Source organism: Balaenoptera borealis (assembly GCF_965194805.1).
Source record: "Balaenoptera borealis genome assembly, contig: HAP1_SCAFFOLD_121, whole genome shotgun sequence".
NCBI classification, from domain to species: domain Eukaryota; kingdom Metazoa; phylum Chordata; class Mammalia; order Artiodactyla; family Balaenopteridae; genus Balaenoptera; species Balaenoptera borealis.
Genome location: NW_028123959.1, coordinates 518,433 through 661,655, shown reverse-complemented (window position 1 = coordinate 661,655; position 143,223 = coordinate 518,433). Strand labels below are relative to the sequence as shown.

The 143,223-nt window shown below is 45.6% G+C and overlaps 4 protein-coding genes, 2 long non-coding RNA genes and 1 pseudogene across 8 annotated transcripts; 1 reads left to right on the top strand and 6 right to left on the bottom strand.

Moving 5' to 3' along the window:
* Positions 1-34,904: 34,904 nt before the first annotated feature.
* LOC309621271 (myosin-13-like) lies at positions 34,905-48,190 on the bottom strand (the record flags this gene model as incomplete). Its single annotated transcript, XM_082408841.1, has 9 exons — positions 34,905-35,723; positions 37,302-37,405; positions 37,510-37,608; positions 37,700-37,763; positions 40,304-40,415; positions 41,221-41,248; positions 43,074-43,230; positions 43,316-43,459; positions 47,930-48,190. The coding sequence occupies 9 exons, from the start codon at positions 48,188-48,190 to the stop codon at positions 35,604-35,606; spliced, it is 1,089 nt and encodes a 362-aa protein (XP_082264967.1). The 3' UTR covers positions 34,905-35,603.
* LOC309621270 (UBX domain-containing protein 4 pseudogene) lies at positions 44,599-46,701 on the top strand (annotated as a pseudogene). The gene has a single exon. The product of its transcript is annotated as a UBX domain-containing protein 4 pseudogene (transcript).
* A 23,162-nt stretch (positions 48,191-71,352) lies between the features above and the next one.
* Positions 71,353-73,708, bottom strand: LOC309621268 (myosin-1-like). Of its 2 annotated transcripts, XM_082408838.1 has the most exons (4): positions 73,578-73,708; positions 73,289-73,393; positions 72,631-72,726; positions 71,353-71,625 (listed from the first exon to the last, which is right to left on the bottom strand). In XM_082408838.1, exons 1-4 carry the CDS (start codon positions 73,686-73,688, stop codon positions 71,476-71,478), a joined length of 462 nt encoding a protein of 153 aa, XP_082264964.1. In that variant the 5' UTR covers positions 73,689-73,708; the 3' UTR covers positions 71,353-71,475. The 2 variants fall into 2 exon arrangements, with proteins under 2 accessions (XP_082264964.1, XP_082264965.1); XM_082408839.1 differs by lacking the exon at positions 72,631-72,726.
* Positions 73,709-73,976: 268 nt separating this feature from the next.
* LOC309621269 (myosin-13-like) lies at positions 73,977-78,409 on the bottom strand (the record flags this gene model as incomplete). The annotated part of the gene is made up of 6 exons (XM_082408840.1): positions 78,261-78,409; positions 77,799-77,893; positions 77,501-77,625; positions 76,415-76,723; positions 76,131-76,334; positions 73,977-74,186 (listed from the first exon to the last, which is right to left on the bottom strand). Exons 3-6 carry the CDS (start codon positions 77,603-77,605, stop codon positions 73,977-73,979), a joined length of 828 nt encoding a protein of 275 aa, XP_082264966.1. The 5' UTR covers positions 77,606-77,625; positions 77,799-77,893; positions 78,261-78,409.
* Positions 78,410-83,545: 5,136 nt separating this feature from the next.
* LOC309621266 (myosin-7-like) lies at positions 83,546-97,295 on the bottom strand (the record flags this gene model as incomplete). The annotated part of the gene is made up of 5 exons (XM_082408837.1): positions 83,546-84,797; positions 88,348-88,435; positions 88,531-88,604; positions 96,449-96,526; positions 97,274-97,295. The coding sequence occupies 5 exons, from the start codon at positions 97,293-97,295 to the stop codon at positions 84,790-84,792; spliced, it is 270 nt and encodes an 89-aa protein (XP_082264963.1). The 3' UTR covers positions 83,546-84,789.
* A 4,564-nt stretch (positions 97,296-101,859) lies between these two features.
* LOC309621267 lies at positions 101,860-106,942 on the bottom strand. The gene is made up of 3 exons (XR_014239883.1): positions 106,788-106,942; positions 102,928-103,049; positions 101,860-102,050 (listed from the first exon to the last, which is right to left on the bottom strand). It is a non-coding gene; the product is annotated as an uncharacterized lncRNA (long non-coding RNA).
* A 9,927-nt stretch (positions 106,943-116,869) lies between these two features.
* Positions 116,870-118,884, bottom strand: LOC309621265. The gene is made up of 3 exons (XR_014239882.1): positions 118,809-118,884; positions 118,436-118,719; positions 116,870-116,918 (listed from the first exon to the last, which is right to left on the bottom strand). It is a non-coding gene; the product is annotated as an uncharacterized lncRNA (long non-coding RNA).
* Positions 118,885-143,223: the final 24,339 nt, after the last annotated feature.

Here is a 143,223-nt window from a genome sequence, read left to right as displayed (position 1 = left end):
TTAAGGTCTAAGGATTGTGTCAGGGCATGACCTAGGGATAGTGTCAAGACCTTAGTTACTTAGGGCATCAGGGCCTAATTTAGGACCAGTGTCAGGGCTTCAGGTAGGGATAGCGTCAGAACCTGACTTAGGGAGAGCGACAGGGCTTGAGTGAGGCCTAGTATCAGAGCCTTAGCTAGGGATAGTATCAGGGCATGACTTAGGAGCAGCATAAGGGCCTTGGTAGGATCAGCCTCAGGGGCTTTGTTAAAGACATTATCAGGGCCTCTGTTAGGGACAGCCTTAGGGCCTCCCTTAGGGACAGCGTCAGGGCTTACTTAGGGACAGTTTCAGGACCTTGGTAAGAGATGGGTCCGGAAATTACCTCAGGATAGTGTCAGGACATTAGATATTGACGGCAGCAGGGCCTTAGTTAGGGACAGTGTCAAGGCCTTAGTTAGTACTAGCATCTGGGCCTCTGTTAGGTACAGTGTCAGGGCCTGAGTTAGGAATAGTGTTAGGGCCTTAGTTAGGGACAGTATCACGGCCTTGGGACTAAATTCAGGGCCTGAGGTAGTCACAGCATAAGGGCTTTAGTTAGCATACGAGGCAGGACATTTGCTAGGGACAGGGTTAGGGTAAAGTTTAGGGATCGTGTCAGGAAATGACCTAGGGATAGTGTCAATAGCTTAGTTACAGCATCAGGGCCTTAGTTAGAGACAGTGTCAGGGCCTGAGTTAGGATTTGCATCAGAACCTTTGTTAGGTACAGTGTCAGGGGCTGAGTTAGGAGTAGTGTCAGGGCCTTAGTTAGGCTTTAGACTCCAGGACCTTCCCTGAGTTCCAAAGGGGAGATTCGAATAGTTGCTAATCAGGGAAGGGAGGGGATGCAGAGACAAGGGAGGAAGAGTCAAGGAACAATAGTGCAGCCTTGGGGCAGGATCCTGGTTTTGCCTCAAGGGATACACTTAATAGTATCTTTGGGCTCTTTACCAACCGCAAACCCCCACAAAATAGAAGATTTTCGTGTTCTTCATTCCAGAGAAGCTCATCAAGAGACCATCTGAGGCCAGATTAAAGTGAGTTAAGGCCCTGTGCACACACTAATCCTTAGGATCAACTGTGTCCTTAAATCATTTCTGTAAAACTCCTCACCAGATCCTCCTGCATTGGGACGCACGGTTTTTGAGGGCACGAGTTTTCTGTGTCCCCCTTTGGCTGTCAAAGCAGTAAAGCTATTCTTTTCTATTTCCTCCAAACCTCTCTCTCTGAGATTCGATTTGGCACTGGTGCACAGAGGCCGAGTTTTTGACATCAAATTTAGTACCCAGTGTTGGACTGACTTGGGGATGGCCCCTGTGGGTCCCCTGACTTGATTGGACACTGAGATTTTCTCCACGCCAGACTCTTTTGAGAGAGTGTAGGGTTGGAGAATTCCTTTAGAGGCCAGACCACGTGGGACCCTTGCCTGGAAAGGCCGAGCCCCAGTCATCCCAGCAGTTAGAACTGTGGGGCAGGAGTCGATGGTGGAAGAGGGACCACCCTAGCAGCTGCCGAGGCCATCTTTGCCTGAGGACATTCCTCTCTTCCTCCTGCCTGGACTGCCCCGAATGTCCTACTCCAAGGGATTATTTGGGGGAACCAGAAAAATAGCATTTGGGATGTTGCAGCACCTCAGCCAGCATGTGGTAACTCCCCTGGCATGCAGTCTGAGATCCTTTTAGCCCTGTATATTTGGGGGAACCTTGATTCCCATTTGGGTGACTTTTCATTCCAGGAAATCTCATTTGGAAGGTGCACCACTTGGACAGAGGTCACAGGCTAAGTTGAGACTTGGAAGCTGATTGAGTCTTGTGCTGTTTGGTTTTTGGTTTCTGTTTGGTTTCTGGTTCCTTTGGTTTGAGGCTTCCAATGGTGGTTAGGATTTTGTTTTGTTCTTAGTCTGCATTTGAGTGTTCTATGGTTCAGACATAAGAAGTGCTTCTTCTTCAGTTCCATCTGATAGCCAATGGGAAAAATCCTGGCAGACTGGTCAACCTATAGTTGTAAACCTAAGACTAAGAAAAGAATGAAACTCTACTGTAATTTTGGCTGGCCAGTGTATGGATACATTCTTGAAAAATGTGGAAAGGTGGTCTTTGAATGGTAGCCTAAATGACTATACTATCCTTCAGCTAGTTATTTTGTCACAGGAAGAGAAAGAAGAAGTTCTGTATGTTCAAGCATTTATGAAGCTACGTAATAAAGAAAGTGAGCAGCTAGGTAACAGGCTGATGGTACAAAGAGAAAAGAAAGTCACTTTGTACTAGAGCTGGTTGTGTCTGAATGCGGAAAAAAATAACGGGCAACATAAGATGGATACAGAAGTGATGAACATTTGTGAAAAGGGAACACTGAGGAAAGAGTTGTGCATGACTGGGATTTTCTAAGATGGATTTTGTTGGAAGTGGGTTAGGGCAAGCCTGGATTTGGTTTCTCCCTCCAAAGTTTTCTTGGAATGCTGCTTTTGATTGTGGACAGCTTGTGAGTTTCTTTGCCTGTGTCTGTGATCTGTATTTTTGTTTGAAATCTCTTTACTTTGGTTCAGTGAATAAGTGTTGTTTGGCCAATTCTAACAGTTCTTTTGATCTCCAGCTAACTTAGCGATGCTTTAGAAGGCCCTTGAGCCATCTCAGAGAGAAATGTTTGATTAGTATGTTAAATTACATGGAATTCCTAAAAATCTAGTATGTCCTGGTAAAATTTGATCAGTCATAACTCTAGTTATTTTTAAATGTTGTACGTAACAGCAATAATGGTTTCTTTTGTCATTTACATTGTGATCAAATGTTTAACCATGACGTTTTAAGTCTTTATGTGATTTATAGATAGTTACTGTTGTGCTCTAACACTTTGCAAAACTGCTCCATCTTCAAGAAGATCTATGTGAAGGACCTTTTGGCAAGCACAGGTCTCTGATAAATTTCATATCATAATGCCAAACTGGGTAAGAAATGAAAAATCTTATTGGAGAATCGGATGGCTTCATAAAAAGTTAACAAAAGGATTGGTTACTGAGTGAACTGGTGAATATGGTTATAATGTTTTTGTTTTTTTTGTTACTGGCTTTGATCTGTGTTTCCCAGACACAGGGAAGTCCTTCACCTGAAGCTACTTAGGACATGGAGCAATTGGGTAAATGACACCTCTGTATTGAAGTGTGTATTTATGAAAGTTACTGTGTTGGCTTCATTTTGCCGTGATGTTTAAGAGGAAAGGAAAATTACCTAGTGAAGTTATCAGAATGTAATTACTCATGATGTATCACTGTTTGCTTTAGGTCTACTGCTAAAAGCACATGTACAATGCTTGTGTGACAATTGGGTATGAATAATAAAATGTATGGCCTATATAAAGTGTTTTCTCATTAACATACCTCTGAGCATGTTCACGATACCTGATCAATATTCCCCCAATGTGGATTAACTAGGCAAATATAAAGGAGTCCTAGCACTGAGGGCCATGTTCTACACCTGGGCCAAACAGCTGAATCATTCTGGCACTGACGGATTGACATTTTGATCATCAGTACTTTCTATTGAAAGACTTGTAATCAAAAGGGAAAAAAACTCTTCACATATTGAGGTGTGAGGAAGTCACTCTGGCTTCTACATGGTTTAACTTAAATTTTACTGACCAAAGTGGCCTGTCTTTTGGCCTTTTGGATATGAATTGTACATCTGCTTTGGCATTGAGGAGGGGAAGGCATTTGACAGTCAAAAAGTAACTATGGTTCAGACATCCAAGATAAAACTAAGTGACCATTGTAGATGTGATTTAGATGCATTCCTGTGGTTTTTTTTTTATGTTTTTTTTTTGGATGTGGACCATTTTTTAAGTCTATTGAATTTGTTACAATATTGTTTATGTTTCATGTCTTGGTTTTTAGGCCACGAGGCATGTGGGATCTTAGCTTCCTGCCCAGGAATCAAACCGGCACCCCCTGCGTTGGAAGGCGAAGTCTTAACCACTGAACCACCAGGTAAGTCCCCGCGTTCCTGTATTGTTGAAATTGAATTTCTGAGCTATATCAGACTCAGGATGCCACTAGCCATTCTCAAAACAATGTCTGCTGGTAGCTGCAACCGTACGTTTTCAAGGACTCCTGTCTTAATGATTAAATTTCAAACGATGACGTTAGATCAGATACTAATAGAAAGATGAGACATATGTGTAGTGGTCAATAGCTCCTGTTATGGATACATGAATACTACATCAGAAGTTAAAACCTACTTAGGTAGAATTAGACAACTGGCTGCGAAGCCTCTCTGAAGTGCCAGTTCCAGACCAGGTTTCAGACTTATTCTCCTGAATTCCTAAGGGAATGAGATCTATTTTTACTATTAAAATTTCAGTTGTTACCCCTCCTATTTTAACTGGATTGGTTGCACCAAAATGGGGGACCAAGGGACTGAGATCTTAATCATACGAGTCTCAGGTACAGGACTTGGAACTCAAATATTTCTAACTTGGTATCCATTCCCCTAGATTTAGGCAGGACTGTGCCCCATTTAAGCGAGAAGTAGCCAGAGCGGTCATCACCCTGTTCCCTGAAGGATGTGGGGAAAGATAAAAGTGAAGTGGGGATTAAAACCGAGTCCCCTGAAAACCGAGTTCCTGTGCCAAGTTTATGATTAATGTCTCAATCTGAAATGATTATTCCTTTTCTTGTCAAAAATCTGTTCTCCTCAAGATTGAGGAGTATCCAGAAGAGGAGGAGTGAAACTGAGAGGGACTCTGTGGTCTCCTGGGCACAGAAGCCTTTCTGTGTGCCTCCTAACTTGTTTGTAGGGAATAGACTAGAGACTCCAGGACCTTCCCTGAGTTCCAAAGGGCAAATTCGAACAGTTGCTAATCAGGGAAGTGAGGGGATGCAGAGACAGGGAGGAAGAGTCAAGAAACAATAGTGCAGCCTTGTGGCAGGATCCTGCTTCTGCCTCAAGGGATACACATAACAATATCTTTGAGCTCCTTAAAGAACTAAAACCCCCAACAAGTGGAAGATGTTAGCATTCTTCATTCCAGAGGAGCTCATCAAGAAACTATCTGAGACCAGATTAAAGGAGTGCAGGCCCTGCATACACACTGATCCTTATGAGCAACCACACCCTTGAACCATCGCTCTAAAACACCAAATCCTCCCGCATTGGGACACACAGCTGTTGAGGGCACGAGCCTGCTGTGTCCTCCATTGGCTGGCAGAGTGATAAAACTAATCTTTTCTATTTTTCCAAAACACTGTTCTCAAGATTTGATTCAGAACCGGTGCAGAGAGGCTGATTATTCAGTATCAGTTAGGTCCAGAGTCAGGAAGTTAGTTAGATACAGTGTCAGGTCTATAGTTATGGAAAGCCTCAGGGAATTAGGGAGGGAGAGACCAAGATATAACAGACAGCATCAGATCCTGAGCTGGGGAGAGTGTCAGGGCATGACGTAGGACCAGCATCAGGACTGTAGTTAGGATCAGCATCACGGTCTTAGTTAAGGTTATTGCCAGGACCTGAGTTAGGCAAAGTGTCAGGGCCTGAGTTAGGCAAAGTGTCAGGGCCTGAGTTAGGCAAAGTGTCAGGACCTGAGTTAGGCAAAGTGTCAGGACCTGAGTTAAGCAAAGTGTCAGGGCCTGAGTTAGGCAAAGTGTCAGGGCCTGAGTTAGGGACAGAGTCAGGGACTGAGTGAGGCCTAGCGTCAGGATCTTAGGTAGGATCAGCATCAGGGCCTTAGTTAAAGACATTATCAAGGCCTGAGTTAGGTACAGCAACAGGGCTTCAAAGGGACAGCCTCAGGGCCACACTTTGGGATGGCATCAGGACTTTAGTCAGGACAGTGTCAGGACCATGGTAAGAGATGGATCAAGATACTAGCTTAGGATAGTGTCAGCACATTGGTTATTGACGGCAGCAAGGCTGACTTTAGGGACAGCTTCAGGGCCTTAGTTAGGGACAGCGTCAGAACCTGAGTTAGACCAAACATCAGGGCCTAAGGTAAGACTAGGGTCAGGGCCTTTGTTAGGGACAATGTCAGGGCCAGGGTTAGGCCTAGCATGAGGGCCTGAGTTAGGCTGGGCGTCAGGGCCTTAGTTAGGGGCAGCGTCAGAACCTGAGTTAGACCAAACATCAGGGCCTAAGGTAAGACTAGGGTCAGGGCCTTTGTTAGGGACAATGTCAGGGCCAGGGTTAGGCCTAGCATGAGGGCCTGAGTTAGGCTGGGCGTCAAGGCCTTAGTTAGGGACAGCCTCAGGGCCTCATTTAGGGACAGTGTCAGGGCTTACTTAAGGACAGTGTCAGTACATTGGTAAGAGATAGGTCAGGATATTAGCTCAGGATAGAGTCAGGACTTTAGTTATCGACAGCAGCAGGGCCTTAGTTAGGGACAGTGTCAGGAGCTTAGATAGGACTAGCATCAGAGCCTTTGCTAGGTACAGTGTGAGGGACTGAGTTAGGAGTAGTGTCAGGGCCTTAGTTAGGGACAGTGTGAGGGCCTGAGTTAGGGACAGTGTGAGGGCCTGAGTTAGGACAAGCATCCAGGCCGTAGTTAGGGACAGTGTCAGGGCCTTGGGACTAATTTCAGAGCCTTAGTTAGGGAGAGCATCAGGACTTTAGTTAGCATAAGAGGCAAGACATTAGCTAGGGACACGGTTAGGTTAAGGTCTAGGAATAGTGTCAGGAAATGAGCTAGGGATAGTGTCAAGACCTTACTTACAGAGAGTATCAGGGCCTTACTTAGGGCTAGTGTCAGGGCTTCAGGTAGGGACAGCATCAGAGCCTGACTTAGGGAGAGCGACGGAGCCTGAGTAAGACCTAGCGTCAGGGCCTTAGCTAGGGACAGTGTCAGGGCATGACTTAGGAAGAGCATCAGGGTCTCAAAGACATTTTGAGAGTCTGAGTTAGGTACTGCGTCTGGGCCTGAGTTAGGGACAGACTCAGGGCTTCACTTAGGGACAGTATCAGGGCTTACATAGGGACAGTGTCAGTACCTTGGTAAGAGATGGGTCAGGATATTAGCTCAGGATACTGTCAGGCCTTTAGTTATTGCCGGCCGCAGGGTCTGTATTAGGGACAGCTTCCGGGCCTTAGTTAGAGACAGTGTCATGGCCTTAGTTAGGACTAGTCAGGGCCTTAGTTAGGCAGAGCAATTGGGCTTCAGTTAGGCTGGGAGGCAGGACATTAGCTAGGGACAGGATGAGGTTAAGGTCTAGGGATAGTGTCAGGAAATGACCTAGGGATAGTGTCAAGACCTTACTGACAGTATCAGGGCCTTATTTAGGACCAACGTCAGGGCTTCGGGTAGGGACAATGTCAGAGCCTGACTTAGAGTGGCAGGGCCTGAGTGAGGCTGAGCGTCAGGGACTTAGCTAGGGACAGTATCGGCATGACTTACGAGTAGCATCAGGGCCTTCGTAGGATCAGCATTAAGTTCTTAGTTAGGATAAGAGGCAGGACACTAGCTAGGGACAGAGCTAAGTTACGGGCTAGGGATAGTGTGAAGACCTTAGTTATTGAGAGCATCAGGGCCTTATATAGGAACAGCGTCATGGCCTTATTCAGGACCAGTGTCAGGGCTTGATGTAGGGACAGCTTCAGAGACTGACTAAGGTACAGCGACAGGGAATACCTGAGGACTCTCTCAGTTAGCACCTGAGTTAGGGACTGTGTCAGGGCAGGACTTAGGAGGAGCATAACGGCCTCGTTAGGATCAGCATCAGGGTCTTTGTTAAAGACATTATTAGGGCTTCTGTTAGAGACAACCTCAGGGCTTCACTTAGGGAGAGTGTCAGGGCTTATTTAGGGACAATTTCAGGAACTTGGTAAGAGATGGGTGCAGAAATTAGCTCAGGATAGTGTCAGGACTTTAGATATTGACAGCAGCAGGGCCTTAGTTAGGGACAGTGTCAGGAGCTTAGTTAGGACTAGCATCAGAGCCTTTGCTAGGTACAGTGTGAGGGACTGAGTTAGGAGTAGTGTCAGGGCCTTAGTTAGGGACAGTGTCAGAGTCTGAGTTAGGAGTAGTGTCAGGGCATTAGTTAGGGGCAGTGTCAGGGCCTTAGTTAGGACTAGTCAGGGCCTTAGTTAGGGAGAGCATTAGGGATTCAGGGAGGATAAGGGGCAGGACATTCGCTCGGGACAGAGTTAGGTTCCAGGCCAGGGATAGTGTCAGGAAATGAGCTAGGGATTGCGTGAAGACCTTAGTTACTGAGAGCATCAGGGACATAGTTAGAACCAGCGTCAGGGGCTTAATCAGGACCAGTGTCAAGGCTAGATGTAGGGATAGCATCAGAGCCTAACTAAGGTACAACAACAGGGCCTAAGTGAGGCCTATCTTTAGGGCCTGAGTTAGGGACAGTGTCAGGGCATGACTTAGGAGCAGCATAAAGGCCTTTGTAGGATCAGCATTTGGGTCTTCGGTAAAGACATTATCAGGGTCTCTGTTATGGACAGCCTCAGGGCCTCACTTAGGGACAGCGTCAAGGCTCACTTAGGGACAGTTTCAGGACCTTAGTATGAGATGGGTCAGGATAGTGTCAGGACTTTAGATATTGACGGCAGCAGGGCCTTTGTTAGGGACAGTGTCAGGATCTGAGCTAGGTGGAGTGTCAGGGCCTTAGTTAGGGACAGTGTCACGGCCTGAGTTAGGGCTAGCATCAGAGCGTTTGTTAGGTATCATGTCAGGGCCTGAGTTAGGAGTAATGTCAAGAACTTAGTTCGGGACAGTGTCAGGGCCTTAGTTACACCTAGCATCAGAGCCTTTGTTAGGTATCCTGTCAGTGCCTGGGATAGGAGTAGTGTCAGGGCCTTAGTTAGGGCCAGTGTCAGGGCCTGAGTTAGGAGTAATGTCAGGGCCTTAGTTAGGGCCAGTGTCAGGGCCTGAGTTAGGTGTAGTGTCAAGGCCTTAGTTATGACAGTGTCAGGGCCATAGTTAGAACTAGCATCATAGCCTTTGTTATATATTGTATCACGGCCTGAGTTAGGAGTAGTGTCAGAGCCTTAGTAAGGAACAGTGTCAGGGCCTTAGTTAGGACCAGCATCAGCGTCTATGTCAGGAATCGTGTCAGAGCCTCAGTTAGGAGTAGTGTCAGGGCCTTAGGGACAGTGTCGGGGCCTGAGTTAGGTGTAGCGTCAGGGCCTTTGTTAGGGACAGTGTCAGTGCCTGAGCTAGGTGGAGTGTCAGGGCCTTAGTTAGGGACAGTGTCAGGGCCTTGGGTAGGACTAGCATCAGAGCCTTTGTTAGGGACAGTGTTAGGGTCTTAGGATTAGTGTCAGGTCCTTCTGTTAGGTACAGTGTCAGGTCCTGAGTTAGGAATAGGGGTAGGGCCATAGTTAGGGACAGTATCAGGCACTGACTTAGGTAACAGTATCACGTCCTTGGGACTAAATTCAGGGCCTGAGTTAGGCACAGCGTAAAGGCTTTAGTTAGCATAAGAGGCAGGAGGTTAGCTAGGGACAGGGTCAGGTTAACATGTAGGGATAGTGTCAGGAAATAAACTAGGGATAGCGTCAAGACTTCATTTACTGAGAGGATCAGGGCCTTCTTTAGGACCAGTGTCAGGGCTTCAGGTAGGGACAGCATCAGAGGCTGACTTAGGGAGAGCGACAGGGCCTGAGTGAAGCCTAACGTCAGGGCATTAGCTAGCGACATTTTCAGGGCATGACTTAGGAGCAGCATCAGGGCCTTTGTAGGATCAGCATTAGGGTCTTAGTTAAAGACATGACCAGGACCTGAGTTAGGAGTAGTTTCAGGGCCTTAGTTAAGGACAGTGTCAGGGCCTTAGTTAGGACTAGCATCAGAACCTTTGTTAGCTATTGTGTCAGGGACTGAGTTAGAGACAAGTTCGTGGCCTTTGTTAGGACTACGTGTAGGGTTAGGGTTAGAGTTAGGGTTTTAGGGTTGGGGCTAGGGTTAGGGTTAAGGGTTAGGGGTTAGGGTTTAGGGTTTAGGGTTTAAGGTTAAGGGGAGGGTGAGTGTTAGTGTTATAGGGTTAGGGTTACATTTCCAGAGCACTCGAACAGAATCAAGACCACATTTCTAGACAGTCCAACGTGCCAGAGAAGTCTTCGTCATGGCCCTCGTCTGAGGTGACATGAGAAAACACTCTGGTTAGAATTCTTCAATGACCGCATACCTGAAGTCACCTTACTCAAGGAGAAAGTCAGCATCCTACCATATTCTGTCGCTCATGGGAAACCCAACGTGAGCACTTGCCTCAAGGTAAGGCCCTGAATTGCCGTGCAGAAGTGGAGGCGTGCTGCAGTTGTAAGGAGGCCGTAGCTGCTGCTCAGCGTTAGTTTATTTATTTATTCATTTGTTTATCTATCTATTTATTTATTTATTTATTTATTTAATTTATCTTTTTTTTTTTTTTTTTTTTACTGTGTTGCGTCTTCGTTGCTGCATGTGAGCTTTCTCTAGTTGCAGCGAGCGGGGGATACTCTTCGTTGCGGTGCACAGGCTTCTCATTGGCGGTGGCTCCTCTTGTTGTGGAGCAGAGGCTCTAGGCACGCGGAATTCAGTAGTTGTGGCATGCGGGCTCAGGAGTTGTGGCTCCCGGACTCTAGAGCGCAGGCTCAGTCATTGTGGAGCATGGGCTTAGTTCTTCCGCAGCATGTGAGATCTTGGTGGACCAGGGCTCGAACCCATGTCCCCTGCATCGGCAGGTGGATTCCCAACCACTGCACCACAAGCGAAGCCCCTGCTCTGCATTATTTTAACGTCAGTACGCTTTGCAGAACATCTAGGAACCCCGCGTGGGCACCCTATTCCCTGCAAGAACACTGAGTACACTCAGGCCCCCATGGCCCCGCTAAGCCACATCCAGACCCGTAGCCCTTCGGAGCCACTCTGTGTATGCCGAGTGTAGGGCAACACACTACACTCTTTCTTGGGACAGCTTGATTTCCTCAATACTCCCACAGGTCGACGAACACCTTTCTAGCAGGTCCAACATACCATGCAAGTGTAACTCATTGCCCCAGTCTGAGCTGCACTGAGAATAACCCTCGGCTTCGCATTCGATCTGGGACCCCCTGCCTGAAGTCACCCTGCCTCCTGGAGAATGTCGGCTTGCGTTCCGACTGCAACTAAAGCCCAGTTCCTTGTGTAACACGGCTGGCTTCTGAAGAGCCACGGGCCCGGAGGCTTAGTTGGGGCGTTCCTTGGTTGAGGCAGTTTGCTGTTTGCAGAACACCCTGCTTCAAGGAGTTGATTCAGCGAAGGAACCACTGGGAAACCTGTGTCTCTTTGGACTTTTAAGAAAGCACAGGGATGTATGCTGCATGTGCCCGTGGAAATGGGGGCCTGATGGAACTAGCCTTGCTTTCCCATTTGGAAAGCTCCATTCATGCTGCCTTGAAGCTACTTGAAATTGACTGCTGTTGACAGCCCACTAGCCACTGTAGGCATGGCTCTGGGAAGAAAATGAGTTTTCGCTAGGTAAGCCGGGTGCTTCAATGGCTGGGGTGGAGCTCATCCTGCCACGCGCTAAGCTAAAGGGAAACTCAACGTGAGTACTGGCCTCGAGGTAAGTCCCTGTGTAGCCGTGCAGAAAGGGAGGCATGCAGCTCTTTCCATGAGGTCTTAGTCACTGTTCTGCTTTATTTTATTTTATTTTTTTTATTTTTTATTGTTTTTTTAAGATTTGATTGATTGATTGTTATGTTGGGTCTTCGATTCTGTGCTAGGGCCCTCTACAGTTGCGGAAAGTGGGGGCCACTCTTCATCGCGGTTCGTAGGCCTCTCATTATCGCGGCCTCTCTTGTTGCAGAGGAGAGGCTCCAGACGCACAGGCTCAGTAGTTGTGGCTCACGGGCCCAGTTGTTCCGCGGCCTGTGGGATCCTCCCAGACCAGGGCTCAAACCCGTGTACCCTGCGTTAGCAGGCAGATTCTCCACCAGTGCGCCACCAGGGAAGCCCCTGTTCTGCTTTATTTTTAAAGGAAGTACCCTTTTCAGGACTCCTAGGCCCCTCGGGTGTGCATCATTTTGCCTCCAAGATCAGTGAGTACCTCCAGACCCCTGTGGGCCTGCTGAGCAACATCGAGGCCCAAAGGTCGGGCCTTCGGAGGCCCTCTGTGTATGCCGAGTGATGGGCAACACACTGCTCGTTCCTTAAGGAGAGCTACATTTCCAGAGCACTGGAACAGCCTCAGGACCACATTTCTAGCCAGTGCGACGTGCCATGGAAGTGTTCGTCACGGCCCCCGTCTGAGCTGCCATGAGAAAACACTCTGCTTAGGATTCTTCGAGGACCTCGTTCCTGAAGTCACTCTGCTCGAGGAGAAAGTCAGCATCCTACCATGCTGTGTCGCTAACGGGACACTCAGCGTGAGCAGTTGTCTCGAGGTAAGGCCCTGAATTGCCGTGCAGTAGCGGAGGCGTGCAGCAGTGTCCAGGAGGCCGTAGCCGCTGCTCTGCATTGTTTTAACGTCAGTACGCTTTGCAGGACATCTAGGAACCCCGCGTGGGCACCCTATTTCCTGCAAGAACACTGAGTACCCTCAGGCCCCCAAGGGCCTGCTAAGCCACATCCAGGCCCGTAGCCCTTCGGATCCACTCTGTGTATGCCGAGTGTAGGGCAACAGACTGCACTCTTTCTTGGGACAGCTCGATTTCCTCAACACTCCCACTGGTCGACGAACACCTTTCTAGCAGGTCCAACATACCGTGCAAGTGTGACTCATTGCCCTAGTCTGAGCTGCACTGAGAATAACCCTCGGCTTCGCATTCGATCTGGGACCCCCTGCCTGAAGTCACCCTGCCTCCAGGAGAATGTCGGCTTGCGTTCCGACTGCAACTAAAGCCCAGTTCCTCGTGTAACACTGCAGGCTTTTGAAGAGCCACGGGCCCGGAGGCTTAGCTGGGGCGTTCCTTGGTTGAGGCAGTTTGGTGTTTGCAGATCACCCTGCTTCGACGAGTTGATTCAAGGAAGGAACCACTGGGTAACCTGTGTCTCTTTGGACTTGTTAGAAAGCACAGAGATGTATGCTGCGTGTGCCCGTGGAAATGGGGGACTGAAGGAACTAGCCTTGCTTTCCCATTTTGAAAGCTCCATTCATGCTGCCTTGAAGCTACTTGAAATTGACTGCTGTTGACAGGCCACTAGCCACTGTAGGCATGGCTCTTGGAAGAAAATGAGTTTTCCCCAGGTAAGCCAGGTTCTTCGATGGCCGAGGTGGAACTCATCCTGCCACGCTCTAGAGCTAAAGGGAAACTCAACATGAGTACTGGCCTCGAGGTAAGTCCCTGAGTAGCCGCGCAGAAAGGGAGGCATGCAGCTCTTTCCATGAGGTCTTAGTCGCTGTTCTGCTTTATTTTATTGTTTTATTTTTTATTGTTTTTTTAAGACGTATTGATTGATTGATTGATTGCTATGTTGGGGCTTCGTTTCTGTGCTAGGGCTCTCTCCAATTGCGGTAAGTAGGGGCCACTCTTCATCGCGGTGCGTAGGCCTCTCATTATCGCGGCCTCTCTTGTTGCGGAGCACAGGATCCAGAGGCGGAGGGTCAGTAGTTCTGGTTCACGGGCCCAGTTACTCCACGGCCTGTGGGATCCTCCCAGACCAGGGCTCGAATCCGTGTACCCTGCGTTGGCAGAGAGATTCTCAACCACTGCGCCACCAGGGAAGCCCCTGTTCTGCTTTATTTTAAAGGAAGTACCCTTTTCAGGACTCCTAGGGCCCTCGGGTGTGCATCATTTTCCCTCCAAGATCAGTGAGTACCTCCAGACCCCTGTGGGCCTGCTGAGCAACATCGAGGCCCAAAGGTCGGTCCCTCAGAGGCCCTCTTTGTATGTCGAGTGATGGGCAACACACTACTCGTTTCTTAAAGAGAGCTACATTTCCAGAGCACTGGAACAGCCTCAGGACTACGTTTGTAGCCAGTGCGACGTGCCATGGAAGTGTTCGTCATGGCCCCCGTCTGAGCTGCCATGAGAAAACACTCTGCTTAGGATTCTTCGAGGACCTCGTACCTGAAGTCACTCTGCTCGAGGAGAAAGTCAGCATCCTACCATGCTGTGTCGCTAACGGGACACTCAGCGTGAGCAGTTGTCTCGAGGTAAGGCCCTGAATTGCCGTGCAGTAGCGGAGGCGTGCAGCAGTGTCCAGGAGGCCGTAGCCGCTGCTCTGCATTGTTTTAACGTCAGTACGCTTTGCAGGACATCTAGGAACCCCGCGTGGGCACCCTATTTCCTGCAAGAACACTGAGTATCCTCAGGCCGCCAAGGGCCTGCTAAGCCACATCAAGGCCCGTAGCCCTTCGGAGCCACTCTGTGTATGCCGAGTGTAGGGCAACAGACTGCACTCTTTCTTGGGACAGCTCGATTTCCTCAACACTCCCACTGGTCGACGAACACCTTTCTAGCAGGTCCAACATACCGTGCAAGTGTGACTCATTGCCCTAGTCTGAGCTGCACTGAGAATAACCCTCGGCTTCGCATTCGATCTGGGACCCCCTGCCTGAAGTCACCCTGCCTCCAGGAGAATGTCGGCTTGCGTTCCGACTGCAACTAAAGCCCAGTTCCTCGTGTAACACTGCAGGCTTTTGAAGAGCCACGGGCCCGGAGGCTTAGCTGGGGCGTTCCTTGGTTGAGGCAGTTTGGTGTTTGCAGATCACCCTGCTTCGACGAGTTGATTCAAGGAAGGAACCACTGGGTAACCTGTGTCTCTTTGGACTTGTTAGAAAGCACAGAGATGTATGCTGCGTGTGCCCGTGGAAATGGGGGACTGAAGGAACTAGCCTTGCTTTCCCATTTTGAAAGCTCCATTCATGCTGCCTTGAAGCTACTTGAAATTGACTGCTGTTGACAGGCCACTAGCCACTGTAGGCATGGCTCTTGGAAGAAAATGAGTTTTCCCCAGGTAAGCCAGGTTCTTCGATGGCCGAGGTGGAGCTCATCCTGCCACGCTCTAGAGCTAAAGGGAAACTCAACATGAGTACTGGCCTCGAGGTAAGTCCCTGAGTAGCCGCGCAGAAAGGGAGGCATGCAGCTCTTTCCATGAGGTCTTAGTCGCTGTTCTGCTTTATTTTATTGTTTTATTTTTTATTGTTTTTTTAAGACGTATTGATTGATTGATTGATTGCTATGTTGGGGCTTCGTTTCTGTGCTAGGGCTCTCTCCAATTGCGGTAAGTAGGAGCCACTCTTCATCGCGGTGCGTAGGCCTCTCATTATCGCGGCCTCTCTTGTTGCGGAGCACAGGATCCAGAGGCGGAGGGTCAGTAGTTCTGGTTCACGGGCCCAGTTACTCCACGGCCTGTGGGATCCTCCCAGACCAGGGCTCGAATCCGTGTACCCTGCGTTGGCAGAGAGATTCTCAACCACTGCGCCACCAGGGAAGCCCCTGTTCTGCTTTATTTTAAAGGAAGTACCCTTTTCAGGACTCCTAGGGCCCTCGGGTGTGCATCATTTTCCCTCCAAGATCAGTGAGTACCTCCAGACCCCTGTGGGCCTGCTGAGCAACATCGAGGCCCAAAGGTCGGTCCCTCAGAGGCCCTCTTTGTATGTCGAGTGAAGGGCAACACACTGCTCGTTTCTTAAAGAGAGCTACATTTCCAGAGCACTGGAACAGCCTCAGGACTACGTTTGTAGCCAGTGCGACGTGCCATGGAAGTGTTCGTCATGGCCCCCGTCTGAGCTGCCATGAGAAAACACTCTGCTTAGGATTCTTCGAGGACCTCGTACCTGAAGTCACTCTGCTCGAGGAGAAAGTCAGCATCCTACCATGCTGTGTCGCTAACGGGACACTCAGCGTGAGCAGTTGTCTCGAGGTAAGGCCCTGAATTGCCGTGCAGTAGCGGAGGCGTGCAGCAGTGTCCAGGAGGCCGTAGCCGCTGCTCTGCATTGTTTTAACGTCAGTACGCTTTGCAGGACATCTAGGAACCCCGCGTGGGCACCCTATTTCCTGCAAGAACACTGAGTATCCTCAGGCCGCCAAGGGCCTGCTAAGCCACATCAAGGCCCGTAGCCCTTCGGAGCCACTCTGTGTATGCCGAGTGTAGGGCAACAGACTGCACTCTTTCTCGGGACAGCTCGATTTCCTCAACACTCCCACTGGTCGATGAACACCTTTCTAGCAGGTCCAACATACCGTGCAAGTGTGACTCATTGCCCTAGTCTGAGCTGCACTGAGAATAACCCACGGCTTCGCAGTCGGTCTGGGACCCCCTGCCTGAAGTCACCCTGCCTCCAGGAGAATGTCGGCTTGCGTTCCGACTGCAACTAAAGCCCAGTTCCTCGTGTAACACTGCAGGCTTTTGAAGAGCCACGGGCCCGGAGGCTTAGCTGGGGCGTTCCTTGGTTGAGGCAGTTTGCTGTTTGCAGATCACCCTGCTTTGACGAGTTGATTCAAGGAAGGAACCACTGGGTAACCTGTGTCTCTTTGGACTTGTTAGAAAGCAGAGGGATGTATGCTGCGTGTGCCCGTGGAAATGGGGGCCTGATGGAAGTAGCCTTGCTTTCCCATTTGGAAAGCTCCATTCATGCTGCCTTGAAGGTACTTGAAATTGACTGCTGTTGACAGGCCACTAGCCACTGTAGGCATGGCTCTTGGAAGAAAATGAGTTTTCCCCAGGTAAGCCAGGTTCTTCGATGGCCGAGGTGGAGCTCATCCTGCCACGCTCTAGAGCTAAAGGGAAACTCAACGTGAGTACTGGCCTCGAGGTAATGCTGTGAGTAGCCGTGCAGAAAGGGAGTCTTGCAGCTGCTTCCATGATGTCTTAGTCACTCTTCTGCTTTATTTTATAGGAAGTACCCTTTTCCGGACTCCTAAGCCCCCTGTTTGGCAACCTTTTCCCTACAGATCCCTGAGTACCCCCAGACCCCTCTATGTTTGCTGAGCAACAGCCAGGTCAGTTGGCCCTTCAGATGCCTTCTGTGTATGCCGAGCAAAGGGCAACATGCTACACTCTTACTTGAGAGAACTAGATTTCTTCAGCACTCCAGCAGCTTTAGGAAAACGTTTCTACCGCATCTAACATGCCATGGAATTGTGCCTCATTGCCCTATTGTGAGCTCTACTGAAAAAGCACTCTGCTAAGCATTCCTTCTAGGACTTACTACCTGAAGTCACCCTGCCTCCAAGGGAACGTCGGCTGGCGTTCCAACTGTGAGTAAAGCACATTTCTTCGTGTTACAGTGCAGGCTTTTGGAGCAAGCACAGGCCCAGAGGCCTAACTCAGGCATTCCTTAGTTGAGGCAGTTCGCTACACACAGAACACCCCGTGTAGAGATGCTGATTCAGGGAAGTGCCCAGTGTGTAGCTCGTGTCTCTTTTCACTTGTTAGGAAGCACGTGTAAGTGTGCTACGTGTCCGCTGGGAAATGGGGGCCTGACGGCAGAAGCCATCTCATCAGAGGTGTTGGGAGTGTGTAGAGGCCTTATATTCCTGTTGTGTGTCCTGCAGGCATCCCATGAAAGACCAGAATCTAGGTCAACTTGGGCAAGCCACTTAGGTGAGCCTCAGCTTTCTTTATTTATAAGGTGGGCACCACAGCGCTACCCTCCCGTATGCATGGCGAAATCCTGGCAACAAACGTACACCATGTGGCCCCACTTTGAAATCTTTAAAGAGGTCTGCCAATAAAAGTGTCTGGAGGTTGTACCTTCCCTGCAATGCGACACCTGGTCCAAGGTGGAGAGGTTCAGGGGTGAGCAGTTTGCCCTTCACATGAACGGACAGAGCTCAGCCAGCGGCGTCCCTTCACTGAGATCCTGGCTGCCGAGGTCCACACTGTCCATGTATCCAGGCTAGTTTCAGATGGAGACTGAGAGGGCAAATAGGCAGGTGTAAGGATGCAATCCTCAAATCTTTGGCTTCAAATAATCCATCCCAAACTGCTACCCAAGCCCCCCAGTATCAAAAAGGAAACACGTTATAGACCCAGAAAAATGTGTTTCCCAAAAGGCCTAGGTTTGCCCTCATAGTCATCAGTATCTAAAATAGAAGTAGCAGTACACTTAAAATCGTAAACTTCTATGTATTTAGGGACCAAAGGCATTTTCATCAGAAAGAAAAGGGATTTAATAATGAAACCACAGAGAGAGAAATTGTTTTCAAGCCCCTGATAAGAGAGGGGAGAAATGTCAACCTCATGGGAGTTGCAGAATCAGCAGTTAGGATTTTTGGATGCCATCTCTGGGGGAGAAGAGACTCCAGCCTGTACCCTCCCCGCCCCCCCTCCGCGGTATGCCTGGTTAGGAGGCGAGTCCTGCAGGCGCGGTGGCCCCTGGGCTGGCCGGAGCGGCAGGGTGAGTGCAGGGGTCCCTGAACAGAACAGTTTACCCTCCCTCCCCAGAGACACCTGGCAATGTCTGGAGGGTGGGCTAGTGGCCGGTGGCCAGGGACACTGCTAAACACACTGCAATGCCCAGGACAAAACCCACCACAGGGAGCGATTCAGCCCAGAATGTCAGCAGTGCTGAGGATGAGAAATCTATGCATGTGGCAATGCTGGCCTCCAGGAGGAGCTCAGGAGACAGCCCAACCCCCTTCCTGCCCACAAGGGGGCGATGGTCCTCTCCTGTAGCTTGCTCCGATTTAAGGGCCTTTTGCTGTCCGCTGCTGGTGAGTAACCCAGTGCCCTGGCTTTAGGGGTCGGGGCCTGAGGGCCTCGTTAGCTCCCTGAATTCTGTGCACGCAGAGTGCGCTTCACCCCCGCGCTCCCCGCTGTTGTAGAGCAGGGTCTGCAAAGCCAGGAGGAGGGATTGCTGGATTTGGCGCTAGCAGGCTTGGTCTTGGTGTCACTGGTAATGCACAGGGTGGTATTTGGGGTAGAAAGAGACGAATCAGGCCGAGTAGCAGCGAGGTGGCGGCTGCGGTGCGGAGCGCCCCTGAGTCGCGAGGCTCCAGGACCCGCTGGTCAGCAGCAGAGGTGTGACCAAGACACAGCCTCACACCGTGCCCCGCGGCCTGTGCCTTTCGGAGCTGCCCTCTTCAGAAGGCTCTCCCAGGCGCAGACCACCCCATCCCCAAGCCCCAGCACGCTGGCCACTCCGCACTGGACATCGAGGGGTAGTGCGGGGTGTGGTGTCCACGCCAGACTGACGTCCAGGTCAGAGGGGCTCAGCCTGAGGCTGAAAGGAGATGGATGGATCAGTAGGTTAGTGGCGGTATCTCTTGGGAGAGAAGAACAGGGAATTTTTACTTCTCAGTTATCTTCTGCATTTTAAAAACTTCTGCCATGAGTATGCATTTCTGTAACCAAAACCTTATTAGAGTGGAAGCTTAGCGAGGCAGCTTTGCAAAAGGACCCTGCCTGACTCTTGACCCACCTGTGTGCCTAAATGCGCATGCAGCTGGGGCTTGGTCAGCAGTGGTGACCTCCTGAAGCTATTTACAACCTGTAAATGGTGTGTGCTCCTCCACGGGATATCTCAGTTCTCTGACTCTCAGGTTCTTCTTCTGTGGAGAAAAAGGGAAGATATGTTCCACAGATGTCCACAGTTCCCCATGAAGAATGTACCTCTGGGCATGAACATGTGCTGGAGTGGCATGATGCTGGGGTCTGCCCCTCGCAGCTCAATCTCAAAGACTCCAAGCAGAGCTACCTACTTTATATTTTTCTTCCCTTCTGAAGACATTGGCTGGCACTTGGCCTTGGTCCAGGGTGTACACCTTCTTCAACCTGTTGACTGCAGAGTCCTCACATTGCTTTGGGCTTGGTCCAAGTCTGTGCTTGAGTGGAGGACGGGGGTTTGAGAGGGTCCACACGCCCCTCCTTCCCAGCCACGCACCTTCTCTTCCTTGCCAAGCTCTCCCTTCTCCTACTGTGCCAACGAAGCAGCTGCTTCAACCTCTTCTGTAACCTGGGCTCTCCCATCTGTCTTCAGTTTTTCCCTTGCTCATAGCTGGTTAGAAGCCTGCGGGGGGGTGTTTTTCAGATGAACTTGAGTAACTTGCCCTCGTAGATTAGTTAAGAGCCTGTAGGTGTCGAAGGGATTTGTGGAAAAGACCCAGCAGAGTCTGCGAGAACCCGAGGCGGCTGTGGCTGGAGCCAGGTGAGCCACAGGTTAGGGGCGTCTGGGCCTCATCCTGTGTGAGGGTGGATGCGCTACTGCTGTCCTCTGCCTCGGGCCCTCATCTGTGAAATGGGGAAACAGTGAGGACTGCCCTCCCGAGGTCGTCATGAGGCTTAATGTGTGAATGCACCGACCACTCAGAGCAGCCCTCACCGCAGGGAGCACTGTGTGTGTGTGTGTGTGTGTGTGTGTGTGTGTGTGTGTGTGTGTGTGTGTGTGTGTCATTGTAGCTGCCGGGCTTTGCTTTTCTCCACCAGCTCCTTCTTCACGGGGAAGCAAGGAGAGGCATGGGAGGGAGGGAGGGAGAAGACTAGAAAAAAGAGGCAGAGGGAGGTCCCTGGGGAAGGGTTTCTGCCACTCATGCATGGGTGGCCTGGGGTCTAAACTTGGGGTTTTACACCAGGGCGTGTGAGCAAGGGGCTGCGGCCAGGGGCAGAGCATTTGCTGACCGCACGTAGCTCTGGACAGAGCAGGAAGACGCCAAGGCTCTGCCTCCTCCCAGCTGTCAAGGCCCGAGGCAACAGGTCACCCCGTCTGAGTCCCTGAGAAATTGGGAGGTGCTAGTGCAAGGGCACAAAGTTTCAGTTATGCCAGATGAACAAGTTCTAGAGTTCTGCTGTATAATATGGTGCCTGTAGTTAACAATACTGTATTGTGTGCTTAAAATTTACTGAGGATGGCTCCTATCTTAAGTGTTCTTACCATACACACAAAGAATGATGATAATAGGAATAATAATAAAGGAATGAATAGGTCGGGAGGACACCTTTGGAGTGACACATATGTTTACGGTGTAGATTGTGGTGATGGTTTCATGGGTGTAATCTGTCTCCATACTCACAAAGTTGCATGTGTTAATCATGTACAGCTTTCTGTATGTCAATGATACCTTCATAAAGTGGTTTAAAACAATAAAATGGGGGGGAATATAGTCACTCCAAGTACTGAGCACGTTGCCTGTCACAGTAAATAAGCAAATAAATGTAATTATGGTTTAAGCTTAGCTCAGGACTGAGAGTGGGTCCCACAGGTACTTGGCAGGTGGTGTCTGTGGCCAGCTGCTCCGCCCTGGCTCAGCACTGCTTCTGTGAAGCACAAGGGCTCCCCAAACACAGAGACCAGCTCCAGGTGCACACTCCTGACAGAGAAGGTGGGCTGGTCGCAGACACCTTGTTTTGGTTACTTGCTATTCCTTCCCCCACACGCCCTTTCATTGTCCTGGTCCTTAACCTTTAACTCCTGTAAGAAGCTGGGTTTGCAGATTTCTGAAGACATTTTGCTGTGTGCAGACCTGTTTCACCTTTGTTCCCCATCCTTGGGTCTGGAAATAAAGGCGGGAATACAGTACTCTATGAAAGGAACAATCATAAACCTCAGGTGCCTCAGACTTCAAAGAAATGGCAAACTAGGCATCTCATTTTATACATGGTCCTCTTTAAGTACACTTGTATGTACATAAAATGAAATTGTACTGAAGTAAATCTTATTGCTGAACGTTTGCTTTCCGGAAGATACTTTGGTGTAATAGTTCCTAAGAAAATTTGTTTTTTTAAAGGACCAAAAGTGGGGTGAATGTTTCATGGGTAAAGACCTTTTTCGTAACGAGTGAAGGTGAAATGAGCAGACTGTGCGACTCAGATTCCAGCTGCGTCCCTGTCACTCCCCTCGGGAGTGTGCCGGAAGGACCCCAGAGAGCTGGCCCACTGGGGTGAGCTTATAGCCTTGGGGCCCCAAACTGCAAGGATGGTCAGCATTCCTGGTGCTCTGGGTTCAGCAAGACCTGACTGAGGTGGGTGGGAGGTCAGTGGGAACACAGCTTTGCCCAGAGCTATCTCGTTGGCCTGTGTTAGAGGGGGAACAGAAGGTCAGAGCAGGCCTGGGTGAACCCCAGGTGCTGGCTGAATGTCTTTTTTTTTCTTTTTTTTAATAAAGGGACTGGACTCTCTTTTCTGGTTGTTGGCTGAGTATGTAATGTCCGCTCTGGGTCATCTAAGGCCCGAGACCAAGTACTCTGTTCCTGCTGTGACCCGTGCTTCTGCTACCAAGTGCTGCACAAGGTAGGTACCTCAGAGTCCTAGCTGAACAGCTCATAGAGAGACAGGTCTCACCCTTGCTTCTCCACCTGCATCTTACAGAGCTGGAAAGTAGGAACTGCAGCCCAGCAAGCCACGGACCCAGGCAATCCTAAAACTGCAAAGTCACCTGTGTTGATTCCAGCCAGCTTTTAGTAAGTAAATCCGTGACTCTTGTAAGAAGAGATTTCAGAAGATGTGTACCTTCTAGAGAATTCACATTTAGTGAGGGGCGTGTGAAAAGGTGTACACAATTTTAATCTTTTTATTTTACTAATAGTGTATCTTAATGATTGAAAAATAGAAATTCCTGTAAATATAAAGAAAACCAGAAAGTACTCATACTTTACACACCTAGTGTTCACGGTCTAATGGGCCTGCTTCGCCTTCCCCTCTCTCTTCTATCTGAGCCTGCACGATGGATGGGACTCACCTGGTACAAGTGACGCGGGGTCGAGCTGGACTGTTGGTTTTCTGCTCCGCCTCTGCTTCCTCTCCGCATCCTGGACTCTAAAGAAGATGAATGAAATGTCTGCTCTGGTTGCTGGCTGTTTCATCGCCAACTTAACCTCAGTCTGTGGTTGTGGAGGGCCTCAGAAGTCAGGAAGGTCCCCCGCCGCCAACATGGGGAGGGTGGGGCCGGACCCAGGTTCCAGCCCAGCCCTGACACGCAGTGCGCTCAGTGGGACATGTTGGCACGCATGCAAGGCTGTAGCGCTGCCAGCCCCCATATGCTGCCTTCTTGAGGGCTGGCGGTGCCCTTCAGGACTGGCTGCATCCTTCGTCCCATTTGAGTGGGCAGTAGTAGATAATAAAATCTCAGAGTATCCCTTGACCCCTGACCATCCAGGCAGGCATCTGTGGTCCTCCAGCTTAGGCCTGCCTGGGCCCTGTCAAGCCCCTGTGGCCAATCGCTGTGCTGACTTTGCTGCTGGGCAATTGAACAGCTACCTGGGCAGCGTAGACGGCCCCTTGGGATGTTTCAGTTCCCTACATCCATGTGATTGAGAAAAGGGCCTCCTCCCTCATAGCCTCTCAGCCTTCCGAGAGGACGTAACCCTCCAGACATTGAGTGTGGCCCTGGCCACAAGCAGCATACAGCAGACCGTGGCCCTGCAATCCTCTGGCCTTCGGGTTGTTGCAAACCTTTGACATTCATACTCATTAAAAATCAAAGGTATGGGAGCAAGTGGCTTCCCAGCTGGTGTTTTCACTCTGAGGCCACGTGGTCTCCAGGAGCCATGTGCATCCCGGGCCCAGTCCCTGCGGCCTCCGGAAAGCCAGCCAACTGTGGATTCCACGGTATAGAATCATCCTTGAGACACTGCTCCGCTGAGTAACAGTTTCCTTACCACCTACCGTTTGGTTTCTGTTCTCTGTAAAGGAGAGAGCAGAGACTGGGAAATGAGCAAATGTGTTCTGTGGAGATGGGTGATTAATATAGTCAGAGGGCAGGTGTGACTCCTGGGCTCCCACCTCCCAGGGACACGAATGAAGTCTGTGTGCCTTTTGAGGTACACTGGCCATCAGGGCCAGCCTCTGATGTGAGGCCCCGATGCCCAAAGCAAGAGTCTTGAGTTTACCACCAACAGCAAAGTTGCTATTTTAGCTAGTGGAAGAGCTTCCTGCCATCAAGGGAGGACAGCAAGAGCCCTGGATGGGTGACCACAGCCCCTGACCTTAACTGAACCTCTTCTTTTCTGTTAAAATGGACATTGAGTGGGTGTCGCCTGCAGTTTCTGGAAGCCCTGGATGCAGTGAGAGAGAGTGTTCCTGTGCATGGGGCCACCCAAAGGCATTTAGCAGCACAAAGGATTGGAGGGAGACCAGATCACACTGCAAGAGAGTGAGCCACCAGAACTGCCAGGTCCAAATCCACTCTTAAACCTGTCTCTTGCAGTTATTAATTTATTTCTATCGTTTAAAAATAATGTTTTATTTTACTTTAGTAAGTGTGTCCAGTCCATTGGAATCAAAAATGTCATAGCTGATACATCAGAACGAATAATCCCTGAGACTCCCTCGGGTGCCCTACTGGATGGGGCATGGCTGGGAGAGATGAAGACACTGAGCAGGGTCCGAACTTAGGGGAACTGCCAGACTGCTGTGTCTCTGTTCCTTCCCTGTCCCAGGAGAGCGAAATCCCGGAACAATGGAAGGACAAGCAAAAGGGGGAAGAGGTCTTTTGGTGGCTTAACTGTTGTGTTTGTATTTTCCTTTGTTATGTTCCGTTTTGTTAATGTGTGTTTTTACTAGGAAGTTACCCATTTCCTCTAGATTTCTAGTGTGATGCAATAGGTTTCTCATTCTAGTTTTCATCTGAATTGTCACTTATTAACTGACATCCATATTTCATTTGGGTTTCCTTCATTCTAAGTTTTTCTCTTCCAGGATGCCATCCAGTGTGTCATGTGACATTTAGTCATCATGTCTGTTTAGGCTCTTCTGGGCTTTCACAGTTTCTCAGACTGTCCTTGTTTCTATGACTTTGATATTGGTGAGGAGTACTGGTCAGATACTTTGTTGACTGTCCCGCATTGGAATTTACTTGGTGTTTTTCTCAGGATTAGGCTTGAGTTATGCGTTTTGAGTAAGCAGATCACAGAGGTAAAGTGCTTTCTCATCACTTTATATCAAGGGAACAGGCTCTCAGGGCAACTTATCACTGTTACTATTAACTTTGGTCACCTGGCTGAGGTAGTTTGTCAGATTTCCCCACAATGAAGTTAAGTTTTTCCCACTTCCGTACTGTGTGTCTTCTTCAGGAGGAAGCTACTTTGGGAAGCAGCACTTATGGAGACAGGAGTTATCTCCACCTCCACAATCCATGGATGGCTGAGTGTCCACATCAATTATTGGGACTTCCACATAGGAGATTTCTATTCAACCTTATTGATGAAAACAAACAAACAAACAAACAAAACCCTATGCAGTTACTTATTTTTACCAGCATGGACACCTGTGGACAGTTTTTTTTGTTTGTTTTCTTTGTTTTTTTAACTTTTTGTTATAATCCAGCAGTCCAGATTTTGTTGCTAAGTTCATTCCTACTTTGGCTATTGAGAGCTCTTTCCATTGGCTCCTGTTTTCCTTTGACACCATTCCACTCTGTGGATTATTTTTCTTGATACTTCCTTATTTTCTGATATAAGATTCAAGATTGTCCTGGCTCATATATTTACTGTGTCAGTCCTAGTGTCAGCCATAATTTCAAAGAGCTCTGGTTCCTTTTACTAGAGAATGTTATGAAAAAGTTACATATAGGAGCTGAAAGTGCTCAGCTGATAATGCAAGGAAATATATGCATGTATTCCCACCTCTGTGTATTGTTGGGTCTCAGGGAGGGGTGCTCCACAATGGCATATCAATTATTTTGAATTACAGTTCCTTAATAAATGGCTGATGCAAGAGGGACACTCTGACTCTCTGTCTCCTTGAAAGCAGGAAATAAGTCTCTCATGTGAAAGGTGCAGAAGCCTATATGAACAACACTTGGTACTTCTTTAATTTACTGCTCCAAGCCCAAACTCTGTTTAGATTCTTCACTAATTGAGTATCCCAAACCTAAGTTTCTTTGGCCTGTAAATTCCTCATAACTTTATTCTATGATGAAATTAAGCCTCACTTTCTGTTACAGTTGGGGAGGGATCTATAAAGCACCTTGGTTTTTAAAGCAAAGGTTTGTTACTGGAACAAAGTGTCCCCCCAAAATAGTCTGATGCTCAAGATGTCTGTGTTCCCTTCATGTGATAGTTCAGGGCAGGTGGGGGTCGGGGCCCAGGCTCTGTCCTCCTTGTTTCTCTTCCCTGCTTTCAGGTGGAGGGCTCCAACCAGCAGGGGATGGGGTGACCACATGGCACCGTGCCCTCCATCCTAGGACACAGGCTGGCCAAGGTCCTCACCACCTCCAGCACTTCCATTTGGAGCTGCAATGGGTGGGAAGGCTGGGAGGTGCAGGCTGGCTGTGAACAGGAGAAAGGGACGTGGGTTCTGGTGGACAGCTGGGCGGCTCTGCTGTGGCAGGGTCACCCGGAAGCTGGCGCACAGCCTCTGGTCCTGTGAAACATGATTACACAGCAGCATGCAGTCTCTGATGCTTTGTGGTTCTGGAAATCCTATAGGAGGTGGTTCAGAGCAGATTAAGGTAATGCTCTCAGTGGAGGTGGTGAAGACAAAGGTCTGCCCTTGAGACTGAAGGTGCTAATGTGGGTGTATATACAGGACAAAACCATCTCGTGTGAATGTAGATCAGGCTCGTTTAAGATCAGTGCAGTCATGGGGTTTCCCTGATGGTGTAGTGGTTGATAATCTGCCTGCGGATGCAGGGCACACGGATTCGAGACCTGGTCCGGGAAAATCCCACATGCTGCAGAGCAGCTATGCCCGTGTGCCACAACTACTGAGCCCCCACGCCTAGAGCCCGTGCTCCGCAACAAGAGAAGCCACCGCAATGAGAAGCCCGCGCACCGCAGTGAAGATAAGCCCCCCTCGCCGCAACTAGAGAAATCCCGTGTGCAGCAATGAAGACCTAACGCAGCCAAAAATAAATAAAGATTTTAAAAATCTTTAAAGAAGGAAAAAAAGATATCAGTGCAGTCGTGTTATGCCTAAAATCTCATATCTTGTGCCTTTCCTCGGGCACACCTTCCTCAGTTCCTGAGGCTACTGTAACTCACATACAGGGGAATGGAGAGTGGGCTATCTAGTGTGAGACCTTCTTTACCCTGTGTGTGAGTCTGCTCGGGGCTGCCATAACAAACACCACAGACCGGGGAGCGTGAACAACAGACCTACCTCCTAGTCCTGGATGCCGTCTGAGATCAAGGTGTCTGCAGGCTGGTTTTTCCTTGAGGCTTCTCTTCTTGGTGTGTAGACAGCCATCTTCTCACATGATCTTCTGTGTCCTAATCTCTTCTGGTAGGACATCAGTCTTATTGGATTAGGATCCACCCTAGTGACCTCATTTTACCTTGATCACCTCTTTAAAAACCCCATCTCCAAATACAGCCACATCCTGGGGTCCCGGGGTTTAGGGATTCAGCATGTGAATTTGGGGGGATGTGACTGAGCCTATCCCATCCTCCTTAGGAACCAAGTGTGCCTCGGTCCTTCCTTCCCTCAGGTCCCATGGGGATCATGCGATAGCTAAGGGAGAGGCCACTCGTGCACTGTTTGTGTCCCAGTTGGGGAACCCTTCTCTGCTCTCTTTGATCAGGCAGTGGCAGTGCCAGCCCCATCCTGAGGTGAGCAGTTCTGGGGTTTCCTGCCGTGTCGCCTGGCCGGCTGAGGTGCTCATTGTCAGGGAACCCAGGAGCCAGCAGCCTCGTGGGGATGCCGGGGACTCTCAGGGCCTTGGCAGATGTCTCTCCCAGCAGATACCCTAGCGAAAGTGGGGAAACATTTGGGGATTACATGTGGGAGAGAGTCACAGTCTCGTTTATGCTTCAGAAAGACCACGTTGGGGTGGGATGTGAGACGCACCGTGGGGGCAGGGAGATTTGTCAGGGCCTGATGGAGGAACCAGGCACTAGATCGGGCTTGGGCCAGGGCTGTGGGTGTAGAGGGGAATTAGTGTGAATTTGGAGGAGGGGGTCGCAGGGTATGAGATCAGCTGGTGCACAATTCTCTGGTTGGTTGATGGTGAGGTAACAGGGTGGTGAACAGTATCAATCCTTAGGTGCCAGTAGGTCTGGGGGCTCTTGATCATCAAGTACAGTAGTTAATGTCTTCCATCTGGTAGAAGTCTGTAAAACAACTCAGGAAGCGTGCATCAGATGCTGTTATCCAGGTACTTCAGAGAGGAGCTACAGCAGAGGATATGGGGGGGTGGGTCTGTCCTGGGAAGGCCCCGTAGGGTCCTGCTCGGTTACACCCGGTGTCTGGGCTCAGCAACCAGGGAAGGTGGGGCTGCTCCTGGGTGTGGGGAGCTGCAGGATCCCGGTCCCCTGAGGGCCCTGTTAGCCCCCAAGGTGAGATGGGGGTGCAGTGACTGGACAGAGGCGTCTGGCCTGGGAGAGGGGTCCGGGCTGGAAATGTCACGGGACTCATCGCAGGGAGGGAGAGGAAAGACCAGGCTGGGGAAGGTGGGTTACAGCAGACTCCACGGATGTGTCTGTGGGCCTGACAGAAGCAACTCAGAGCCAGAAGAAGTGGCCGTCAGGAGCTCAGCTTCATTCCCCTGTTCCTTTGTAAAACTGCTGTGTCAGTTTGAAACACCACCAGGAGACTTCTGGGCCCATTGCTGCCATGGTTTCATCAAAGGGGCCCGGGTGGAAAACAGAACCACTGCAGGCCCCACCCATGTCCCCACTGGGGGTGAATCCGATCAGGGCTCCAGGGCTCACAGACTTGAGGGAACCTCTGTCCTCCGGACTGGTCTTCCTCCTTCCTCTCACCTGCTGGTCAGGAGCCCAGGCACCCCCATCCTGGCTCCATCCCCCAGGGCCTGGATTCTGGGACAGCTTAGAGGTAATGCAAGACCCTCACGCTCCTTTATGTGCCTGGAGGCAAGAATGTCTAAAAAGGTGCAACTGGCTGATTACAGAGGGCTGAGTGTTTGCAGCAGGTATGGTTGGAAAGATGGGGTGTGAGTTTCCTATGTCTTCACAGCCTTCCCAGTGTAAAGATCTGTGCATGTCCTATGGCCAGTGAACTCCCCACACCATCCTCCCAGGAAGCTCAGCCAAGTATTATGAGGGCAGAGGCTCTCCCCTTGCTTATCTGTAACTTCCCACTCCCACAATGAGGAGCTTGGTGCCCACTATCTGCCGTTTACCTATGCATTGCTCCTTTCCAGATTACATGTGCAGAGGTTTCAGAATTGTTAGCTGCTACACCCTGGAAAGAACTCCATAAAATAAAGTCCACTGTTTGTGTACATTTTGCATTTAGTTTAGAGATTGCGTTCATTTCCACAGTTAACTTAGGTCAGCACCTTTTATCCCATCCCCTACAGTGAGATTTTTCCATGCATTTCTAATACAGTTAGATTTGGTCACCTTGAGTATTCCATCCTGTAATACCCCTACACTGTAAATAACTAAATTTGAATAGATTATGATTGGCCCCTTGGGCTATACACATCTGTGGGCTTAGACAAATGCATAGTGACAGGTATCCATCCTAGAGTGTCACATGGAACACTTCAAACCCCCCACCCCATGATCTGCTTATCATCTGTGTAGCTTTGCCTTTCCCAGAATGTCACCAATGGGGTCATACTGTGTGCAGCCTCCTCAGCCTGGATGCTTTCACGTAGCAGTATATACTGAGGATTTATCCATGTCTTTCCATGGGTTGATGGTTCATTCCTTTCTGCTGCTGAGTAGTATTCCATTGCATGTGTATGGGAGGAAAAACAATTTTCACTCTGTCCTTCTAGGTTCTTGGTTGAGCCCCACCCCCGCCGTCTAATAAAAGCCAGATTAACAGTAGAAAAACAGAAGTTTAACAGCATGTATACCTCCTTTATACAGGGGAGCTACCCAGAAAAATTGAGTCAGTCCCTGAAATGGCCAAAGCCATCAGCTTAAATACCAAATACCATCTTCAGATAAAAACAAAAGACCTTGGGGAAGGGGGGAAGCCAATAGTGGCAGGTTATCATGCAAAGCACAGTAAGCAAAGGTATTGTATGCAGATTTAAGTCGGGACTTCTCCGTTGATAAGAGTGACTTGAGATTTAATCATCCTTCTATTTCTGGTGCAAAGAGGGACACTCCGTTACAAATGGAGATTTCCTTATAAATGTCCTTCATAAAAGGTCAGTCTCTACTCAGTTTTTTCTATCTTTCTTTTTTTGAATGAGACTGAAATAATCCTTATGCCAGAGAGACATATATTGGCGTGGTGTATTCTGCTCGCCTTGACATGGATGTCCTCCACTTTGCTTATGCAGTCATCTAGTGAAGGATATCCCGATTTCTTCAGGTTTTTAGCCATTATGAATAGTGCTGCTGTGCATAACTGCATCCTTTTCTGCTTTTAGACATAGATTTTCAAAGCAGTGCCTATATACTGGACGCATAATTGTTGGACCCCGAGGGGAGGCTTGATTAGTTGTGGAAAAAAGCTGCGGAACTGTCTTGCCAGGTGGCTGTGCCTGCACCCCAGCCATGAGGAGGGGTTGCTCTTCACCCTCCAGCAGTCGGTGTTGCCATGGTTTTGTTGGAGTTTAGCCATCCTAGTAGGTGTGCTGTGATGGCTCACGATTTTAATTTGGAAATCCCTAATAGTATATGATTTTTTGTATAATTTTTGTATGATTTTTATTAGCTGTATATCTTTTTTGGCCAGGTGTGTGTTCAAATCCTTACCCATTTTTAAAATGGGGTTGTTCTAGAGGTCTGTGTCCATTTTGAGTCCAAGTCGTTTACTGGATATGTGGTTTACAAGTATTTTTCTCCCAGTTTGTGGCTTGTCTTTTTTATCTTGGAGAGGCGGCAGTGAGTGGTGGCATGAAGCGAGATCTTCATTCCCTGCCCAGGAATTGAACCTGGGGAGCCTGGATGAAAACCAGGAATCCTAGCCACCACCCCCACTAGCTCTTGCCCCCAGTGAAAAATGCATTTCTCATAGAGGTAAAAACTGTAAAAACAGGTACAAAGTTTATTATTAGAGACATAGCACAGCAACAAGTGGGAGAGCACACAGAGAAACCGTTTGTTTAGTTCAGACAGAAGCAAGGCAGAGATGCACACCCGGAGAGAAAGGGTGTGGACACCCTCCCTAATGAGGAGGAGTGCAGTAGAGAGGCGGTTAAGTCACTTATATAGGGCAGTTCTTCCGGGTCTCTGTTCACCTCTGGCCAATTATCTGGTTTCTTTTTCCACACCTTCCCTGCCCTAGGACCCTCCCCAACATGCGTGCGCAACTTTTTTCCAAGATGGATTACCACCCAGAGGCCTGTGGGACGACCTTAGCATCACCTATTTTGGGGTGGTGCCCCTTCCTTTTTGACCCCCAAGGAACCTTTCTGCACATGTGCAATGTTTCCCTTGCCCCAAGGATGAGAAATGTATGACCTCTTGATCTTTTAACAGGGTTTAGTCCCACTCTGTCCCTCCCATAAAAATGTCCAATGTCTGGTTATTTACCCTATTTCTGTTGCTGGTTTTCATATCGAGGTGCAGACCTCGAAATATAGACAGGAGTCCGGTCATAAATATGTAGTCCTAGAGCCCGTTTGTCTCTTGTTTCAGGAAAAGTAAACAGGGGGTTGGTAATGAATGTCCAGCCAGGAGCCCATTTTTTTCTCACCCCAGGAAGTGTGAACCGGAGGTCAGTTGTAAATGCGTAGGCTGGTGACCATTTATCTCCTGCCTCATTTTGACTTTGTGAATAAGGTCTTTGAGAGTAGAAATCTTTAATTTTATAAAGTCCACCATATTTTTTTCTTTTGTGATTGGCCTTGTATGTTAAAACTCAAAGCTCGTGATCTATAGACGAAATCCAAGGTCATGTAGATTTTCTTCTATGTTTCTCTGTAATTTTCATAGCCTTGCATTTGAAATGTCTGTGAATAAATTTGTGTGAATTTGGCATAAGTTTTAAAGTTTGTGTCTAGGGACTTCCCTGGTGGTCCTGTGGCTAAGGCTCCGTGCTCCCAGTGCAGGGGGCCTGGGTTCCATCCCTGGTCAGGGAACTAGATCCCACGTGCCTCAAATAAGAGTTCGCATGCTGCAACTTAAAAAAGAAAAAGGTCCCGTGTGACACAGCTAAGACCCAGCGAAGCTAAATAAATAAATATTAAAAAAAAATAAGTCTGTGTCTATAATCATTTCATTTCTTACGGTTTCTAGTTAACTGCTCCTTAACTATTTTGGAGAATTCATGGGTCATTTGGCTCTATTTCAATTTGAATTTCCACAGCAGAATGGATGTAGCAGAAGCCGGGTCTCTTCAGGACCCACTGGGGCTTTGGGACACTGTGGGGTCCAGTTCACGCTGACAGGAGGCAGGTCTCCTCTGGACCTGCTGGGAGGTGACGCTGCTAAAAGAAAAGGTGAGGAAAAGTGGGGGAGAAGGTTCTTGTGTCTAGTTGAGTGCTGAGGGTGTCTGTCCTCAGAGGACCCAGGAGAGGAAGGGCTTCATGTGGAACACTGGGTTTTTAGCCAGTTTTTGTGTGGTGTAGACAGAGTGCAGTGTTCTTTGGTGTGTGGTGTCCAGTTTTGCCAGCACCATTTATTGAGGGGACTGTTGTTTCCCCAGTGTATGTTCTTGGCTCTTTTCTTGTGAATTAACTTACCGCATAACCGTAGGTTTATTTCTTGGGTCTCTGTCCTGTTCCTCTGGTCTGTGTGCCTGTTTTTGTGCCAATTGCACACTTTTTGGTGACTGTAGCTTCGTAATGTAGTGTGAAGTCAGGGAGCGAGATGCCTGCAACCTGTTCTCCTTTCTCAGACTCCCTTTGGCTATTCAGGGGCCTTTGTGTTTCCACACAAATGTTAGGAACGTTTGCTGTATTTCTGTGAAGAATGCCATTGGAGTTCTGACCAGGCTTGCTTTGCATTTGAACATTGCTTTTGGTAGAATGGACATTTTAACAGTGTTCTTTGCATCCATGAGCACGGTATAGCTTTCCATTCATTTGTGTCTGTTCAGTTTCTTTTATCAGTGTTTTACAGTTTTCAGTGTGCTTTCACATCCTTGGTTCAATTTATTCCCAGTTATTTTTTAGATGCAATTGTAAATGGGATTGTTTTCTTCATTTCTCTTTCTGATGGCACATTATTAGTGTATAGAAAGACAAGTGATTTTTAGGGCTTCCTTTGTGGCTCAGTGGTTAAGAACCTGCCTGCCAATACAGGGAACACGGGTTCGAGCCCTGGTCTGGGAAGATCCCACATGCTTTGGAACAACTAAGCCCGTGCACCACAGCTACTGAGCCTGTGCTCTGGAGCCCGCGAGCGACAACTGCTGAGGTCGTGTGCCACAACTACTGAAGCCTGCTGTCTTACAGCCCGTGCTCCACAACAAGAGAAGCCACCGCAATGAGAAGCCTGTGCACCGCAATGAAGAGTAGCCCCTGCTTGCTGCAGCTAGAGAAAGTCCGTGCACAGCAACGAAGACCCAATGCAGCCAAAGATAAATAAAGAAATAAATATTTTTTTAAAAATTTATAAAAAAAAAAGAAAGAAAGAGAAGTGATTTTTGTGTACTGATTTTTTACCCTGCAGCTTTACTAAATTCGTTTATTAGTTCTAACAGGTTTTTGGTGGTTTGATGTGGGAGACTAGAATTCAGAAATCCCACTGTTTCTACTAAAGCCAGGTCATCCACAGCACCCAAGACACAGTGGCTCCTAATATAACCTTCCCATGGTGCCTGTTAATAACGCGTGGACCCTACAAGAATGATGAGCGTCACCACTTTAGGTGAACCGCATCTGGTTAAGGCTTGGCCTCTATTATGAAGTTGGATGTCTTCTCTGCTTTTTTTGGGCATGGTTTTGACCTGGTTCTTTTGAAAAGTAATGTACTCCTCAGTAATTTCAAGTGTATAAAAAAACTATAAGTAGCAGTACAAAATACACCACCTCACATAAACTACTCCAGTGTGTTTTATGCAATACTGGGGTCCTCTCCCAGGGAACCAGAACATAAAGACCCAAAGACGAAATTTTATGGTTCTACCTTATAATCCTATCCACGGGCCCACTTCAACATTCACTATCTCCGCAACTCTATGGAAATGTCTTTTCCCATTCTGATCCAGTTTTCTTTTTCTGAAACCATTATTGAGACTTTCCCTCATTTTCAAAACCTTTATGGATTTAAAACACATGAGCTAAGTATGACCTGGGTGACCTTTTCTGCATGAGCTCTTTGACTTAGAATGTTTTCAGTGTTCATCCATGTTCTAACATGTATCATCAGTGCTTCATTCATTCTTTTCATTGTGATTAAAAGTAACATTTACCATTTAAACCATTTTGAGTATACAGTTCTGTGGCATTAACTACATTCACATTGTTGTACAAATATTCTCACCATCCATCTCCTGGACCGATTCATTTTCCCCATGGGAAACTCTGTATCAATGTCTCTACATTTTTGCCAAAATTTGTTATTTTTAATTCTCTTGATTATAGGCCTTCTAGTGTTTGTGGAGGGGTATGGCGTTGTGGTATTAATGTGCATTTCCATCGTGACTAACGATGTTTAACATCTCTTCAGGTGTTTGTTGACCATTTGTATGTCTTATCTGGAGAAGGGTCTTTTCAAGTCCTTTTTCCATTTAAAAAACTGGGTTGTTTGTGGGGGCCTGCAGCTCCGCCGCCCGAGCCGGGTCCCGGCAAGCGCTCGTCCTGGCGGCCTTGGCCTCGCTGAGTCCAGCCTGGAGCGGTCTCCGCGCCGCAGGGGCCCGCGCGCCGGGGCATCGCTAGCGGCCTCGCAGGGGCGCCGCTTCCTGCCTCGCGCTCGCAGGAGAGGGGACGCCCGGCCCCAGGCGCCCGTGCCCGGAGTGCCGAGACCGTGCTGTGCCGCGCGGACGCGGTGCGGGCCGGGAACGACCCCTCCCGTGGGTCTTTGGCACCCCAGCGGCATCCAAGCGCGGAGCGGAGGGCCGCGGGCCTCAGGTAAGGGGACGGGGGCTCGTGGGGGTGGGTGGAGGAGGGAACCACGACTCACACCAGAGCTGTTCGGCACAGTCGCGGAGCCCCCTGACCTGGCGGCCGCAGGAAGGGCTCGCCTTTGAGTAGAGGCTTTGAGGACAGGCCCGAGCCTACCCCGTTCAATTTTACAAAACATCTGCTGGTGTAAAGCTCACTCCCGCGCGGTTTTCCCAAGTAGCCAAGTGCCCCATGCGAGGTATCTGCAAGGAGAACCTGAGAGGGCCCGTAGCCCTGAGAGACTTGCCCTTGGCTTATGGCAAGGCCAAGGGATTTATCCTGCATGGTGATTTCTCCTGCTGAGAACCCCCAAACCCCACTCTGGCCAGCTGGCCCAGCTCTGCTTCCTGCACGTCTCCAGCCCGGGCCGGCCCTTGGCCACCTGCTGGGATGGGAAAGGGAAGGGTCTCAGAATTGCACCTTAGAAACTTGCCAGGGGGCATGGATTGAAAAACATGGGGGCCATCCAGGCAGCAGAGAAGGGAGAAGGGCACCTTGCTGCCCTTTCATTGTGGAATCGGTGGCGCTTCTGCTGAGAGGGGCCTTTCCATGGGGACCGCATGCAGTGTGTTTGGTGTCTTGGAACTGAAGAATTAGAACCTGTACAATTTTCAAATGATGTGGTCCTTTAATTTAAAAACAAAACCCCTAGAACCTTTGCTTTATAAATTGAGGTCTGAAAATTGAAGGTCTGTTTTGCTTCCACTGTGACACTCTATTAAGAAATGTGGATTTATTGAGAAAAGAGTCAGAATAGAGAAGGAAACAGAGAACTCAGAGGTACCACTGTGGTTTGGCAAAGGCTGGGGGGAGTTAATTTGTCAATGCTGCTGGCTTTCAGTAGCCTGCAGCCATTCTCCTCCTGCGGCTGAGGGGGTATAAAGCTGTACTGGGTTGCTCTACTCTTCTTTTGTAGAATTCCAGCTCAGAGCCATCTCTTGATGTATAAGTATTTCACAGACTAGGTTCCCAGGCAACTCCTGGAGGGCCAGAGGGGTTCCTTCCTTCATTATACCTGTCTGTTTGAATGAAAACCAGCAATGACATATTTTTCTTTAAATCTGGTTTATGGTCTATCATCCAAAAACCAGATTAGCTATTTCCTCACTCTCTCAATAGGCTCGAGTTCCTGGAAACTGAAACCTAGAGAGGGTGGAAGAGTGCCCGAGGGAGAACGGGAGAGCCTGCAGGGAACCGTGACTCCTGGGTGTTTAATGAGCTTCCTAAACAGCATGGTCATTAATTGGCAAGTGATGACCTTAAGGAGAAACTACTGGTGCAAATGTAAAAGCCTTTTGTTAACAATGTGCCCATCAGGTGCGCACCTTATGGAGTATTTTCATTGCATTTCCAACACCTGGGAGGGTGTTGGGCAGAGGGCAGATGTTTAATAGATATATTGAATAAGTTCAATTACATACAATTATATCAATGGAAGGGTCAGCAACACTATGAGGTTAGGGTTAGGGTTAGGGCCAGGGCCAGGGTCAGGGTCAGGGTCGTTAGGGTTAGGGTTAGGGTTAGGGTTTAGGGTTTAGGGTTAGGGTTTAGGGTTAGGGTTTAGGGGTTAGGGTTAGGGTTTAGGGTTTAGGGTTTAGGGTTAGGGTTAGGGTTAGAGGGTTAGGGTTAGGGTTCGGGTTAGGGTTAAGGTTAGGGTTGTTAGGGTTAGGGTTAGGGTTTAGGGTTAGGGTTAGGGTTAGAGGGTTAGGGTTCGGGTTAGGGTTAAGGTTAGGGTTGTTAGGGTTAGGGTTTAGGGTTAGGGTTTAGGGTTAGGGTTTAGGGTTTAGGGTTTAGGGTTAGGGTTTAGGGTTTAGGGTTAGGGTTAGGGTTTAGGGTTAGGGTTAGGGGTTAGGGTTAGGGGTTAGGGGTTAGGGTTAGGGTTAAAAATGCAAGTTCTGGGGTTGGGCAGATCTGGGTTCAGACCGTCGTTTACATACTGTCTTCGTGCAAATCGTGTGTTATTTTTCTAAGACTCAGCTTCTACCTTTATGAAACGAGGGTAGCAGTGGTGCTGATCCCAGAGGTTTTGTTGAGGCAAAGCTCTTTTCTCAGTTCCTAGCATGCGTGAGTGCTCAATGCACTCAGTTAATATTATGGTTATTGACCCTGGAGATACTCCCCAAAGCTAAAGGCCAGAGGCCTGACAGGTGTATTGAGGAGGTGGGTGCCTACTGTGAGCCCGAGGTGACAGGTAACCGGAGGAATGGAACGGCTGCTGCAGAGCGGGACTGTTTTTCTCCTGCTTTAGACTTTTGTGTATTTTCTAGATTTTCTTAAAAGAACCATGTAGATGGTTTTGTACCCTGAAAACTTCCAACAAAAACTTTAAAGACCTTATCCATGCAAACATTTACTCTAAAAAGCTGGAGAATGGAACTGAAGGCCTATTTTGGAGAACTTTCTGTATTCCCATTTCCTGGAATCTTCTGAAATGGAACCAAGTGGGGGAGGGGTGTGATCTGTACTAATTCTCTGAGCTCTTGGGTCTAATCACTGAGCATCCCTGCATCCCAGCTTCCTCCTGAGATCATGGGTACCTCTCAGTTCATAAATTCAACAATTCCTTACGTAAGTAAATAAACACACAAAATACTTACATCAGTGGCCAACAGTTCCTCACTGTCATCAATACTGGCCACGGTGACCTCTCCTTGGCTCACAAAGGGGAAGTCAAAGGGGTTGGTTGAAATGAGAAGCAGGTCTGTGAAGCAGAAGGATCCCTTTAGCATCTTATGCACAACTGACTCTGAGTTTTTTTCCAATGTGATCGATTTGGAAGATGAGAATGATAACCAAGGAACTTACCCATAAGTTCCGGCTTCTTGTTTGACATGATTTGGTAAAAAATATGATAGCCTCTCTCACGGGATAACTGAAATGCCACCCTGGATTTTTCTAAGAGATCTAAGATAACAAAAAACGATGTGATTTTAGGGTCCCCAGGAGATGCCTCTGTGGCCAAAGCCAAGGTGCCAGATAGAGTGTTTGGACTCACAGGTTTCAATGTCCGCTGACACCAGCTTTCCTGTGGCTCCAAAGTGAATGCGAATGAACGTCCCCTGTCCAAAGACAGATTGAAAAACACAGTTATTTTCTTTCTATGGTACTGTAGCCAGCTTCTGTTAGGTACTACTGAGGATGGGTGGGCTGTGTAGGCTCACGGAGGAGGTGATGCCAGAAGCAGGAGGACCTTCCTCCTCTCTGTTTGCTTGGCATCTGGTCCCCACGCCGGCTCAGCCAAGACTCAGGTAGCTCTGCCCAAAGCACCTGGACCTGTTCCCACAGCTCTGGGGATGCCTGCAGGCTCCCTCTCAAGTCTCTGTTTGGGACCACCTCACACCTGACTGTCTCCTTGGTCTTTATCCTGCTCAAACTCTTTGTAACACCTTTGAACTGATAACCTGGTTGGACTATCTGACTTCTTTTTTGCCTCTGGATTTTACTTCTGAGATTTCTTGCCTCAGTTTTCCTTACTACTTCCTACATGCAAACCTAGCCCCCAGGCCAGGCCTCCTGGCTCCCCAAAGACCCACTCAGCACTTGGGTTCCCCCAATCTTGGGGAGTGAGGGGTGAAATTATATATAGTATATATGTGTGTGTGTATATTCCCTTCTTACATCATCTGCTTAATTGGTCGCTACCACTCTGTGAGCCAATTGGAGCGCAAAAATATTGCCTTGCTTGTTCACCCACAGACCCTGGAATGTAGTACATCCTCAGTAGTATTCTCAGTATTCTCTGAATGAAGCCTAAGAAGAGTTAATGAAGGACCAGTGTAGGTTTATGTGAATTATGTGTTCGCTCTTCAGGAGTTCTAGCTGCTGAATGCAAGTGCCTCTGGGTACTTGCTCTACTGGCCAGTGAAATTAGATAGGAGACTGGATACTTGTTTATTTGCCAGTGTCAGAAGTAAATGCCTCTTTGGTTGAGCTAATCCTAAGTGAAACATTGAAGGATGGGACATATCCTTCAGTATCTTCAATATCAACTTCTTCCCAATTTTTGAGCTCTGCTGCCTCCACCAGGTTTTCCCTCCTCCCAGCACCTCCTGACTTGGAGAAGGTCAGATCTGCTAACTAACTTCACACTAAGGTTTTCATGGCTAATAAGTCAGTGGATACTGTTCAATGGACTTATGTATTTTAAAATGCTTCCACCTGAAGAGACCAATTTTAGCATAGAGAAGTCATTTTGTACTTGTGGAATTTGAATCTTGAATCATTGTGACTTCAGGAGGCTCTGAGGTGATGCTGATTAGTTAGGGAAGGACAGCTAAATCTTCCTTCGGCTGGGAATAAGACAAAATGTTCTTTGAAGGGTTATCAGAATATCCCGGTTGGGCAGCTTGATCTGAAGCGCTTGGGGGTAGACTAAGGCCAGGTATATCCTAGTTTATGTGGCCATTTTTCATATTCAGCATTGGAGGAGAGGGTTTTCTTTCTGGGGGTCATTGACAATTGGACTGAGTCTTAACGAATCTCAAGGAGTTGTCATTCCTCACGGTCTTGACATTTCCAAAGGCCTCCAGGAGGGGGTTGGCCTGGATGATCTGGTCTTCCAGGGTTCCCTAATAATAAGTGAGAAGAGGAAAAGAGAGGACTTTGGACGTCTTCCGAAGTAACTTCCTAGTGACTCAAAAGTGTGGATGCTCTGGGAAGGTCCCAGGGAGAGATGTCGCCCAGCTCAGGCTGGTGGCAGGTACAGTTGTGCTGAGTACCCACAGGCCCATCCCCACCCCACCCAAGGAGGCTTCAAGGTCCCATCGTAGAAGGAGTCTTAGCACAGCATCAAAGTGGCTTCTGGCCACACCAGATTCCAGGTTGGAGCCCTACCCGCTACCTCTCAATCTCCCAGATGGCCTTTCTTCTCTGATAACATTTTATCATAAATTATGGATTTGTAAAATATAGACCTCTGTTCATGCATGCACCAGGACCCATTTATACAGATATTCGGGTTCAGAAGTAGAAACAGACTGTGAGCAATGAAAGTGACCCATATGATAGAAACAGTGGTTCTCAAAAAAAATGTTTAAGTTGCATAAAATATTCTGTGAGAATTATTACGTAGAAATCCACTTATAGAAAGCAGAGTTTTCACCTTTCCCCCTTCCCCACATGATTGCTTGCCTTTCTGACTTCAGAGCTGTTTGGAAACTACTGTCCAGCCCAGTGGTTCTCAAAGTGTGATCCCTGGACAGGGCATGAACAATGGGAACATGACAGAAATGCAACATGCCAGGATTTTGAATGTGAGACAGGAATTTCAGTCAGAAATTCTGGGCCTGGGGACCAGCAATCCGTTGTTAACGAACCCTCCTGGTGATTCTGACGTGCACTCCAGTTTGAGAACCACTGGCCTAAACCATTCCTTCTCCAAAGGAGGATGTGGAGTTGTTCAAGGTCACTCGGCTGTTGCTGATGGAGCTGGTGCTAGAGCCCGAGTCCACAAGGTGGAGCCATTTCCTGCCTTGCCCCGTAAACACCCCCTGGGGCAGGACCTCGTGCTGTGCACAAAGCCCTGCAGACACTTGGGGCTCACCTGGGGTTTCAGTTATACTCATTCCAGCAAGCCTTCCAGGTGCAGGAAGCTGCTCACCTGCATCTTGCCCGGCCGCTGCTCCTTCCTCTTCTCCCCAGTGACCGCAATTGCTGCAAAGTGCTGGATCACATGCTTGGTGTTCACTGTCTTCCCAGCCCCGGATTCTCCGCTGTTGATTTAAAAGTAAGTGAGAGGGACTTCCCTGGTGGTCCAGTGGTAAAGAACCCGCCTTGCAATGCAAGGGACGCGGGTTCAATCCCTGGTCAGGGAACTAAGATCCCACATGCCGTGGGGCAACCGAGCCCACACACCATAACTACTGAGCTTGCGCACCTCAATTAGAGCCCACGTGCCACAAACTACAGATCCCACGTGCTCTGGTGCCTGCGTGCCACAACTACAGAGCCCACGCACTCTGGAGCCTGCGTGCCACAACTAGAGAAGAGAAAACCCGCCCGCCACAACTAGAGAGAAGCCTGTACACCACAGCGAAGAGCCCACACGCCCCAACAAAAGATCCCGAGTGCTGCAACTAAGACCCGACACACCCAAAAATAAATAAAATATAATAAAGTAAAATAAAATAAAATAAAGTGAGATACACAGACATAGAGAGCAGACTTGTAATTGCCAAGGGGACCAAGGAAAGGGGGAATGGAGGACAAATGGATTGAGAGTTTGGGATGAGTAGATGCAAACTATTAGATATAGAATGCATAACCAACAAGGTCCTACTGCATTGCACAGGGAACTATATTCAATACCTTGTGATAAAACAAAATGGAAAAGAATATGAAAAGGAATATATATGTATAACTGAATCACTTTGCTGTACAGCAGACATTAATACAACATTGTAAATCAAGTATACTTCAATAAAATAAATTTTTTTAAAAAAGTAAGTGAGCTAAAGGAGAGCAGAAGGAATGGACAGCCCCTTCCAAGTCATCATGGCAACAACACAGGTTACTCACGCGATGAGGACGGACTGGTTGTCTCGATCTAGAAATGCAGAAGGAAGCAGGACAGAATAAATAAACAACATACAGGCAGGATATACAAATCAGGCAACATTGGGGGTAGACAGAGCCCATGAGTTCTAGTTCTGGCTTTGCCATTCACTAGTGGTGTGATGATTTCGGCATGTCGAATCTTCTTGGAGACAATTTGTGCAGATTTCCCAAATGCTGGATGTGTAACGTGGGCAGCATGGGAAGTGAACAGTGAGTCCCACAGTGTGGAAGTTATTCGTGTTCACAGATCTTTACCTCCTCAATAGCGCTTTCTTATCTCCCTTTTCAAAAAAGAGAGCAAGTCTCAGACTTAGAACTTGAAAGAAGCCACAGCTTCTAATTAGAATTTATGGACACTGATTTGTTGTCATTGCCTTTTTCTTTCACCTTTACTTTCTACTTGTGGACAGTGACCGTGGTTTTCCATTTACAAGAGTGTTATAGGTTGAATTGTGTTCCCCCCAACAAACTAATATGTTGAGGCCCTAACTAACCCCCAGTACCTCAAAATGTGACCTTATTTGGAAATAGGGTCATTGCAGATGTAATTAGTGAAGATGAGGTCATACTGGAGTAGGTGGGCCCCTAATCCAATATGACTGGTGTCCTTATAAAAAGAGAAATTTGGAGACAGATGAGAACACAATGTGAAGATGAAAGTGCAGATCAAGGTGATGATTCTATAAGCCAAGGGATGGCAAGGATGGCCAGCAAACCACCGGGAGCTGGGAGAGTGGCCTGGACCACATTCTCCCTCTCGGCCCTCAGAGGGAACCAACCCTGCTGACACCTTGATCTCAGACTTCCAGGCTCCAGAGCTGTGACACAATGCATTTCTGTTGCTTAGGCCACCCAGTGTGTAGTACTTGGTTATGGCAGTCCTAAGAAACTAATACTAATAGTGATATTATTCTTCCTTTTTTAAAAAAATAGTTTTCCTCCAGATCAAAGGGCAGATTTGTTCGGTTCCTATTTTGTTTTTATTTTTGGCCACGCCACGTGGCATGTGGGATCTTAGTTCCCTGACCAGGTATCGAATCCGTGTCCCCTGCAGTGGAAGCACAGAGTCTTAACCATTGGACCACCAGGGAATTCCCTATTCTTCCTTTTTGAAATGGACGGAACTTCAGTCACTATAAGGAAAGATTTTAAATATGCAGAAATGGCCAGGATTGCGAATGTGACATTGGAATGGCTGAAGTTTGGGCAACATTGTCCTGGATGACTTTTAAGCATCTTCAGATCTCAGATGTTTGCTTCTACTTCTTCTCTCTGCACCAAGTCAAATCAGGTGAAAGTGGAACAGACCGAAGTGATGTTAGGCATGACAAGGGTGACAGTATTACCACATCTCTGCTATTTCATCTGCTATTCTGGAAATTTAAGGAGGAGAAAGAGGGAGCCTGAGAAAACAGGTGAAGGGAAGTTGCTGTGCCCATTTCTCCAACTTTGCATTCCTAAGTGGCTACTAATATAGTCTCTCTTCCAAGTGTGCTCCTGTTGGGGGTTTCTTTGGAGTTGGGGGCAGCGCATCTCCTTGTGCTTCACATCCACCCCCAGAGAAGCATGTACTTAGTGTGGCTTCAGTCCCAAGCTCTGGCTTAAGAACCGTGACTGGTAATGGAAGATACTGCGCCCCTGGTTTTCCATCCTGACATCCTCTGAATCTACTGAGGTCACTTTGGTCATTGCACCGTTTGGATGACCAAAGCCTGTGAAGGGCTCGAGTAATTAACTAAGAACCAGTGCAGTTAAAGGACTTGAATACTTCACTAAAACTATTTTTTAAAATATGGATTAAAGAAATTACTCACCAGTCAACATGAACTGATAGGCGTTGTCAGAGATGGAGAAGATGCGGGGCGGGGCCTCCTGGTGCTTTTTGCCTCTGTAGGCCGTCACCACCTCAGGGTTGTACACCGGCAGCCACTGGTAGGGGTTGACGGTGACACAGAAGAGGCCTGAGTAGGTCTGAGAAAATCAGAAAATTCAACCTATGGATCTTGACTTTACTAAGAGAAGGAAATGGAATAAAGAGAGGTTGAAGGGTACTCACGTAGATCATCCAGGCTGCGTAACGCTCTTTGAGGTTGTACAGCACTCCTGGCTCGTGTAGGTGGGTCATCATGGCCATGTCCTCGATCTTGTCAAATTTGGGAGGGTTCATGGGGAAGACTTGGTCACTGTTCGGAGTGAGTGTCTGGATATTGAGAGGAAAATCACATGATGAGTGGGAGAGCCGATGTGGTGACCTACCAGTGGGGTGAAAATGGTGAGATATTGTGGTGAGATTACCCCATTACCGTGGTTAACTCTATGGATCATTTCTGTGCCCAGAGATGATCTGTAAATAACTGTTCTTGATAAATCTAAGACTGGTCAAACTGTATAACCAATTCTGGTCTGATGCCTCCAAGTCAGCATGCCATTCTGTGTGCCAGAAGAGGGTTACAGGTGTGCAAAGTTATAGAGCCCTTCAGCCTCAGGGTGGCCAGGTGGAACTCAGGATGGCCAAGGCCACAGCAGCTTGCCTCTGTTTACCCCATTTGCTATGAGTGCTGCAATGAGATCAAGCTTGGAAGATTGGAAAAAACTCTTCCAGTGTATTCTGTAAATCTCCACCTCAATACCTCTGCTCATGTGGGTCCCTTTGTCTGGAATATATCTACATTGAAATTACATCTAGCAACCTTCAAAGCTCTTCTGAAGTGCCATCGCTTCCATGACCTGTTTCTTCTCTCCCCTGTCTTTTCAAGGCTTCCAGAATTCCTTGCACCGCTGCCCTAATAGTTAAAACATTTGGACTTGAAGCATGGTCCATGCCTGAACAGTATTTTGAGACTATTACCTAATTTTCCCCTCTCTGTTTTCCCTCCCCTTTAAGCATACAACTGGCACTCCATTACTCAGGAAAGGTAGAAAATAGGGCATAAAAGCAAGAGAGCCTGTAAGCCTTTCTAGCGTTTGTTTTCCAAAAGCCCGAATCCTCAGAAGAGCTTTGAGGGTTTTACCAAAAAGATAAAAGGGAGGAGATTTGTTGATATAGACCAAATTTCTTGAGGAAAGGAAGCCCTTCTGCCCCACCGCCCTAAACTAGAGAGAGAGGGACATCCAAAATAGCATAAGGAAGATGGAGAAATCTGTGTGTCCTGAAGGTTCAGAAACTGGGGCGCTCCTTCCACTTCCGGGACTGCAGGGCCTGCGGTCTCCCGGGCTGCCACACGCACCGACTTGCCAACGAGACAAAGGACGGGGTCGCGCTGCCAATGGCGACGCGTAGCGTCATGCGTCATAGGGCGCGCCGCGGCCTGCGCGCTTCATGCCTCCTTGGAGCCGCTGATGGGCCCGCGTGCCGGTGCAGAGCCGGAGGCGGTCCACGGGGGCCCAAAGACAGAGAAGGCGGGGCCGGCTCCGGGACCGAGGCGGCAACACGCCGAGCGAGCGCCTGTGCCGAGGGCAGCGATACTGTGGTTCCAGGGCGCCATTCCGGCCGCCATCGCGTCGGCCAAGAGGAGCGGCGCGGTCGTCGTGGTGTTCGTGGCAGGTGATGATGAACAGGCTACACAGATGGCTGCAAGTTGGGAAGATGAGAAAGTGACAGAAGCATCTTCAAACAGTTTTGTTGCTGTGAAAATCGATACCAAAAGTGAAGCCTGCCTACAGTTTTCACAGATCTATCCTGTAGTGTGTGTTCCATCCAGTTTCTTTATTGGAGACAGTGGAATTCCCTTGGAAGTAATAGCAGGAAGTGTTCCTGCAGATGAACTTGTTACCAGAATCCACAAAGTCCGGCAGATGCACTCGTTAAAAGGTGAAATATCAGTGGCAAATAGTGGCCAGTGAGAAAGTTCAGTCTCTACTCCATCCACCTCATTTGATCAGAACAACACTTCTGAAAACTGTCAGTCCAGAAATGTAGAGCTCTGTGAGACACCACCCACTTCTGATACAAAGTCAGATTCTGCAACAGGAGGAGAAATTTCAGGCCAGGCCACTGTGTCTCCAGAGCCTGGTGGATGTTCAAATCAGAGACCTACAGAGGAGCTCACCGTCAGAGTGGAAAGACTAACCAAAAAACTTGAAGAAAAGAGAGAAGAGAAAAGGAAAGAGGAAGAACAGAGAGAGATTAAGGAGGAAATTGAGAGGAGGAAAACTGGAAAAGAAATGTTGGATTATAAAAGAAAGCAAGAAGAAGAATTAACAAAAGGAATGTTAGAGGAAAGGAACAGAGAAAAGGCAGAAGATAGGGCAGCTCGAGAGCGTATAAAACAGAAGATTGCACTGGACCGTGCAGAGAGAGCTGCTCGTTTTGCAAAGACAAAGGAAGAAGTAGAAGCTGCTAAAGCTGCTGCCCTGCTGGCCAAACAGGCAGAAATGGAAGTCAAGAGAGACTCTTCCACAACAGAAAGAAGCAGTGTTGCGAGAATTCAATTCCGTCTTCCTGATGGTTCTTCCTTCACAAATCAGTTCCCTTCTGATGCTCCTCTAGAAGCAGCAAGGCAGTTTGCTGCACAGACTGTTGGCAACACTTACGGTAATTTTTCATTAGCAACAATGTTTCCCAGGAGGGAATTTACCAAAGAAGATTATAAAAAGAAATTACTGGATTTGGAACTTGCCCCAAGTGCTTCAGTGGTACTGTTGCCAGCAGGAAGACCAACTGCATCCATGGTACATTCTTCCAGTGGCGACTTTTGGACATTCTTGGGGACAGTACTTTACCCATTCCTTGCCATCTGGAGATTGTTTAGCAACTTCTTATTTAGTAATCCTCCTCCTGCACAGACCTCGGTGAGAGCAGCATCATTGGAATCCTCAAACCTTGCATCCTCTAGCAACTCAGAAAAAAGGGAACCAGTCAGAAAAAGAGTGCTGGAGAAACGGGGGGAAGACTTTAAAAAGGAGGGCAAGATATACAGATTGAGGACTCAAGACGATGGTGAAGATGAAAACAACACTTGGAATGGAAATTCTACTCAACAGATGCAGTGTGACAAGGACAATATGTGCAGTAATCATTGTTTCTCTTATGATTTAATTCAACTAAAATTCTACTGGAGAAGTGGGACTGCTTTATGTTTTCCAACTCATCTACAAAGTGTCTCTTTATTCCTGCTTAGTGGGTTAAAGTTGTTTAACCTCAGATAAGTCAAGAGATAAAATAACTGGCTGCTAGGTCCTTGTATATGGTAAGCAACTGCTAGAAGCCTAAAATAGCAAAAGGTCTGCGACAGCCTCCCTTTATCAGCTTTCTTGTTTAGTATTTCATATGCCCATTAGCCCTGTGCTCTCAGATGATATGTTTTGTTTAGGGCTGTTTTGCTCCAGAACTCCTCAGCCCACACAAAGTAACTGGTGTGTCACTGAATAATTTGATCTTGAGTCAGAGCGTTTTAACTAGCCAATCAGATGATAATTTGGGTTTAACTTTTCTCTTCTTGCTCATCAACTGCAAGCAAAATCTTGTAGTTTTTAATCTTACTTAAACAGTGGATAAAAAAAATCTTTTCCAAAAAAAAAAAAAAAGAAACTGGGGCTTGTTTCTTAGCAATCCTTCAGGGGGGCAGTGACACCCCATGCGGTATTACTGAAAATGTGGCATGGCTCTGGGGAGGGGACCCCAATAGTAACTCCAGAAAATTTATTTCCGGCCCTGTGAAAAGAGGCTGACACCAGAGGTTAAGTTTAATAATAACAATCATCATCATCATCATCGTCATCATCATCTGTCTTGTATGCTTGAATTTGTGAACTGCGATTCATACCTACCACGTACTCTTTTTTTAAAAAATTATTTTATTTATTTATTTTTGGCTGCGTTGGGTCTTCCTTACTGCACACGGGCTTTTCTCTAGTTGTGGCGAGTGGGGGCTACTCTTCGTTGCGGTGCACGGTCTTCTCATTGTCATGGCTTCTCTTGTTGCAGAGCACAGGCTCTAGGCACACGGGCTTCAGTAGTTGTGGCACACGGGCTGAGTAGTTGTGGCTCGCGGGCTCTAGAGTGCAGGCTCAGTAGTTGTGGCACACGGGCTTATTTGCTCCGCGGCATGTGGGATCTTCTGGGACCGGGGATTGACCCCGTGTCCCCTGCATCGGCAGGCGGATTCTTAACCTCTGTGCCACCAGGGAAGTCCCCATACCCACCATGTACTCTTGATTCCTACACTAGATGATAAACTTTGGGGAAGCGGGACTGAGATTTGCTCATATTTGCAGAGTGATAGACACTGTGACCTAGACATGGTGCGTGTCCAGTAAGGATTGAATTGAATGGTGCTCTGTAATTCTCTGCATTAAATTAGGCATTGCCTCTGGAGCTCCCTCTGTAAGTCACTCTGCAGCCTAGAGAGTTCTATTTGGTATATTCGCCCATCCAGCAGCAATCTGTATCAATCTCTCCCTTAAACAGTCCAAACTCTTCCACCACCACCTTCCCCTTTCTCCAAAGCAAACATCACAAAAACTCTCAAAGCCCAAGTCCTCGAAGGAAAGAGCCAGAGGAAAGGTATGTGCCATGGCAGTTTTTACCTGCGACTTCACTCAGAGTAGATCAATGTGAGTCTTGTTCTATCTTCAGATTCCTATGGGCCAGCATGCAATTTCTACTATTCTACTCCAAAGGCAAAGGGGGATGCCCATGTTAGCAAGGACATCTGAGATCAACACTTACCCGGTTGTCGAGGGTCTCGACTGTGACTTTGTCATTTTCCTTGCTCTGGATCATACCTTTCACGTAAAATTCCTTATCATCCACTGCAAAGCAAGCTTTCTTAGAATCAAATGGGCGATTTGGAGCCTCGATTCTCTCCTTCTCTGATTTCCACAGGTAGGGAGCTGCTTCTCCAAAAATGGCCATCTCTGCATCAGAGCTCATGACTGCAGGGGCTGGGAAGACCAGGGCTGCTGAATCTGGAGCTTTGGGGAGCTCCATCCTGTTATTTCCATTCAGACAGGGGGCCAGATTCAAAAGTTCCTGGGATTAACCTACGTTCTGAGGAATCCAGGACCTGGTATAGGGGCCTAGAGTGGGCAAGTGGGGGTGAGCTAAAGGAGATATTTTACTCCAAGAAAAAAGTTTGAGGGGACATCTCTTAGTCCAGCTCCAGGTGTGGAAGTCTAAACCAATTAGAGGAAGCCAAGCTGAGCCTAATAAAGGAGGCCTCAGAAAATACTTCCTTAATTACACATCACATTTGAGCCTCATGATCTCGGTGTCATTCCCAAATCTTAAGGGTGTCTGAAAAGAATTACTGGAATGTTGATAATTCCTAGTAGAAAGTTCAGATAGCCCAGTGAAAAGTAATGACTTGAACATAAAGTACTGCCACACTTGTTTAGCCAATTACAGGCAACAAGGTGATAGGAGACATTATGGCCTAGTGCAATGGTTCCAAACTTTAATATGCACCAGAATTACCTGGAGAGCTTGTTAAAACACAGATTTCTGGGCCTCACCCCCAGAGCTTCTGATTCAGTAGGTATGGGATGGGGCCTGAGAATATGCATTTCTAGCAAGTTCTTAGGCAATGCTGGTGGTGCATTCATCAGCTGATGGTGAATTCATCATTGTGGTCCAGGGACCACACTCTGAGAACTGCTGGTGTAGGGCCTTCTGACTCCAAGAGTGGTCCTTGAACATGTTGCATCAGCATCACCGAGGAGTTGTTAGACATTCAGAATCTCAGAACCACCCCGCATTACAAAACCAGAATCTGCACTTTAACAAGATCTCCAGGTGATTTCTAGGCATAGTAGAGTTGAGAAGTACTGGGCTTAAGGCAGGGGTCTCCAAACTTTAGTTATGTGTAGCAGTGTCGGGGTGTGACAAACAGTGTTTAATTAAATACCTGCTTTAGAACTCACTGCTTAGCGTGTGTGTGTGTGAGCATGTACGTATGGTGTGTTTATGTATCTTTCTGCCTCTCTCTCTCTGTCCACCCTCCCGCTCATCCCCCCCGTCACTTCTTTCCAAACCATCCCCTTTCACAGACCTTCTCTTTATGTGTTTTCCTTGCTTAGAAGCTAGAAAAATTTGGCTTAAAGTCCCGGCACTGAACTTGGTCAAACCACTTAACTTCTTTGGGCCACTAATTTCACTTAAAATGAAGAAGCAAGCCTAGCTCATTTCTAAGGCCCCTGCAGGTTGTGTGACTTTTCTGGTTCCTTTTCCTCATCTGCATTTGCTTTTCCTGTTCCCTCTGGACCTCTTCCCGTATCCTTCCTGACCCTCTACTTCTTTTCCCCACAACTCTTCCCCTTCTCCCTTTCTTTCTCTGCTTTTTCCTTTCCATACATTCTTCTGTAAGTGACCATAAAATGGAGTTCAATTACACACATGTATCCCCATATCTCTCTTAAGAAATAGGTCATATGTTTTGAATAAAGCCTTTTATGTTTCCTATTAAAAGTGGGAAAATTGAACATTTTATGGTTGTCCCTTGGAACTTCCCCCGCCCTCAATCTTACACTTTATGAAATTACTCTTCATTGGTAACTGACTGTTGTTTCAATATCCCTCCTTGAGACTCTGGGGGGATCTAGTCCTACAGAAAGAGGAGCAACTGCTTCCCTCTGGATCTTATTCAGGATAAGTTGCATTTCGATTTTACTTTGGCCAGCGGCTCTGCTGAACCATCTGTGTGCTCGTGGTTAAGTTTTCATAGTTAAGAGATTGGAACTCAATATAGCACCACAAAGAGGACCTCTGGCTTGCAGGCTTCATGCGGTTTAAATTTTCTCAGTTACTGCCTGGTGGAGAGGAAGAATTCATCCATATTGTTTCCTCATCTGTGAAGATAGTCCCTACTTTTGTGGCTTAAGTGAGTTTTACGACAGCAGCAGTTCTCAAGCTTTGTTTTCTCAGAACCCCTTCACACTCTTAAAAACCATTGAGAACCCAGTGAGTTTGGTTTATGCAGGTCATATCTACCAATATTTATGGTATTAGAAGTCAAAATTGAGAAAATCTAATTCATTTAAAGTTCCTATCAAATTCATTGCATGTTAACATTAATGACATATTTTTATGAAAATGACTATATTTTCCAAAACAAAAAAATTAGTGGCAAGAGTACCATTGTTTTTCATTTTTGCAACTCACTTTAATGTCTGCTGAGTAGAAGATGGATGGGTTTTCATGCTTGCTTCTGTATTCTGTCTGTTGCTGTATGGTTTTTTGTTTTTTTGTTTTTTGTTTTTTGGTTAAAGTAGATATAGAAAATCTTTCACAGATATATAATTTGGAAAAGGAAAGAGTATTTTAATTGCCCTTTCACATAATTGTGGAAATTCTTTTTAGATACTATACCAAAACTTGACACGTGGTAGTTTCTGTGGTAGTTCCTTAAAGGCTAGTTGCAATGTGGAATCTGAAACCATATCAACAAACATTATGATCTGTTGGTCTGTGTTGAACTTTGAATGAAACTTTTACCCATGTGTAAACATCATACATTGATCATTTGGAAAATATTGTTCACTGAATTATACAGAACTTCCAAATATTGGCACGTTTCATTATACAGTATAAAAAATCACAATCATTAATATCAGTACTGATCTCATTAGAAAATTCAAATATTAGGACGTTGTCAAGCTAATGATAGTAGACACAAGTCTTACAAAATTTTAAGTTTGGCTTGAAAACTCAACTATATCATTAGTAAAAAATACTGTCAGTAGTTTTCCTTGAAAGGATAAACACACTTCACTGCTTTTTGAGAAACTGTGTGCCAGATATACAAGTCTGAGAAACAATAGTTTGTCCGCTAGTCATTCTTTCAAGTAAAAATGGTGCTTCATGAATCAAGTGGCCGGTTCATCTTGCAACTCAGACAACTGCACATGTGTTTTTCCTTGAGACAAATGTCAAAGTCCAGTGTGCAAAAGGAGTGCTTTTCATGAACTTCCTGTTTGATCATGTAGAATATTATAAAGATGTGGATACATTTGAGATGTAGTCAAATTAATACTTTCCATTGCTGCAAATTTTAGGTCATTTTTCAATGAAGCTGGCTTTTTAAAAAAATTATTTATTTATTTATATTTATTTTTGGCTGCGTTGGGTCTTTGTTGCTGCGTGCAGGCTTTCTCTAGTTGCGGCGAGTGCTACACTTCGTTGCGGAGCGCGGGCTTCTAATTGTGGTGGCTTCTCTTGTTGCGGAGCATGGGCTCTAGGCATGCGGGCTTTGATAGTTGTGGCACACGGGCTCAGTGGTTGTGGCTCACGGGCTTAGTTGCTCCGCAGCATGTGGGATCTTCCCAGACCAGGGCTCGAACCCGTCTCCCCTGCATTGGCAGGCAGATTCTTAGCCACTGTGCCACCAGGGAAGTCCTGAAGCTGGCTTTTTAAATTAAAAAAAATTCTTTTTCACTGTCAGTGTATGGCTGTGAAGAATATTATGACTATTAGTACAGCTTGGTGCCAAGTCTTGATTTGTAATAAAGTGTCAGATCGTCTATCCATCCTTGCTTTTGCATCATTAAGTCAACACAGTGAAGAAAGCACATGGCATCTGGGTATTATGAAAATTGTTTTGACCTCATGTACCTCTTGAAAAGTTCTTAGGAATCTCCAAGGATCCATGGGCCACAGTTTGAGAATGGTTGCACTATAGTGTGAGGGAATCTCATCAGGCTGCAAGTGTATGATCTGATGTCATTTAACTTGACTTAGTATTCAGCCTGCTACCCGAAGTGTCGAAAGTTGATCCACATCAAAATCATCTGCAACAGAATCTCTGTGGTTGGGACTGAGGAAACTGAATTGTTCTCAAGGGCCTCAAACACAGTGATGTTTGGGAGCATTATTTTGCTTTTATAAAGCCACTCTTTCCAAAACCATGGCATAGTCCCAATGGTCCAATACAAAATGATTTTAGGCAACTATTTCTTAATTTTAATAGTTATATTAAAGTCTATTACCTTATTTTAGCAAAATGTAAGATGCCATCGATTGTAAGATAACCTATTTTGTGTCCCACTAATAAAGGAAAACACCCTGCTAATTACAGTACTCCTTTCATTGATTATAAGATGCATCCCAAGTTTAGAGATAATATTTTGTGAAAATGTGAAGAAAGTTAGAATAAAATAGAATAATATGTGCTAACGACTTAGAGACAGTGAAATATCTGTTTATAGTAGTGATATAAAGCAGTGTTTCTCAAACTTTGGTGGGCATAGGAATCCAACTGGGAATCTTGTTGAAATAGATATTCTGATTCAGCAGATCTGGAGTAGAGTTTGAGATTCTGAATATCTAAATGTCTCAGCTGATGCTGAGATAGACGGTCCAGACTTTCATAGCAAGCATATAGGCTAACTTTGAAAAACACATCTAAGAAGAAAAAGGAATCAAGGTAAATCAAAATATTAAGTGAATTAGCAGTACTGGTCTTAAATGGGTATTGCAAAATTTGTGATAGTAGTATAAGATTGAAGTCTGAAGTTGGGGAAAGACTACAATGACTCATGGCCAAACTATACCTTTAGGTCTCTTAGAAAAACAAGACTTTCCATCTGGGATTCAAGTCACTGCGTGTGTTGAGGGGAAGATTTTTCTTCTTCCACCCACAGCTCTAACCATGACTCAGAATCCAGTATCTCCTACTTTTACTGCCTAGATGATGCATGAGTTGTCTCAGCGATATTCTTGCAAATGTGTTGTCCAGCCTACTCAAATGCCTTCAAGATGACTTTTTTCCCTTTTGAAAATTTTGGAAAATCATTTGGGGTAGTTTCTGCAGGCCAAAGATACTTCTTGCTTTAAACTGAAATCTGGCTCTCTGTGACTTCAGGATGTTTGATCCTCCTTTCGGCTCTTGGTAACAACAGAAAGAGTTCAAACCTTCTCCCCACAAGACAACTCTTCACCCATTTGATGGCTGCTCTGGGTTCTCCTTAGCTTTTTTTTTTTTTTTTTAATGTGGACCATTTTTCAAGTCTTTATTGAATTTGTTACAGTATTGCTTCTGTTTTATGTTTTGGTTTTTTGGCTGCAAGGCATGTAGGATCTTAGCTCCCTGACCAGGGATTGAGCCTGGAAGGCGAAGTCTTAACCACTGGACCTCCAGGGAAGTCCCTCCTTAGCTTTTTCTTTTCCAGGCTAAGTAGCCCCAGTGCTGTCTTCATCTGTTTCTTCCGTGATGTGCTTCTGCATCTCCTTTACCATCACAGTGAGCTCACTCCTGTTAATCTCTTAAGTGTGACATCCAGACCACATGTTGTCCTCCATCAGCATGTGCCCTCACCTCTCCTGACCTAGGTGTCATGCCCGAGGTGGTGACTGCCCTCTGGCAGCCTCCTCACACCGATGGCTCACCACTCACTGTCAAGCGAAGCCCCTCAACGCACGCTGTGTGCGTCCGGTTGCTAAGTCAGATCTTGTCCCCATATTTATACAACTGTACTCTGGGACCCAGGGCTAAAACCATGTATTCTTGGCTGATAAAACTTTCCCTTGTTAGGTCTCATCCAACTCTCTTGGCATGACTGATGGTGTCCCTGGAAACTCTACCCCCAGAAAGTCCCCTAATTATCTGCTTCTTGGTTTTGAGAGCTTGACCTGCTTCCAGCCCTACACAGCTGTGTCCCTCCAACCATCCCCTCTGTTCCTGTCTTTAGGGGTCTTCCAATGGGGATGGCCATCCCAGTCTCCCTGACCTCCAGCACCACCTTCTGAGTGCTCCCCAACCCCGCTTACTGCTGTCAGTGCGCTATGACATTGCTCTCAACTTTCAGCCCTCTCCTGGGAATTTCTCAGCTACTGCATCTTGTCAGCAATGGTGTGGTCATGACCTAATTATACTTTGGTTTCCTTGGTCCTAGTTCATCTAGAATTACTTCCAATAAACACAAATTTTGAGGTGGGGGAGTAATTTTTTTTTATTACTACAGTGGACATAGGTTTGAATCCATTTCTCCTTATTCTCTCAGTATCATTTGTGAGTAAAGACACAGCTGAGGGAATTCACGGGTGCGGCCTCTGCTCAAAAAACAGCAAAGTTAGACTTGTGTGAAGACTGAATCTTGAGCCTACGAACATCATGTTTGGGGCCAACCTAAGTATATTGACCTGGAGCTTGTGTGTCAAAGTTCTGCAGTGTGTTTTATTCCCGTTAGTGTGATGAGCAAATTTGGGCAGACCTGCTTCCTTAGCTGCATATTTTGTAATCTGCCTTTAGAAATACTTAAGTAATGGATTTTAATTTCATCAGTTTCAGATTCCTATGAGTGTGGCAAGAATGAGAATGTGTAAAACACTGTTTGCAAATTTCAATTATTGTATTCCCAATCAAGATGAAAGTGACTCTTACCTTCTTGGTTTCCAAAGCAATGGTTAGTGTCCTTCAGGAATGAAGTGGCTTCTGAGAGAGTGATTCCGGAAATCAAAACTAAGCAAAACAAAGAACAAATGAACTATGAAGAGTTTAAATAAATCTAGAAATTGAACTTTTCTAAGTTTAGCTACATTTAAATAGTACACAGTGGATGGTGTGGGATGGAAATACATTTTCCATTTTTCCCTTCGGTTAAGTCATCATTCTTTAAATAATTGGGTAATTACAGCACTGATTAACATTTTTTTTGAGTATCTTCTGTGTGTGCAAAGTACCATGTCAGCTCCTTAAGGGGGTATAAAAAAGGATAAAGACAGTCTCTACCCTAAAGGAATGCAAAATTTAGGAACAGTTAAGAGAAATGCTCAAATAAATCTTTGAACAAGGAAGAATAATACAAATTCTGTAAGCGGCTAAATGAAGTGTTATGGGGACTTAGAGAGATGATGCTTCCGGCTGAGGGTAGCGGGCCGTGAAGGGTCAAAAAAGAAAGGAAGGAGGGAGGGGAATGATCCGGATTGTAACTTGGATGCTTTTAGACCAGAAGTTGAATTCTTTGGCAATGAGAGAAAAGTTGTGAATTATGGGCAAGACTTCTTTAAGAGGTCTAGGAAGGGCACTCTCTTAAATATCCTATATTCTCTTGGAGAAGATGAAGGTAGGGTAGCTGATAACTTATTTGGGACTAAGGAATCTCAGTCCAGAAGTTTATAACCTACATGAAGATCTCAGGATACCGTAAGAGTCTGAATAATTTTCAATATCAAATTTAACTTAAACTTCCCATTTACCACACAGTACTTTTATGGAACCTGGGGAACATGTCGTGAAATACCATTTAGGCAGGAAGAGACATTTCAACACTTGCTTTCCTACTTTGGTCGTGTACTCTTGGTCTCTTCCTTTTATGAGTCTCTAATAATCTCCAGCTATATCCTAAATTTCTCACAACTTTCTCAGGAAAAGATTAAATGATTAAGTGTCATATTCTGAATCCTTGGTTCAAACGAAATCACACTTGGAGGCAGAACCTCGGTTTTCTAATGCCAGCTCTGTAAAGTAGCTATTGTAATTTCCTTTAGCTTTGGTTTCCTTCTGTAAATGAGACAGATGGACCAGAAAATCCCCAAGGTTTCTCTTAACCCTGTGAATGTATGACAGAAGGTATTCTCGTGAAGATGGTGGCCAGAAATCGAAGCATCGCAAGCTCCTAGAGCTACAGAATCCCTCTGAGGGATGCTCCTGCAGTGTCAGACATGACCCAGCCCAAAGTCCACAAGGCATGCCATGAATGAGCAGTCTGGACACTGGTCATTAATAAGCAAACTAGGATGCATTCTGAGATGGATCAAATGCATGGGAGAATTTCTTCCCGCAATCATCTCCCAGAAATCCTGACATAAGAAAAAAATTTACATAACCAACCACAAAAATTTCAAATAATACTTCAAGGCAATCACAGAAGAGATATCACAAATTAGCACGTTTATTTGCTAACTGCAATTATAATACTGACCTAAACAATTAGAGGGGTAAGCACATATTATATTCAGCTTTATATCCTGCAGGTTAGTTTTTTTTTTTTTTTTGGTGTCATAATTGCTTATATTCTTGTCTTTTTACTCTTTGTAGAAGCTTCTTGAAAGGCCTCGCCATCTTGTCTCCCATATTGCCCTTAACACAGTTCCTTACGCTTAGTAGGCCCTCAGCAAAGGCTGCTGTGTTGCCTTCTCTCCTCTCCAGGTAACCTGATCAGGTATAATCACAGCTACATGGAGCAAAAAAGCGGGCACTTGTGAGCACTTACCTTGCGGTGCTGTGGTCGAAACAGTTTCGAAAGTGTGGCCCCCCAGCTCCCTTTATACTCCCAAATGCGCAAGCCCAGCACTCTAACGTGGCTGTATTGGGGGATCACCATTTACTCCTTAGATGTAAATGCATCGTAGCCCTGATCTTTCACTCTTGTTAAGTTACTTGGATAAATGACCAGCGGAGGCTGTATAATGCCAAGTCAGCTGCGTAGGGATTTTGACGTTGGACACAGATCTTTGAGACTTAGAGAGTCCTAGAGGCCGAGCAGAACTGGGGCAGAGTGTGCTAAGAAGGTCAGTGAAGGGCAGAGCCACAGGGTGAATTGTCAAGCGATGGATGATCAATAGCATGGATACTAAGTACGTCTCCTTTACCCAGCATCGTAAACATGAGGTGGTGTGCGCCTCTTCTCAGAAATCTCCGGAAAACATAAGATTGGCCATTTAACACATCCATTCTTTTTTTTTGGGAAACAGACGAGCAAGCTAAAGGAAAAAACAAACAAAAAAAAGGAGTCATAAGTTCCATGGGAAGTTCTAGAAGTTCTAATGGAAATACATGGTCTTTGTGACAACTCTTATGGTTGCTCGGGGTTGTTTTTTGGCTGAAACATAAGTAATGTTTGACTATGTAGGAATTACCATACATTTTAGAAGTTAGAGCCATTTACAGCAATACAGCCTGACTTGTTTATGTTGTATATGATCAATGTGTACTGAATTATACTCAATATTTTGTAATAACCTATAATGGAATATAATCTGAAAACAATAAAACTGAGTCACTTTTCCGTACACCTGAAAATAATACAATATTGTAAATCAACTATATTTCAATTAAAAAGAAAAAAAGATTCTCTAGTCTTCCAGTGGGTAGTCTCATATAGGTGAGGCATTTCCAAGGACAGTTTGCATTAGTCAAAATGAAATTGTGGACAAAGGAGAAACAGATAGGAATAGGACTTCCACGTAGCATTTTCCAAAGTAGATTTGACAGAATGCTGATTCTGAGAGAAACTGTGAAATAAAAGGTCCCGTGGCTAAATGAGTTCAGGAAATGTGGCCAACTCTATTCCCTGTTGTTGGAGATTCACCATAAATAATAGCATGTTAAGGGGCCTGAGAAGCCTTTCAGTAAAAAAATATGAAGAACTTTTTTGTACCTGGTGATCTGATGTTGGAACACCATCTTACTCCCTGCTTGAGAAAACAAGAGGAGAAGGCTGAAGGCTGCAATCCACAGAGAACTCGTCTCATTCTTAGTACCATTTGGCCCAGGAGAAAGCAACAGAGAGTGATCAGGCATAAACACAGCTGCTTTTATCCAAGGGACAGTCTTTTGTATGTAACAGATGCTCAGTAGATTTTGTTCCTGTGTATAAATGAATAAGGACGATTCATGGGGAATCTGTGTTGAAAGAGGGCTGAAGTGATAAGGCAGAAAAGAATGGAATCAGACTCAGTCTCACTTAATAGTAATAGTTTATATTTATTAAGAACTCACTACGTGCCAGGCTTTATCCATATTGGCTCACTTAAGCATCATAATAGTTTTGTGGGGTAGATGCTAACATCATTCCCATTTTATGGCTGAAGAAATTTGGGCCACTGAGAGTTTAAATAAACTGCCTAAGGCCACACAACTAGTAAGTGGCAGAAATGGGATTCAAATCCTCTCTGGCTCTAGAGCCAATGCCTATAAACTTTCACTTTTGCAAGCCCATCACTTTTGAGTGCTGGCAATGAGGAAAGGAGATATGAAATAGGGACATTGCTCCAAAGGAGGTGATAATGGACATGGGAAGAGAGTACATAGACACAAAAAGAGAAATTACTTTTCCAAGGTTAAGTGCCAAGATGAGTGAGAGGCACAGTGGACTAGATGTATGGACAAGGTATTTATAACCCGTAAGGTATGTTGTGTATGTAAAATATTCTCGAATTGTTATTAATGATAATGATACTGCTTTGGAGGAGATATCTGAAGGGGATGGTGACTGTGGAGATAATAATAATAATAAAAAAAAATAATAATGCTTTTTGTAGTTCTTTCCAGTTTACATAGCACTTTTGTATATTTTATTATGTTTATTTTTCTCTGCTAGCCTTAGGGGGTTATACTGTTTATATTCTTATTATTCCCATTGTCCATATGGGGAACTGAGGCCTAAGGGAGTTAAGTGATTGACCAAAAGGCCCCACAGCTAGTAGGCAAAGGAGCCAGAATTGGAATCCCAGGTTGCTGATTCCAAAGCCTCGCCTTTTCCTCTATCCTCTACTCTCTCTTAAAGGAGGCAGATTTTAAGAGTACAGGGAGGAGGTTCCAGGATTAGGGAACGTAGGGATTGTGGTTAGAAACAAGACTTCCCAGGGTGTGTTTCAGGAAGGTGGAATGGGCAAGCCTGGATGGAAGGGTTGGGGGTAACACGGAGGTGAGGCTGGAGAAGTAGGCTGGGCTTGTCTGTGATGGGCTCCCAATGCCCATGGAAGGAGTCAGGACATTATTCTGAGATCATTGGGGAAGCTTTCAAGGTTTTAAGCAGAAAAGTGAACGTGTGTGTGTGTGTGTGTGTGTGTGTAGACACACACATATATCTGAAGATTAGTATAGAACTGATGGTAGGATATAATGGAGAGGGAGAACCTGAGGTCCTAGAACCACTTAGCAACTATTTAGAAAATCTTGGTGTACAACTTGCCAAGATGATTATACAGGCTCTGATATGATTTATGGGAGTAGGTGGGCAGTTAGAATTAACCCCTGGATGGCCCTATAAATTCAGATGTGTGTTAAAATTCTCCATAGCACCAGAGGGCTGGCTTTCCCAGTGATTGTCCCCTGGTATCTCCGGGTCCATCCCGTAGGTTCAAGAAGAGTATTGTGTGGGCTTGAAGTTGTCTGCCTCACTGTCCCGTTTAGGCCTGGCAAAAAGAGAACCCCAGGAGGTGAAAGGAATATGTTTAGCTCATTTAAGACCTCTCTGAGCTCTAGACTTATTATTATTATTTTTAACATTTATTTATTTATTTAGGCTGCTCCAGGTCTTAGTTGCGGCATGTGAGATCCTCTTTGTGGCATGCGGGATCTTTAGTTGTGGCATGCACGTGGGATCTAGCTCCCCGACCAGGGATCGAACCTGGGCCCCCTGCATTGGGAGTGTGGAGTCTTACCCACTGGACCACTGGGAAGTCCTCTAGACTTACTTTTCGAGGCCCTATCCCACATTAATATATTACAATCCTCTCAACATAATATTAAACATGCAAGTGATATCTATTTGCATTGAATATAAAAATAATCATGGTGTAAAATGAAGAGGGCCTTGATTAAGCAGTACGGAAATGAGATGTAAAAGGAAAGAGAAAACCCAAGGGATACCCTGAAGGCAGGATCCACAAGACTTTGATGATGCCGAGTTTGAGGAGGAAAAAGGAAACAGAGGATCCTACCTTTCATCCAGCCCTCATTGCAGCCTAGAAATCTAGGAGCATGATACCTGCCCAGGAGAAATAGTGAAGGGGGGGAAATAGGAATTTCGATTTTGGACAGATTGAGATTGAGATGATGGTGATATCCAGCTAAGTAGGTAGAGATAAGGATTCAAAGTTTACATACAGGAGACATTAAGACTGAAGATGTAGGTCTGTGAGTATGAGGGTGTCACCTGTATGCAGTTGATAGTTGAACTTATTAAGGAAGCTGGGTTCTCAGAGAAAGGCTGCATGTTGAGGAGGTGAGAGGTGGAAATGAAGACAAAAAGAGTGGAAAAAAAAAGGTTATTCTTCAGGTAAACAAATACCTGAGTGAGATCTTGCTGGAGTCAAAAGAGCCACGTGGATCCATATTTTACTTCTGTCATTTACTGCCATAAATGGCAAGTCCCATCACCTCTCTTCGCAGCTGTGATGTTTTCTCCTTCCGCTGCAAAATCAGAAACATAATTCTGTTTCTGCCCAAGTCATGAGGATAGTGTGGGGATCAAATGAGATACTGTCAAGACGTGGCTGTCTCCGCAGGCAGTCTCTTTCCAGCCAGTGGCAAACAGTATGCTTCAATCTGTATCAACCTTGACACAGACCTTGGCAAATAATCCACTAGCACAAAAAACATAAGTGAGCAATGCAGGCTTTACTGAAGATTTTGTAGAGCTGACTAGAAGAGGATTATATTACATCCCCTAAAGTATTCAGTTTCCATCAGCAATGACTTCCACGAAGTCCATTTTCCGTCACACTGATGCAGGTGGTTGATTTCCTTTCTTCCCCTGAGGTGTCTGCCCGACCCCTGCGGGTACTCAGTTGTTCCTCTGTTACACGGGGCCCTTTAGCTCTGCCATTGACCTGCATGCCTACTCATCTGGTTACTCAACAAAATAAAAGTCCTCAAGTAAAGAACACCACTTTTATCCTTAGCAAGTTTGGTGATCACCTATTTTTACTCACATATTCCCCTTGGGAGCTTCATCTTTATCCCACCACTATGCCCTGTAGCCCCCAGCTCACACCCCACACCATCATTCCATCTCTCCCGACACTGAGAGGAATTCTGTCTATGAGGGTTTTCTCCAGTCTTGTTACAAAATCATTTTGTCAACTCTAAAGTGATGGGAACTTCATTATTAGTGTCAGAAGAAGTCAAGGGAGGTGGTATTTTCGAGAGGGTGGTATTTTCAAGAGAGAGGATATAGTAAAAAGCTCTACAGGGAAGATGGAGAAAAGGAGGACCATGAAAAGGGCATTGGGTCAGTCAGAGAGGTGATCCTGACATTAATGTCAGCAGGATGGTGGGGGTGGAAGCTTTGAAGGCAAGGATTAAGGAGTGAGCAGGTGTTAAGGAGGAGGAAAAAGTTTTCCTGATTTCCCCGGGAGCAAATCTCTCCACCAATCACTATATAAGGCGCATTCAGAGGAAATGCAGATTTGGATGGAGAAAGCAGCAGCAGGGCCAAATAGAGAGGCCCAGGAAACAAGTGTAATCAAGTTCATTCCGCAGAGGGCTACTTGAGAAGAAAGGGCAGTTAATTGTGCTGATAGGAGGATCATCCCTTACCCGTTACAACTATCTAAGAGCTATGTAACAGATGAAATTTCCAAAAGCAGCAAGAAGTTCCTCAGCCAGAAACAGAAATTTCTGGGCAAAAGTCACAGGACAGGTATATTAGTGAATGATACAAATTTATATTGAATCGCCTAATTAAAAATATTGAGTGAGAATATTAGATCCAGAACTAGAGGGGAACCTTGAATATTACTTAATCTAACCCTGATGTTACAGAATCAGAAACTGAGGTTCTGGACAGGTTACCTAATTAATGCTAATTAATTAGACAGACCCCCTTCCCATTCTACTCTCAGATCCAAGAGCGCTAGTTCAGAACTCTTTCAAGTGCAATACATAAACTTCCATACTGCTGGCATTTCTACACTACAATTTTGCAAAGCAAAAAGTTGATGGGGGATTATCCAGAGAAATATTTAAACTGATTTTCCTTCAGTCAGTGAGGACATAGATTTATCAGTTTTACAGGTTGGAAAACTGAGGCTTGGCAAGATTAAGTGACTAGTCATACAGCTAGTAAGTGGCAGAATGGGAGCTAGAACATGTCTGGTTTGAATCCAAGTCCAGTTTGTGTTTTCACTACAAGACAGCTGTTTCTGGCTTTGCAAGATCCTGTTAAGACACTAACGCTCTCAGAATTATACATGCTTCTCAGAATTACACGCAAACGAGGCATCCTTCTCTGAAAATATCATGGAGAGAGTGTGTGCATGGCCTGGGAACATTGTGTTCAGAGAAGAAATTCTACCAGTTAGGTCTGTCCAGTAAACTGGAGACTTTCTTATCTGGCCTCATAATCTTGACTGATGCCTGTGAGACTTAGGGTCCATGTCATTTGCCCTTTTTTGTCTAGTAGTTGTATTTTTTTTGTTGGTTTCTTCAGTGCTTAAAGCCTCATTAGAACTAAGAAACGCGTGATCAATTACTTTTAATTTCAACTGTTGGGGTATGAAACAACATAGCCTTAAAAAAAAAAGAAAGATTTTATGCCCTTGGCTAGGCATAGCCCAAATGCATCTTTACATTGTTAAGAGCTGCATGATAATGTAGTGACTAAGAGTGGACTTTGAGAGTCAGAATACTGAGGTTCAAATCCTGACTTCACTATTTAAACTATTTGAATTTGTGCAACTTATTCTCCTTTTCTGAGCCTCAGTTTCTTCATCTGTAAAATGGGGATAATAACAATACCTAACTCATGGGGTTCTTGTGACAACTGAGTTAATAAATGCATGATAAGCTACTTTTTGAAAGTGACATGGAGTGGGTGAGGCCATGTCAACAGCAGAGCCTGAGACTTAGAAGCCAGGAACTTTCTCTAGAGAATGTACCAACCATTGCCTGTGCCAGAGGGCTCTGGAAGCCAGGACAGCATCTTCTATGTTGTTCTTTCATCTCTTTTTTGTTGCTGTTTGGTAAGGCCCATCAGCTGACCACAGCCTCACTACTGGCCATCCAGCCCTCCCATTCTACCCACTACATATAGCCATTTCCTCTCCAGATGGCCCAGAACACTCTTAAGTCACCGCCACCCCCCACCCCCCACCCCCTCATTCCACACACTCACAACAATAAAACAAGACGAGGAAGATGGAGCCTAGATACCTCAAAGCAGGGTGACCAACCTTCCTAATTTGCTTGGAATTGAAGAGATTCCTGAGACTTCAGTTTTAAAATCAGGACAATCCTGGGCAAACCCAGATAAATTTATCACCCTACCCAAAAAGTGGTTGGGGGTATGATGGCAAAATCCTCAAACTTGACCAAGATGGGGCTAGATGGAACCAGCTTGAGATCTCTCACAAAACCAGGATGGTGATGAAATTCACATGTGGAATTGCTAATTTTGAAGCTGTAATGCACAGAGCCGGTAACAGGGAGCATGCACGTATTCAATTGTTTATTCATCAAACATTCATTGAGGGCTTACTACATGCTGGGAAGATTTTAAGCACTAGGGAACAGAACAGGCAAAGTCTCTGCCCTCATGGAAACTCTATTCTAGTGTGTGTGTATGTGGGGACAGACAACAAACAAACAGATATCAAATGTCAATTAGTGATAAATTCTCTGAAGGAAAGGAAAATTAGGATAAGGAAACAGTGGCTGTGTGGGTTTGAAATGGATCAATCAGGATAAGTTTCTCTAAAGAGATGATATTTGAGCACTTTGAGGAAGAGCAAGCCAGGAGAATATCAAGGGGGCACAGTATTCCAGGCAGAGGAAACAAATGCAAAGGCTCTGGGAGGGGAACTTGCCTGCACAGGAACAGAATAAAGGCCAGTAGGGCAGGGATGAAAGGAGCCAGGGATACAGTAGCAAGGAATGAAGTGGCAGAAGCGGCTAGGGGCCAGAGGCTTAGAGCCTTGCAAACTAAGGTAAGGATTTAGGGTTTTAAATGCCAGCTGTTATTATAAAGGTAACGCTATTCTTCCGTATTCTCTGCTGAGCGTTGGCTCTGTTATCTGCTGTTTTTCTACGCAGCTTTGCTTCACTCTGTCAAACAAAACGTTTAGCTGCTCTTCATTTAGCAAATGGCTTATAAAGACACCGTTCCAGGCATTGGGGATTAGAAGTTGGTTCTCTCCAACAGCTTACCATCTAGTTCGGGGAGGGTGGGTGGATCACAGTATTGAAAACACGTGAAAAAATCAGCAGCCGTGGACTTCCAAGGAAACAGCCGGTAACTACCGAGAAGAAAGGCAGTTTCAATTTCCCAGAGAGGTGAGGAGTTGCTTCCGGTGCGCCCCGGGGCATCATGGGAGGAGTGCGCCACCGGGGAAGGAAAGGCTGGAAGTGATTCCGCCAGGGTTGGGACGAGCCTGGAGACGGTGAGGGGCCCTGGCCGGTGAGTGTACGTTTGGAGTTTGTGAGAGAGGCAGGCCTTTCTCGTCAGCTCCGCGATTCCAGAGCTTAACTGTGCGTGTGGTGGGAGGGTGTGAAGCCGGAAGTGGCGAGGGAATTCGAACCCCCGGCTCTTGACGTGACTGGGCCGCAAGGAAATTTCTGAAAAGTCTCAAGTCGCCAGATTCCATTTGAAGTTTTTCAGTACGTTTGTAGGCGTTTTATTACATTGCATATACATGTACTTATGTAATATATAGGGCCAAATCCATTTTTGGGTACTAAAAACTGTGGGTATCAATAGAATTATTTTTCAGAATATACCGGAAAAAAATATGATTCTGTTGCTCCAAAGATACCACCTTTCCCATCCATCCTCTTAACAACATTTTTCATAATTTGAGGGCTCCCCCTGTGTTGTACCTCAGTTTCCCCGAGAGAGAGCCATAAGCCGTTGTTTCTGTGAGGAGCTGAGAAAATAGCCCGCCCTCTTGGGAAGATCAGGCTACTATAATATAAGAAAAGCCCTGTTTTGGGTGTGTTCCCCAAGGGGAATGTTTTTCTCCTTCATCAGCGAAGAGGCTTTCTTTTTCTCTCGTGGGCTCCGGAAGCAGCATCTTGGTGGCGCTTGGAGCCAGGATGGAGGAATCAGGCTGGTAAATTCCATCCTTAAGGAAGTAAGGTTCTTTGCATCTGCCCACAGCTGATTCTTCAGCTTCCCACTTAGGAAAATGGGACCGACTAAGTCCGCAGTGAAGGTGCCTGGGGACACTGGTGTCAATGTAACATGTGCCCAAACCTCTGTCACAGCCAGGAGGCAGAATTTAAGTTTGCTCACCGACAGCTGCTGTGTTAGCCCTGGAATGGTAATGCTTATGGAAAACTTGGCTGAAAGGCAACAGCTTTTAGTAGTTGTGCTAATGGTCTCGTCCATCAAATGACCCTCTCCTCTTCACCTTTCTCTTGTCAGTTATACCCATGTCTTTGATGAGAATTGGGTATGAAGTCCTCTTAAGAAGCACGTTCCTTTTATTTATTGTATTTAAAAAATACGAGCCTTTAAAAAAATTCCCAAAGTGAGGTACACATTGTAGAAAGATTGAAAAACATAATCAAACATACTGAAGGGAAAATTTAAATCACTCCTAAGATTTTAGCATAGAAGTAATCTCTACCGGAGTTTGGATTAAGTCCTTTTACACTTTTTTTTATGTTTGTAAATACACACACAGTTTTGTTTTATTTTTTTTAAACACGTGCTTTAAACAAATACACAATTAGGGTATCAGCCTGTAAGCATGGTTTTGTATTCTGCCTTTGCAACTTAACAGATTATGGGAAATTTTACCATGATATTAACTCTTCTTCTACATCATGATTTTTACTAGTTACATATCGTTCCATCATATGACTCTACTCAGTTTTCTATTTTGGGGCACTTAGGGTGCGCTAATTTTTTTTTTCTTTTAAATATTCCTGTAAACATATGTGTGCATATGTTTATGCATATCTTGATGATATTTATAGAATAGACTTTCTGGGCAAAGGGTATGACTGTTTTAAGGTTTGCAGTAGTACAATGCCTGTTATTAGAGTCTCCACAGTAGTGATGTGGCGTAAGAAAACAATAAGTATTCTCTAATGATCGTTACGGAGCCCAAGCTCATATTGCTTGCCGCACAACAGGTCAACAAATCGAGAGACGAGTGGTTGGGGCAAGGAATAGTGACTTTATTCGGAAAGCCAGCAGACCGAGAGGATGGTGGGCTAGGGTCCTCAGGTAAGATGGGCTAGAACCATCTTCCCCGAGGTAGAATTCAGGCTTTTTTTATACTAAAAGGGGAGGGAGTGTTGTTAGCTGTTGCAAACTTGGTGTCGGAATCCTTTGTTCTTGTAGCTGTCCACTTAGGTCAGGTCATGGTGTTCCTGTAAACCTCCAACAAGACAAACGTTATTCTCTGTTCTGCAACTTTTTATCTCTCTATGAACGGAAAAGTGTTACACCTGTAAAGGCCAGAGCCTTGAGAATTGGCTATCCTGTATATTTCAGGCTATAGGCAACATTAAGTTGTAGCAAAAACAAAGTACAAAGGTTAAAGTAAAAGAAACAGATCTGATATGGAGTCAGTTTTGTTATTCCCTAGTACATGAGCATACTGATTATCAGGTGTTGTAAATATGCAATAGTGCAACATGACTGCAAAATAAAATGGCAAATACTGCAAAATTTTCAGAATTTAATGAAGTTGATGAAAGTGGTATTAGAAACCTGCTTGAATTTTGCAAAGCCACTGGCCAGGGTGATGCAGCAGCACTGAACTAGTTAATAATTATAAAACTCTGAACATGGACAATGATGATCCAATAAGTGCTTCAAGGGAGTGAGTTTAGGATCAAAGGATTAGGAAGACCCTTAAAATATCAATGAAGACATCATACAGTTTTTGCAAAAAAGGACATTCTTTATGATTGCATTGCAAAAGTTAAACATAAAGGGTGCCACATCATACAAGATTGTGAGAAGGATGTTCCTTTCCTCCCAACTCCAACATTGATTCATTCTTTGTTCTAAGAATTAACAGAGATGCAGTTATAACGTAAATCTTGTGAAGTATAAGAGAAAATAAATTTATTTCAGTAGTTCTGGCTTGATTTTTATGATAAAATCCCAATCAGACTTTTTCCCCACAATTTACTGTGTAATTTTGGACTTCATTTTAATTAATTTCGATTCACCTTAAGTGGTTGTTTTCTGAGGTACATGATTGTTGATGTAGAACATCCCAAAGAATTTCCCCCCAAACTCAGAACTATGAAGTGAGTTCAGTAGGGTTTCAGGGTATAACATAAACATACAAAAATCAGTTGTATTTCTTTAGGCTGTATGCTAGCAGTGAACATGTGGACACCAAAATTAGAAATACAGGGACTTCCCTGGTGGCGCAGTGGTTAAAAATCTGCCGGCCAATGCAGGGGACACAGGTTTGATCCCTGGTCTGGGAAGATCTCACATGCCATGGAGCAACTCAGGTCGTGCACCACAGCAACTGAGCCTATGCTCTAGAGCCCGAGAGCCACAACTGCTGAAGCCCACGCACCTAGAGCCCGTGCTCCACAACAAGAGAAGCCACCGCGGTGAGAAGCGCGCGCATCGCAATGAAGAGTAGCCCCCGCTCGCTGCAACTAGAGAAAGCCTGCGTGCAGCAACAAAGGCCCAATGCAGCCAAAAAAACAAAAACAAGAAGTACAATACAATTTACAATTACTTAAAAACAAAAAGAAAGAAAAAGAAGAATTTAGGTGTAAATCTAACAAAACATGTACAGGACTTGTATGCTGGAAACTGTAAAACAAGGAAGACAGAAATTGAAGAGGATCTGAATAAATGGAAAAACATACTTTATTCACGAATTGGAAGAATCAACATAGTAAGTAAGCTAATTTTCCCCAAACTGGTAAATAGATTTAATGTAATTCCTATCAAAAATTATAACTCTGGCTTTAAAGTTGGACATACAGTATCCTAATTATTATTTTCCCAAAGCACTATAATTGTAGTATTTCCCCCAATGAAAAATTTTAACAGCTTTATGGGGATATAATTGATGTATAACGAACTGTACATATTTAAAGAGTCTCGACATATGTATACACTGTGACACCATCATCTGAATCAAGATAATGAACATGTCCATCACCCGCAAAGTTTCCTCCTGGTCCTTTGTAATACATCCTACTGTCCTTCTGTGCCTCCCATAAATCCTGCCTCTCTATCCCTAGGCAACCACTAGTCAGCTTTCAGTCACTATAGATTCATTTTTTTCCCCTAGAATTTTATATAAATGGAATAATAGAGTCTACACTTTTTTGGTCTGGCTACTTTCCATCAGCATTATTATTTTGAGATCCATCCATGTTTTTGTGTGTGTTAATAGTTTATTTTTATCATTTTTTTTTTAAAAAATTATTTATTTTATTATTTTATTTATTTATTGTTTCTGGCTGCATTTGGTCTTCGTTGCCGTGGGTGGGCTTTTCTCTGGTTGCGGCGAGCTGAGGCTACTCTTCGTTGCGGTGTGCGGGCTTCTTATTGCGGTGGCTTCTCTTGTTGTGGAGCACGGGCTCTAGGTGCGTGGGCTTCAGTAGTTGTGGCTCTTGGGCTCTAGAGCGCAGGCTCAGTAGTTGTGGTGCATGGACTTAGTTGCTCCACGGCATGTGGGATCTTCCTGGACCAGGGCTCGAACCCGTGTCCCCTACATTGGCAGGCGGATTCTTAACCACTGCGCCACCAGGGAAGCCCAATAGTTTATTTTTTATCATTTTGTAGTATTACATTATATGGATTTACCACAATGTGTTTATCCATTCACCTGTTAATGGCCATTTGGGTGGTTTTCAGTTTGGGGCTATTACAGATAAATATGCTGTGAATATTTGTGTGGACATACGTTTTCATTTCTCTTGAGTAAATACCTAGAAGTGGAACGACTGGAACAAATGGGTAATTTCTTAACTTTTTAAGAGGCTGCCAAACTATTTTCCAAAATGGTTATGCTGTGTTACATGACCACTAGCTGGTGTGAGAGGTCCAGTACCTCCACCTCTTGGCCAACACTTGGACTTTTAGTCATTGTAATAGGTGTGTTGTGATATCTCATTATGTTTTAATTATTAGTCCCCTAATGATTCATGATGAGCATTATTCATGTGCTCTGTGTATATCTTCTTTGGTGAAATGTTTGTTTAAATCTTTTGGCTCTTTAAAAATTGGGTGATTTGTTTTCTTTTTAGTGAAGATATAGATTTCTGTATGTATTCTGGACACAAGTCCTTTATCAGGGGTATAATTTGCAAATACTTTTTCTCAGTCGGTGGCTTGTCCTTTCATTCTGTTTAACAGTGTTTTTCAAAGTGCAGAAACTGAATTTTGATGAAATGCAGTTTATCAATTTTTTCTCTCATGGCTTGTGCTTTTGGTGTTGGCATCTAAGAAATCTTTGTGTAAACCAAGGTCACAAAGATTTACTCTTATGTTTACTTCTAGAAGTTTTTGTGATTCTACTTTTGGTTTCCTCTTTGATCCAAATTTAATTTAGGAGAGTATTTTGAATTTTTTTGTTTTAAACTGTTATTAATTTTAGACATTTTTGCGATTGAGGCCTGTGCAGTTTATACTGTAAAGGAGTGAGGCTGATAGGGGTTGAGAGGCAAGGGAGTGTGGATGGTAGAAGGTGGAAGAGGGACAGGAGTGCATAAAGTACAATTTTTGTCTAGATTGCATTTTTGTTCTACTGCTTCCTCTCTTTCTAGATACCAAACTCCTCATGTTTATACTGCACTACATCTTTCTTGTTTTATTCTTCCTCTTTTCATAAGTCCTTTCTCTCTCTCTCTCTCTCTCTCTCTCTCACCCACTCATCCATCCAATCTGTCAGAAAACCCTATGTGCGCTACCTTCACAGTACATCTAGAATCCATCTGCTTCTCGTCATCTCCCAGTGCCTATCTCTCTGGTCTAAGCCACTGTCACTTTTTATCTTTTATTTTGCAGTAGGCTCCTAACTGGTCTCACAGTTTTGACCTCTGCCCCCTTCAGTGTATTCTCAATGCAGCAGAGTGATTCTTTTTTTTTTTTTTTAAAGACTTATTTATTTATTCATTTTGGCTGTGTTGGGTCTTCTTTGCTGCGCACGGGCTTTCTCTAGTTGCGGCGAGAGGGGGCTACTCTCCCTTGCGGTGCAGAGGCTTCTCATTGCGGTGGCTTCTCTTGTTGCAGAGCACGGGCTCTAGGTGTGAGGGCTTCAGTAGTTGCAGCATGCAGGCTCAGTAGTTGTGGCTTGCAGGCTCTAGTGCACAGGCTTAGTAGTTGTGGTGCATGGGCTTAGTTGCTCCGTGGCATGTGGGATCTTCCAGGACCAGGGCTCGAACCCGTGTCCCCTGCATTGGCAGGCAGATTCTCAACCACTGCGCCACCAGGGAAGTCCCCAGAGTGATTCTTTTAGAATGTGTGTTAATATCACTCCTCTGCTCAAAACACTTCAAAGACTTCCCATCTCACTCTGACTGAAGAAAAAAGTCCTCAGGTGGCCCTGAAGCCCTACATGATCCCTGGGGTCCCAGGTTCCTTTCTTATGCCGTAACTATCTTGCTCATTCTCCTGTAGCCCTGCTGGCCTCCTTCCTGTCCCTGGGACATGCCAAACTGCCCCTGCCTCAGGGCCTTTGCATTTTCTTTTGTTCCCTCTGCCTGGAATACTCTTGCTTCCTTCAGGTCTCAGCTCAAATGTGTTTTTCTTAGAGAGGCCTTGCTTGACTCCTCTCTACATAGTACTAACTGCCTCCCTCTTACTTTTTTTATTTCTCATGAGCACTTACCTGACACGTTACGCAGCTTATTTTTTTTGTAGATCTTTTTACAAAAATTTTATGTTGGAGTATAGTTGATTAACAATGATGTGTTAGTTACAGGTGTACAGCAGAGTGATTCACTTATACCCATACAAGTATCCATTCTTTTTCAAATTCTTTTCCCGTTTAGGTTATTAGAGAATACTGAGCCGAGTTCCCTGTGCTATACACTAGGTTCTTGTTGATTATCTATTTTAAATATAGTAGACACAGCTTCTTATTTGTTGACTGCCTTTCTTTCCTTGCAGAATATAAGTTCCCAGAGGGAGGGAACTATGCTTTGTTCACTGCTATTCCCATAGTACTGAGAGCAGGGCCCGGCGCATAGTAGATGCTCAGTAACCACCCGTGGAGTGGGTGCATGAGTGTGTCCTGTCTGAAGGCGTAACCTCAGTGAGTGGTTTCCTTAGTAAGTTGTAACAATCTAGAGAGACTTAATAAAATTAAGTCCAGTAAAAGATAATAGTGTGTGTGTGTGGTGGAGCTGGAGATGGGAACGGGGATGTGGGGTGGTGAGGGAGGTACAGATATTGAATGTTCCACAAAGCCATATATAATGTTAGAATAATAATAGCTAGGTGAGGACTGTGTTTGAGAATAAGTAATTTTGGAAGTAAATGAGTCTGGTTCAGTTTATCAGTTCACTGTAGTTTTTATTTATTCAACATGAGGAGAAAAACATCACAAAGCAAGTGACCCAAAATAGCACATTTTGTGCATTTCTTCAGCCCCTTGGCAGCATCAGGCAGATGTGTTCACTCTGCACTGACTTGTGTGGGAATCTCCCGGCTCTTCACCCGCAGCTTGTTGACCTGGGACTCGGCAATGTCAGCCCGTTCCTTGGCCTCCTCCAGCTCGTGCTGGAGCTTGCAGAATTTGTCAAGATTAGCATTGGATTGCTCCTCCTAAGAATAAAGTTGTGAGAGTTAGACTTTGTGGTTCTCATTGCACTTGTCACAAACAGGATTATTTCCTCAACTCAGATATTTCCTTCTTACGGTTTGTTTGTCATATCTGATTTCAAATCCAGACAGAACTTGTAACTTCAGTTACATTTTTTACTCTGAAGAATGAAAGAAGAAATAGTTTTGAAATGGAAGAGACGAGCTCATTATGTCAAACCCATGTATACGTGAAGTCTATTTACGATGTATGGACTGAGTGGAAAGGAGGAAGAGACCCACGTGCGCTCGCTCACAGAGGTTAGACAGTAAATGTAAGGTCAAATTCTAACTTTGGGAAAATCCCAGTTGAAGTGTTTTTGCCATATATTTTGACTCTGGTATACAGAGACGCTGCGGGTGGGGGGATGGGGATAGGAAGAAAGTATGCCCTTTGTTGGTTGCACTTACTACCATTCGTGCCTCTCCCTTTCGTGTTCCCTTTTCTTACCTCTTACCCACTACATTGTGTCTGGAAGAGTGGGGAACAACCAGGAAAAGTGAAGCTGGAGAATCTTCCAACACATCCTAATTTGCTACAGCGAATGTGCAGGGATAAGTCCCTGCTGATGACAGTGGTAGTAAGGGAAGGAGTCAGCTGGGGTAAAAGATTTCTGTTTGGGTTTTGGGAACAATTGATTTTGTGCATTTCTAGAGGGAGAGGAATATTTATCATGGTGTTAGATTTTCTGCTGGATATTCTTTGCAGCTATCAAGTAAGGTGGGTTATTTGGAATTTTCTTTTTTTCCCCCAACCCCTACAAATTGCTTAATAATAAAAATATCTCGTCTTGAGGTCTTATTCTATAATTAGGATTTGGGGGTAAATTCATATTTATATCATCTCTCTTAGAATAAGAATGACATATTCTTACTTGGTCTCTTTCTTTCTCATTAACACATTCTCTTAATATACTTTCTACCCCCAAAGACGTTTTCTTCTTCCCTCAAGGGCTTAAAGATACTTACAGCCTCCTCAGCTTGTCTCTTGTATGATTTCACCTTTGCCTGTAATTTATCTACCAGGTCTTGCAGCCTGAGAACATTCTTGCGGTCTTCCTCAGTCTGGAAGTTTGAAAAATATGGTCTGCATTGAATCCAACAAAATAAACCCACTACAGGTGGTGAAGTAAATCACTTTGATATGATGGCAGGTGGGCCTGGGGTAAATGTGGTCAACTCTGAGGCTTCCTTCATAGTATTAACAGTAGCCACTCTTGTTAAATGTCCACTGTGTGCAGGCACTATATTGGAGAGTTATATACATGTCTCTAATCCTTACCTCCCTACTCTGGTGAGTAGATGTTTTTATTCTATTTTACAGGTGATGAATTAAGGTTGAGAGTGTTAGGTAACCTATCCGAGTTTAAAAAGTAAGAGGCCAAACTAGGACTAATACCAGTTTATCTGTCTTTGAAACCTGTATTCTTTCCTCACTTACACGATTTTCTAAAGGCCTTCCTGATTTTCCTAGCTTAGGAAAGGGTCTGTGATAGGTGATTGTGTCATTTGCCCCTTATGTATATCGAGTTAACATGTAGCTATTTGTGAGTACCACATAGTCACCAGGCTTTCAATTTCCCTTTGTGCAGGAAGTCTGGATATTCTAGAAAGCTCTTCCCCTTACCTGGTAGGTGAGTTCCTTTACTCTTCTCTCGTGTTTCCGCAAACCTTTAACAGCCTCAGTATTACGTTTCTGCTCACTTTCAACCTCTCCTTCAAGCTCACGTACCTACAATCAAGAAAGATACTTATATAGTCAGTCTTGGGGGATGTTAATTAACTCAGGACCTACTGACGATATTGGGTGGCTGTCCCCAGCCACAGGATAAGGATGGGAGTCAATATACAAGAAGAGAGAAGGATCGGGGAGTGCCGTTTTCACTTTCCGGATTCAGAGAGATTGAGAGACCCACCCTGGCCTCCAGCTTCTGGATGTGCTTCTTGCCACCCTTCAGGGCCAGCTGCTCAGCCTCGTCCAGGCGGTGCTGCAGGTCCTTCACCGTCTGCTCCAGGTTCTTCTTCATCCGCTCCAGGTGGGCGCTGGTGTCCTGCTCCTTCTCTGTCAGCTCCTCGGCCATCATGGCCACCTGGTTAAGTTCACAAGAGGCAGCAGTGGGCCACCCACCCCTCCTATGCGGGCACACGGAGGGTGCTGTGAGGCTGGTACTAGGCACGCTGATGCTTTCCTCCTTGCCGCAGCCACCGCTGATGCTGCATGGTTCCCCTCCCACTTTGCCTCTGCTGAGGCTCCGTCTCCTTCCGTCTCTCCGGGAAGCCACCACTGACTGAATGCAGGGGTGAGGAGAGGAAACTTACTTGCAGGTCCCAAAGGGGCGGCGTAGAAGCCCCTTTCTTATCTCCAGACAGCATCTCTGATAAGAAAGAATGGAGCGCACATCCGTGACATCCTTCTTGGCCTTCTCCTCTGTATTTTTGGACTCCTGGATAGACTTCTCCACCTCTGCCTGGCATTGGGCTATGTCAGCTTCCAGTTTTTTCTTGGTATTTATCAGGCACGTGTTCTACAAGAAAAATTAGATAAGAGGTTCGGGCTACATTTGGACACTTACAACGATTGGAAGGGAGAGGGTTGGGTGGGGAAAGAAGTCAAGCTCGAGAACGCTCCATTTCTTATTTTTCACACAGGTGAAAAAAAATTAAAAAGACTTTCCTTTTTGATAGACAGATATCCCAAAACAGGCCCGAGAATTGTACATAAAAGAATTGAGTAAATGATAAATGTGGACATTTAAATATTTGAGGAAGGATAAATTATTTAGTTAAAGGTGCTGGAACAAGGAAATGGTTGACGTAACTATGTGAAATGAAAAATAATTCTCATGATCAAAACATTGTACAGGGCTTCCCTGGTGGCGCAGTGGTTGAGAGTCTGCCTGCCAATGCAGGGGACACGGGTTCGATCCCTGGCCTGGGAAGATCCCACATGCCGCGGAGCGGCTGGGCCCGTGAACTACAACTGCTGAGCCTGCGCGTCTGGAGCCTGTGCTCCGCAACAAGAGAGGCCGCGATAGTGAGAGGCCCGTGCACCGCGATGAAGAGTGGCCCCCACTTGCCGCAACTAGGGAAAGCCCTCGCACAGAAACGGAGACCCAACACAGCCATAAATAAATAAGTAAATAAATAAGTAAATAAATCTTTAAAAAACAAAACAAAACAAAAAAAAACATTGTACAGAGTTGTTAGGATGATGACAAACGAGGAAACATTTGCAATGTGCATTACTGAAAAAATAGTTCCTTCCTTAATATGTAAAAAAGACAAATCATTAAGAAAAAAGGGCAAAAGTACAAATAGCTAAGACACACCAGAAGAAATACAAATAGCCAACAAATACGACAAAATGTTCCACCTCATTAGTAATCAAAGAAATAAGAATTTTTAAAATGAGGCATTTTCAACCATAAAATCGGTGAAGATTAAAAAAAATAATAGCTAAGCACTCTCACTTATTTTCCCCATGGGAGTAAAAATTGGGACAACTTTGTTAAAGACCAATTTACAACATATCATAAATGTCTTTGCTGTTTTGACCATGAATATATACTTCCAGGAATTTACTTACTTTTAGGAATATGAAGGAAATAGTAATCATGGATATATGTGAAAATTTAGTTATGAAGAAGTTAGTCATACAATCTTCTAATCATAAAAATTTTTATTGGGAACAGTCTAAAAATATCCAACCGTAGAAGACTGATTAAATAAATGTGCCATAATACACAACTAAAATGGACTGCTTTTCTGCCATTAAAAAACTGTATCATAGAAAACTGTTTTAAAATATAGAAATATGTTCACAACACGTTGTTAAATGAAAAAAAGTTGCAAAAGTATTGATCACGTTTACAAAAAATATCATATTTATGTATAGAAACAAGAGCCTAGAATAGGAGATCCCAAAATGCTAACAATATGGTTGGTATTTTTCTAGTTTTTTGGCTAATTCAAAAAATAGTTTTTAAAGCAAGGAATTTTGGGGGAATTCCCTGGCAGTCCAGTGATTAGGGCTTTGTGTTTCCACTGCGCAGGGCGCGGGTTCGATCTCTGGTTGGGGAACTAAGATCCTGTATGCCATGTGGTGTGGTCCAAAAAAATAAGAAATGAAACAAGGAATTCTTGAACTTTCCTAAAAGTAATTATTTCAAAAGACAATCCTAATTTTCTAAGCTTGCAGCTTAAATGTTACTGCCTCTGTGAAGCCTTTTCCAGCCCTTTTATGCAATAATTTGTCATGCCTTGCTCTGATTTCCCCATGATCTTTTATCTTCAGATAAAAGAAAGCTCAGCAATCTGTCCATCTAGAGACCAAGTTATTCCAAGAACTAGGCCTAATGAAAGTTTGTCTTGACCACTAGCCTGGAAGGAGCGGTGGGAACTCCTCTCCATCAAGCCTGGGTCCTGCCTGCCTCCAGGGTGGACCCAGAGTGGAGTGAGGACGGACACACGTGGGAGTGAAGGAGCTGCACGCGGTCGCTGGCCTCCAGCAGCTCGTGCTCCGCCAGCTTGCGGGTGCGCTCCATCCGCGACAGGACCACCTTCCTCTCCTCCTGCTCCTCCAGCGAGAGGCCATTCCTGCGCTCCACGAGGGCCAGCTGCTCCTTGAGGTCCTCGCTGCTCCTCAGGGCGTCATCCAGATGCAGCTGGGAGCCCTTCACGAGAAACCAGGGGTGAGACCGGAGCCCAGGGCAGGCTGAGGTCCCGCCAGGTCCTCCAGGGGCCGTGCACTCACCTTGAGCTGGCTCTGGACTGAGCACAGGTATTTCTGGGTCTCTGCCACCTGGCGGTTGGAGTGGCCCAGCTGAATCTCCATCTCACTGAGGTCTCTCTCCATCTTCTTCTTCAGCCTCAGAGCAACATTCCGGCTCCAGATCTCAGCATCCAGCACGCTTTGCATGGCCTTTGCTGCCCGCTGGCTCTTTCTTTTCAGCTGCTCGATTTCTTCTTCCTTCTCAGGGATCTTGCGGTGAAGCTCAGATTTCAGCTGGTTCAACTCTAGCTGGACACGCAAAATCTTGCCCTCTTCACGCTTCAAGGAACCCTGATAAAAGTAAAGGAGTGATTGGGATTGCCGGGGGCAGCCACCTTCTTGAATGAGGTTTTTCATCCCTATTAGGATAAAAAGGGTATTATTAGGCTCATTTTACAAATAAATAGAACAGTACTCAAAAAGGTCAAACAGTTTGCTCCCAAATTGTTACTAGTAATGAAACTAGAACTGAAGCTTTGTTGTTAACAATCTTATGTCTTGAGAAGGACAGAGCATCGTTTTCAATTAGTAAAAATTTTGATTACTGTGTCTTTTTAAATAGTGACCATAAGTCAGGAGCCAACCTATGCTCAAGAAAGACAGAGAAAGACAGAGGAATTGCTCTCCTGTTATCCTGCATAGGGCAAATTTCCCTAGACCCTCTTAAGCATCCGCCCCTCACTGGCCACAGCTGGTGATAGCATCAGGATCCTGCACTCTTTGGACCACACAGAATTCCCAGCAGCCAAAGATGACCGTGTATAACTCTCTGTTAAAACTAAGGGATTCTGAGCTGGCTCTCAGGATGTTTGGTGATTGAGTTCTTGCTTTCTGAGAGGAAGACGTTGAGGACATAATGAACAAGTTTATTTTTCAGTAGGAGAAATACGATGGACTAGAGAACACTCATGAGGCGAGGCAGCAGAGAGCAGCTGGTCCCCCCCCAGGGCGGGGGTGGGGCTGGATTCTTCCCATTGGAGCCCCAGTGCCTCCTGCAGGAAGGGCCCCTGGGGGTGGTCTAGTCCCCTTCCTCAGCGCCCCGCCCTCCTTCACATCTCAGACACGTGCCTCCACCTCTTCCAGGGCAGCCTGGAGGTCTGACTTTTCTTGCTGCACTTGCTTCCTGGTCTTCTCCAATTCCTGAAGATTCTTGCTCATTTCCGCAATCTGCATGGTTAAGTCGGAAATCTCTTCTGCAAAGCACAGGCTTGATTTAGGCTGTTTTCACAGGCTCTGTCTGATAGCACCGGCATTTGCCAGGGAATTTGGGGATTGGTGATTCATTCATGACCTTCATATAGGAGAGGACAAAGACAGGGAAACCTTTCGGGGGAGGTGTCGACAAGACACAGGTGTGTGGCCTCACCTGAAGATGCAGAGGGAGGAACAACAGAACACCTGTATGACCCTGAACCTTCACACGGTACACAAAAGGGTCACAGAGAGGACCGGGGGAGACTACTGTGGAGAAAACACAGAATCATGGTCTCAGAAATAGAAGGGGCTTTAGAGGCCATTGGGTCTGGTCTAGTTTTGTAGGACAGCGGTCTGAGATCCTAAGGGATCTAGTGACAGGATCAAGGACACAAAGCCATGTAGAGACAGAATCCATGGAAGATATGTTCTGTAGAAGAGCACGGAGCTTAGCAGCCCAGCGAAGCCTCTGTTCTCGAGAACAAGGCTTGGCTGTGACTATGCCTTACATTGGGGAAGTTTGGGTCCCAGGGTAAAGTGAATAGATGTGAGGAATTTGTGGGGCATCGGGAAGGAGGAGGCTGTGGCCAAATGGGGGAGTGGTGGCCAGAAGAGAAGGGGGGCTGTCACACACCTGTGATAGGGAGAGAGCTGGGGGCTGTCACACCCCTGTGATGGGAAGACAGCTGGGGGCTGTCACATACCTGTGATGGGGAGAGAGTTGGGGGCTGTCAGGCACCTGTGGTGCGGAGACAGCTGGGGGCTGTCACATACCTGTGATGGGGAGACAGCTGGGGGCTGTGACTCACCGGTGATGGGGAGAGAGGTGGGGGTTGTAACTCACCTGTGATGGGGAGAGAGTTGGGGTCTGCCACCTACCTGTGATGGGGAGAGAGCTGGGGGCTGTCACGCACCTGTGATGTGGAGACAGCTTGGGGTTGTCACATACCAGTGATGGGTAGAGAGCTGAGGGCTGTCACCCAAATGAGAAGGGGAGAGGGCTGGGGGCTGTCACACACCTGTGATATGGAGACAGCTGGGGACGGTCACACACCTGTGAAGGGGAGAGAGATGGGGACTGGCACATACCTGTGTCTCTGAGACAGCTGGGGGTTGTCACATACCTGTGATGGGGAGAGAGCTGGGGGCTGTCACTCACCTGTAATGGGGAGAGAGATGGGGGCTCTCACTCACCTGGGATGGGGAGAGAGCTGGATGCTGTCACCCACCTGTGAAGGCAAGAGAGCTGGGCGTTGTCACACACCTGTGATATGGAGACAGCTGGGGAAGGTCACATACCTGTGATGGGGAGAGAGCTGGGGACTGTCACTCACCTGTGATGGGGAGAGAGATGGGGGCTGTCACATACCTGTGATGGGGAGAGAGCTGGGGCTGTCACGCACCTGTGATATGGAGGCAGATGGGGACGTTCACACACCTGTGATGGGGTGATGGTTGGTGGCTGTCAGGCAACTGTGATGTGGTGACAGCTGTGGGCTGTCAAATAACTCTGATGGGGAGAGAGCTGGGGGTTGTCACTCACCTGTGATGGGGAGAGAGCTGGGGGCTGTCACACACCTGTATTGGGGAGACAGGTGTGGGCTGTCACATACCTGTGATGGGGAGAGTCCTTGGGTTTGTCACATACCTGTGATGTGGAGACAGCTGGGGTCTATCACATACCTATAATGGGGAGACAGTTGGGGGCTGTCACATACCTGTGATATGGAAAAAGCTGGGGGCTGTCACATACCTGTGATGGGGAGAGAGCTGGGGGCTTAAAATCACCTGTGATGGGGAGAGACCTGGGGGCTGTTACTCACCTATAATGGGGAGAGAGCTGGGGCCTGTCACACACCTGTGATGGGGAAGGAGATGGGGATTGTCAAACACCTGTGATGGGGAGGGACCTGGGGGCTGTCACATACCTGTGATATGGAGACAGGTGGGGGCTGTCACATACCTGTTATGGGGAGAAAGCTAGGGGTTGTCACATACCTGTGATGGGGAGAGAGTTGGGGGCTGTCAGGCTCCTGTGATGCGGAGACAGCTGGGGGCTATCAGATACCTGTGATGGGGAGAGAGCTGGCGGCTGTCACTCACCTGTAATGGGGAGAGAGATGGGGGCTGTCTCTCACCTGTGATGGGGAGAGAGCTGGGGGCTGTCACCCACCTGTGATGGGGAGATAGCTGTGGGCTGTCACTCACCTGTGATGGGGAGAGAGATGGAGGCTGTTAAATACCTGTGATGGGGAGAGAGCTGGGTACTTTCAGAAACCTTTGTTTGGGAGAGAGATGGGGACTGTCAAAAACCTCTGATGGGGAGAGTGCTGGGGGCTGTCACACAAAAGTGATGTGGAGAGAGCTTGGGGCTGTCACTCACCTGTGATGGGGAGAGAGCTGGGATCTGTCACCCACCTGTGAAGGGGAGAGAGCTGGGCATTGTCACGCACATGTGATATGGAGACACCTGGGGACGGTCACACACCTGTGATGGGGAGAGAGCCTGGGGTTGTCACATACCTGGGATGTGGAGACAGCTGGTGGCTGTCACATACCTGTGATGGCGAGACAGCTTTGGGCTGTCACTTACCTGTGATGGAGAAAGAGTTGGGGGCTGTCAGGCACCTGTGATGCGGAGATAGCTGGGGCCAGTCACACACCTGTGATGGCGAAAGGGATAGGGACTGTCACATACCTGTAATGCTGAGATAGCTAGGGGCTGTCACACACCTGTGATGGGGAGAGGGCTGGGGGCTGTCACATATCTGTGATGGGGAGAGAGTTGGGGGCTGTCAGGCACCTGTGATGCGGAGATAGCTGGGGGCAGTCACACACCTGTGATGGGGAAAGCGATGGGGACTGTCACATACCTGTAATGCTGAGACAGCTAGGGGCTGTCACACACCTGTGATGGGGAGAAAGCTGGTGGCTGTCACATACCTGGGATGTTGGGAAGGATGGGGCCTATCACATACTAGTAGTGGGGAGATTACTGGGGGCTGTCACATACCTGTGATGGGGAGACAGTTCGGGGCTGTCACACACCTGTGATGGGGAGAAAGCTGGTGGCTGTCACATACCTGGGATGTTGGGAAGGATGGGGCCTATCACATACTAGTAGTGGGGAGATTACTGGGGGCTGTCACATACCTGTGATGGGGAGACAGCTCGGGGCTGTCACATACATGTGATGGGGAGAGAGCCGGGGGCTGTCACACATCTGTGATGGGGAGAGAGCTGGGGGTTGTCACATACCTGTGGTGCCGAGACAGCTGGTGGCTGTTACATACCTGTACTGTGGAGACAGCTGGGGGATGTATCATACGTTAGATGTGGAGAGAGGTAGGGGCTGTCAGGCACCTGTGATGTGGAGACACCTGGGGGATGTAACGTATCTGAGATAGGGAGAGCGCTGGGGTCTGTCACACACCTGTGATGGGGAGAGAGCTGGGGGCTGTCACACACCTGTTATGGTGAGAGAGATGGGGACTGTCACATACCTGTAATGCTGAGACAAATGGGGCCTGTCACACATCTGTGATGGGGAGAGAGGTGAGGGGTGTCACATACCTGTAATAGGGAGAGAGCTGGGGGGTGTCACTCACCTGGGATGGGGAGAGAGCTGGGGGCTCACACATACCTGGGATGCGCAGACAGCTTGTGGCTATCACATACCTGTGATAGCGAGATAGCTGGGGGTCGTCACATACCTGTGATGGGGAGAGAGTTGGGGGCTGTTAGGCCCCTGTGATGCGGAGACAACTGGGGGCTGTCACATACCTGAGATGGGGAGAGAGTTGGGGGCTTCACACACCTGTGATCGGTAGAGAGCTGGGGGCTGTCACATACCTGGGATGTGGATACAGCTAGTGGCTGTCACATACCTGTGATAGCGAGACAGCTTTGTGCTGTCACTTACCTGTGATGGAGAAAGAGTTGGGGGCTGTCAGACACCTGTGATGCAGAAATAGCTGGGGGCTGTCACATACCTGAGATGGGGACAGAGCTGGGGGCTGTCACTCATCTGTGATGCGGAGAGAGCTGGGGGCTGTCACACACCTGTGATGGGGAAAGGGATGGGGACTGTCACATACCTGTAATGCTGAGACAGCTATGAGCTGTCACACACCTGTGATGGGGAGAGAGCTGGGGGCTGTCACTCACCTGTGATGGGGAGAGAGTTGGGGGCTGTCACACACCTGTTATGGGGGGAGAGCTGGGGACTTTCACATGCCTATGATGGGGAGACAGATGGGGACTGTCAAACACCTGTGATGGGGACATAGCTGGGGGCTCACACATACCTGTGAGGTGGAGACAGCTGGGGGCTCTCACATACCTGTGATGGGGAGAGAGTTGGGGACTGTCACTCACCTGTGATTGGGAGAGAGCTGGGGGCTTCACACACCTGTGATGAGTAGAGAGCTGGGGGTTGTCACCTACCTGTTATGGCAGGAGAGATGGGGGCTGTCACTCAGCTGTGATGGGGAGAGATATGAGGGCTGTCACTCAGCTGTGATGGAGAGAGAGATGGGGGCTGTCACATACCTGTGATGGGGAGAGAGCTGGAGGCTGTCACATACCTGGGATGTGCAGACAGCTAGTGGCTGTCACACACCTGAGATAGCGAGAGAGCTTTGGGCTGTCACTTACCTGTGATGGAGAAAGAGTTGGGGGCTGTCAGGCACCTGTGATGCGGAGATAGCTGGGGACTGTCACATACCTGAGATGGGGAGAGAGTTGGGGGCTGTCACTCACCTGTGATGGGGAGAGAACTGGGGGCTGTCACACACCTGTGATGGGGAGAGTGATGGGGACTGTCAAACACCTTTGATGGGGAGAGAGCTGGGGGCTGTCACATACCTGTGATGCGGAGACAGCTGATGGCTGTCACATACCTGTGATGCGGAGACAGCTGGGTCCTGTCACATACCTGTAATGCTCATAAAGAAGGGGGCTGTCAAACACTTGTGATGAGGAGAGAGCTGGGGGCTCACACATACCTGTGATGCGGAGACAGCTGGGGGCTGTCACATACATGTGATGGGGAGAGAGTTGGGGGCTGTCGTTCACCTGTGATGCGGAGACAGCTGGGGGCTGTCAGATACCTGAGATGGGGAGAGAGCTGGGGGCTGTCACTCACCTGTGATGGGGAGAGAGCTGGGGGCTGTCTCACACCTGTGATGGGGGGAGACATGGGGACTTTCACATACCTGTGATGGGGAGAGAGATGGGGACTGTCAAACACCTGTGATGGGGAGAGAGCTGGGGGCTTTCACATACCTGTGATGGGGAGAGAGTTGGGGACTGTCACTCACCTGTGATTGGGAGAGAGCTAGGGGCTTCACACACCTGTTATGAGTAGAGAGCTGTGGGTTATCACTCACCTGTTATGGGAGGAGAGATGGGTGCTGTCACTCACCTGTGATGGGGAGAGAGATGAGTGCTGTCACTCAGCTGTGATGGGGAGAGTGATGGGGGCTGTCACATACCTGTGATGGGGAGAGAGCTGGAGGCTGTCACACACCTGTGATACGGAGACAGCTGGGGACGGTCACACGCCTGTGATGTGGAGAGAGCTTGTGGTTGTTCACATACCTGTGATGTGGGGAAGGATAGGAGCTATCACATACTAGTAGTGGGGAGATACCTGGGGGCTGTCATATACCTGTGATGGTGAGACAGCTCGGGGCTGTCACATACATGTGATGGGGAGAGAGCCGGGGGCTGTCACACATCTGTGATGGGTGAGAGCTGGGGGTTGTCACATACCTGTGATGCGGAGACAGCTGGTGGCTGTTACATACCTGTGCTGTGGAGACAGTTGGAGTTGTAACATACGTGAGATGTGGAGAAAGCTGGGAGCTGTCAGGCACCTGTGATGCGTAGACACCTGGGGGCTGCCACGTACCTGAGATAGGGAGAGCGCTGGGGTCTGTCACTCACCTGTGATGGAGAGAGAGCTGGGGGCTGTCACACACCTGTTATGGTGAGAGAGAAGGGGACTGTCACATACCTGTAATGCTGAGACATCTGGGGGCTGTCACACACCTGTGATGGGGAGAGAGCTGAGGGGTGTCACTTACCTGGGATGGGGAGAGAGCTGGGGGCGGTCACACACCTGTGATGGGAAGAGTGATGGGGACTGTCAAACACCTCTGATGGGGAGAGGGCTGGGGGCTGTCACACACCTGTGATGCGGACACAGATGCTGGTTGTCACATACCTGTGATGCCCAGACAGCTGGGAGCTGTCACATACCTGTGATGGGTAGAGAGTTGGGGGCTGTCGGGCACCTGTGATGCGGAGACAGCTGGGGGCTGTCACATACCTGAGATGGGGAGAGAGCTGGGGGCTGTCACTCACCTGTTATGGGGAGAGAGCTCGGAGCTGTCACACACCTGTAATTGGGAGAGAGCTGGAGTCTGTCACTCACCTGTGATGGGGAGAGAGCTGCAGGCTGTCATACACCTGTGATGGGGAGAGTGATGGGGACTGTCAAACACCTCTGAGGGGGAGAGAGCTGGGGGCTGTCACATACCTGTGATGCGGAGACAGCTGGTGGCTTTAACATACCTGTGATACGGAGACAGCTGGAGCTGTCACATACCTGTGATGGGGAGAGAGTTGGGGGCTGTCGGGCACCTGTGATGCGGAGACAGCTGGGGGCTGTTCCATACCTGAGATGGGGAGAGAGCTGGGGGCTGTCACTCACCTGTGATGTGGAGAGAGCTGGGCGCTGTCACACACCTGTGATGGGGAGAGAGATGGGGACCATTAAACACCTGTGATGGGGAGAGAGCTGGGGGCTTTCACATACCTGTGATGCGGAGACAGCTGGGGGCTGTCACATACCTGTGATTGGGAGAGAGTTGGGGGCTGTCGTTCACCTGTGATGCGGAGACAGCTGGGGGCTCTCATATACATGAGATGGGGAGAGAGCTGGGAGCTATCACTTACCTGTGATGGGGAGAGAGCTGGGGGTGTCACACACCTGTGATGGGGATAGAGCTGGGGGCTGTCACATACCTGTGATGGGGAGAGAGTTGGGAGCTGCCACTCACCTGTGATGGGTACAGAGCTGGGGGCTTCACACACCTGTGATGAGTAGAGAGCTGGGGGCTGTCACATACCTGAGATGGGGAGAGAGCTGGAGACTGTCACTCACCTGTGATGGGGGGAGAGATGGGGAATGTCACATACCTGTAATAGCCAAAGCAGTCCTGAGGGAAAAAAACGGAGCTGGAGGAATCAGACTCCCTGACTTCAGACTATACTACAAAGCTACAGTAATCAAGACAATATGGTACTGGCACCAAAACAGAAACATAGATCAATGGAACAAGATAGAAAGCCCAGAGGTAAACCCACGCACCTATGGTCAACTAATCTATGACAAAGGAGGTAAAGATATACAGTGGAGAAAAGACAGTCTCTTCAATAAGTGGTGCTGGGAAACATGGACAGCTACATGTAAAAGAATGAAATTAGAATACTCCCTAACACCATACACAAAAATAAACTCCAAATGGATTAGAGACCTAAATGTGAGAATGGACACTATAAAACTCCTAGAGGAAAACATAGGAAGAACCCTCTTTGACATAAATCACAGCAAGATCTTTTTTGATCCACCTCCTAGAGTAATGGAAATAAAAACAAAAATAAACAAATGGGACCTAATGAAACTTCAAAGCTTTTGCACAGCAAAGGAAACCATAAACAAGACGAAAAGACAACCCTCAGAATGGGAGAAAATATTTGCAAACGAATCAACGGACAAAGGATTAATCTCCAAAATATATAAACAGCTCATTCAGCTCAATATTAAAGAAACAAACACCCCAATCCAAAAATGGGCAGAAGACCTAAATAGACATTTCTCCAAAGAAGACATACAGACGGCCACGAAGCACATGAAAAGATGCTCAACATCACTAATTATTAGAGAAATGCAAATCAAAACTACAATGAGGTATCACCTCACACCAGTTAGAATGGGCATCCTCAGAAAATCTACAAACAACAAATGCTGGAGAGGGTGTGGAGAAAAGGGAACCCTCTTGCACTGTTGGTGGGAATGTAAATTGATACAGCCACTATGGAGAACAATATGGAGGTTCCTTAAAAAACTAAAATTAGAATTACCATATGACCCAGCAATCCCACTACTGGGCATATACCCAGAGAAAACCGTAATTCAAAAAGACACATGCACCCGAATGTTCACTGCAGCACTATTTACAATAGCCAGGTCATGGAAGCAACCTAAATGCCCATGAACAGACGAATGGATAAAGAAGATGTGGTACATATATACAATGGAATATTACTCAGCCAGAAAAAGGACCGAAATTGAGTCATTGGTTGAGACGTGGATGGATCTAGAGACTGTCGTACAGAGTGAAGTAAGTCAGAAAGAGAAAAACAAATATCGTATATTAACGCATGTATGTGGAACCTAGAAAAATGGTACAGATGAGCCGGTTTGCAGGGCAGAAGTTGAGACACAGATGTAGAGAACGGACATATGGACACCAAGGGGGGAAAACTGCGGTGGGGTGGGGATGGTGGTGTGCTGAATTGGGCGATTGGGATTGACATGTATACACTGATGTGTATAAAATTGATGCCTAATAAGAACCTGCAGTATAAACAAACAAACAAACAAAACAACTAATACTAAACTTTCATTGGGTTATTTGTATGGAAATATGTTAATATAAATGTTTCAGACATTAAATGAAATTTCTAAAAATCTTATATGTTCTGGTATAATGTTATAAGTCATAATCCTAGTTATTACTTTAAAATGTATATCTCAGAAATAACTAATTTTCTTGTCAACTGCATTATTATGAACTTTCATCAGATCTTTAACTGTGGTCATTTTTAAGTCTTTTGTCATTTACAGACAGTTCTGGGTGTACTCTGATGCTTTTGCAAATATGTTCCTATAAAAGGGTTTCATCTTCAAGAAATTCATGGAAAAGACTCTGACAAGTACAGGTTTCTGGTAACTGACTGTACAGCTGAACTGAATGAATAAGCATTTTCAGAACTCTAATGAAAAACTGATGAACTCATAAAAGTGCTAACAAAAGATCAAGATGAACAAAAAACTTAATTACATGGGACTGAGTGAACTGATGAGGATGAGTATAATTTTTGTGACTTTCTGTCTGAATTAAAAAAAAACATCCCACAAGGACTCAAAGGCAAAGAATATACAAATCAATTTTCACTGCAAAGTAAAGGAGCTGTTACAGTGGAGGATTACTGGACTGAATGTCAATATTATGACATAGTATGAGTGTGTTTCATGTTTGGTAATTGCAATCATTGTTGCTTTTGTTGTGGTCATCCATGTACGATGCTTGGTGTCAGTCTATCTCTTGTAAAAATAAAATACAGTGTGTGTGTGTGAAAAAAAAAACTGAGGTGTAATTGGCATATAACATTTTACTAGTTTCAGGTGTACAACATATTGATTCGATATTTGTATATATTTTGAGATGATCACCACAATAAGTCTGGTTAACCTCCGTCAACATACATAGGTACAATTTTTTTGTTCTTGTGATGGGACCTGTTTCAAATGCTTTACGTGTACTGGCTTATTTAATTCTCACAACAGCCCTCTAAGGCGGGTTAAATGAGTTAATATTTACAAAATGAGTCAACACTTTATAAGCGCTCACTCAATAAATAAATGAGTTAATAACTAAGTGAATGCATAAAGAAAATGCCATTTTAATCCTCCTTTTATAGACCAGAAAGCTAAAGGACTCAGCTGCGGTCCCTTGGGCAGTAATAGGTGGAGCTGGGATCTTTTCCTTGATCATCTAATTCCTCTGCTCTCCTGTAACATTGCTGAAGCAGGACCTTGATGCCAGAAGCCCAGCCTTTGGGATTCAACAGCTTGGCTGGTGAGAGAGCTGCCTCATAGCCACAGTCTGTGTGATGGTTTGTTCTTTCCTTTGTGACAAATGGCCCTGAAACTCAGCCATATTTGTGAATCCAGGATTGGTGATGGTTAAAGGTCTACTGTACCACATGGTGTTCTATGTCTATATACCTGGTTTTCTCATTTATAAAATGGAGATGATTATGCTTATCTTGCAGTGAACTGCTGTAAACAGTAGAGATAACATAATAATGGGACTGCATTAGGCTCAGAAAACAGTTGTTAGTGATGCTGTTTTTATTATGGAACACCTAAGCTGATTATTCGCCAAATATAGTGGCTCTTCACTTTGGGGGGAAAGGTTTTTAAGAATCTTATGAAAGGTATGGATTTAATGTACCTATATATGTACATAATATTTTGGATATAATTTCATAGTGGGGATGCCAGATAAAATATGCCCAGGATGCCCAGTTGAATTTGAATTTCAGAGAAACAGTAAATGCTTTTTTTTTTTTTTAGTATAAGTATATCCCAAATATTGCATGGGTCATATTTATACCAAGAAATTTTTCATTGTCTCATCTGAAATTCGAATTTAATGGGGCGTCTTGTGGTTTTAATTTGCCAAATCTGGCAGCCCTATTTCATAGACTGAGAAGTGATAAAGGCTCTCATGAGCCTGTCCTCAGGGAAACACACATGCACGTGCACACAGACACATGTACATACTCACGTGTGCACCCACACCCACACCCACAGAATTTTGCATACGTTTCAGGGAGTCCTGTTCTGATGGATTCTTACTCACCAGGAGTCTTGGTCTCATTGGGAATCAGACATCGCACAAAGTGAGGATGAGTGCTCCTTGAATTGGCCATCAATTTGTTTAAATTTTCCTGAGACACAAACCAGAAGAAGCACATTAACCTTAGCAAATGCCGTTGCACTGGGCAGAAATACAACCGAATGTGGAAGCTGCCAAAAAACAAACCCTGAACACAGCGGACACGGTCTGGAAAGAGGAGCCCTTCTTCTTCCCGCCCTTCTTGCTCACCCCGGCGTCGCCTGGAGACAGACACAAGAGGATGTGTCCAGTGAGTCCTGAGGACACAGTGGTGGCCTTTCCTACCCACCTGCCCCACCAGTTTTATTGAGATGTAACTGACATATAACACTGTATATGTTTAAGGTGTACAACATAATGATTTGATATATGTATATATTGCAAAATGATCACAGCATTAGGTCTACTTAATATCTATCCCTTCACTTACAGTTTCTTTTTCTTGTGATGAGATTTTTTTTTTTTTTATGGCTGTGTTGGGTCTTCGTTTCTGTGCGAGGGCTTTCTCTAGTTGCGGCAAGTGGGGGCCACTCTTCATCGCGGCACGCGGGCCTCTCATTATCGCGGCCTCTCTTGTTGTGGAGCACAGGCTCCAGACGCGCAGGCTCAGTAATTGTGGCTCACGGGCCTAGTTGCTCCGTGGCATGTGGGATCCTCCCAGACCAGGGCTCGAACCCGTGTCCCCTGCATTGGCAGGCAGACTCTCAACCACTGCGCCACCAGGGAAGCCCTTGTGATGAGAGCTTTTAAGCTCTACTCTCTTAGCAACTTTCAAATATACAACACAGTGTAATTAACTACAGTTACCATGCTGTACTTAACAACCACGGAACTTATTTATGTCATAATTGGAAGTTTGTACCTTTTAACCCCTTTCACCCAATTCTCCCACCTCTCACCCGCCACCTCTGGCAACCACAGATCTGATCTCTGTTGCTATGAGTTTGGTTTTTTAAGATGCCACATATACGTGAGATTATACAGGATCTGTCTTTCTGTGTCTGACTTATTTCACATAGCATAACGCCCTCTAGGTCCACTGTTGCCAATGGCAAGATTTCATTCTTTTCTATGGCTGAATAATATTCCATTATATATGACCTTTTCTTTATCCATTTATCCATCAGTGGACACTTAGATCGTTTCCATGTCTTGGCTATTCTAAATAATGCCACAATGAACGTGGGAGTATCTCTTTGGGATAGTAATTTCATTTCCTTTGGGTATATACCCAGAAGTGGAATTGCAGGATCATATGGTAGTTCTATTTTTAATTTTTAAAGGAATCTCTATACTGTTTTCTGTAGTGCCTGCACAAATTTACATCTCCACTAACAGTGCACCGTTTTGTCAGTGGTGGCCTTTCTAAACCGCTTCCTCCAAACCCTGAAGTGAAAGTTTGGTTTTCTTTTGACATAGGAGAGCTGAGGTTTTTTGGTTTGTTCATTTCCGTATCCTGATTCTTAAAATTCCTCTAAACTACTCAGATTTGGGAACACTGATTTTTATCACTGTGGGAACGGAGTGGGGTGGGATATGGGTGGCATTTAACTGGGAGTATAATTTAGACTCTCTGTATCCAAGGAGAATCTTTTCCTTTAGATATCAGACATGAAATCCAACTGAATAGTTGGCAAGATTGAGATGTTCCTCTTGGTGAGTGTTGATAATTCCTAGTAGAAAGTTCAGATAGCCCAGTGAAAAGTAATGACTTGAACATAAAGTACTGCCACACTTGTTTAGCCAATTACAGGCAACAAGGTGATAGGAGACATTATGGCCTAGTGCAATGGTTCCAAACTTTAACATGCACCGGAATTACCTGGAGAGCTTGTTAAAACACAGATTTCTGGGCCTCACCCCCAGAGCTTCTGATTCAGTAGGTATGGGATGGGGCCTGAGAATATGCATTTCTAGCAAGTTCTTAGGCAATGCTGGTGGTGCATTCATCAGCTGATGGTGAATTCATCATTGTGGTCCAGGGACCACACTCTGAGAACTGCTGGTGTAGGGCCTTCTGACTCCAAGAGTGGTCCTTGAACATGTTGCATCAGCATCACCGAGGAGTTGTTAGACATTCAGAATCTCAGAACCACCCCGCATTACAAAACCAGAATCTGCACTTTAACAAGATCTCCAGGTGATTTCTAGGCATAGTAGGGTTGAGAAGTACTGGGCTTAAGGCAGGGGTCTCCAAACTTTAGTTATGTGTAGCAGTGTCGGGGTGTGACAAACAGTGTTTAATTAAATACCTGCTTTAGAACTCACTGCTTAGCGTGTGTGTGTGTGTGCATGTGCGTGTATGGTGTGTTTATGTATCTTTCTGCCTCCCTCTCTCTGTCCACCCTCCCGCTCATCACCCCCCGTCACTTCTTTCCAAACCATCCCCTTTCACAGACCTTCTCTTTATGTGTTTTCCTTGCTTAGAAGCTAGAAAAATTTGGCTTAAAGTCCCGGCACTGAACTTGGTCAAACCACTTAACTTCTTTGGGCCACTAATTTCACTTAAAATGAAGAAGCAAGCCTAGCTCATTTCTAAGGCCCCTGCAGGTTGTGTGACTTTTCTGGTTCCTTTTCCTCATCTGCATTTGCTTTTCCTGTTCCCTCTGGACCTCTTCCCGTATCCTTCCTGACCCTCTACTTCTTTTCCCCACAACTCTTCCCCTTCTCCCTTTCTTTCTCTGCTTTTTCTTTTCCATACATTCTTCTGTAAGTGACCATAAAATGGAGTTCAATTACACACATGTATCCCCATATCTCTCTTAAGAAATAGGTCATATGTTTTGAATAAAGCCTTTTATGTATCCTATTAAAAGTGGGAAAATTGAACATTTTATGGTTGTCTCTTGGAACTTCCCCCACCCTCAATCTTACATTTTATGAAATTACTCTTCATTGGTAACTGACTGTTGTTTCAATATCCCTCCTTGAGATTCTGGGGGGATCTAGTCCTACAGAAAGAGGAGCAACTGCTTCCCTCTGGATCTTATTCAGGATAAGTTGCATTTCGATTTTACTTTGGCCAGCGGCTCTGCTGAACCATCTGTGTGCTCGTGGTTAAGTTTTCATAGTTAAGAGATTGGAACTCAATATAGCACCACAAAGAGGACCTCTGGCTTGCAGGCTTCATGCGGTTTAAATTTTCTCAGTTACTGCCTGGTGGAGAGGAAGAATTCATCCATATTGTTTCCTCATCTGTGAAGATAGTCCCTACTTTTGTGGCTTAAGTGAGTTTTACGACAGCAGCAGTTCTCAAGCTTTGTTTTCTCAGAACCCCTTCACACTCTTAAAAACCATTGAGGGCTTCCCTGGTGGCGCAGTGGTTGAGAATCTGCCTGCCAATGCAGCGAACACGGGTTCGAGCCCTGGTCTGGGAAGATCCCACATGCCACGGAGCAGCTGGGTCCGTGAGCCACAATTACTGAGCCTGCGCGTCTGGAGCCTGTGCTCTGCAGCAGGAGAGGCCGCGATAATGAGAGGCCCGCGCACCGCGATGAAGAGTGGCCCCCGCTTGCCGCAGAAAGAGAAAGCCCTCGCACAGAAACGAAGACCCATGCAGCCATAAATAAATAAATAAATAAAATTAAAAAAAAAAACCAGCAAAGTTTCACTTCAATGTGATTCTTTGCTTTAAAAAAAAAAAAAAAACTTTGAGAACCCAGTGAGTTTGGTTTATGCAGGTCATATCTACCAATACTTATGGTATTAGAAGTCAAAATTGAGAAAATCTAATTCATTTAAAGTTCCTATCAAATTCATTGCATGTTAACATTAATGACATATTTTTATGAAAATGACTATATTTTCCAAAACAAAAAAATTAGTGGCAAGAGTACCATTGTTTTTCATTTTTGCAACTCACTTTAATGTCTGCTGAGTAGAAGATGGATGTATTTTCATGCCTGCTTCTGTATTCTGTCTGTTGCTGTATGGTTTTTTGTTTTTTGTTTTTTGGTTAAAGTAGATATAGAAAATCTTTCACAGATATATAATTTGGAAAAGGAAAGAGTATTTTAATTACCCTTTCAAATAATTGCGGATATTCTTTTTAGATACTATACCAAAACTTGACACGTGGTAGTTTCTGTGGTAGTTCCTTAAAGGCTAGTTGCAATGTGGAATCTGAAACCATATCAACAAACATTATGATCTGTTGGTCTGTGTTGAACTTTGAATGAAACTTTTACCCATGTGTAAACATCATACATTGATCATTTGGAAAATATTGTTCACTGAATTATACAGAACTTCCAAATATTGGCACGTTTCATTATACAGTATAAAAAATCACAATCATTAATATCAGTACTGATCTCATTAGAAAATTCAAATATTAGGACGTTGTCAAGCTAATGATAGTAGATACAAGTCTTCCAAAGTTTTAATTTTTGCTTGAAAACTCAACTATATCATTAGTAAAAAACACTGTCAGTAGTTTTCCTTGAAAGGATAAACACACTTCACTGCTTTTTGAGAAACTGTGTGCCAGATATACAAGTTTGAGAAACAATAGTTTGTCCTCTAGTCATTCTTTCAAGTAAAAATGGTGCTTCATGAATCAAGTGGCTGGTTCATCTTGCAACTCAGACAACTGCACATGTGTTTTTCCTTGAGACAAATGTCAAAGTCCAGTGTGCAAAAAGAGTGCTTTTCATGGACTTCCTGTTTGATCATGTAGAATATTATAAAGATGTGGATAAAATTGAGATGTAATCAAATTAATACTTTCCACTGCTGCAAATTTTAGGTCATTTTTCAATGAAACTGGTTTTTTTAAAAATTTATTTATTTATTTATATTTATTTTTGGCTGCGTTGGGTCTTTGTTGCTGCGTGCAGGCTTTCTCTAGTTGCGGCGAGCGCTACTATTTGTTGTGGTACACGGGCTTCTAATTGCGGTGGCTTCTCTTGTTGCGGAGCATGGGCTCTAGGCATGCGGGCTTCGGTAGTTGTGGCACACGGGCTCAGTGGTTGTGGCTCACGGGCTTAGTTGCTCCCTCCGCAACATGTGGGATCTTCCCGGACCAGGGCTCGAACCCGTGTCCCCTGCATTGGCAGGCGGATTCTTAGCCACTGTGCCACCAGGGAAGTCCTGAAGCTGGCTTTTTAAATTAAAAAAAAATTCTTTTTCACTGTCAGTGTATGGCTGTGAAGAATACTATGACTATTAGTACAGCTTGGTGCCATGTCTTGATTTCTAATAAAGTGTCAGATCGTCTATCCATCCTTGCTTTTGCATCACTAAGTCAACACAGTGAAGAAAGCACATGGCATCCGGGTATTATGAAAATTGTTTAGACCTCATGTACCTCTTGAAAAGTTCTTAGGGATCTCCAAGGATCCATGGGCCACAGTTTGAGAATGGTTGCACTATAGTGTGAGGGAATCTCATCAGGCTGCAAGTGTATGATCTGATGTCATTTAGCTTGACTGAGTTTTCAGCCTGCTACCCAAAGTGTTGAAAGTTGATCCACATCAAAATCATCTGCAACAGAATCTCTGTGGTTGGGACTGAGGAAACTGAATTGTTCTCAAGGGCCTCAAACACAGTGATGTTTGGGAGCATTATTTTGCTTTTATAAAGCCACTCTTTCCAAAACCATGGCATAGTCCCAATGGTCCAATACAAAATGATTTTAGGCAACTATTTCTTAATTTTAATAGTTATATTAAAGTCTATTACCTTATTTTAGCAAAATGTAAGATGCCATCGATTGTAAGATAACCTATTTTGTGTCCCACTAATAAAGGAAAACACCCTGCTAATTACAGTACTCCTTTCATTGATTATAAGATGCATCCCAAGTTTAGAGATAATATTTTATGAAAATGTGAAGAAAGTTAGAATAAAATAGAATAATATGTGCTAACGACTTAGAGACAGTGAAATATCTGTTTATAGTAGTGATATAAAGCAGTGTTTCTCAAACTTTGGTGGGCATAGGAATCCAACTGGGAATCTTGTTGAAATAGATATTCTGATTCAGCAGATCTGGAGTAGAGTTTGAGATTCTGAATATCTAAATGTCTCAGCTGATGCTGAGATAGACGGTCCAGACTTTCATAGCAAGCATATAGGCTAACTTTGAAAAACACATCTAAGAAGAAAAAGGAATCAAGGTAAATCAAAATATTAAGTGAATTAGCAGTACTGGTCTTAAATGGGTATTGCAAAATTTGTGATAGTAGTATAAGAATGAAGTCTGAAGTTGGGGAAAGACTACAATGACTCATGGTCAAACTATACCTTTAGGTCTCTTAGAAAAACAAGACTTTCCGTCTGGGATTCAAGTCACTGCGTGTGTTGAGGGGAAGATTTTTCTTCTTCCACCCACAGCTCTAACCATGACTCAGAATCCAGTATCTCCTACTTTTACTGCCTAGATGATGCATGAGTTGTCTCAGCGATATTCTTGCAAATGTGTTGTCCAGCCTACTCAAATGCCTTCAAGATGACTTTTTTCCCTTTTGAAAATTTTGGGGTAGTTTCTGCAGGCCAAAGATACTTCTTGCTTTAAACTGAAATCTGGCTCTCTGTGACTTCAGGATGTTTGATCCTCCTTTCGGCTCTTGGTAACAACAGAAAGAGTTCAAACCTTCTCCCCACAAGACAACTCTTCACCCATTTGATGGCTGCTCTGGGTTCTCCTTAGCTTTTTTTTTTTTTTTTTTTTAATGTGGACCATTTTTCAAGTCTTTATTGAATTTGTTACAGTATTGCTTCTGTTTTATGTTTTGGTTTTTTGGCTGCAAGGCATGTAGGATCTTAACTCCCCGACCAGGGATTGAGCCTGAAAGGCGGAGTCTTAACCACTGGACCTCCAGGGAAGTCCCTCCTTAGCTTTTTCTTTTCCAGGCTAAGTAGCCCCAGTGCTGTCTTCATCTGTTTCTTCCGTGATGTGCTTCTGCATCTCCTTTACCATCACAGTGAGCTCACTCCTGTTAATCTCTTAAGTGTGACATCCAGACCACATGCTGTCCTCCATCAGCATGTGCCCTCATCTCTCCTGACCTAGGTGTCATGCCCGAGGTGGTGACTGCCCTCTGGCAGCCTCCTCACACCGATGGCTCACCACTCACTGTCAAGCAAAGCCCCTCAACGCACGCTGTGTGCGTCCGGTTGCTAAGTCAGATCTTGTCCCCATATTTATACAACTGTACTCTGAGACCCAGGGCTAAAACCATGTATTCTTGGCTGATAAAACTTTCCCTTGTTAGGTCTCATCCAACTCTCTTGTCATGACTCATGGTGTCCCTGGAAACTCTACCCCCAGAAAGTCCCCTAATTATCTGCTTCTTGGTTTTGAGAGCTTGACCTGCTTCCAGCCCTACACAGCTGTGTCCCTCCAGCCATCCCCTCTGTTCCTGTCTTTAGGGGTCTTCCAATGGGGATGGCCATCCCAGTCTCCCTGACCTCCAGCACCACCTTCTGAGTGCTCCCCAACCCCGCTTACTGCTGTCAGTGCGCTATGACACTGCCCTCAACTTTCAGCACTCTCTTGGGAATTTCTCAGCTACTGCATCTTGTCAGCAATGGTGTGGTCATGACTTAATTATACTTTGGTTTCCTTGGTCCTAATTCATCTAGAATTACTTCCAATAAACACAAATCTTGAGGTGGGCGAGTAATATTTTTTATTACTACAGTGGACATAGGTTTGAATCCATTTCTCCTTATTCTCTCAGCATCATTTGTGAGTAAAGACACAGCTGAGGGGATTCACGGGTGCGGCCTCTGCTCAAAACACAGCAAAGTTAGACTTGTGTGAAGACTGAATCTTGAGCCTACGAACATCATGTTTGGGGCCAACCTAAGTATATTGACCTGGAGCTTGTGTGTCAAAGTTCTGCAGTGTGTTTTATTCCTGTTAGTGTGATGAGCAAATTTGGGAAGCCCTGCTTCCTTAGCTGCATATTTTGTAATCTGCCTTTAGAAATACTTAAGTAATGGATTTTAATTTCATCAGTTTCAGATTCCTATGAGTGTGGCAAGAATGAGAATGTGTAAAACAGTGTTTGCTAATTTCAATTATTGTATTCCCAATCAAGATGAAAGTGACCCTTACCTTCTTGGTTTCCAAAGCAATGGTTAGTGTCCTTCAGGAATGAAGTGGCTTCTGAGAGAGTGATCCCAGAAATCAAAACTAAACAAAACAAAGAACAAATGAACTAGGAAGAGTTTAAATAAATCCAGAAATTGAACTTTTCTAAGTTTAGCTACATTTAAATAGTACACAGTGGATGGTGTGGGATGGAAATACATTTTCCATTTTTCCCTTCGGTTAAATCATCATTCTTTAAATAATTGGGTAATTACAGCACTGATTTACAATTTTTTTGAGTATCTTCTGTGTGTGCAAAGTACCATGTCAGCTCCTTAAGGGGGTATAAAAAAGGATAAAGACAGTCTCTACCCTAAAGGAATGCAAAATTTAGGAACAGTTAAGAGAAATGCTCAAATAAATCTTTGAACAAGGAAGAATAATACAAATTCTGTAAGCGTCTAAATGAAGTGTTATGGGGACTTAGAGAGATGATGCTTCTGGCTGAGGGTAGGGGGCCGTGAGGGGTCAAAAAAGAAAGGAAGGAGGGAGGGGAATGATCCGGATTGTAACTTGGATGCTTTTAGACCAGAAGTTGAATTCTTTGGCAATGAGAGAAAAGTTGTGAACTATGGGCAAGACTTCTTTAAGAGGTCTAGGAAGGGCACTCTCTTAAATATCCTATATTCTCTTGGAGAAGATGAAGGTAGGGTAGCTGATAACTTATTTGGGACTAAGGAATCTCAGTCCAGAAGTTGATAACCTACATGAAGATCTCAGGATACCATAAGAGTCTGAATAATTTTCAATATCAAATTTAACTTAAACTTCCCATTTACCACACAGTACTTTTATGGAACCTGGGGAACATGTCGTGAAATACCATTTAGGCAGGAAGAGACATTTCAACGCTTGCTTTCCTACTTTGGTCGCGTACTCTTGGTCTCTACCTTTTATGAGTCTCTAATAATCTCCAGCTATATCCTAAAATTCTCACAACTTTCTCAGGAAAAGATTAAATGATTAAGTATCATATTCTGAATCCTTGGTTCAAACGAAATCACACTTGGAGGCAGAACCTCGGTTTTCTAATGCCAGCTCTGTAAAGTAGCTGTTGTAATTTCCTTTAGCTTTGGTTTCCTTCTGTAAATGAGACAGATGGACCAGAAAATCCCCAAGGTTTCTCTTAACCCTGTGAATGTATGACAGAAGGTATTCTGGTGAAGATGGTGGCCAGAAATCGAAGCATCGCAAGCTCCTAAAGCTACAGAATCCCTCTGAGGGATGCTCCTGCAGTGTCAGACATGACCCAGCCCGAAGTCCACAAGGCATGCCATGAATGAGCAGTCTGGAAACTGGTCATTAATAAGCAAACTAGGATGCATTCTGAGATGGATCAAATGCATGGGAGAATTTCTTCCCGCAATCATCTCCCAGAAATCCTGACATAAGAAAAAAATTTACATAACCAACCACAAAAATTTCAAATAATACTTCAAGGCAATCACAGAAGAGATATCACAAATTAGCACGTTTATTTGCTAACTGCAATTATAATACTGACCTAAACAATTAGAGGGGTAAGCACGTATTATATTCAGCTTTATATCCTGCAGGTTAGTTTTTTTTTTTTTTTTGGTGTCATAATTGCTTATATTCTTGTCTTTTTACTCTTTGTAGAAGCTTCTTGAAAGGCCTCGCCATCTTGTCTCCCATATTGCCCTTAACACAGTTCCTTACGCTTAGTAGGCCCTCAGCAAAGGCTGCTGTGTTGCCTTCTCTCCTCTCCAGGTAACCTGATCAGGTATAATCACAGCTACATGGAGCAAAAAAGCGGGCACTTGTGAGCACTTACCTTGCGGTGCTGTGGTCGAAGCAGTTTCGAAAGTGTGGCCCCCCAGCTCCCTTTATACTCCCAAATGCGCAAGCCCAGCACTCTAACGTGGCTGTATTGGGGGATCACCATTTACTCCTTAGATGTAAATGCATCGTAGCCCTGATCTTTCACTCTTGTTAAGTTACTTGGATAAATGACCAGCGGAGGCTGTATAATGCCAAGTCAGCTGCGTAGGGATTTTGACGTTGGACACAGATCTTTGAGACTTAGAGAGTCCTAGAGGCCGAGCAGAACTGGGGCAGAGTGTGCTAAGAAGGTCAGTGAAGGGCAGAGCCACAGGATGAATTGTTAAGCGATGGATGATCAATAGCATGGATATTAAGTACGTCTCCTTTACCCAGCATCGTAAACATGAGGTGGTGTGCGCCTCTTCTCAGAAATCTCCGGAAAACATAAGATTGGCCATTTAACACAACCATTCTTTTTTTTTAAACATTATTTTTTAATTGAAGTATATTTGATTTACAATGTTGTGTTAGTTTCAGGTGTACAGCAAGGAGATTCATGTATGTGTGTATATATATATATATATATATATATATATATATATATATATATACACACACGCACACACACACACACATATATATCTATATATTCTTTTTCAGATTCATTTCCCTTATAGGTTATTACAAAATACTGAGTATAGTTCCCTGTGCTATACAGTAGGTCCTTGTTGTTTTTCTATTTTATATATAGTAGTGTGTATGTGTTAATCCCAAACTCCTAATTTATCCCCCACCTCCCTTTCCCCTTAGGTAACCATAAATTTGTTTTCTATATGTGTAGGTCTACTTCTGTTTTGTAAATAAGTTCATTTGTATCTTTTTTTTTTTTTGATTCCACATATAAGCGATATCGTATATTTGTCTTTGTCTGGCTTACTTCACTTAGTGTGATAATCTCTAGGTCCATCTAACCCATCTATTCTTAGCCATTAATTTATTTTGTTAAAAAATCCATTGTAGATGGAAAACTTTCTAAAATGTATTATATATTATCTTGATTTATTTAATTTAGTATCTTGAATAGACTTCAACTTTTCCTTGATCACTCAGGGGCCTGGGAGGTGATGTAATAAAGTCATCAGGGATATTATAGTTTCTTCGCGGATTTTACCCTGCACTAATTGTTCCTAGGTTGCAATGAAATTTTGTGTCACCTTTCTAGTTTTTATATCTACACCTTCACGGCAAGGTACTCAGCTGTATTCTGTCTGTGGTTAGTGTGTTTGCCTCTGTGAGCCCAATCTTCCTTTTTCTAATCTGCTATAGAATGGGAAACAGATGAGCAAGCTAAAGGAAAAAACAAACAAACAAAAGGAGTCATAAGTTCCATGGGAAGTTCTAGAAGTTCTAATGGAAATACATGGTCTTTGTGACAACTCTTATGGTTGCTCGGGGTTGTTTTTTGGCTGAAACATAAGTAATGTTTGACTATGTAGGAATTACCATACATTTTAGAAGTTAGAGCCATTTACAGCAATACAGCCTGACTTGTTTATGTTGTATATGATCAATGTGTACTGAATTATACTCAATATTTTGTAATAACCTATAATGGAATATAATCTGAAAACAATATAACTGAGTCACTTTTCCGTACACCTGAAGCTAACACAATATTGTAAATCAACTATACTTCAATTAAAAAGAAAAAAAGATTCTCTAGTCTTCCAGTGGGTAGTCTCATATAGGTGAGGCATTTCCAAGGACAGTTTGCATTAGTCAAAATGAAATTGTGGACAAAGGAGAAACAGATAGGAATAGGACTTCCACGTAGCATTTTCCAAAGTAGATTTGACAGAATGCTGATTCTGAGAGAAACTGTGAAATAAAAGGTCCCGTGGCTAAATGAGTTCAGGAAATGTGGCCAACTCTATTCCCTGTTGCTGGAGATTCACCATAAATACTAGCATGTTAAGGGGCCTGAGAAGCCTTTCAGTAAAAAAATATGAAGAACTTTTTAGTACCTGGTGATCTGATGTTGGAACACCATCTTACTCCCTGCTTGAGAAAACAAGAGGAGAAGGCTGAAGGCTGCAATCCATAGAGAACTTGTCTCATTCTTAGTACCATTTGGCCCAGGAGAAAGCAACAGAAAGTGATCAGGCATAAACACAGCTGCTTTTATCCAAGGGACAGTCTTTTGTATGTAACAGATGCTCAGTAGATTTTGTTCCTGTGTATAAATGAATAAGGATGATTCATGGGGAATCTGTGTTGAAAGAGGGCTGAAGGGATAAGGCAGAAAAGAATGGAATCAGACTCAGTCTCACTTAATAGTAATAGTTTATATTTATTACGAACTCACTACGTGCCAGGCTTTATCCATATTGGCTCACTTAAGCATCATAATAACTTTGTGGGGTAGGTGCTAACATCATTCCCATTTTATGGCTGAAGAAATTTGGGCCACTGAGAGTTTAAATAAACTGCCTAAGGCCACACAACTAGTAAGTGGCAGAAATGGGATTCAAATCCTCTCTGGCTCTAGAGCCAATGCCTATAACCTTTCACTTTTGCAAGCCCATCACTTTTGAGTGCTGGCAATGGGGAAAGGAGATATGAAATAGGGACATTGCTCCAAAGGAGGTGATAATGGACATGGGAAGAGAGTACATAGACACGAAAAGATAAATTACTTTTCCAAGGTTAAGTGCCAAGATGAGTGAGATGCACAGTGGACTAGATGTATGGACAAGGTATTTAAAACCCATAAGGTATGTTGTGTATGTAAAATATTCTCGAATTGTTATTAATGATAATGATACTGCTTTGGAGGAGAGATCTGAAGGGGATGGTGACTGTGGAGATAATAATAATAATAATAATAACTAATAATAATGCTTTTTGTAGTTCTTTCCAGTTTACATAGCACTTTTGTATATTTTATTATGCTTATTTTTCTCTGCAAGCCTTAGGGGGTTATACTGTTTATATTCTTATTATTCCCATTGTCCATATGGGGAACTGAGGCCTAAGGGAGTTAAGTGATTGACCAAAAGGCCCCACAGCTAGTAGGCAATGGAGCCAGAATTGGAATCCCAGGTTGCTGATTCCAAAGCCTTGCCTTTTCCTCTATCCTCTACTCTCTCTTAAAGGAGGCAGATTTTAAGAGTACAGGGAGGAGGTTCCAGGCTTAGGGAACGTGGGGATTGTGGTTAGAAACAAGACTTCCCAGGGTGTGTTTCAGGAAGGTGGAATGGGCAAGCCTGGATGGAAGGGTTGGGGGTAACACGGAGGTGAGGCTGGAGAAGTGGGCTGGGCTTGTCTGTGATGGGCTCCCAATGCCCATGGAAGGAGTCAGGACATTATTCTGAGATCATTGGGGAAGCTTTCAAGGTTTTAAGCAGAAAAGTGAACGTGTGTGTGTGTGTGTGTGTGTGTGTAGACACACACATATATCTGAAGATTAGTATAGAACTGATGGTAGGATATAATGGAGAGGGAGAACCTGAGGTCCTAGAACCACTTAGCAACTATTTAGAAAATCTTGGTGTACAACTTGCCAAGATGATTATACAGCCTCTGATTTATGGGAGTAGGTGGGCAGTTAGAATTAACCCCTGGATGACCCTATAAATTCAGATGTGTGTTAAAATTCTCCATAGCACCAGAGGGCTGGCTTTCCCAGTGATTGTCCCCTGGTATCTCCGGGTCCATCCCGTAGGTTCAAGAAGAGTATTGTGTGGGCTTGAAGTTGTCTGCCTCACTGTCCCGTTTAGGCCTGGCAAAAAGAGAACCCCAGGAGGTGAAAGGAATATGTATCTCTCATTTAAGACCTCTCTGAGCTCTAGACTTATTATTATTATTTTTAACATTTATTTATTTATTTAGGCTGCTCCAGGTCTTAGTTGCGGCATGTGAGATCCTCTTTGTGGCATGCGGGATCTTTAGTTGTGGCATGCACGTGGGATCTAGCTCCCCGACCAGGGATCGAACCCGGGCCCCCTGCATTGGGAGCGCGGAGTCTTACCCACTGGACCACTGGGAAGTCCTCTAGACTTATTTTTCGAGGCCCTATCCCACATTAATATATTACAAGCCTCTCAACATAATTTTAAACATGCAAGTAATATCTATTTGCATTGAATATAAAAATAATCATGGTGTAAAATGAAGAGGGCCTTGATTAAGCAGTACAGAAATGAGATGTAAAAGGAAAGAGAAAACCCAAGGGATACCCTGAAGGCAGGATCCACAAGACTTTGATGATGCCGAGTTTGAGGAGGAAAAAGGAATCAGAGGATCCTACCTTTCATCCAGCCCTCATTGCAGCCTAGAAATCTAGGAGCATGATACCTGCCCAGGAGAAATAGTGAAGGGGGGGAAATAGGAATTTCGATTTTGGACAGATTGAGATTGAGATGATGGTGATATCCAGCTAAGTAGGTAGAGATAAGGATTCAAAGTTTACATACAGGAGACATTAAGACTGAAGATGTAGGTCTGTGAGTATGAGGGTGTCACCTGTATGCAGTTGATAGTTGAACTTATTAAGGAAGCTGGGTTCTCAGAGAAAGGCTGCATGTTGAGGAGGTGAGAGGCAGAAATGAAGACAAAAAGAGTGGAAAAAAAAGGTTATTCTTCAGGTAAACAAATACCTGAGTGAGATCTTGCTGGAGTTAAAAGAGCCACGTGGATCCATATTTTACGTCTGTCATTTACTGCCATAAATGGCAAGTCCCATCACCTCTCTTCGCAGCTGTGATGTTTTCTCCTTCCGCTGCAAAATCAGAAACATAATTCTGTTTCTGCCCAAGTCATGAGGATAGTGTGGGGATCAAATGAGATACTGTCAAGACGTGGCTGTCTCCGCAGGCAGTCTCTTTCCAGCCAGTGGCAAACAGTATGCTTCAATCTGTATCAACCTTGACACAGACCTTGGCAAATAATCCACTAGCACAAAAAACATAAGTGAGCAATGCAGGCTTTACTGAAGATTTTGTAGAGCAGACTAGAAGAGGATTATATTACATCCCCTAAAGTATTCAGTTTCCATCAGCAATGACTTCCACGAAGTCCATTTTCCGTCACACTGATGCAGGTGGTTGATTTCCTTTCTTCCCCTGAGGTGTCTGCCCGACCCCTGCGGGTACTCAGTTGTTCCTCTCTGTTACATGGGGCCCTTTAGCTCTGCCATTGACCTGCATGCCTACTCATCTGGTTACTCAACAAAATAAAAGTCCTCAAGTAAAGAACACCACTTTTATCCTTAGCAAGTTTGGTGATCACCTATTTTTACTCACATATTCCCCTTGGGAGCTTCATCTTTATCCCACCACTATGCCCTGTAGTCCCCAGCTCACACCCCACACCATCATTCCATCTCTCCCAACCCTGAGAGGAGTTCTGTCAATGAGGGTTTTCTCCAGTCTTGTTACAAAATCATTTTGTCAACTCTAAAGTGATGGGAACTTCATTATTAGTGTCAGAAGAAGTCAAGGGAGGTGGTATTTTCGAGAGGGTGGTATTTTCAAGAGAGAGGATATAGTAAAAAGCTCTACAGGGAAGATGGAGAAAAGGAGAACCATGAAAAGGGCATTGGGTCAGTCAGAGAGGTGATCCTGACATTAATGTCAGCAGGATGGTGGGGGTGGAAGCTTTGAAGCCAAGGATTAAGGAGTGAGCAGGTGTTAAGGAGGAGGAAAACGTTTTCCTGATTTCCCTGGGAGCAAATCTCTCCACCAATCACTATATAAGGCGCATTCAGAGGAAATGCAGATTTGGATGGAGAAAGCAGCAGCAGGGCCAAATAGAGAGGCCCAGGAAACAAGTGTAATCAAGTTCATTCCGCAGAGGGCCACTTGAGAAGAAAGGGCAGTTAATTGTGCTGATAGGAGGATCATCCCTTACCCGTTACAACTATCTAAGAGCTATGTAACAGATGAAATTTCCAAAAGCAGCAAGAAGTTCCTCAGCCAGAAACAGAAATTTCTGGGCAAAAGTCACAGGACAGGTATATTAGTGAATGATACAAATTTATATTGAATCGCCTAATTAAAAATATTGAGTGAGAATATTAGATCCAGAACTAGAGGGCAACCTTGAATATTACCTAATCTAACCCTGATGTTACAGAATCAGAAACTGAGGTTCTGGACAGGTTACCTAATTAATGCTAATTAATTAGACAGACCCCCTTCCCATTCTACTCTCAGATCCAAGAGCGCTAGTTCAGAACTCTTTCAAGTGCAATACATAAACTTCCATACTGCTGGCATTTCTACACTACAATTTTGCAAAGCAAAAAGTTGATGGGGGATTATCCAGAGAAATATTTAAACTGATTTTCCTTCAGTCAGTGAGGACATAGATTTATCAGTTTTACAGGTTGGAAAACTGAGGCTTGGCAAGATTAAGTGACTAGTCATACAGCTAGTAAGTGGCAGAATGGGAGCTAGAACATGTCTGGTTTGAATCCAAGTCCAGTTTGTGTTTTCACTACAAGACAGCTGTTTCTGGCTTTGCAAGATCCTGTTAAGACACTAACGCTCTCAGAATTATACATGCTTCTCAGAATTACACGCAAACGAGGCATCCTTCTCTGAAAATATCATGGAGAGAGTGTGTGCATGGCCTGGGAACATTGTGTTCAGAGAAGAAATTCTACCAGTTAGGTCTGTCCAGTAAACTGGAGACTTTCTTATCTGGCCTCATAATCTTGACTGATGCCTGTGAGACTTAGGGTCCATGTCATTTGCCCTTTTTTGTCTAGTAGTTGTATTTTTTTTGTTGGTTTCTTCAGTGCTTAAAGCCTCATTAGAACTAAGAAACGCGTGATCAATTACTTTTAATTTCAACTGTTGGGGTATGAAACAACATAGCCTTAAAAAAAAAAGAAAGATTTTATGCCCTTGGCTAGGCATAGCCCAAATGCATATTTACATTGGTAAGAGCTGCATGATAATGTAGTGACTAAGAGTGGACTTTGAGAGTCAGAATACTGAGGTTCAAATCCTGACTTCACTATTTAAACTATTTGAATTTGTGCAACTTATTCTACTTTTCTGAGCCTCAGTTTCTTCATCTGTAAAATGGGGATAATAACAATACCTAACTCATGGGGTTCTTGTGACAACTGAGTTAATAAATGCATGATAGGCTACTTTTTGAAAGTGACATGGAGTGGGTGAGGCCATGTCAACAGCAGAGCCTGAGACTTAGAAGCCAGGAACTTTCTCTAGAGAATGTACCAACCATTGCCTGTGCCAGAGGGCTCTGGAAGCCAGGACAGCATCTTCTATGTTGTTCTTTCATCTCTTTTTTGTTGCTGTTTGGTAAGGCCCATCAGCTGACCACAGCCTCACTACTGGCCATCCAGCCCTCCCATTCTACCCACTACATATAGCCAATTTCCTCTCCAGATGGCCCAGAACACTCTTAAGTCACCGCCACCCCCCACCCCCCACCCCCTCATTCCACACACTCACAACAATAAAACAAGACGAGGAAGATGGAGCCTAGATACCTCAAAGCAGGGTGACCAACCTTCCTAATTTGCTTGGAATTGAAGAGATTCCTGAGACTTCAGTTTTAAAATCAGGACAATCCTGGGCAAACCCAGATAAATTTATCACCCTACCCAAAAGGTGGTTGGGGGTATGATGGCAAAATCCTCAAACTTGACCAAGATGGGGCTAGATGGAGCCAGCTTGAGATCTCTCACAAAACCAGGATGGTGATGAAATTCACATGTGGAATTGCTAATTTTGAAGCTGTAATGCACAGAGCCGGTAACAGGGAGCATGCACGTATTCAATTGTTTATTCATCAAACATTCATTGAGGGCTTACTACATGCTGGGAAGATTTTAAGCACTAGGGAACAGAACAGGCAAAGTCTCTGCCCTCATGGAAACTCTATTCTAGTGTGTGTGTATGTGGGGACAGACAACAAACAAACAGATATCAAATGTCAATTAGTGATAAATTCTCTGAAGGAAAGGAAAATTAGGATAAGGAAACAGTGGCTGTGTGGGTTTGAAATGGATCAATCAGGATAAGTTTCTCTAAAGAGATGATATTTGAGCACTTTGAGGAAGAGCAAGCCAGGAGAATATCAACGGGGCACAGTATTCCAGGCAGAGGAAACAAATGCAAAGGCTCTGGGAGGGGAACTTGCCTGCACAGGAACAGAATAAAGGCCAGTAGGGCAGGGATGAAAGGAGCCAGGGATACAGTAGCAAGGAATGAAGTGGCAGAAGCGGCTAGGGGCCAGAGGCTTAGAGCCTTGCAAACTAAGGTAAGGATTTAGGGTTTTAAATGCCAGCTGTTATTATAAAGGTAACGCTATTCTTCCGTATTCTCTGCTGAGCGTTGGCTCTGTTATCTGCTGTTTTTCTACGCAGCTTTGCTTCACTCTGTCAAACAAAACGTTTAGCTGCTCTTCATTTAGCAAATGGCTTATAAAGACACCGTTCCAGGCATTGGGGATTAGAAGTTGGTTCTCTCCAACAGCTTACCATCTAGTTCGGGGAGGGTGGGTGGATCACAGTATTGAAAACACGTGAAAAAATCAGCAGCCGTGGACTTCCAAGGAAACAGCCGGTAACTACCGAGAAGAAAGGCAGTTTCAATTTCCCAGAGAGGTGAGGAGTTGCTTCCGGTGCGCCCCGGGGCATCATGGGAGGAGTGCGCCACCGGGGAAGGAAAGGCTGGAAGTGATTCCGCCAGGGTTGGGACGAGCCTGGAGACGGTGAGGGGCCCTGGCCGGTGAGTGTACGTTTGGAGTTTGTGAGAGAGGCAGGCCTTTCTCGTCAGCTCCGCGATTCCAGAGCTTAACTGTGCGTGTGGTGGGAGGGTGTGAAGCCGGAAGTGGCGAGGGAATTTGAACCCCCGGCTCTTGACGTGACTGGGCCGCAAGGAAATTTCTGAAAAGTCTCAAGTCGCCAAATTCCATTTGAAGTTTTTCAGTACGTTTTTAGGCGTTTTATTACATTGCATATACATGTACTTATGTAATATATAGGGCCAAATCCATTTTTGGGTACTAAAACTGTGGGTATCAATAGAATTATTTTTCAGAATATACCGGAAAAAAATATGATTCTGTTGCTCCAAAGATACCACCTTTCCCATCCATCCTCTTAACAACATTTTTCATAATTTGAGGGCTCCCCCTGTGTTGTACCTCAGTTTCCCCGAGAGAGAGCCATAAGCCGTTGTTTCTGTGAGGAGCTGAGAAAATAGCCCGCCCTCTTGGGAAGGTCAGGCTACTATAATATAAGAAAAGCCCTGTTTTGGGTGTGTTCCCCAAGGGGAATGTTTTTCTCCTTCATCAGCGAAGAGGCTTTCTTTTTCTCTCGTGGGCTCCGGAAGCAGCATCTTGGTGGTGCTTGGAGCCAGGATGGAGGAATCAGGCTGGTAAATTCCATCCTTAAGGAAGTAAGGTTCTTTGCATCTGCCCACAGCTGATTCTTCAGCTTCCCACTTAGGAAAATGGGACCGACTAAGTCCGCAGTGAAGGTGCCTGGGGACACTGGTGTCAATGTAACATGTGCCCAAACCTCTGTCACAGCCAGGAGGCAGAATTTAAGTTTGCTCACCGACAGCTGCTGTGTTAGCCCTGGAATGGTAATGCTTATGGAAAACTTGGCTGAAAGGCAACAGCTTTTAGTAGTTGTGCTAATGGTCTCGTCCATCAAATGACCCTCTCCTCTTCACCTTTCTCTTGTCAGTTATACCCATGTCTTTGATGAGAATTGGGTATGAAGTCCTCTTAAGAAGCACGTTCCTTTTATTTATTGTATTTAAAAAATACGAGCCTTTAAAAAAATTCCCAAAGTGAGGTACACATTGTAGAAAGATTGAAAAACATAATCAAACATACTGAAGGGAAAATTTAAATCACTCCTAAGATTTTAGCATAGAAGTAATCTCTACCGGAATTTGGGTTAAGTCCTTTTACACTTTTTTTTATGTTTGTAAATACACACACAGGTTTTTTTTTTTTTTTAAACACGTGCTTTAAACAAATACACAATTAGGGTATCAGCCTGTAAGCATGGTTTTGTATTCTGCCTTTGCAACTTAACAGATTATGGGAAATTTTACCATGATATTAACTCTTCTTCTACATCATGATTTTTAATAGTTACATATCGTTCCATCCTATGACTGTTCTCAGTTTTCTATTTTGGGGCACTTAGGGTGCGCTAATTTTTTTTTTTTCTTTTAAATATTCCTGTAAACATATGTGTGCATATGTTTATGCATATCTTGACGATATTTATAGAATAGACTTTCTGGGCAAAGGGTATGACTGTTTTAAGGTTTGCAGTAGTACAATGCCTGTTATTAGAGTCTCCACAGTAGTGATGTGGCGTAAGAAAACAATAAGTATTCTCTAATGATCGTTACAGAGCCCAAGCTCATATTGCTTGCCGCACAACAGGTCAACAAATCGAGAGACGAGTGGTTGGGGCAAGGAATAGTGACTTTATTCGGAAAGCCAGCAGACCGAGAAGATGGTGGGCTAGGGTCCTCAGGTAAGATGGGCTAGAACCATCTTCCCCGAGGTAGAATTCAGGCTTTTTTTATACTAAAAGGGGAGGGAGTGTTGTTAGCTGTTGCAAACTTGGTGTCGGAATCCTTTGTTCTTGTAGCTGTCCACTTAGGTCAGGTCATGGTGTTCCTGTAAACCTCCAACAAGACAAACGTTATTCTCTGTTCTGCAACTTTTTATCTCTCTATGAATGGAAAAGTGTTACACCTGTAAAGGCCAGAGCCTTGAGAATTGGCTATCCTGTATATTTCAGGCTATAGGCAACATTAAGTTGTAGCAAAAACAAAGTACAAAGGTTAAAGTAAAAGAAACAGATCTGATATGGAGTCAGTTTTGTTATTCCCTAGTACATGAGCATACTGATTATCAGGTGTTGTAAATATGCAATAGTCAGTGCAACATGACTGCAAAGTAAAATGGCAAATACTGCAAAATTTTCAGAATTTAATGAAGTTGATGAAAGTGGTATTAGAAACCTGCTTGAATTTTGCAAAGCCACTGGCCAGGGTGATGCAGCAGCACTGAACTAGTTAATAATTATAAAACTCTGAACATGGACAATGATGATCCAATAAGTGCTTCAAGGGAGTGAGTTTAGGATCAAAGGATTAGGAAGACCCTTAAAATATCAATGAAGACATCATACAGTTTTTGCAAAAAAGGACATTCTTTATGATTGCATTGCAAAAGTTAAACATAAAGGGTGCCACATCATACAAGATTGTGAGAAGGATGTTCCTTTCCTCCCAACTCCAACATTGATTCATTCTTTGTTCTAAGAATTAACAGAGATGCAGTTGTAACGTAAATCTTGTGAAGTATAAGAGAAAATAAATTTATTTCAGTAGTTCTGGCTTGATTTTTATGATAAAATCCCAATCAGACTTTTTCCCCACAATTTACTGTGTAATTTTGGACTTCATTTTAATTAATTTCGATTCACCTTAAGTGGTTGTTTTCTGAGGTACATGATTGTTGATGTAGAAAATCCCAAAGAATTTCCCCCCAAACTCAGAACTATGAAGTGAGTTCAGTAGGGTTTCAGGGTATAACATAAACATACAAAAATCAGTTGTATTTCTTTAGGCTGTATGCTAGCAGTGAACATGTGGACACCAAAATTAGAAATACAGGGACTTCCCTGGTGGCGCAGTGGTTAAAAATCTGCCGGCCAATGCAGGGGACACAGGTTTGATCCCTGGTCCGGGAAGATCCCACACGCCATGGAGCAACTCAGGTCGTGCACCACAACAACTGAGCCTATGCTCTAGAGCCCGAGAGCCACAACTACTGAAGCCCGTGTGCCTAGAGCCCGTGCTCCACAACAAGAGAAGCCACCGCGGTGAGAAGCCTGCGCATCGCAATGAAGCGTAGCCCCCGCTCGCTGCAACTAGAGAAAGCCTGCGTGCGGCAACAAAGGCCCAATGCAGCCAAAAAAACAAAAACAAAAACAAGAAGTACAATACAATTTACAATTACTTAAAAACAAAAAGAAAGAAAAAGAAGAATTTAGGTGTAAATCTAACAAAACATGTACAGGACTTGTATGCTGGAAACTGTAAAACAAGGAAGACAGAAATTGAAGAGGATCTGAATAAATGGAAAAACATACTTTATTCACGAATTGGAAGAATCAACATAGTAAGTAAGCTAATTTTCCCCAAACTGGTAAATAGATTTAATGTAATTCCTATCAAAAATTATAACTCTGGCTTTAAAGTTGGACATACAGTATCCTAATTATTATTTTCCCAAAGCACTATAATTGTAGTATTTCCCCCAATGAAAAATTTTAACAGCTTTATGGGGATATAATTGATGTATAACGAACTGTACATATTTAAAGAGTCTCGACATATGTATACACTGTGACACCATCATCTGAATCAAGATAATGAACATGTCCATCACCCGCAAAGTTTCCTCCTGGTCCTTTGTAATACATCCTACTGTCCTTCTGTGCCTCCCATAAATCCTGCCTCTCTATCCCTAGGCAACCACTAGTCAGCTTTCAGTCACTATAGATTCATTTTTTTCCCCTAGAATTTTATATAAATGGAATAATAGAGTCTACACTTTTTTGGTCTGGCTACTTTCCATCAGCATTATTATTTTGAGATCCATCCATGTTTTTGTGTGTGTTAATAGTTTATTTTTATCATTTTTAAAAAAAAATTTATTTATTTTATTATTTTATTTATTTATTGTTTCTGGCTGCGTTTGGTCTTCGTTGCCGTGGGTGGGCTTTTCTCTGGTTGCGGCGAGCTGAGGCTACTCTTTGTTGCGGTGTGCGGGCTTCTCATTGCGGTGGCTTCTCTTGTTGTGGAGCACGGGCTCTAGGTGCGTGGGCTTCAGTAGTTGTGGCTCTCGGGCTCTAGAGCGCAGGCTCAGTAGTTGCGGTGCATGGACTTAGTTGCTCCACGGCATGTGGGATCTTCCTGGACCAGGGCTCGAACCTGTGTCCCCTACATTGGCAGGCGGATTCTTAACCACTGCGCCACCAGGGAAGCCCAATAGTTTATTTTTATCACTTTGTAGTATTACATTATATGGATTTACCACAATGTGTTTATCCATTCACCTGTTAATGGCCATTTGGGTGGTTTTCAGTTTGGGGCTATTACAGATAAATATGCTGTGAATATTTGTGTGGACATACGTTTTCATTTCTCTTGAGTAAATACCTAGAAGTGGAACGACTGGAACAAATGGGTAATTTCTTAACTTTTTAAGAGGCTGCCAAACTATTTTCCAAAATGGTTATGCTGTTTTACATGACCACTAGCTGGTGTGAGAGGTCCAGTACCTCCACCTCTTGGCCAACACTTGGACTTTTAGTCATTGTAATAGGTGTGTTGTGATATCTCATTATGTTTTAATTATTAGTCCCCTAATGATTCATGATGAGCATTTTTCATGTGCTCTGTGTATATCTTCTTTGGTGAAATGTTTGTTTAAATCTTTTGGCTCTTTAAAAATTGGGTGATTTGTTTTCTTTTTAGTGAAGATATAGATTTCTGTATGTATTCTGGACACAAGTCCTTTATCAGGGGTATAATTTGCAAATACTTTTTCTCAGTCGGTGGCTTGTCCTTTCATTCTGTTTAACAGTGTTTTTCAAAGTGCAGAAACTGAATTTTGATGAAATGCAGTTTATCAATTTTTTCTCTCATGGCTTGTGCTTTTGGTGTTGGCATCTAAGAAATCTTTGTGTAAACCAAGGTCACAAAGATTTACTCTTACGTTTACTTCTAGAAGTTTTTGTGATTCTACTTGTGGTTTCCTCTTTGATCCAAAATTTAATTTAGGAGAGTATTTTGAATTTTTTTGTTTTAAACTGTTATTAATTTTAGACATTTTTGCGATTGAGGCCTGTGCAGTTAATACTGTAAAGGAGTGAGGCTGATAGGGGTTGAGAGGCAAGGGAGTGTGGATGGTAGAAGGTGGAAGAGGGACAGGAGTGCATAAAGTACAATTTTTGTCTAGATTGCATTTTTGTTCTACTGCTTCCTCTCTTTCTAGATACCAAACTCCTCATGTTTATACTGCACTAAATCTATCTTGTTTTATCCTTCCTCTTTTCATAAGTCCTTTCTCTCTCTCTCTCTCTCTCTCTCTCTCACCCACTCATCCATCCAATCTGTCAGAAAACCCTATGTGCGTTACCTTCACAGTACATCTAGAATCCATCTGCTTCTCGTCATCTCCCAGTGCCTATCTCTCTGGTCTAAGCCACTGTCATTTTTTATCTTTTATTTTGCAGTAGGCTCCTAACTGGTCTCACAGTTTCGACCTCTGCCCCCTTCAGTGTATTCTCAATGCAGCAGAGTGATCCTTTTTTTTTTTTTAAGACTTATTTATTTATTCATTTTGGCTGTGTTGGGTCTTCTTTGCTGCGCACGGGCTTTCTTTAGTTGAGGCGAGAGGGGGCTACTCTCCCTTGCGGTGCAGAGGCTTCTCATTGCGGTGGCTTCTCTTGTTGTGGAGCACGGGCCCTAGGTGTGAGGGCTTCAGTAGTTGCAGCATGCGGGCTCAGTAGTTGTGGCTTGCAGGCTCTAGAGCACAGGCTTAGTAGTTGTGGTGCATGGGCTTAGTTGCTCCGCGGCATGTGGGATCTTCCAGGACCAGGGCTCGAACCTGTGTCCCCTGCATTGGCAGGCAGATTCTCAACCACTGCGCCACCAGGGAAGTCCCCAGAGTGATTCTTTTAAAATGTGTGTTAATATCACTCCTCTGCTCAAAACACTCCAAAGATTTCCCATCTCACTCTGAGTGAAGAAAAAAGTCCTCAGGTGGCCCTGAAGCCCTACATGATCCCTGGGGTCCCAGGTTCCTCTCTTATGCCGTAACTATCTTGCTCATTCTCCTCTAGCCCTGCTGGCCTCCTTCCTGTCCCTGGGACATGCCAAACTGCCCCTGCCTCAGGGCCTTTGCATTTTCTTTTGTTCCCTCTGCCTGGAATACTCTTGCTTCCTTCAGGTCTCAGCTCAAATGTGTTTTTCTTAGAGAGGCCTTGCTTGACTCCTCTCTACATAGTACTAACTGCCTCCCTCTTACTTTTTTTATTTCTCATGAGCACTTACCTGACACATTACGCAGCTTCTTATTTTTTTTGTAGATCTTTTTACAAAAATTTTATGTTGGAGTATAGTTGATTAACAATGATGTGTTAGTTACAGGTGTACAGCAGAGTGATTCACTTATACCCATACAAGTATCCATTCTTTTTCAAATTCTTTTCCCGTTTAGGTTATTACAGAATACTGAGCCGAGTTCCCTGTGCTATACACTAGGTTCTTGTTGATTATCTATTTTAAATATAGTAGACACAGCTTCTTATTTGTTGACTGCCTTTCTTTCCTTGCAGAATATAAGTTCCCAGAGGGAGGGAACTATGCTTTGTTCACTGCTATTCCCATAGTACTGAGAGCAGGGCCCGGCGCATAGTAGATGCTCAGTAACCACCTGTGGAGTGGGTGCATGAGTGTGTCCTGTCTGAAGGCGTAACCTCAGTGAGTGGTTTCCTTAGTAAGTTGTAACAATCTAGAGAGACTTAATAAAATTAAGTCCAGTAAAAGATAATAGTGTGTGTGTGTGTGGTGGAGCTGGAGATGGGAAAGGGGATGCGGGGTGGTGAGGGAGGTACAGATATTGAATGTTCCACAAAGCCATATATAATGTTAGAATAATAATAGCTAGGTGAGAACTGTGTTTGAGAATAAGTAATTTTGGAAGTAAATGAGTCTGGTTCAGTTTATCAGTTCACTGTAGTTTTTATTTATTCAACATGAAGAGAAAAACATCACAAAGCAAGTGACCCAAAATAGCACATTTTGTGCATTTCTTCAGCCCCTTGGCAGCATCAGGCAGATGTGTTCACTCTGCACTGACTTGTGTGTGAATCTTCCGGCTCTTCACCCGCAGCTTGTTGACCTGGGACTCGGCAATGTCAGCCCGTTCCTCGGCCTCCTCCAGCTCGTGCTGGAGCTTGCGGAATTTGGCAAGATTAGCATTGGATTGTTCCTCCTAAGAATAAAGTTGTGAGAGTTAGACTTTGTGGTTCTCATTGCACTTGTCACAAACAGGATTATTTCCTCAACTCAGATATTTCCTTCTTACGGTTTGTTTGTCATATCTGATTTCAAATCCAGACAGAACTTGTAACTTCAGTTACATTTTTTACTCTAAAGAATGAAAGAAGAAATAGTTTTGAAATGGAAGAGACGAGCTCATTATGTCAAACCCATGTATACGTGCAGTCTACTTACAATGTATGGACTGAGTGGAAAGGAGGAAGAGACCCATGTGCGCTCGCTCACAGAGGTTAGACAGTAAATGTAAGGTCAAATTCTGACTTTGGGAAAATCCCAGTTGAAGTGTTTTTGCCATATATTTTAACTCTGGTATACAGAGACGCTGCGGGTGGGGGGATGGGGATAGGAAGAAATTATGCCCTTTGTTGGTTGCACTTACTACCATTCGTGCCTCTCCCTTTCGTGTTCCCTTTTCTTACCTCTTACCCACTACATTGTGTCTGGAAGAGTGGGGAACAACCAGGAAAAGTGAAGCTGGAGAATCTCCCAACACATCCTAATTTGCTACAGCGAATGTGCAGGGATAAGTCCCTGCTGATGACAGTGGTAGTGAGGGAAGGAGTCAGCTGGGGTAAAAGATTTCTGTTTGGCTTTTGGGAACAATTGATTTTGTGCATTTCTAGAGGGAGAGGAATATTTATCATGGTGTTAGATTTTCTGCTGGATATTCTTTGCAGCTATCAAGTAAGGTGGGTTATTTGGAATTTTCTTTTTTTCCCCCAACCCCTACAAATTGCTTAATAATAAAAATATCTCGTCTTGAGGTCTTATTCTATAATTAGGATTTGGGGGTAAATTCATATTTATATCCTCTCTCTTAAAATAAGAATGACATATTCTTACTTGGTCTCTTTCTTTCTCATTAACACATTCTCTTAATATACTTTCTACCCCCAACGAAGTTTCCTTCTTCCCTCAAGGGCTTAAAGATACTTACAGCCTCCTCAGCTTGTCTCTTGTATGATTTCACCTTTGCCTGTAATTTATCTACCAGGTCTTGCAGCCTGAGAACATTCTTGCGGTCTTCCTCAGTCTGGAAGTTTGAAAAAAATGTTCTGCATTGAATCCAACAAAATAAACCCACTACAGGTGGTGAAGTAAATCACTTTGATATGATGGCAGGTGGGCCTGGGGTAAATGTGGTCAACTCTGAGGCTTCCTTCATAGTATTAACAGTAGCCACTCTTGTTAAATGTCCACTGTGTGCAGGCACTATTTTGGAGAGTTATACACGTCTCTAATCCTTACCTGCCTACTCTGGTGAGTAGATGTTTTTATTCTATTTTACAGGTGATGAATTAAGGTTGAGAGTGTTAGGTAACCTATCCGAGTTTAAAAAGTAAGAGGCCAAACTAGGACTAATACCAGTTTATCTGTCTTTGAAACCTGTATTCTTTCCTCACTTACACGATTTTCTAAAGGCCTTCCTGATTTTCCTAGCTTAGGAAAGGGTCTGTGATAGGTGATTGTGTCATTTGCCCCTTATGTATATCGAGTTAACATGTAGCTATTTGTGAGTACCACATAGTCACCAGGTTTTCAATTTCCCTTTGTGCAGGAAGTCTGGATATTCTAGAAAGCTCTTCCCCTTACCTGGTAGGTGAGTTCCTTTACTCTTCTCTCGTGTTTCCGCAAACCTTTAACAGCCTCAGCATTACGTTTCTGCTCACTTTCAACCTACCTCTCCTTCAAGCTCACGTACCTACAATCAAGAAAGATACTTATATAGTCAGTCTTGGGGGATGTTAATTAACTCAGGACCTACTGACGATATTGGGTGGCTGTCCCCAGCCACAGGATAAGGATGGGAGTCAATATACAAGAAGAGAGAAGGATCGGGGAGTGCCGTTTTCACTTTCCGGATTCAGAGAGATTGAGAGACCCACCCTGGCCTCCAGCTTCTGGATGTGCTTCTTGCCACCCTTCAGGGCCAGCTGCTCAGCCTCGTCCAGGCGGTGCTGCAGGTCCTTCACCGTCTGCTCCAGGTTCTTCTTCATCCGCTCCAGGTGGGCGCTGGTGTCCTGCTCCTTCTCTGTCAGCTCCTCGGCCATCATGGCCACCTGGTTAAGTTCACAAGAGGCAGCAGTGGGCCACCCACCCCTCCTATGCGGGCACACGGAGGGTGCTGTGAGGCTGGTACTAGGCACGCTGATGCTTTCCTCCTTGCCGCAGCCACCGCTGATGCTGCATGGTTCCCCTCCCACTTTGCCTCTGCTGAGGCTCCGTCTCCTTCCGTCTCTCCGGGAAGCCACCACTGACTGAATGCAGGGGTGAGGAGAGGAAACCTACTTGCAGGTCCCAAAGGGGCGGCGTAGAAGCCCCTTTCTTATCTCCAGACAGCATCTCTGATAAGAAAGAATGGAGCGCACATGCGTGACGGCCTTCTTGGCCTTCTCCTCTGTATTTTTGGACTCCTGGATAGACTTCTCCACCTCTGCCTGGCACTGGGCTATGTCAGCTTCCAGTTTTTTCTTGGTATTTATCAGGCACGTGTTCTACAAGAAAAATTAGATAAGAGGTTCGGGCTACATTTGGACACTTACAACGATTGGAAGGGAGAGGGTTGGGTGGGGAAAGAAGTCAAGCTCGAGAACGCTCCATTTCTTATTTTTCACACAGGTGAAAAAAAATTAAAAAGACTTTCCTTTTTGATAGACAGATATCCCAAAACAGGCCCGAGAATTGTACATAAAAGAATTGAGTAAATGATAAATGTGGACATTCAAATATTTGAGGAAGGATAAATTATTTAGTTAAAGGTGCTGGAACAAGGAAATGGTTGACATAACTATGTGAAATGAAAAATAATTCTCATGATCAAAACATTGCACAGAGTTGTTAGGATGATGACAAACGAGGAAACATTTGCAATGTGCATTACTGAAAAAATGGTTCCTTCTTTAATATGTAAAAAAGACAAATCATTAAGAAAAAAGGGCAAAAGTACAAATAGCTAAGACACACCAGAAGAAATACAAATAGCCAACAAATACGACAAAATGTTCCACCTCATTAGTAATCAAAGAAATAAGAATTTTTAAAATGAGGCATTTTCAACCATAAAATCGGTGAAGATTAAAAAAAATAATAGCTAAGCACTCTCACTTATTTTCCCCATGGGAGTAAAAATTGGGACAACTTTGTTAAAGACCAATTTATAACATATCATAAATGTCTTTGCTGTTTTGACCATGAATATATACTTCCAGGAATTTACTTACTTTTAGGAATATTAAGGAAATAGTAATCATGGATATACGTGAAAATTTAGTTATGAAGAAGTTAGTCATACAATCTTCTAATCATAAAAATTTTTATTGGGAACAGTCTAAAAATATCCAACCGTAGAAGACTGATTAAATAAATGTGCCATAATACACAACTAAAATGGACTGCTTTTCTGCCATTAAAAAACTGTATCATAGAAAACTATTTTAAAATATAGAAATATGTTCACAACACGTTGTTAAATGAAAAAAAGTTGCAAAAGGATTGATCACGTTTACAAAAAATATATTTATGTATAGAAACAAGAGCCTAGAATAGGAGATCCCAAAATGCTAACAATATGGTTGGTATTTTTCTAGTTTTTTGGCTAATTCAAAAAATAGTTTTTAAAGCAAGGAATTTTGGGGGAATTCCCTGGCAGTCCAGTGATTAGGGCTTTGTGTTTCCACCGCGCAGGGCACGGGTTCGATCTCTGGTTGGGGAACTAAGATCCCGTATGCCATGTGGTGTGGTCCAAAAATATAAGAAATGAAACAAGGAATTCTTTAACTTTCCTAAAAGTAATTATTTCAAAAGACAATCCTAATTTTCTAAGCTTGCAGCTTAAATGTTACTGCCTCTGTGAAGCCTTTTCCAGCCCTTTTATGCAATAATTTGTCATGCCTTGCTCTGATTTCCCCATGATCTTTTATCTTCAGATAAAAGAAAGCGCAGCAATCTGTCCATCTAGAGACCAAGTTATTCCAAGAACTAGGCCTAATGAAAGTTTGTCTTGACCGCTAGCCTGGAAGGAGCGGTGGGAACTCCTCTCCATCAAGCCTGGGTCCTGCCTGCCTCCAGGGTGGACCCAGAGTGGAGTGAGGACGGACACACGTGGGAGTGAAGGAGCTGCACGCGGTCGCTGGCCTCCAGCAGCTCGTGCTCCGCCAGCTTGCGGGTGCGCTCCGTCCGCGCCAGGGCCACCTTCCTCTCCTCCGGCTCCTCCAGCAAGAGGCCATTCCTGCGCTCCACGAGGGCCAGCTGCTCCTTGAGGTCCTCGCTGCTCCTCAGGGCGTCATCCAGATGCAGCTGGAAGTCCTTCACGAGAAACCAGGGGTGAGACCGGAGCCCAGGGCAGGCTGAGGTCCCGCCAGGTCCTCCAGGGGCCGTGCACTCACCTTGAGCTGGCTCTGGACTGAGCACAGGTATTTCTGGGTCTCTGCCACCTGGCGGTTGGAGTGGCCCAGCTGAATCTCTATCTCACTGAGGTCTCTCTCCATCTTCTTCTTCAGCCTCAGAGCAACATTCCGGCTCCAGATCTCAGCATCCAGCACGCTTTGCATGGCCTTTGCTGCCCGCTGGCTCTTTCTTTTCAGCTGCTCGATTTCTTCTTCCTTCTCAGGGATCTTGCGGTGAAGCTCAGATTTCAGCTGGTTCAACTCTAGCTGGACACGCAAAATCTTGCCCTCTTCACGCTTCAAGGAACCCTGATAAAAGTAAAGGAGTGATTGGGATTGCCGGGGGCAGCCACCTTCTTGAATGAGGTTTTTCATCCCCATTAGGATAAAAAGGGTATTATTAGGCTCATTTTACAAATAAATAGAACAGTACTCAAAAAGATCAAACAGTTTGCTCCCAAATTGTTACTAGTAATGAAACTAGAACTGAAGATTTGTTGTTAACAATCTTATGTCTTGAGAAGGACAGAGCATCGTTTTCAATTAGTAAAAATTTTGATTACTGTGTCTTTTTAAATAGTGACCATAAGTCAGGAGCCAACCTCTGCTCAAAAAAGACAGAGAAAGACAGAGGAATTGCTCTCCTGTTATCCTGCATAGTGCAAATTTCCCTAGACCCTCTTAAGCATCCGCCCCTCACTGGCCACAGCTGGTGATAGCATCAGGATCCTGCACTCTTTGAACCACACAGAATTCCCAGCAGCCAAAGATGACCGTGTATAACTCTCTGTTAAAACTAAGGGATTCTGAGCTGGCTCTCAGGATGTTTGGTGATTGAGTTCTTGCTTTCTGAGAGGAAGACGTTGAGGACATAATGAACAAGTTTATTTTTCAATAGGAGAAATACAATGGACTAGAGAACACTCATGAGGCGAGGCAGAAGAGAGCAGCTGGTCCCCCCCCAGGGCGGGGGTGGGGCTGGATTCTTCCCATTGGAGCCCCAGTGCCTCCTGCAGGAAGGGCCCCTGGGGGTGGTCTAGTCCCCTTCCTCAGCGCCCCGCCCTCCTTCACATCCCAGACACGTGCCTCCACCTCTTCCAGGGCAGCCTGGAGGTCTGACTTTTCTTGCTGTACTTGCTTCCTGGTCTTCTCCAATTCCTGAAGATTCTTGCTCATTTCCGCAATCTGCATGGTTAAGTCGGAAATCTCTTCTGCAAAGCACAGGCTTGATTTAGGCTGTTTTCACAGGCTCTGTCTGATAGCACCGGCATTTGCCAGGGAATTTGGGGATTGGTGATTCATTCATGACCTTCATATAGGAGAGGACAAAGACAGGGAAACCTTTCGGGGGAGGTGTCGACAAGACACAGGTGTGTGGCCTCACCTGAAGATGCAGAGGGAGGAACAACAGAACACCTGTATGACCCTGAACCTTCACACGGTACACAAAAGGGTCACAGAGAGGACCGGGGGAGACTACTGTGGAGAAAACACATAGAATCATGGTCTCAGAAATAGAAGGGGCTTTAGAGGCCATTGGGTCTGGTCTAGTTTTGTAGGACAGCGGTCTGAGATCCTAAGGGATCTAGTGACAGGATCAAGGACACAAAGCCATGTAGAGACAGAATCCATGGAAGATATGTTCTGTAGAAGAGGACGGAGCTTAGCAGCCCAGCGAACCCTCTGTTCTCGAGAACAAGGCTTGGCTGTGACTATCCCTTACATTGGGGAAGTTTGGGTCTCAGGGTAAAGTGAATAGATGTGAGGATTTTGTGGGGCATCGGGAAGGAGGAGGCTGTGGCCAAATGGGGGAGTGGTGGACAGAAGAGAAGGGGGGCTGTCACACACCTGTGATAGGGAGAGAGCTGGGGGCTGTCACACCCCTGTGATGGGAAGACAGCTGGGGGCTGTCACATACCTGTGATGGGGAGACAATTGGGGGCAGTCACATACCTGTGATGTGGAGACGGCTGGGAGCTGTCACATACCTGTGATGGGGAGAGAGTTGGGGGCTGTCAGGCACCTGTGGTGCGGAGACAGCCGGGGGCTTTCACATACCTGTGATGGGGAGACAGCTGGGGGCTGTGACTCACCGGTGATGGGGAGAGAGGTGGGGGCTGTAACTCACCTGTGATGGGGAGAGAGATGGGGGCTGCCACCTACCTGTGATGTGGAGAGAGCTGGGGGCTGTCAAGCACCTGTGATGTGGAGACAGCTTGGGGTTGTCACATACCAGTGATGGGTAGAGAGCTGAGGGCTGTCACCCAAATGAGAAGGGGAGAGGGCTGGGGGCTGTCACACACCTGTGATATGGAGACAGCTGGGGACGGTCACACAACTGTGATGGGGAGACAGCTGGGGGCTGTTACATACCTATAATGGGGAGACAGCTGGGGGCTGTCACATACCTGTGATGGGGAGAGAGTTGGGGGCTTTCAGGGACCTGTGCCACGGAGACAGATGGGGCCTGTGACATACATTTGATGGGTAGACAGCTGGGGGCTGTCACATACCTATGATGGGGAGAGATTTGGGGGCTGTCAGGCACCTGTGATGCGGAGAGAGCTGGGGGCTGTCACATACCTGTGATGGGGAGAGAGCTGAGGGCTGTCACTCACCTGTGATGGTGAGAGAGCTGGGGACTGTCACACACCTGTGATGGGGAGAGTGCTGGGGGTTGTCACACAAAAGTGATGTGGAGAGATATTGGAGCTGTCACTTACCTGTGATGGGGAGAGAGATGGGGGCTGTCAATCATCTGTGATGGGGAGAGAGCTGGGTGCTGTCACCCACCTGTGATATGGAGACAGCTGGGGAAGGTAACACACCTGTGATGGGGAGACAGCTTGGGGTTGTCACATAACTGTTATGTGGAGACAGCTGGGGGCTGTCACCTATAATGGGGAGAGAGTTGGGGGCTGTCACGCACCTGTGATGCGGAGACAGCTGGGGGCTGTCACACACCTGTGATGGTGAGAGAGATGGGGACTGTTAAAAACCTGTGATGCGGACAGAGCTGGGGCTGTCACACACCTGTGATGGGCAGAGATTTGGGAACTGTCAAACACCTGTGATGGGGAGAGTGCTGTGGCTGTCACATACCTGTGATATGGAGAAAGCTGGAGGCTGTCACATACCTGTGATGGGGAGAGAGCTGGTGGCTATCTCACACCTGTGATGGGGAGAGAGATGGGGAATGTCAAACACCAGTGATGGGGAGAGAGCTGGTGGCTGTCACATACCTGTGATGCGGAGACAGTTGGTGTCTTTCACATACCTGTGATGTGGTGACAGCAGGGGGCAGACACATACATGTGATGCGGAGAAAGTTGGGGGCTGTCAGGCACTTGTGATGTGGAGACAGCTGCGGGCTGTCACATACATGTGATGGGGAGACAGCTGGGGGCTGTCACTCACCTGTGTTGTGGAGAGAGCTGGGGGCTGTCACTCACCTGTGTTATGGAGACAGCTGGGGAAGGTCACACACCTGTGATAGCGAGATAGCATGGGGTGGTCAAATAACTGTTATGTGGAGACAGTTGGGGGCTGTCACCTATTATGGGGAGACAGCTGGGGGCTGTCATATACCTGTGATGTGGAGACAGCTGGGGGTTGTCACATACCTATAATGGGGAGACAGCTGGGGGCTGTCACATACCTGTGATGGGGAGAGATTTGGGGGCTGTCGGGCACCTGTGATGGGGAGAGAGCTGTGGGCTGTCACTCACCTGTGATGGGGAGAGAGCTGGGGGCTGTCACACAGCTGTGATGGGGAGAGAGCTGGGGCCTGTCACATACCTGTGATGCGGAGAGAGCTGGTGGCTCTTTCATACCTGTGATGTGGAGACAGCTGGGGGCTCTAACATACCTGTCATGGGGCAGAGTTGTGGGCTCTCAGGCACCTGTGATGCGGAGACAGCTGCCGGCTGTCACATACCTATGATGGGGAGAGAGCTGGGGGCTGTCACTCCCCTGTCATGGGGAGAGACCTGGGGGCTGTCACACACCTGTGATGGGGAGAGAGCTGGGGGCTGTCACTCACCTGTAATGGGGAGAGAGCTGGGGGCTCTCACACACCTGTGATGGGGAAAGAGATGGGGAATGTCAAAAACCTGTAATGGGGAGAGACCTGGGGGCTGTCACATACCTGTGATGCGGAGACAGCTGGTGTCCTTCAGATACCTGTGAAGTGGAGACAGTTGGGCCTGACACATACCTGTGAGGAGGAGAAAGGTCGGGGCTGTCAGGCACCTGTAACGAGGAGACAACTGGGGGCTGTCAGATACCTGAGATGGGCGGAGAGCTGGGGGCTTTCACTCACCTGTGATGTGGAGAGAGCTGGGGGCTGTCACACACCTGTGATGGGGAGAGAGATGGGGACTCTCACATATCTGTGTCGCTGAGACAGCTGTGGGTTGTCACATCCCTGTGATGGGGAGAGAGCTGGAGGCTGCCACTCACCTGTGATGGGGAGAGAGCTGGGGGCTGTCACTCACCTGTAATGGGGAGAGAGATGGGGGCTCTCACTCACCTGGGATGGGGAGAGAGCTGGGTGCTGTCACCCACCTGTGAAGGCAAGAGAGCTGGGCTTTGTGACGCACCTGTGATATGGAGACAGCTGGGGAAGGTCAAACACCTGTGATGGGGAGAGAGCTTGGGGTTGTCACATAACTGTTATGTGGAGACAGCTTGGGGCTGTCACCTATAATGGGGAGACAGCTGGGGGCTGTCATATACCTGTGATGTGGAGACAGCTGGGGCCTGTCATATACCTGTGATGGGGAGAGACCTTTGACTTGTCACATACCTGTGATGTGGAGACAGCTGGGGTCTGTCACATACCTATAATGGGGAGACAGTTGGTCCTGTCACATACCTGTGATGGGGAGAGAGCTGGGGGTGTCACACACCTGTGATGGGGAGAGAGCTGGCGGCTGTCACATACCTGGGATTTGGAGACAGCTGGTGGCTGTCACATACCTGTGATAGCAAGACAGCTTGGGCTGTCACTTACCTGTGATGGAGAAAGAGTTGGGGGCTGTCAGGCACCTGTGATGGGGAGATAGCTGGGGTCAGTCACACACCTGTGATGGGGAAGGAGATGGGGATTGTCAAACACCTGTGATATGGAGAGAGCTGGGGGCTGTCACATACCTGTTATGGGGAGAGAGCTGGGGGCTGTTACTCACCTGTGATGGGAGGAGAGATAGGGGCTGTCTATCGCCTGTGATGGGGAGAGAGCTGGGGCTGTCACGCACCTGTGATATGGAGACAGCTGGGGACGGTCACACACCTGTCATGGGGAGAGAGCTTGGGGTTGTCACATACCTGTGATGTGGAGACAGCTGGGGGCTGTCACCTATAATGGGGAGACAGGTGAGTGCTGTCATATACCTGTGATGTGGAGACAGCTGGAGCCTGTCATATACCTGTGATGGGGAGAGAGTTGGGGGTTGTCACGCACATCTGAGGTGGAGACAGCTGGGGGCTGTCACATACGTGTGATGGGGAGAGCGCTGGGGGTTGTTACTCACCTGTAAAGGGATGAGAGATGGGGCTGTCAATCACCTGTGATGGGGAGAGAGCTGGGGACTGTCACTCACCTGTGATGCGGAGAGAGATGGGGGCTGTCACATACCTGTGATGGGGAGAGCGCTGGGGGTTGTTACTCACCTGTAATGGGATGAGAGATGGGGCTGTCAATCACCTGTGATGGGGAGAGAGCTGGGGGCTGTCACTCACCTGTGATGGGAAGATAGCTGTGGGCTGTCACACACCTGTAAAGGGGATATGGATGGGGACTGTCAAACACCTGTGATGGGAAGTGAGCTGGGGCTCACACATATAAGTGATGCGGAGACAAGTCCTGGCTGTCACATACCTGTGATGTGGAGACAGCTGGGGCCTATCATATACCTGTGATGGAGAGAGAGTTGGGGGCTGCCAGGCACCTGTGATGCGTAAACAGCTGGGAGCTGTCACATACCTGTGATGGGGAGAGAGATGGGGTCTGTCTCTCACCTGTGATGGGGAGAGAGCTGGGGGCTTTCACCCACCTGTGAAGGAGAGAGACTTGGGCTTTGTCACGCACCTGTTATATGGAGACAGCTGGGGACGGCACACACCTGTGATGGGGAGAGACCTTGGGCTTGTCACATACATGTGATGTGGAGACAGCTGGGGTCTATTACATACCTATAATGGGGAGACAATTGGGGGCTGTCACATACCTTTCATGGGGAGGGAGTTGGGGGTTGTCACACACCTGTGATGTGGAGAGAGATGGGGACTGTCAAACACCTATGATATGGAGAGAGCTGGGGGCTGACACATACCTGTGATGGGGAGAGAGCTGGGGGCTGTTACTCACCTGTGATGGGAGGAGAGATAGGGGCTGTCTATAACCTGTGATGGGGAGGGAGCTGGGGGCTGTCACATACCTGTGATGGGGAGAGAGTTGGGGGCTGTCAGGCACCTGTGATGCGGAGAGAGCTGGCGGCTGTCACATACCTATGATGGGGAGAGAGCTGGGGGCTGTCACTCCCCTGTCATGGGGAGAGACCTGGGGGCTGTCACACACCTGTGAAGGGGAGAGAGCTGGGGGCTGTCACTCACCTGTAATGGGGAGAGAGCTGGGGGCTGTCACACACCTGTGCTGGGGAAAGAGATGGGGAATGTCAAACACCTGTGATGGGGAGACACCTGGGGGCTGTCACATACCTGTGATGCGGAGACAGCTGGTGTCTTTCAGATACCTGTGATGTGGAGACAGTTGGGGGCTGACACATACCTGTGATGGGGAGAAAGTTGGGGCCTGTCAGGCACCTGTGACGAGGAGACAGCTGGGGGCTGTCAGATACCTGAGATGGGGAGAGAGATGGGGACTGTCACATACCTGTGTCGCTGAGACAGCTGGGGGTTGTCACATACCTGTGATGGGGAGAGAGCTGGAGACTGCCACTCGCCTGTGATGGGGAGAAAGATGGGGCCTCTCACTCACCTGGGATGGGGAGAGAGCTGGGTGCTGTCACCCACCTGTGAAGGGAAGAGAGCTGGGCGTTGTCACGCACCTGTGATATGGAGACAGCTGGGAAAGGTCACACACCTGTGATGGGGAGAGAGCTTGGGGTTGTCACATACCTGTTATGTGGAGACAGCTGGGGGCTGTCACCTATAATGGGGAGACAGCTGGGTGCTGTCATATACCTGTGATGTGGAGACAGCTGGAGCCTGTCATATACTTGGGATGGGGAGAGAGCAGGGTGCTGTGACCCACCTGTGAAGGGAACAGAGCTGGGTGTTGTCACGCACCTGTGATATGGAGACAGCTGGGAAAGGTCACACACCTGTGATGGGGAGAGAGCTTGGGGTTGTCACATACCTGTTATGTGGAGACAGCTGGGGGCTGTCACCTATAATGGGGAGATAGCTGGGTGCTGTCATATACCTGTGATGTGGAGACAGCTGGAGCCTGTCATATACCTGGGATGGGGAGAGAGTTGGTGGCTGTCACGCACCTCTGAGGTGGAGACAGCTGGGGGCTGTCACATACCTGTGATGGGGAGAGCGCTGGGGGTTGTTACTCACCTGTAATGGGATGAGAGATGGGGCTGTCAGTCACCTGTGATGGGGGGAGAGCTGGGGACTGTCATTCACCTGTGATGGGGAGAAAGATGGGGTCTCTAACTCACCTGGGATGGGGAGAGAGATGGGGACTGTCACATACCTGTGTCGCTGAGACAGCTGAGGGTTGTCACATACCTGTGATGGGGAGAGAGCTGGAGGCTGCCACTCACCTGTGATGGCGAGAAAGATAGGGTCTCTAACTCACCTGGGATGGGGAGAGAGATGGGGACTGTCACATACCTGTGTCGCTGAGACAGCTGGGGGTTGTCACATACCTGTGATGGGGAGAGAGCTGGAGACTGCCACTCACCTGTGATGGGGAGAAAGATGGGGGCTCTCACTCACCTGGGATGGGGCGAGAGCTGGGTGCTGTCACCCACCTGTGAAGGGAAGAGGGATGGGCGTTGTCACGCACCTGTGATATGGAGACAGCTGGGAAAGTTCACACACCTGTGATGGAGAGAGAGCTTGGGGTTGTCACATACCTGTTACGTGGAGACAGCTGGGGGCTGTCACCTATAATGGGGAGACAGCTGGGTGCTGTCATATACCTGTGATGTGGAGACAGCTGGAGCCTGTCATATACCTGTGATGGGGAGAGAGTTGGGGGCTGTCACGCACCTCTGAGGTGGAGACAGCTGGGGGCTGTCACTTACCTGTGATGGGGAGAGCGCTGGGGGTTGTTACTCACCTGTAATGGGATGAGAGATGGGGCTGTCAAACACCTGTGATGGGGATAGAGCTGGGGACTGTCACTCATCTGTGATGGGGAGAGAGATGGGGCCTGTCAGATACCTGAGATGGGGAGAGAGATGGGGACTGTCACATACCTGTGTCGCTGAGACAGCTGGGGGTTGGCACATACCTGTGATGGGGAGAGAGCTGGAGGCTGCCAGTCACCTGTGATGGGGAGAAAGATGGGGTCTCTCACTCACATGGGATGGGGAGAGAGATGGGGACTGTCACATACCTGTGTCGCTGAGACAGCTGGGGGTTGTCACATACCTGTGATGGGGAGAGAGCTGGAGACTACCACTCACCTGTGATGGGGAGAAAGGTGGTGGCTGTCACTCACCTGGGATGGGGAGAGAGCTGGGTACTGTCACTCACCTGTGAAGGGAAGAGAGCTGGGCGTTTTCACGCACCTGTGATATGGAGACAGCTGGGAAAAGTCACACCCCTGTGATGGGGAGAGAGCTTGGGGTTGTCACATACCTGTTATGTGGAGGCAGCTGGGGACTGTCACCTATAATGGGGAGATAGCTGGGTGCTGTCATATACCTGTGATGTGGAGACAGCTGGAACCTGTCATATACCTGTGATGGGGAGAGAGTTGGGGGCTGTCATGCACCTCTGAGGTGGAGACAGCTGGGGGCTGTCACATACCTGTGATGGGGAGAGCGCTGGGGGTTGTTACTCACCTGTAATGGGATGAGAGATGGGGCTGTCAATCACCTGTGATGGGGAGAGAGATGGGGGCTGTCAGATACCTGAGATGGGGAGAGAGATGGGGACTGTCACATACCTGTGTCGCTGAGACAGCTGGGGGTAGTCACATACCTGTGATAGGGAGAGAGCTGGAGGCTGCCACTCACCTGTGATGGGGAGAAAGATGGGGTCCCTAACTCACCTGGGATGGGGAGAGAGATGGGGACTGTCACATACCTGTGTCGCTGAGACAGCTGGGGGTTGTCACATACCTGTGATGGGGAGAGAGCTGGAGACTGCCACTCATCTGTGATGGGGAGAAAGATGGGGGCTCTCACTCACCTGGGATGGGGAGAGAGCTGGGTGCTGTCACCCACCTGTGAAGGGAAAAGAGCTGGGCGTTGTCACGCACCTGTGTTATGGAGACAGCTGCGAAAGGTCACACACCTGTGATGGGGAGAGCGCTTGGGGTTGTCACATACCTGTTATGTGGAGAAAGCTGGGGGCTGTCACCTATAATGGGGAGACAGCTGGGTGCTGTCATATACCTGTGATGTGGAGACAGCTGGAGCCTGTCATATACCTGGGATGGGGAGAGAGCTGGGTGCTGTCACCCACCTGTGAAGGGAAGAGAGCTGGGCGTTGTCACGCACCTGTGATATGGAGACAGCTGGGAAAGGTCACACACCTGTGATGGGGAGAGAGCTTGGGGTTGTCACATACCTGTTATGTGGAGACAGCTGGGGGCTGTCACCTATAATGGGGAGACAGCTGGGTGCTGTCATATACCTGTGATGTGGAGACAGCTGGAGCCTGTCATATACCTGTGATGGGGAGAGAGTTGGGGGCTGTCACGCACCTCTGAGGTGGAGAGAGCTGGGGGCTGTCACATACCTGTAATGGGGAGAGTGCTGGGGGCTCTTACTCACCTGTAAAGGGATGAGAGAAGGGGTTGTCAATCACCTGTGATGGGGAGAGAGCTGGGGACTGTCACTCACCTGTGATGGGGAGAGAGATGGGGGCTGCCACTCACCTGTGATGGGGAGAAAGATGGGGTCTCTAACTCACCTGGGATGGGGAGAGAGATGGGGACTGTCACAAACCTGTGTCGCTGAGACAGCTGGGGGTTGTCACATACCTGTGATGAGAGAGCTGGAGACTGCCAATCACCTGTGATGGGGATAAAGATGGGGGCTCTCAGTCACCTGGGATGGGGAGAGAGCTGGGTGCTGTCACTCACCTGTGAAGGGAAGAGAGCTGGGCGTTGTCACGCACCTGGGATATGGAGACAGCTGGGAAAGGTCACACACCTGTGATGGGTAGAGAGCTTGGGGTTGTCACATACCTGTGATGTGGAGACAGCTGGGGGCTGTCACCTATAATGGGGAGACAGGTGAGTGCTGTCATATACCTGTGATGTGGAGACAGCTGGAGCCTGTCATATACCTGTGATGGGGAGAGAGTTGGGGGTTGTCACGCACATCTGAGGTGGAGACAGCTGGGGGCTGTCACATACGTGTGATGGGGAGAGCGCTGGGGGTTGTTACTCACCTGTAAAGGGATGAGAGATGGGGCTGTCAATCACCTGTGATGGGGAGAGAGCTGGGGACTGTCACTCACCTGTGATGCGGAGAGAGATGGGGGCTGTCACATACCTGTGATGGGGAGAGCGCTGGGGGTTGTTACTCACCTGTAATGGGATGAGAGATGGGGTTGTCAATCACCTGTGATGGAGAGAGAGCTGGGGGCTGTCACTCACCTGTGATATGGAGACAGCTGGGGACGGTCACACACCTGTCCTGGGGAGAGACGTAGGGGCTGTCACACACCTGTGATGGGGAGAGAGCTGGGGGCTGTCACTCACCTGTAATGGGGAGAGAGCTGGGGGCTGTCACACACCTGTGCTGGGGAAAGAGATGGGGAATGTCAAACACCTGTGATGGGGAGACATCTGGGGGCTGTCACATACCTGTGATGGGGAGAAAGTTGGGGCCTGTCAGGCACCTGTGACGAGGAGACAGCTGGGGGCTGTCAGATACCTGAGATGGGGAGAGAGATAGGGACTGTCACATACCTGTGTCGCTGAGACAGCTGGGGGTTGTCACATACCTGTGATGGGGAGAGAGCTGGAGACTGCCACTCACCTGTGATGGAGCAAAGATGGGGGCTCTCACTCACCTGGGATGGGGAGAGAGCTGGGTGCTGTCACCCACCTGTGAAGGGAAGAGAGCTGGGCGTTGTCACGCACCTGTGATATGGAGACAGCTGGGAAAGGTCACACACCTGTGATGGGGAGAGAGCTTGGGGTTGTCACATACCTGTTATGTGGAGACAGCTGGGGGCTGTCACCTATAATGGGGAGACAGCTGGGTGCTGTCATATACCTGTGATGTGGAGACAGCTGGAGCCTGTCATATACCTGGGATGGGGAGAGAGTTGGTGCCTGTCACGCACCTCTGAGGTGGAGACAGCTGGGGGCTGTCACATACCTGTGATGGGGAGAGCGCTGGGGGTTGTTACTCACGTGTAATGGGATGAGAGATGGGGCTGTCAATCACCTGTGATGGGGAGAGAGCTCGGGACTGTCACTCACCTGTAATGGGGAGAAAGATGGGGTCTCTAACTCACCTGGGGTGGGGAGAGAGATGGGATGGGGACTGTCACATACCTCTGTCGCTGAGACAGCTAGGGGTTGTCACATACCTGTGATGGGGAGAGAGCTGGAGGCTGCCACTCAGCTGTGATGGGGAGAAAGATGGGGTCTCTAACTCACCTGGGATGGGGAGAGAGATGGGGAGTGTCACATACCTGTGTCGCTGAGACAGCTGGGGGTTGTCACATACCTGTGATGGGGAGAGAGCTGGAGACTGCCACTCACCTGTGATGGGGAGAAAGATGGGGGCTATCACTCACCTGGGATGGGGAGAGAGCTGGGTGCTGTCACCCACCTGTGAAGGGAAGAGAGCTGGGGTCTGTCACACACCTGTGATGGGGAAAGAGATGGGGAATATCAAACACCTGTGATGGGGAGAGACCTGGGGGCTGTCACATACCTGTGATGCGGAGACAGCTGGTGTTTTTCAGATACCTGTGATGTGGAGACAGTTGGGGGCTGACACATACCTGTGATGGGGAGAAAGGTGGGGCTGTCAGGCACCTGTGATGAGGAGACAGCTGGGGGCTGTCAGATACCTGAGATGGGGAGAGAGATGGGGACTGTCACATACCTGTGTCGCTGAGACAGCTGGGGGTTGTCACATACCTGTGATGGGGAGAGAGCTGGAGACTGCCACTCACATGTGATGGGGAGAAAGATGGGGGCTCTCACTCACCTGGGATGGGGAGAGAGCTGGGTGCTGTCACCCACCTGTGAAGGGAAGAGAGCTGGGCGTTGTCACGCACCTGTGATATGGAGACAGCTGGGAAAGGTCACACACCTGTGATGGGGAGAGAGCTTGGGGTTGTCACATACCTGTTACGTGGAGACAGCTGGGGGCTGTCACCTATAATGGGGAAACAGCTGGGTGCTGTCATATACCTGTGATGTGGAGACAGCTGGAGCCTGTCATATACCTGTGATGGGGAGAGAGTTGGGGGCTGTCACGCACCTCTGAGGTGGAGACAGCTGGGGGCTGTCACTTACCTGTGATGGGGAGAGCGCTGGGGGTTGTTACTCACGTGTAATGGGATGAGAGATGGGGCTGTCAATCACCTGTGATGGGGATAGAGCTGGGGACTGTCACTCATCTGTGATGGGGAGAGAGATGGGGCCTGTCAGATACCTGAGATGGGGAGAGAGATGGGGACTGTCACATACCTGTGTCGCTGAGACAGCTGGGGGTTGGCACATACCTGTGATGGGGAGAGAGCTGGGGCTGTCACGCTCCTGTGATATGGAGACAGCTGGGGACGGTCACACACCTGTGATGGGGAGAGAGTTGGGGGCTTTCTGGCACCTGTGATGCGGAAAAAGCTGGGGGTTGTCACATACCTGTGATGGGGAGAGAGCTGGGGGCTGTCACCCACCTGTGAAGGGGAGAGACTTGGGCTTTGTCACGCACCTTTTATATGGAGACAGCTGGGGACGGCACACACCTGTGATGGGGGGAGAGCTGGAGGCTGTTACACACTTGTGATTGGGACAGAGATGGGGACTTTCAAACACCTGTGATGGGGAGTGAGCTGGGGGCTCTCACATACCTGTGATGTGGAGACAGCTGGCGGCTGTCACATAACTGGGATGTGGAGACAGCTAGTGGCTGTCACATACCTGTGATGGGGAGACAGCTGGTTACTCTCACATACCTGTGATGGGGAGAGAGCTGGGGGCTGTCACCCACCTGTGAAGGGGAGGGAGCTGGGCGTTGTCATGCACCTGTGAAATGGAGACAGCTGTGGACGGTCACACACCTGTGATGGGGCGAGAGCTTGGGTTTGTCACATACCTGTGATGCTGAGATAGCTGTGGGCTGTCACATACCTGTGATGGGGAGAGAGCTGTGGGTTGTCACTCACCTGTTATGGGGAGATAGATCGGAGTTGTCACTCACCTGTGATGGGGAGAGAGCTGGGGGCTTTCACACACCTGTGATGGGGAGAGAGCTTGGGGTTGTTCATATACCTGTGATGGGGGGAAGGCTGGGGGCTATAACATACCTGTAGTGGGGAGACACCTGCGGGCTGTCACATAACTGTGATGGGGAGACAGCTGTGGGCTTTCATTCACCTGTGATGGGGAGAGAGCTGGCGGCTGTCACATATCTGGGATGTGGAGACAGCTAGTGGCTGTTGCATACTTGTGATGGGGAGACAGTTGTGGGCTGTCACATACCTGAGATGGTGAGAGAGCTGGGGGCTGTCACATATCTGGGATGTGGAGACAGCTAGTGGCTGTCGCATACTTGTGATGGGGAGACAGTTGTGGGCTGTCACATACATGAGATGGTGAGAGAGCTGGGGGCTGTCACTCTCCTGTGATGGGGAGAGAGCTGGGTGCTTCACACACCTGTGATGAGTAGAGAGCTGGGGGCTGTCACATACCTGAGATGGGGAGAGAGCTGGGGACTGTCACTCACCTGTTATGGGGGGAGAGATGGGGAATGTCACATACCTGTAATAGCCAAAGCAGTCTTGAGGGAAAAAAATGGAGCTGGAGGAATCACACTCCCTGACTTCAGACTATACTACAAAGCTACAGTAATCAAGACAATATGGTACTGGCACAAAAACAGAAACATAGATCAATGGAACAAGATAGAAAGCCGAGAGATAAACCCACGCACCTATGGTCAACTAATCTATGATAAAGGAGGCAAAGATATACAATGGAGAAAAGAAAGTCTCTTCAATAAGTGGTGCTGGGAAAACTGGACAGCTACATGTAAAAGAATGAAATTAGAATACTCCCTAACACCATACACAAAAATAAACTCCAAATAAATGGATTAGAGACCTAAATGTGAGAATGGACACTATAAAACTCTTAGAGGAAAACATAGGAAGAACACTCTTTGACATAAATCACAGCAAGATCTTTTTTGATCCACCTCCTAGAGTAATGGAAATAAAAACAAAAATAAACAAATGGGACCTAATGAAACTTCAAAGCTTTTTCACAGCAAAGGAAACCATAAACAAGACGAAAAGACAACCCTCAGAATGGGAGAAAATATTTGCAAATGAATCAACAGACAAAGGATTAATCTCCAAAATATATAAACAGCTCATTCAGCTCAATATTAAAGAAACAAACACCCCAATCCAAAAATGGGCAGAAGACCTAAATAGACATTTCTCCAAAGAAGACATACAGACGGCCACGAAGCACATGAAAAGATGCTCAACATCACTAATTATTAGAGAAATGCAAATCAAAACTACAATGAGGTATCACCTCACACCAGTTAGAATGGGCATCATCAGAAAATCTACAAACAACAAATGCTGGAGAGGGTGTGGAGAAAAGGGAACCCTCTTGCACTGTTGGTGGGAATGTAAATTGATACAGCCACTATGGAGAACAATATGGAGGTTCCTTAAAAAACTAAAATTAGAATTACCATATGACCCAGCAATCCCACTACTGGGCATATACCCAGAGAAAACCGTAATTCAAAAAGACACATGCGCCCGAATGTTCACTGCAGCACTATTTACAATAGCCAGGTCATGGAAGCAACCTAAATTCCCATCAACAGACGAATGGATAAAGAAGTGTGGTACATATATACAATGGAATATTACTCAGCCATAAAAAGGACCGAAAGTGAGTCATTGGTTGAGACATGGATGGATCTAGAGACTGTCGTACAGAGTGAAGTAAGTCAGAAAGAGAAAAACAAATATCGTATATTAACGCATGTATGTGGAACCTAGAAAAATGGTACAGATGAGTTGGTTTGCAGGGCAGAAGTTGAGACACAGATGTAGAGAACGGACATATGGACACCAAGGGGGGAAAACTGTGGTGGGGTGGGGATGGTGGTGTGCTGAATTGGGCGATTGGGATTGACATGTATACACTGATGTGTATAAAATTGATGCCTAATAAGAACCTGCAGTATAAAAAAACAAACAAACAAAACAACTAATACTAAACTTTCATTGGGTTATTTGTATGGAAATATGTTAATATAAATGTTTCAGATATTACATGAAATTTCTGAAAATCTTATATGTTCTGGTATAATGTTATAAGTCATAATCCTAGTTATTACTTTAAAATGTATATCTCAGAAATAACTAATTTTCTTGTCAACTGCATTATTATGAACTTTCATCAGATCTTTAACTGTGGTCATTTTTAAGTCTTTTGTCATTTACAGACAGTTCTGGGTGTACTCTGATGCTTTTGCAAATATGTTCCTATAAAAGGGTTTCATCTTCAAGAAATTCATGGAAAAGACTCTGACAAGTACAGGTTTCTGGTAACTGACTGTACAGCTGAACTGAATGAATAAGCATTTTCAGAACTCTAATGAAAAACTGATGAACTCATAAAAGTGCTAACAAAGATCAACATGAACAAAAAAATTAATTACATGGGACTGAGTGAACTGATGAGGATGAGTATAATTTTTTGTGACTTTCTGTCTGAATTAAAAAAAAAAATCCCAAAAGGTCTCAGAGGCAAAGAATATACAAATCAATTTTCACTGCAAAGTAAAGGAGCTGTTACATTGGAGGATTACTGGACTGAATGTCAATATTATGACATAGTATGAGTGTGTTTCATGTTTGGTAATTGCAATCATTGTTGCTTTTGTTGTGGTCATCCATGTACGATGCTTGGTGTCAGTCTATTTATCTCTTGTAAAAATAAAATACAGTGTGTGTGTGTGAAAAAAAAACTGAGGTGTAATTGGCATATAACATTTTACTAGTTTCAGGTGTACAACATATTGATTCGATATTTGTATATATTTTGAGATGATCACCACAGTAAGTCTGGTTAACCTCCGTCAACATACATAGTTACAATTTTTTTGTTCTTGTGATGGGACCTGTTTCAAATGCTTTACGTGTACTGGCTTATTTAATTCTCACAACAGCCCTCTAAGGCGGGTTAAATGAGTTAATATTTACAAAATGAGTCAACACTTTATAAGCGCTCACTCAATAAATAAATGAATTAATAACTAAGTGAATGCATAAAGAAAATGCCATTTTTATCCTCCTTTTATAGACCAGAAAGCTAAAGGACTCATCTGCGGTCCCTTGGGCAGTAATAGGTGGAGCTGGGATCTTTTCCTTGATCATCTAATTCCTCTGCTCTCCTGTAACATTGCTGAAGCAGGACCTTGATGCCAGAAGCCCAGCCTTTGGGATTCAACAGCTTGGCTGGTGAGAGAGCTGCCTCATAGCCACAGTCTGTGTGATGGTTTGTTCTTTCCTTTGTGACAAATGGCCCTGAAACTCAGCCATATTTGTGAATCCAGGATTGGTGATGGTTAAACGTCTACTGTACCACATGGTGTTCTATGTCTATATATCTGGTCTCTGACTCTCAGTTTTCTCATTTATAAAATGGTGATGATTATGCTTATCTTGCAGTGAAGTGTTGTAAACAGTAGAGATAACATAATAATGGGACTGCATTAGGCTCAGAAAACAGTTGTTATTGATGCTGTTTTTATTATGGAACACCTAAGCTGATTATTTGCCAAATATAGTGGCTCTTCACTTTGGGGGGAAAGATTTTTAAGAATTTTATGAAAGGTATGGATTTAATGTACGTATATATGTACATAATATTTTGGATATAATTTCATAGTAGGGATGCCAGATAAAATATGCCCAGGATGCCCAGTTGAATTTGAATTTCAGAGAAACAGTAAATCCTATTTTTTTTTTTTAGTATAAGTATATCCCAAATATTGCATGGGTCATATTTATACTAAGAAATTTTTCATTGTCTCATCTGAAATTCGAATTTAATGGGGCGTCTCGTGGTTTTAATTTGCCAAATCTGGCAGCCCTATTTCATAGACTGAGAAGTGATAAAGGCTCTCATGAGCCTGTCCTCAGGGAAACACACATGCACGTGCACACAGACACATGTACATACTCACGTGTGCACCCACACCCACACCCACAGAATTTTGCATACGTTTCAGGGAGTCCTGTTCTGATGGATTCTTACTCACCAGGAGTCTTGGTCTCATTGGGAATCAGACATCGCACAAAGTGAGGATGAGTGCTCCTTGAATTGGCCATCAATTTGTTTAAATTTTCCTGAGACACAAACCAGAAGAAGCACATTAACCTTAGCAAATGCCGTTGCACTGGGCAGAAATACAACCGAATGTGGAAGCTGCCAAAAAACAAACCCTGAACACAGCGGACACGGTCTGGAAAGAGGAGCCCTTCTTCTTCCCGCCCTTCTTGCTCACCCCGGCGTCGCCTGGAGACAGACACAAGAGGATGTGTCCAGTGAGTCCTGAGGACACAGTGGTGGCCTTTCCTACCCACCTGCCCCACCAGTTTTATTGAGATGTAACTGACATATAACACTGTATATGTTTAAGGTGTACAACATAATGATTTGATATATGTATATATTGCAAAATGATCACAGCATTAGGTCTACTTAACATCTATCCCTTCACTTACAGTTTCTTTTTCTTGTGATGAGATTTTTTTTTTATATGGCTGTGTTGGGTCTTCATTTCTGTGCGAGGGCTTTCTCTAGTTGCGGCAAGTGGGGGCCACTCTTCATCGCGGCACGCGGGCGTCTCATTATCGCGGCCTCTCTTGTTGTGGAGCACAGGCTCCAGACGCGCAGGCTCAGGAGTTGTGGCTCACGGGCCTAGTTGCTCCACGGCCTGTGGGATCCTCCCAGACCAGGGCTCGAACCCGTGTCCCCTGCATTGGCAGGCAGACTCTCAACCACTGCACCACCAGGGAAGCCCTTGTGATGAGAGCTTTTAAGCTCTACTCTCTTAGCAACTTTCAAATATACAACACAGTGTAATTAACTACAGTTACGATGCTGTACTTAACAACCACGGAACTTATTTATGTCATAATTGGAAGTTTGTACCTTTTAACCCCTTTCAACCAGTTCTTCCACCTCTCACCCGCCACCTCTGGCAACCACTGATCTGATCTCTGTTGCTATGAGTTTGGTTTTTTAAGATTCCACATATACGTGAGATTATACAGGATCTGTCTTTCTGTGTCTGACTTATTTCACATAGCATAATGCCCTCAAGGTCCACTGTTGCCAATGGCAAGATTTCATTCTTTTCTATGGCTGAATAATATTCCATTATATATGACCTTTTCTTTATCCAGTTATCCATCAGTGGACACTTAGATCGTTTCCATGTCTTGGCTATTCTAAATAATGCCACAATGAACGTGGGAGTATCTCTTTGGGATAGTAATTTCATTTCCTTTGGGTATATACCCAGAAGTGGAATTGCTGGATCATATGGTAGTTCTATTTTTAATTTTTAAAGGAATCTCTATACTGTTTTCTGTAGTGGCTGCACAAATTTACATCTCCACTAACAGTGCACCGTTTTGTCAGTGGTGGCCTTTCTAAACCGCTTCCTCCAAACCCTGAAGTGAAAGTTTGGTTTTCTTTTGACATAGGAGAGCTGAGGTTTTTTGGTTTGTTCATTTCCGTATCATGATTCTTAAAATTCCTCTAAACTACTCAGATTTGGGAACACTGATTTTTATCATTGTGGGAACGGAGTGGGGTGGGATATGGGTGGCATTTAACTGGGAGTATAATTTAGACTCTCTGTATCCAAGGAGAATCTTTTCCTTTAGACATCAGACATGAAATCCAACTGAATAGTTGGCAAGATTGAGATGTTCCTCTTGGTGAGTGTTGATAATTCCTAGTAGAAAGTTCAGATAGCCCAGTGAAAAGTAATGACTTGAACATAAAGTACTGCCACACTTGTTTAGCCAATTACAGGCAACAAGGTGATAGGAGACATTATGGCCTAGTGCAATGGTTCCAAACTTTAATATGCACCAGAATTACCTGGAGAGCTTGTTAAAACACAGATTTCTGGGCCTCACCCCCAGAGCTTCTGATTCAGTAGGTATGGGATGGGGCCTGAGAATATGCATTTCTAGCAAGTTCTTAGGCAATGCTGGTGGTGCATTCATCAGCTGATGGTGAATTCATCATTGTGGTCCAGGGACCACACTCTGAGAACTGCTGGTGTAGGGCCTTCTGACTCCAAGAGTGGTCCTTGAACATGTTGCATCAGCATCACCGAGGAGTTGTTAGACATTCAGAATCTCAGAACCACCCCGCATTACAAAACCAGAATCTGCACTTTAACAAGATCTCCAGGTGATTTCTAGGCATAGTAGAGTTGAGAAGTACTGGGCTTAAGGCAGGGGTCTCCAAACTTTAGTTATGTGTAGCAGTGTCGGGGTGTGACAAACAGTGTTTAATTAAATACCTGCTTTAGAACTCACTGCTTAGCGTGTGTGTGTGTGTGCATGTGCGTGTATGGTGTGTTTATGTATCTTTCTGCCTCTCTTTCTCTGTCCACCCTCCCGCTCATCCCCCCCCGTCACTTCTTTCCAAACCATCCCCTTTCACAGACCTTCTCTTTATGTGTTTTCCTTGCTTAGAAGCTAGAAAATTTGGCTTAAAGTCCCGGCACTGAACTTGGTCAAACCACTTAACTTCTTTGGGCCACTAATCTCACTTAAAATGAAGAAGCAAGCCTAGCTCATTTCTAAGGCCCCTGCAGATTGTGTGACTTTTCTGGTTCCTTTTCCTCATCTGCATTTGCTTTTCCTGTTCCCTCTGGACCTCTTCCCGTATCCTTCCTGACCCTCTACTTCTTTTCCCCACAACTCTTCCCCTTCTCCCTTTCTTTCTCTGCTTTTTCTTTTCCATACATTCTTCTGTAAGTGACCATAAAATGGAGTTCAATTACACACATGTATCCCCATATCTCTCTTAAGAAATAGGTCATATGTTTTGAATAAAGCCTTTTATGTTTCCTATTAAAAGTGGGAAAATTGAACATTTTATGGTTGTCCCTTGGAACTTCCCCCGCCCTCAATCTTACACTTTATGAAATTACTCTTCATTGGTAACTGACTGTTGTTTCAATATCCCTCCTTGAGATTCTGGAGGGATCTAGTCCTACAGAAAGAGGAGCAACTGCTTCCCTCTGGATCTTATTCAGGATAAGTTTCATTTCGATTTTACTTTGGCCAGAGGCTCTGCTGAACCATCTGTGTGCTCGTGGTTAAGTTTTCATAGTTAAGAGATTGGAACTCAATATAGCACTACAAAGAGGACCTCTGGCTTGCAGGCTTCATGCGGTTTAAATTTTCTCAGTTACTGCCTGGTGGAGAGGAAGAATTCATCCATATTGTTTCCTCATCTGTGAAGATAGTCCCTACTTTTGTGGCTTAAGTGAGTTTTACGACAGCAGCAGTTCTCAAGCTTTGTTTTCTCAGAACCCCTTCACACTCTTAAAAACCATTGAGAACCCAGTGAGTTTGGTTTATGCAGGTCATATCTACCAATATTTATGGTATTAGAAGTCAAAATTGAGAAAATCTAATTCATTTAAAGTTCCTATCAAATTCATTGCATGTTAACATTAATGACATATTTTTATGAAAATGACTATATTTTCCAAAACAAAAAAATTAGTGGCAAGAGTACCATTGTTTTTCATTTTTGCAACTCACTTTAATGTCTGCTGAGTAGAAGATGGATGGATTTTCATGCCTGCTTCTGTATTCTGTCTGTTGCTGTATGGTTTTTTGTTTTTTTTTTTTGTTTGTTTATTGGTTAAAGTAGATATAGAAAATCTTTCACAGATATATAATTTGGAAAAGGAAAGAGTATTTTAATTAGCCTTTCAAATAATTGCGGATATTCTTTTTAGATACTATACCAAAACTTGACACGTGGTAGTTTCTGTGGTAGTTCCTTAAAGGCTAGTTGCAATGTGGAATCTGAAACCATATCAACAAACATTATGATCTGTTGGTCTGTGTTGAACTTTGAATGAAACTTTTACCCATGTGTAAACATCATACATTGATCATTTGGAAAATATTGTTCACTGAATTATACAGAACTTCCAAATATTGGCACGTTTCATTATACAGTATAAAAAATCACAATCATTAATATCAGTACTGATCTCATTAGAAAATTCAAATATTAGGACGTTGTCAAGCTAATGATAGTAGATACAAGTCTTCCAAAGTTTTAATTTTTGCTTGAAAACTCAACTATATCATTAGTAAAAAATACTGTCAGTAGTTTTCCTTGAAAGGATAAACACACTTCACTGCTTTTTGAGAAACTGTGTGCCAGATATACAAGTCTGAGAAACAATAGTTTGTCCTCTAGTCATTCTTTCAAGTAAAAATGGTGCTTCATGAATCAAGTGGCTGGTTCATCTTGCAACTCAGACAACTGCACATGTGTTTTTCCTTGAGACAAATGTCAAAGTCCAGTGTGCAAAAGGAGTGCTTTTCATGGACTTCCTGTTTGATCATGTAGAATATTATAAAGATGTGGATAAAATTGAGATGTAATCAAATTAATACTCTCCACTGCTGCAAATTTTAGGTTATTTTTCAATGAAGCTGGCTTTTTAAAAAAATTATTTATTTATTTATATTTATTTTTGGCTGCGTTGGGTCTTTGTTGCTGCGTGCAGGCTTTCTCTAGTTGCGGCGAGCGCTACTCTTCGTTGCGGTGCGCGGGCTTCTAATTGCGGTGGCTTCTCTTGTTGCAGAGCATGGGCTCTAGGTGTGTGGGCTTCGGTAGTTGTGGCACACGGGCTCAGTGGTTGTGGCTCACGGGCTTAGTTGCTCCACAGCATGTGGGATCTTCCCAGACCAGGGCTCGAACCCGTGTCCCCTGCATTGGCAGGCGGATTCTTAGCCACTGTGCCACCAGGGAAGTCCTGAAGCTGGCTTTTTAAATTAAAAAAAAATTCTTTTTCACTGTCAGTGTATGGCTGTGAAGAATACTATGACTATTAGTACAGCTTGGTGCCATATCTTGATTTGTAATAAAGTGTCAGATCGTCTATCCATCCTTGCTTTTGCATCATTAAGTCAACACAGTGAAGAAAGCACATGGCATCTGGGTATTATGAAAATTGTTTTGACCTCATGTACCTCTTGAAAAGTTCTTAGGAATCTCCAAGGATCCATGGGCCACAGTTTGAGAATGGTTGCACTATAGTGTGAGGGAATCCCATCAGGCTGCAAGTGTATGATCTGATGTCATTTAGCTTGACTCAGTGTTCAGCCTGCTACCCAAAGTGTCGAAAGTTGATCCACATCAAAATCATCTGCAACAGAATCTCTGTGGTTGGGACTGAGGAAACTGAATTGTTCTCAAGGGCCTCAAAAACAGTGATGTTTGGGAGCATTATTTTGCTTTTATAAAGCCACTCTTTCCAAAACCATGGTATAGTCCCAATGGTCCAATACAAAATGATTTTAGGCAACTATTTCTTAATTTTAATAGTTATATTAAAGTCTATTACCTTATTTTAGCAAAATGTAAGATGCCATCGATTGTAAGATAACCTATTTTGTGTCCCACTAATAAAGGAAAACACCCTGCTAATTACAGTACTCCTTTCATTGATTATAAGATGCATCCCAAGTTTAGAGATAATATTTTGTGAAAATGTGAAGAAAGTTAGAATAAAATAGAATAATATGTGCTAACGACTTAGAGACAGTGAAATATCTGTTTATAGTAGTGATATAAAGCAGTGTTTCTCAAACTTTGGTGGGCATAGGAATCCAACTGGGAATCTTGTTGAAATAGATATTCTGATTCAGCAGAGCTGGAGTAGAGTTTGAGATTTTGAATATCTAAATGTCTCAGCTGATGCTGAGATAGACGGTCCAGACTTTCATAGCAAGCATATAGGCTAACTTTGAAAAACACATCTAAGAAGAAAAAGGAATCAAGGTAAATCAAAATATTAAGTGAATTAGCAGTACTGGTCTTAAATGGGTATTGCAAAATTTGTGATAGTAGTATAAGAATGAAGTCTGAAGTTGGGGAAAGACTACAATGACTCATGGTCAAACTATACCTTTAGGTCTCTTAGAAAAACAAGACTTTCCGTCTGGGATTCAAGTCACTGCGTGTGTTGAGGGGAAGATTTTTCTTCTTCCACCCACAGCTCTAACCATGACTCAGAATCCAGTATCTCCTACTTTTACTGCCTAGATGATGCATGAGTTGTCTCAGCGATATTCTTGCAAATGTGTTGTCCAGCCTACTCAAATGCCTTCAAGATGACTTTTTTCCCTTTTGAAAATTTTGGAAAATCATTTGGGGTAGTTTCTGCAGGCCAAAGATACTTCTTGCTTTAAACTGAAATCTGGCTCTCTGTGACTTCAGGATGTTTGATCCTCCTTTCGGCTCTTGGTAACAACAGAAAGAGTTCAAACCTTCTCCCCACAAGACAACTCTTCACCCATTTGATGGCTGCTCTGGGTTCTCCTTAGCTTTTTTTTTTTTTTTTTAATGTGGACCATTTTTCAAGTCTTTATTGAATTTGTTACAGTATTGCTTCTGTTTTATGTTTTGGTTTTTTGGCTGCAAGGCATGTAGGATCTTAGCTCCCTGACCAGGGATTGAGCCTGGAAGGCGAAGTCTTAACCACTGGACCTCCAGGGAAGTCCCTCCTTAGCTTTTTCTTTTCCAGGCTAAGTAGCCCCAGTGCTGTCTTCATCTGTTTCTTCCGTGATGTGCTTCTGCATCTCCTTTACCATCACAGTGAGCTCACTCCTGTTAATCTCTTAAGTGTGACATCCAGACCACATGTTGTCCTCCATCAGCATGTGCCCTCACCTCTCCTGACCTAGGTGTCAT

What these genes read in the sequence shown, in the direction of transcription:
- LOC309621268 (XM_082408838.1), bottom strand. Translation starts at nt 73,688, where the DNA reads ATGAAGAAGAACCTGGAGCAGACGGTGAAGGACCTGCAGCACCGCCTG. An exon ending in TCCAGAAGCTGGAGGCCAGG is followed by an intron (nt 73,394 to 73,577) that starts GTGGGTCTCTCA and finishes TCTTGATTGTAG; the next exon opens with GTACGTGAGCTTGAAGGAGA. An exon ending in TAAAGGAACTCACCTACCAG is followed by an intron (nt 72,727 to 73,288) that starts GTAAGGGGAAGA and finishes TCAAACTTCCAG; the next exon opens with ACTGAGGAAGACCGCAAGAA.